Source organism: Vombatus ursinus, unplaced genomic scaffold, assembly GCF_900497805.2.
Source record: "Vombatus ursinus unplaced genomic scaffold, bare-nosed wombat genome assembly UNPS02014832.1, whole genome shotgun sequence".
NCBI lineage: Eukaryota > Metazoa > Chordata > Mammalia > Diprotodontia > Vombatidae > Vombatus > Vombatus ursinus.
This window is the reverse complement of record NW_020954610.1, coordinates 40,798,854-40,943,032: the sequence shown is the minus strand read 5'-3', so window position 1 is coordinate 40,943,032 and position 144,179 is coordinate 40,798,854. Positions and strand designations below refer to the sequence as shown.

The 144,179-nt window shown below is 37.5% G+C and overlaps 3 protein-coding genes across 3 annotated transcripts in view; 2 read left to right on the top strand and 1 right to left on the bottom strand.

Annotated features, from left to right (window-relative positions):
• DOCK8 (dedicator of cytokinesis 8) overlaps positions 1-43,498 on the bottom strand; it is a 316,592-nt gene extending 273,094 nt beyond the window's left edge. The window contains exon 1 of the mRNA XM_027839563.1: positions 43,340-43,498. Coding sequence (XP_027695364.1) covers positions 43,340-43,392 — 53 coding nt within the window. The 5' untranslated portion in view covers positions 43,393-43,498. The remainder of the gene's footprint in view (positions 1-43,339) is intronic.
• Positions 43,499-78,109: 34,611 nt separating this feature from the next.
• CBWD3 (COBW domain containing 3) lies at positions 78,110-136,245 on the top strand. Its single transcript, XM_027839289.1, has 15 exons — positions 78,110-78,380; positions 83,459-83,545; positions 85,073-85,169; positions 86,249-86,340; positions 91,788-91,847; positions 99,123-99,160; positions 105,065-105,111; positions 109,818-109,904; positions 113,422-113,466; positions 118,395-118,451; positions 124,176-124,227; positions 134,040-134,108; positions 134,212-134,277; positions 135,517-135,646; positions 136,001-136,245. Exons 1-15 carry the CDS (start codon positions 78,209-78,211, stop codon positions 136,072-136,074), a joined length of 1,173 nt encoding a protein of 390 aa, XP_027695090.1. The 5' UTR covers positions 78,110-78,208; the 3' UTR covers positions 136,075-136,245.
• Positions 136,246-142,357: 6,112 nt separating this feature from the next.
• On the top strand, positions 142,358-143,539 carry FOXD4L3 (forkhead box D4 like 3). The gene has a single exon (XM_027839106.1). It carries the CDS (start codon positions 142,358-142,360, stop codon positions 143,537-143,539), a length of 1,182 nt encoding a protein of 393 aa, XP_027694907.1.
• Positions 143,540-144,179: the final 640 nt, after the last annotated feature.

Genomic DNA, 144,179 nt, shown 5'->3' with positions numbered 1-144,179 from the left:
AATCTTGGATTTGTCAGCATCCCCACGGATCAATGCTTCAAAATATAGAAAACAAGATTCTTTCTTCCTCATCACCAGTTACCAGTGTGACATTGGGTAAGTCAGTTCAACTCCCTGTGAGGAAATGTGCAGAATTATGGAGTTGGATAAATGATTTCGAAGGTCCTTCCCCTGTCTTAAGTCCTATGATCTTTCCTTCCTTTTGAGTAGAGATTGTCTCGTTCTTTATATTGTGTCCCCAGCACCAATCACAGTGCCTAATTGTTCAGTTAATTAGTTGTGTCTGACTCTTGGTGACCTCATTTGGGATTTTCTTGGCAAAGATACTGGAGTAGTTTGCCATTTTCTTCTCCAGATCATTTCACACATGAAGAAACCGAGGCAAACAGGGTGAAGTGATTTACTTGCCCAGGGTCACATAGATAATAAGTGTCAAGGCTGAATTTGAACTCAGATCCTCCTGATTCCACAGTTGGGGCTCTATCCACTGTACCACCTAGCTGCCCTGATTGAAAAACAATCATTTTTTAAAATTTTGGTTTCCATTATGCTTAATAAATACTTGTTGATTAATTTATTGATGAGATAAGAATTCCTATCCCTGGAAAATTATAGTTGCAAGTATTTCACATGACTTTGTTGCTTAGCTGCCATGACCTTTATAATGAGACTATGTGAAAGGCATGTGTGACCTCCTGAGATCTCAATTTCCTCACATAGAAAGTAAAGGAGTTTGACTTTGTTAAGGATCCTCTGTCTTTTTTGTTTGAAGAACTACTTTTCATTTCTGCATAGTGGAGCCTACCTCAGAGGGTTGTTGTGAGAATCACGTGAGATAATATATATGAATTTGTTTTGCAAATTTTAAAACGTCATATCAAGACTAGCTATTGTTATTTAGGCAACTAGGTGACACAATAGATAGAGCCCTGGACAGAAGGCCTGAGTTCAAATCCAGCTTCAGACACTTAATAGCTGTGTGACCCTGGACAAGTCACTTAACCTGTTTGCCTCAATTTCCTCATCCGTAAAATGGAAATAATAATAGCGCCTATCTCATAGGCACATGTACATAATTTTTTAACAATCATTTTTTTAAAATTTTGAGTTCTAAATTCTCTCCATCCCTCTCTCCCCTCCTTGAGCAGGTAAGCAATTTGATATTGATTATACATGTGAAGTCATGCAAGACATTTATATATTAGCCATGTTGCAAAAGAAAACACAAACAAAATAAAACAACAAAAATTAGAGAGTAAATAAAAAAATCATGCTTCAATTTGCATTCAGAGTTCATCAGTTCTCTCTCTTGGGGTAGATAGCATTTTTAAATGAGATAATAATTGTAAAACGTGTTGCAAACTTTAAAGTGTTATATAAATACTGGCTCTTATTATTATTAAAAAATCCCACCCTCCTGATGCTCATCAATTGGGCAACAGCTGAATTGGGGAATGGCATATGAATGTAATGGGTTACTATTGTTCCATAATAAATGGTGAGCAGGTGGACTTTAGAAAAACCTACATGAACTGATGCTGAGTGTAGTGAGCAGAACCAGGAGAACATTGTACACAGTAACAGCAACATTGTGCGATAATCAACTTTTGTTAGACTTAGCTCTTCTGAGCAATTTAATAATTTAAGACAGTTCGAAAAGACTCATGTTGGAAAATGGTGCCCACATCCAGAGAAAGAACTATGGAGTCTGAATGCAGATTGAAGCATACTGTTTTCTCTTTCTTTTGTTGTTTTTTGTTTTTTCTTTCTCATGGTCTTTCCCTTTTGTTCTGATTCTTCTTTCACAACATAACTAATGTGGAAATAGGTTTAATATGATTGTACATACATAATCTATATCAGATTGCTTGCCATCTTGGGGAGGGGAGGAGAGGGAGGGGATTGGAGAGCAGGGAGGGAGAAAAAAGTTTGGAACTCAAAATCTTATAAAAGTGAATGTTGAAAACTTTCTTTACATGTAATTTGAAAAAAACAATAAAACACTATTTAAAAAATCACTCCCTCCCACCAGGGGTTTGTGCTGCTGGAGTAAATGTAGGGTGAGGTAATCAAGCACAGAGTTGTTAGAAGAAGGCCTGTCTGACATCCACCAACACACCATGTTCTAGGATGAAATGACACTTTCCTTAGAGAGAACTGCATGTTTTTATGCATATTTAGCACTACACACTCTAAAGAGGTTTCTGGTGGAGAAAGTGCACCGTGAGTCATCTGTCTGAAGCCAGGGAGGCAATTGGCTATAATGGAGACTGGGACAAGCATGAACTGTTTAACCTGACGCAATGGGAGTCAGTCTGGCTTAGCCTTGCAAAAGGGAAGAGACTAGAACGAGAACTGGAAAGGAACCATTAATGGGAGTAATGAGTCTAGAGGCATAGGGTCTCACCCAAGACAGTGTGGTGAGTGAGCACACAGTGTAATTAGAAAGGAGTGGGGCTAGTTTAGGAAGCTCTGTTGTGCTGATTGCTAAGGATCATTGGATATTAGAAAGGCAATACGATTTTAAAGGTCTTTAAGTCCAACCCCCTCATTTTAGAGATGAGGGAGCTGGAAAGTAGTTTGTCCACGGTCACACACATAGTAACCAGCAAAGCTGGGATTCAAACCTAGACTGTCTGACTTCAAATCTAGTACTTTTTCTACTAAGACTGAAATATCTAACCTTAGGATTCCTATGATCCACAACCCTGTAAGTTTGTTTTATTTCTCTTAGTCACTTGCAAAGTCCTTGCTGGAAAACCCAACCTCTATCTTAGGTGTATACACTAAGGTAAAGAAGAGGGAGGATGTTCACACCAAGGTCAAGCCCACAGAAAGCAGCAGTGGGAAGGAAAGGCTTGTCCCCTCCCATTCCCAACAGCTCTGGCCACTAAAGACCATTTCTTAGTGTTTACAGAGGAAAGAAAGAAAACCCCAAGTGGGATAGGGTTGTGGTATGGTTGTGAGAATTTCCTCTCTGACTTCAAGTCAGTGCTTCCCATCTTGTTCTGATAAAATACCATCAAATCAAGCCCTGTCAAGACACAAAGGGGCTTTGATAGCCCACCATCAATTGACTTTAAAGATAGACACCAGGTTGATGATTCCTGGAATGGATAGTCTCTCAAAATATTGTTTACTGGCAGCCCATCCCTGGGCAGATAGGACCATGAGAAAGAATACGATTTCTGTTCTGTAGAACCTAAGGTAAAAATGTTCGAGGTAAAAATGGCTTATCTAGGTGGTGCAATGGATAGAGCACTGCTCCTTAAGTCAGGAAGACTCCTCTTGGTGAGGTCAAATCTGGGCTCAGACACTTACTAGCTGTGTGACCCTGGGCAAGTCACTTAACAACCTTGTCTGCCTCGATTTTCTCATCTGTAAAATGAGCTGGAGAAGAAAATGGCAAACTACTTCAGTATCTTTGCCAAGAAAACCCCAAAGGGGGTCATGAAGAGTCAGACAAGACTGAAATGACTGAACAACAACAAAAAGACGCTTAGGTAGGTGCCTGGAAAATTATGAAAGGAAGAAAGGTATAGGTGCATACCCTGTCTAATGTCTCCAAGTTGGTTCTACAGAAGTGCATTACTGGGTACAGGGGAGCAGTTAAGTTCCATAGAAAAATGTTATAAATGGACAGTCAAATGATATTACAGTGGGGTTTAGTAACATTATGTCAGGGTTTGGTTATAATTTATTAAGGATTTAATATGGTGAAGTGATACTGATTAGGGCAGCATTATAGAGGGCATGCTTTTATTTGTATTTTGTATGTATGTTTTTTTAACCAAGTAAATGGATATGAATTGAAAATTATCTTTGAAAATAAATTATTTCCACACAGGTAGCCTTTTTAGAAAATGCTATTTCATGTGAGGGCCCGATAAACATGTGCTAATATTGTGATTTTACTGAGTACTTATTACTTCTTATAATGGAAATTAGCAGGCTTTAATTTCCTTGAATCTACCTTATCTGGCCGAGTCAGTGTACAGAATAAAGTTTGTTCTTAATGAAAAAAAAATGGCCCTGATTGGGTCATCCAAAGAGTGACTTGAACCTAAGCAAGTATGCATGGAAAAAGGTTTTAGACAATGGCTATGAGGGAGAACGTTCCAGACAGGTAATAGCTTTAAGAAGGCATTCGTACCCTAACCAAGGCAGCAGTTGGCATTGGAGAAGCAGTGGAGTAAGCCACATCTGGAAAAGGGATACCTTGATCCTACTCCCTCCCCAGCACCCTCACATACTGTGTTATTTGGTAAGTGTCAACTCCAGTTCCTTCACCTATAAAATGGATATAATACTTTGCCTATCTGAGAGGACTGAACCAAATAATTTCTGAAGATCCTTTTGTGTCTAAGACCTATTCATTCATTTATTCATTCATTCAATAAGCATTTATTAAGCACCTACTATGTGGTAGGGATTGTGCTAGGTGGGCGCTGGGGTGGGGGGTTACTAAGACTAAAACTGAAACAATCCATGCCGTCAAAGACCTTACCTTCTATTGGAAATGGGGGTGGGGTTGGGAGGAACAACATGAACACAGGTAAATTAATACAAAGTAAATATAAAATAATTGTTGGTAGGGTTGGAACTGGTGGGGTGGAACTGGGGATATGGATAGGCCTCATGTACAAGGTAACACTTTAGCTGATCCTTGAAAGAAGTTAAGAATTCTAAGAAGTGGTGGGGAAAGGGGACAGCAATACAGGCATGGGAGAGTTTTTGCAATGGCCCAGAGAGGGGTGATCTATGACCGATAAAGTTCTTTTTAAATATGTCACTGATTGAGACAGTAGAGCCTAATGGGAAAATTTTAGCCTCATTTGTCAACTACAATACTGACAACCAAACACAATGGAGACTCTTGTTTCTCTAGAAATCACAGTACTTTTAAAACCCAAACCTCTCTGGCATAAATCTGGTTTTGAATAAATTTTAAATGACAAATGAATTTGACAACAGGGATTTTTCTTTTCTTAGCCAAAAACACCCTACTCGTTAAAAGAATGGTGAGCCCTAGTAAATTCTCAGCGCTCAGTTAACTCGTCATATTTGATTAATTCATGAAATGCAAAAGCGGTGCAGAGCTGTGAAAAAACCACTTATAATCTGTTTTACCCACCTGGATAAAAGTGAGATTAAAGGAAACAAACATACGAAGAATAAGAAAGTACATCTATCTTCTACATTAGTTATGAATACAGTTTTATTTCTCCATTAAAAATATCATTCTATTTAATCTGTATAAATTTGAGGTTATATGATAGTAAAATGGAATAGTGAATAAAGAGCAAGGCCTTAGAAACTTGGGTTTGAGTCCTTCTCTGACATTTACATACTATTTTATAAAATGATTTATGTTTATTATCTTATTTGATCCTCATGATAATCCTGTGAAGTAGGTAATATAAATATTATGACTCCTATATTTCATCATACTACAGAAGGGAAAGACATGGAGCATTAATGCTTTCAAATATTCAGTATGTCATATAACATCTTTAGGGTTATTTCAGTAATTCTGAACACTTTGCCTTTAAGAAGAAAACCTGTCCAATACCTTTCAAAATTTAATTTTTAAAAATTCCAATTTTTATGAAACTAGTGAAGAGCTTATCTAAATAGCTGTGAACAAACTGAAACACCTGTGAACAAGATGCCCATAACATCTGAATTCAATTATCTAGTCTCTTAGAAAAGAATTTTATTGTATCTTTTAAGCATTCTAATATTCTTTTGGTCTGCTTTTACAAGGGAGTCCAAACAATCCTTTAACTGCCTCCTCTGTTTCTGACTCTTCGAGTTCTCCTGCCTTTGTCAGACACAGAATGGCCAACACTGAAAATACTGATGATGCCCATCTTGGGTTTTGGTTTGCCTGAAATATTTCAGTAATTATCTCAATTTTCCACTTTACTTGGTCTAAATATTTACAGAGCTTGGAATTTTAAGATCTCCTGGACTCCTTTATGGTTGTAGGGGAAGATACTTCCTCTGGGTGTATGTTTTAACGATGCTCCCAAGAAATTCCCCTTGCCACAAATATCTCCTTAAGGACCAGTCAAGATGCCTCAAATTCTATCATTAAAAAATCATTCTGAGCATATGCCCCAAGGAAATCAAATGCCAAAGGAAAAGTACTATTTATACCAGCATATTCACATCAGCACTTTTTATGGAAGCAAAAAAGTGGAAACAAAGTGAGTGCTCCTCTATTGAGGAGTTATTGAATAATTGTGTTAAATGAATGTAATGGAATATTTTTGTGTCGTAAGAAATGGTGGAAAGGACACATTCAGAGAAGCAGCAGAAGACTTGTATGGATTGCTGCAGAGCAAAGTAGAAACAGGACAACCAATGAATACGATAAAGCAAAGAAAAACAACACAAATTATAAAAAAAAATTACCAAAATAATTTGTCATACTCTAAGCTAGAGCCCAAAGCCTGTTTGTGGTTCTATGGAACAATATAGGTAGGAAAGATAAATAATATGCGGGTTACAAGAAAAAGTCTGCCCAGTTTCATAAGTGATGGTATATGTTTTTAAAGTTAATAGATGGACCTTAGAGATCATCTATAGCCTAGATTCTAGTCTAACCCAGGAAAAACAAACAAGGCAACTTAATTTGGAATAAATGCAACAATAGATATTCAGTCCAGAGGTCAGGTGAATAAGGATACAGAATGAGATAAACATTTTCAGATACAATGTGGGGATTTGTTTTACATACATATATTTGTTACAAGGGAAAGCTTTTTTTTGTGGGGTGAGTTAGTGGGGATGAGGAGGTTGCAGTAATGATATTAAAAAGGTGGGGGAAGGAAAAAAGCATCAATAAATCATTTAAAATGAACAGAAGAGAAAAGAAAGAAGTTTTTTTTCCTGGTATTTGAACTAATACATACGCAAGAAAATATTGCTATAAATGGAGAAAATTAATTTGACAAAGGAATTTTTAGAATTAATATATCAATTATAATATAAGAAAAAACTCCCTAGCAATGTGTTACAGGTATGTAATAGAATTGTAAAAATTTGGAGACTAACTTAGAATTCAATAATTCGGGAGGGGGGTGTCAGAGGTAAACATGAATCTTATGTAAAGGGGTCAGAAGAGTTAGAGCTGGAAGGGACCTTAGAAGTCATCTTATTCAGGTCACTCACTTTATGGATGAGGACATAGCTCTGGAGAGATTGTGACATATCTAAGACCCAGAGCTGAAATGAGGACAAGGCAACCTGGGCGATGCAACAGGCTGACTTAGGGGTTCGAGGTGCTGTTCTCCTGCCTGGAGAACATCTGCTTTTAACAGCCACGCTCCCTCAATGACCTGGGCTTCTTCTGCCCCTGCCTGTCAGCTCACCTGACCTAATGGCCCAAATCACAGTGAGATACCCCTGTCATAGTGAGATGAATGGGATCAGGGCTGAATTAGAGTGGGGAGGGGCAGCACAAAGGGGAAGGCCATTAAGGGGAGGAGTGCAGACAGTATTGTCCAGTCCTCCTTCGCTCTTGCCCTTCCCTCATTCCTTTTCTCCTTCCCTTTCACCCATCCCCTTTCCCCTTGCCCTTCACCCATCTCTCTTCACCTTCCTCTTCATCCATCCCCCTTTCCCTTCACCCATCCCCCTTCCTCTTCACCCATCCTCTTTCCCCTTCCCCTTTACCCATCCCCCCTTCCCTTTCCCTTCACCCATCCCCCAATAAACTTGCTCATTTGCAAAATGGAAGTAATAACTCTCATACTTTCTACCTCAGAGAATGGCTTGGAGGAAAGTGCTATGCAAACAATAAAGCATGATATAAATACTAAAATAATTTGTCACACTCTAAGCTGGAGCCCAAAGCCCTTTTGTGGTTCTGTGGAACGATATAGGTAGAAAAGATATACAATATGAAGTAGTGATACTGGAAAGGGGGAAAGAAAGAAAGGAAAAAAGCTGAATCATTTAAAATAAACAGAAGAGAGAAGAAAAAAGTTTGGAAGAATATAATTGATGAATCATTTAAAATAAACAGACGAGAGAAGAAAAAAGTTCCTAAGAATATAGACAACCAGTGAGGTGTTACAACTATCAAGTTATTTGTGAATTATGTTTTTTAAAAACTGTACGTGACAGAAATTCATAGTTCTACATACAATTCTTTCTTTGTTTTTCTCTGTAGGTTGAAATGTTCATGTTTGTTGATTTTTATTAAGTCCTTAATAGAAAAGAAAAAAATTAAGTTTGAATAGTAAGGTTATTAGGGTTACTAGAAAAGGGCTGCCCAGTTTCATATTAATTTCATTGGAGGTTAATATATGGACCTTAGAGATCATCTAGCCTAGATTCTAGTCTAATTCAGGGCACAGCAAACTGCACCCAAGGGTGCAGACTGTTGCTTGTTTTTGTATGGCCGTGCCAGTTAAAAATGGTTTTTACATTTTAAAATACCACAAAGATTTATTTTAAAATGTAAAAACCATTCTTAGCTTGCTGGCTATACAAAAGCCACTCATGGACCCACTCATTCGAAAGATGAGTAAATTAAGGCCCAGAATAGTTACATGATTTGTGCAATGTTACACAGATGGTTCGAACATAGACGTGGGTTCAGAACATTTAAATTGAAGTTCTAGCTGTGGTATTCTTAATAACTAAGGGGCAGTTAGGTGGTACAGCAAATAGAGCCTTGGCCCTAGAATCAGGAGGACCTCAGTTCAAACCTGGCCTCAGACAGTTACTACCTGGGCAAGTCACTTAACCCCAATTGCCTCCAAAAAAAATAATAACTCCAAACTTGGATACTTTTGAAGTGCATTTCATAGGCTGCCTTGTTCTTCAATTTTCATTTGGTTATGCTGTCTAACCTACTGATTTGGCAGCAAGGGCAGCAAAAGCATGGTTGTGTACAAAGTAGAGGCTGAATAAATATTTGTTGGATGTGTGAAAATGCAGGAAGGATAAAATATGTACAAGCAGAGACTTATTTCTTAGATTGTTTGCATAGTCTAAAATAAAACATTTCATCCTATTATTTTGGTCCAGACTTGTGATTTCATTAGTTCAGAAACTCCCTCTTCTTTTTTTTGTTTTTTGTTTTTTGTTAGGCAATGGGGTTAAGTGACTTGCCTAGGGTCACACAGCTAGTAAGTGTCAAGTGTCTGAGATCATATTTGAACTCAGGTCCTCCTCATTCCATGGCCAGTGTTCTATCCACTTCGCCACCTAACTGCCCTGAAACTCCCTCTTCTAATACAGGTATATAACTGTCCTATTTCACATAAATCATAGGCTTATTATTAAATAATAAATGTTAAACACTACAGAAAGTTCATATTAAATAATATAGAATTAATTTAATAATTTATATTTAATAATATGATGGATTGCTGGGGACACTGAGAGATTAAGGGACTCATTCAAGGTCACACCATTGGCATGTATCAGAGGTATGACTGGAATCCAGGTTGTTCCCACTTTCTATCCACTACATCACCCCACAATTACTAGAAGATAAAATGAAGATGACTTACAAGTGACTAGCCCTAAGTTATTGCTATGATAGAACAGAAAACGAAACTCATGACTTTTTACTGACTCTCTAATGCAAACCATCACAAAATACTTTAATTATGGGGGTAGGGGGAGAGTACATTTTGCTTCAGGTTATAGTTTCTTATAGCCTCCTTTTATATAACATTCTTTCCTTTTTTTTTTAATTCTTTCAACATGATTAAAATTATGTTCATTAAAATTATATTATAAGGCCCTGGAACATGGGAATAGAAAACCACATCTCTATCAATGTAAAATAATAAACGATGATGGGCTTATTAGAAGGAATATTTACTTCAATACTTAAGGATCTGTGATTACCTTCATAAGACTCCTAAGGGGACTACTTGGCTCATTATTTTCCTTCCCTGGTCTCTAGCAAAGAGACTGAGCTGCAGTGGGCCTCTTTGGGTCCACTCACCTGAAGCCAGCCTGAGGCTGCCCATGACCCTACTGTTGCTGAAAGTAGTAGCAGTGGCCTAGGCGCCACACTTGAGTCAACATAAAAGAATAAACACACGGCCCTGTTATTTCAGGGAGAAGTGTAGTGATGAGAGTTCATGCCAAAATTTACAGACAGACAAGCTTGGTCTTCTGGCGCAGCTCCAGGGAGCAACACAACCAACCCAGCAGTGGACTGACCCTGCGGCCAAGATGTCACGTCCTAATAACAAGCATATGACTGTTCATTGCTTATGTCACATTCAGAAGTGAAGCGGATGGGGTAAATGCTTTGTAGCAAATGCCTTAAAATTAAGCCCTGTCCCCAGTGATGGAGGTGACATAGACATAGTGAGCCTAGACCTTCCAGCTCAAAATCCAGTTTTCTTTCTGCTTGACTGGACTGAATCAAATTAGAGTGAAATTTTTAAAATGAAACTTCACCTATCTGCTCTCCTAAACACAATTGTTTTCAGTTGAAAATCATGTTACGTGTCTGGGAAGAATTCTCTTTGGTTGACTGTAAGCCAGGCATTAATGAGAGTGTGTAGGTGAATGTCTTGTCCCAGTTCATTTATTATGTGATGTAAAGTGATGCTTAGTTTTGATACCATGGTGAAATTAGACTAGAATCACTAGTTTGGAAGTATATTTTCTATCTAAAAGCTAACACCATGGAAATATAGTCAGCTTTGGCCTACTCGATGGAAAGATATTAAAAAAAACCCTTCATATTATAGGCACTGATGAAAAGATACCACAATAAGATTTTCAGATGCCTGTATGGCTTCCTCTAGCTATATTTACAGTGGATATAGTCCATCTCTCACTTGGAAGTTAATCTCGCTGACCCTGTCTGTGGCAAATCTAAACGTAGTACAGAATATGGAAAAAACTATCTCAGCAGATTCTATGATGAGACCGTGATGAAAACTGCTTTAAACAAGAAAGTCCTTCTGGGGTCAGTGGCCCCACTCTTCATTTCATTCTAAAATGAAGCAGATACCTAAAAACCTTAGCCCATATTTCTAAATGTTTAGTTTTTTTTATAGTAAACTCCCTAGCAGTATACACAAAGAGTATGAATGCTTTGCCTCATTTTCCTTCTAACAGTGTTCTCATAAAAGAAAAGGAAAGATATTTCGGGTCCTATTATATGGAGGGCTTCCAAATCTCTGCTTAAGGGTACTCAAAATAAGAAGAAAAAAAAAACACAAGTAAACAATGTTATCTCCAGTAAATCTTGACCATAGGTGTAAGGATTTGCAAGGATAACTCTAGTCAGAGAACACATTCCTTAAAGAGAATTTGAACACTTGGTGCTCCAAAATAATTATCTTCTCTGACCTGAGTTGTCCCTGAAAAGGTTGTAAACCTTGGTTTTATAGTGCATCCAAATGGAACAAGAAATTCTGCTTCACTGAACAGTTGGTCAACCTATATTGCAGTGGTCTTGATAGCCGTTTGCAAAAAGTCTGCCATGAAAATACTTGCCAATGAGGTGCCAGCATCTGTTGTTGATGAAGTAGAAAAATTCTATGAAAACTTGATAAGTCCTCTCATTTCCCCAATAAAATCAATAAATCCTTAGTGGCTTCAATGCAAATAAAGCAAAAAATACAATGTAAAACATCCTTCAGGAACAAGAAACAAAAGGCAAAAACTTGTAGACTATTCCAGAAGTCTTATAATAATAATAGCTAACGTTTATATAACATTTAACTATGTGCCCGGCACTGTGCTAAGAACTTGACTACTATCATCTTGTTTGATTCTCACAACAACCCTGGGAAGTAGGTTATTATTATCCCCATTTTACAGATGAGAAAATTGAGTCAAATAGAAGAGAAGTGACTTTCCCAAAGTAACACAGCTAGTAAATATCTGAGACTAGATTTGATCTTGAGTCTTCTTAACTCCAGGCCCAGCACCTATCTGCCAATATTCCACAAACACTTTGAGAAGATAGTCAGAAAGTGCTGGATGTGGCAAGCAAAAACTAATATCATATGGTTACCGAATCTCCTTTCCCCTGATATGTGGGTCCCCAGAAAGTTCCTCCAGGTTTAAGGTATAGTGCCAGTAAGAATCTATTCAAAATCGTAGCTTACAAGCCTCCAGCGATGAATTTCTTATACTAGTCAACCAAAGGACATATTTGTTTGCTTGTTTGTTTAAAAAAATTTAACAAATTTGCATAGCAAAATATATGGCCAGAAAATTCCTTCCATATACATAAAGGACTATAGCATTCCACAGTTTGCCATGCTACCAATAGGAGGGAAATTTATTCTAGGAACACATGTAGCAGGGGAGCATCATGATGGTGCATCTGCATAGTGAACGAACGTGTCCAACGAACAGCAGGGGCAATTCACACTACTATGATGGCATGCCCACTGACATCTTTCTTGGCTCATGGCACTGCTAAGAGTACAGTTACTACATGTGCAATCTAACATCATAGTTAGATTCATCTAACATCTGGGATATAGTCCCAGATTTTCTGCATCTAGAAGTAAAAATGGCATGAATGAAAACCAAGAAGGATTGAGCAGCTTACTGGACCAAGCATACCCCAAGACAGTCTGTGCTGGAAATGGCATGGTTTTTGAGGGTGCTGAGGAACTGATTTTCAAGATAGCTGAAAAAGAATAGGATGCCAAAAATGTGGAGGGTGGAGGTGGAATTGGGCCTTATTATTATTGAAAAAGGCAGTCATGAAAATATCAACACCTACCAACTGATGTGAGAAAGGAATAGTCAGATTTTTGCACATAATGCTTTACAATGGATGGAGTTCAAGAAGTAAACATACCAATGAAATAATAGATCCATAAGTATGACAGGATGTTCTGTGATATGTTTTTAATTTTTTTTTAACATTTTGAGTTCATTATAAAAGAAAGTCTTTTGGAGAACCTGTTGATATTGGACACAATGTCCTTTTCTAACAATCAATCACTCAATAAGCATTTATTAAGCCATGGCATTTATGTACCATGAGACCTAGATAAAGCTGGAAAAAACCCCACTCCTCAAGTAAATAGATACTGAAGTACCACGAGTCAATTAAATGAATATTCATTCTTAACTGTCCTATATAAATCCGTACTCAATAACTATGGGTAAATGAATATACTATGGGTTGTGCTCACCATGGCTGCTTTGGTGTTACTGAATGATGTCAATTAGACTTTCTGGGATTCATAAAGGAAATGACAACTTCTTTCTTGAAACACATAAAGTAGAGGGCTCTAAACAAAGCATGTGGTGGAATGAAGATGGGTGAGTAACAGAAAGTACAATAAACATGCCTCTCTATTACAATAAGTCATTTTTCTAGCCCAGGTCTATAAAGAAAAGTATGGAGACACTGAGGATGGAGTTGGCCAGGGTTGCGCCATAAGGAGCATTCCAGCACAGAAAGAGTCTATGCACCAGAGCAAAAAGAGTTACCAGATTGCAGCCTAGAGGGAGCCTAAACTTTGGTAGGTGCAGAAACAGGTGCCACCTGATAGTTCTGTTGCTCACTATCCAGTTCTGGGTCATAGATTCAGGAAGGAACCCATGCCTAGAGGTTGTATTCCAGAGTGAGATGTAGTTACAGGTTGTAGGCTTCCTACCTAGAGGAGCAAATTTAGATTATTAAGTAGCAATTGTGTTGTCCAGAACTAGGAGTGGAGCAGGGTACAATGTCATTGCTTTTTTTTTTTCTTTGAAACTTTTATTAGTATTCTGTTCTTTTGAGTTCTCATAGATGCATGCAACAGTAACTTCTAAAATGATGTGAACCCAGTGTCATTTTTCAGCAATAAAACATTATCATAATGGTTGCTTTTCCTGGCTTATGTACTGATACCTAACATAATAATTTCTAAAGACTGGCTTCTTACTTGAGAAAAATCCTATCTTCCATTATTCATAGCCAATTACTAATTCCAAACAGAGAAAAAATAGAATTAAATATTAGATTTAAGTACTCAAAGAAATTATACATAATACATTAATGTTTCTTCCTTCTTTATCTGACATAATTTTCTAGAGAATTTAAAATTCTTTTTCACTAAAATATACTTTTATTATTCTATTATATGGGCACTCAGATTGCTAAGCATATCTGAGAATACTATTGCTAACCCATAGATGAAGACACATGTGTAGATTCTAAATAGGACTACAGTATTATAGTACGGGTTCATTTTAAAAAATTGTCTTAGATATACAAAAGGAAACACATAAATTGTATTTTTCCAAATCAAATTTGTCTTTGTGTGTAGTAGTGTAAGAGAGGTGGTGAACTTCAAGTCAGATGATATAGGATAAGATCTGGGCTCTGACACTTTCTAGCTGTGTGTGACCCTGGGATGTTCATTAAATTCCTTTGAGCCTTGGTTTTCTCATCTGTGAAATGGGGAAAACAGTCCCTTGTATACTTCTGCAAGGTCTTGTGATCAAAGTGTTTTATGAGCATTAAATTTCCGTATAAATGTGAACTATTACTGTAATTTTTATAACACTGAACATTTTCTGAGGTACATTTTCTTCTTAAGACAACTGTGAAAGCTTAACCCTAGCAGCTTACCCTGACTTGAGCATTGCTTCAGTTTTTCTTTAATTAGATTTTCAGTTACTTCCCCCAAAAGAGCGGAGGGGTTTGTAATTCACAGAATATCTTTAGATTTCCTTTTAAAAGATAGGTGCTACTTGATAATCTCCTAACCTATCAGAACAGTTACTATTTCTCCACATCAACAGCTCTAATATTTTACAGTTTCCCCAAGCAAACCACACTGGTAATCTTCAAGTTTTCAACAATGCTATGATTACCTTCTTCTGTATTTTCATAGGCAATTCTCCATTTCAACTATTTTTCAAGATAAAAAAATGCGAATTGGGAAGGAAAAATCTAAAACAGAAGTTCTTTCTTCCTCAAATTATTTTCCTTTCAAATTTGTCATTGGATGCTATGCTTTGTGCTTTTTAAATAAATGGAAATCAGCTTACTGATTTTTGGTTGCTGTTATTAATATCTAGAAGAGGTGGCATAAAATGGTGGAAAAAACATTGGATTTAGAATCACACCTTGGTTGATTCCTGGCTATGCAACTTACTACCTGTGTAACCTTAGTATTAAACTTCTTTCTGCCTCAGTTTTTTCATGTATAAAATGGAGAGATTGGATTAAATTACCTTTAAGGTCAATTCTAGTTCTAAACCTATTATCCTATGATCTTTTCCACTCCACATTGAATTTCCCCTACATTCTTCCACTTCCACTTTTCCACTCCATCTTTTCCACTCCATCCAAATTTATTTATAGAGGGTATAGCCATAAGGAGGTAGTCAACTCAACAGGAGGAAAGGATTAGGCTTTTGTTCTGACTTTGAAGATATCTACCTAGGTATGAGCATTACTGTTGACACCATACTTGGAACTTTCATTATATCCTAAAGAGAACTTTTGCCTTGAGTATGTGGTGATACCACATTGAGGATGATTCATAGAATCTAGGCATTTGGACATGATTGATTGAGTCATACCATTTGGGGATGATTGAGCCATGCCTGATGTACCTCTGAGCCATATCACTGTACTTAGCCTTTAAAAAGGAGCAGAAAAAAAGATTTGAAGGATGAACAAAAAACAAAAACAAAAAAACAAAACCAGAGCTCAGAAATAGATAGATAAACTTTAGGGCCTGGTGCAGAGCTAAGCCTGAATATCCAACTAGCCCTTCCCAGGGAATCTCTGGGAGGCTTTAATAGCAACAATTGTAGGCAGCAATAGAACAGGAAAAAGAACAGGAAAGGAAAAACTCCTGGACCAAATTTTCTGGAGGAAGGAGATGGAATTGATAAACAAGGCTGAAGTATAGTACAGCACTAAGTCCCTAGACAGAGCAGAAATCATAACTAAAAAGAAAATAAACATTTGTAAAACCTCTACTATGCTCCAGGCTCTGAAACTTTTACAAATACTTCATTTGATCCTCACAACCCTAAGTGATAGGTACTCTCATTATCTTCAATTTATAGATGAGGAAACTGAGACAAAGAGAGGTTAAGTGACTTACTCAAGGTCACACAGATAATATGTATCTTAGGATGGATTTGAACTCAGATCTTCCTGAATCCAGACCCAGTGCTCTCCATCTATCATACCATTAGCTGCTTCATGTCTTTCTTCCCTTCCTTCCATCCTCAGATTTAGAATATGAGTTTTTGAAGGCTGTTTTTGTTTTTTTTCTTTTTATCGCCAGCACTTAGCATAGTGCTTGGCACACAGTAGCATTTGATGATACTTATTAACTGATCAAGGAACAGAAGCATAATGTAGAGGAGCAAAGGCAGACCTTGACCTCCATTACTACTGTGAGTTTTTTGGGTTGTGCAAATCCAGAGGAGAAGGTCTGATTCTCTGTTGAGCTCAGTTCTTTCTTTTTTCAGAGAAACCTCAATGACAAGAGGGTTCTATAAACCTGGAGGATTGCGTAACTACTTAATTCAGTCAGTCTGCTAGCAAAACTATATGCCAAGCACTATGCAAGTGCTAGGGATACAAAGAAAAAAAAACGGTCCCTGCTTCCAAGGAGCTCACAATCTAATGAGGGAGAAAACATGCAAACTCTATGTATAAACAAGGTATATAAAGGAAAATTGGGGGTGGTCTCAGATGGAAGGCATTAAGATTAAAGGAGGACTGGGAAAGACTTCTTGCAGAGGGTGAGACTTTATCCAAGACTTGAAGGAAGCCAGGGAAGCCAGGAGATAGAGAGAATCTTAGCTTGGGGGACCACCAGTGAAAATGCTGGTAGGAGATGGCGTGTCATGTAGGATGAGCAGCAAAGAAGCCAGTGTCACTGGATGATAGAGTACATAGAGGGGAGAGAGTGGGAAGAAAATTGGGAAGGAAAGAAGGGGGCAGAGTTTCAAAAGCCGAATAGATGATTCTATATTTGATTCTGGAGGCAATGGGGAGTCACTGAAGTTTATTGAAGTGAGGAGAGAGGAGGAAAGATATGGTCAGACTTATGCTTTAAGATGGTCAGTTTGTTAGCTGAGTGGGGGATGTATTGGAATAGGGAGAGACTTGAGGCAAGTTAGACTATTCCGGTAATCCATCTGTGAGGCAATGAGAGCCTGCACCAGGGTGGTGGCAGTGTGAGACGAGAGAAGGAGGCTTACATAAGAAATGTTACAAAGGTAGAAATAACAAGACTTTGCAACTGATTGCATAGGAGAGTGGTAGGAAAGAGTGAGGAAGTGAAGATAATGCCCAGGCTGTGAGCATGGGTGACCAGGAGAATGAGGCTCATTTTAGAGAGGAGAGTTGTTTTGACTTGACTTGAATTTATCTTTCATATGTTGCATTTCTTAATTGATGAAGACCTGTCATGTACTTGGCATATAGTGTTAACCTGAGTGCTCATCTGAGACCAGAGGCTTTTTTTGTAGGGATCTGGACACTAGCCAAATTCTAAGGTTCCCTATGGAAACTCTGGATAGGGACATGGGCCAAAAAGAGAGATTTTTGAGATACACTCCCAAGATTTAATCCATTCTATTCAAACTAAGACGTGCTGGGCCATGGAATACTTACTTGTATTTAGTCACACCATACTTACACAGTTTTTTATCTGGACCTCTGATTCCATTGGGCTGCTAGATGCCACAGGGATAGATTGCCAGGCCTGGAATCAATAAGACCTGAGTTCAAATCTGCCTTCAGACATTTACTAGCTGTATGACCTTGGGCAAGTGACTTAACCCTGTTGGCCTCAGTTTCCTCAGCTGTAAAATAAGCTGAAGAAATGACAAACCATGGGGTCATAAAGAGTCACTTGCAACTGAAATGACTAAATAACAACAACAGGGAGCTCTCCCTTGAAGAAATCCCCTATATTAATACAGATCGTGAACTTTGTAGTCTTAAAGAATTGCCTAACATTGAAAGATTAAGTGGTTTGTCCATGGTCACAGATCCCATCCATGTCAGAGGTAGGATTTCAGCCCAGGACTTTCTGACCCTGAGGCTAGCTTTCTAGCCACTCTGTCATGCTATGTCAATTATAAAATGACAGAATGCAAAGTTTTATTATTGCACCAACTTTTCAAAAAAGCCTATGGTAATGCCTCATTTATCCAGCATTACTTGGGATAAAATAACCTGTATAATTTTCCAGGTAATTGAAGCATCCTTTGAAGCAGCAAATCATTTTTTATTTTAATGGTTTGGAAGAGAAATCTTTTAAAAATGAAATATCACCTCCCCCTGGCTTTTTAAACAGCACACAATGAACATCACTCACACTTCTTTTGATGACTCAGGTTCATCATTATGAACGTCAACTGTTGTTCTACTGTGGATACAAATATAGGTATGTTCTTGAGGGCCGCTAAAATGTATGAAACTATTTTATTCTTACACTAAGTGGCTCTAGAAGCTGATGTTTTTTGAGTTCTTGTGTCCACTTTTTATTATTTTTTTCAGTCTCTTTCTTCACTGTCTAGTTTTCAACTTTCATTTCTTTCTGCTTATCCCCCTTCATGCTAGTGTTTTGAACATCACCAATTTATCCAGTCTATTGTTTATTTGTGCATAGTCCTGTCTAAATGCATTTATCTTGTATATCCTTTGCACATTGATTCCCCATTACACTGTGAGTTCTTTGGGAATAGGAACTGTCTTTTGCCTTTCTTTGAATACCCAGATCTTAGCACAATGCCAAACACATAAGAAAACACTCAACAGATCCTTGCTGATTTGATTTGTGCTTAATGTGCCAGCCTTTAACAGGTCCTCTTCACCTAACTCCCTATTTTCCATGAGCAGCCAACATCACGCCTCACCTAGGATAAGTGGGTCATCTGAAGTCTCATCACCATGCTGATCTCAACTGAAGATTGCCTCTTCCCTCAGACTGGGGGTCAGAGCACTAAAGTCCCAAAGCTGGGACCTGAATTTTCCAGGTAATTCTACAAGCAGCATCTCTGCTTGGTTTTGACTCTATGAAACATTGTGCCTTAGGTACCCCTAATGGCCTTCCCCCCTCCCTTCAGCTTCCTCTTTGGTGTTTTCTTCCCCCATAAGATTGTAAGCTCTTTAAGCACAGGGACTATCTTTCTTTTTCTTATTTGTATCCTCAGAGCTTAGCACAATGCGTGGCACAGAGAAAGCACTTAATAAATGTGCTTTTTGAACAGAATTAAACCTCTAATTTGCTAGGGTGATCTACTGTGGACTATGAAGCCAGAAAACTGCTTATTACAACTGAGTATAAAGTAAGGGCAGTCACCAAGTGAGATTAAGACTCTTTCATAAGGAAAATAGATGAGCTTTAGACCATGAGTGTTGTGACATGTATTTTGGCTGCTTAGAGGTCTTTTCCTGATTTTCTAGTTGTGCTCTAGGAACTTAAAATTGCTGTATAAATGATATCCTGATGAGTGAGGCATATAGTCAATTTGCAATTAGGAAGAGCCTGAGTGTACAGTTTGTGACTTAATTAGGTCCTTTGTTTCTCCTCTGCTACATTCCTAATAACTCCCTTTTGGAAATTAAGTCTCTCATCTCCATGAGGGAGCTAGTATAGTACCACTATAGCTCATGGAAAGAGATATTTTGTTGTTTTTAAATCATTTCAGACTCTTTGTGACCCCATCTGGGGTTTTCTTGGCAAAGACACTGGAGTAGTTTGCCATTTCCTTTTCTAGCTCATTTTATAGATGAGGAAACTGAGGCGAACAGGGTCAAGTGACTTGCCCAGGGCCACACAGCTAGGAAGTGTCTGAGGCCAGATTTGAACTCTGGAAGATGAGTCTTCCTGACTCCAGGCCAGGTGCTCTATCCACTGCACCATCCAACTGCTCAGGAAAGCAATATGGTACCAACCAAATCTGAAAGGCTATGGCATCTACTAAAGTAATACATTAATCTGAGTGAAAAATAATGTCTACCAATACTCAGAAAACCCTGTTTTTTGATCCTGAAGTCTGATTCCTTTTTCTTGATGACCCTTTACAAAGTTTCCAAAGACTCTGAATTTGTCTTCAAGCCTTTCTGGGATAGCTTAACTGCCTTTGATCACAGTAATCTATAGAACTCTTCTTTGACCTGTTGCTTTGGGCCTAAGTGCTGATTTTGCTCTTTTCATAAGATCATAAATTTAGAGTCAGAAGGGACCTTAGAAGTCATCTAGCCCAACTCCCTCATTTTATAGAAGAAGTAATTCTAGGAAATTAAAGAGGTTAAGTGACCTCCTTAAGGCCACAAGGAAGTAATTTAAAAAGGGCTGGGATTTTGTAAGCCAAGCCAAGAAAAAATATACATGACTACAATAACGTAATCGGAAAGAAAAATCACCACAAAACAACCAACAAATGACTATTGCAAAATTACAAAGAACAAGCATGGGCCCCGTAGAAGACACCTCCCCACACCCTTTGGAGAGGTGGGAAGTTCTAGATTTTCAGATTTTTTTCAATATGTTGATCAGTTTTGTTGATGGATTTTTTTCTTTTTTTTCTTTAAAAAAATTCTTTGTTATATGGGATGGCTCTTTGGGAGAAAAGAAGGCAAGCAATACAAGGGGAAATTCAGGGGATATAAAAATAAAAAAGATAAATTTAATTTTAAAAAAAGGACTGGGATTTGAATCTAGATCCTTTGGCTCCAGATTTAAGTCTTTCCACTATATTGTGCTGCTCTTCAGAAGTTACTTGCTGATTTGTATTTGAACCCTCTAGACATTGTAGCACTCTGATTAGGGGGAATATGTCCCTACAATCACAGTTAGTATGATTTCAGCAACACCAAAAGGCCTACCTACAACTATCCCTATTACTGATCTAGCACTGCATATGGAAATTATAACACTGAAGTCACTTCTTTATGTTAGGGCACTATTGCTCTAGAAGATAAAATGCCAATAATGAAAATGCCAGTGTATAGCACAGTGCCTGGAACATAGTAAGCAAACTGTGTGGCACAGTGGATAGAACACTGGACCTAAAGTCACTGAGACCTGAGTTCAAATCCAGCCTTAGATACTTAATAATTGTGTGACCCTGAGCAAGTCACTCAACCTTTCTGCCTTAGCTTCTTTAACTTTAAAATGGACATCCTAACAACACCTACCTCACAGGGCTGTTGTAAGGATCAACTAAGATGATATCTGTACAGTGTTATGCACAGAATCTGGCACATAGCAGGCATTTAATAAATGCTTATTGACTGACTGAGTGAATATGTCACTGGTTGTTGTTGTGTTGGTTGGATTTTTTTTTCTTTTTTTTGTTATTTTTTACAAGCCATAATTTGCTAGGGAGGGGAAGGGAAAGGGACGTATTTGGAAATAAGGTGTTTAGAAAACAAAAGATAATAATAAAAATGAGATTTTTAAAAAATGTTAACATGCTATCTTGGATCATGCGTTAAAATCTTGGTGCAATTAGAGTAGTGGTGTCCAATTCAAATGGAAATAGATCCATGTAGGTCATATATTGACCTAGAAACCCACAAATTAACACTATCTTTGTTGTATTGTATTTTTATTTATTTTGTAAAACATTTCCCAATTACAATCTAGTTCTGGCCATGGAAGTTTTCCTTGGAGTTTGTCACCTCTGAATTAGAGTATTAGGTTAGCAGACAAAGACAGAAGCTACAGGGAATGAAAAGAACATATGGAACAGGTAAATTTGATTAGGTTTGGGCAAGGGGAAAAGGTCCATGGAATTCTCTAGAACATTTGGTATTGCTTGGGGAAGGCCCTCTGAGGTCTGAGTGAGGTAACATAATGTGGGTGATCAATCATCCAGAAGGAATAGGAAGGGGGGTGGAAGTGTGAAGAAGCATCTCACAAAATAAATGATGCTGATTTAACAATTTTGTCTAGGGCTGGCTTTCATTGAAATCTCTTGGGGTGGGGGGGAAATTGGCCTTTTGGAGTCTTTTATTTCTTCAGACTCTCCCTATTACCCTTGTCATGAATTCTCAGGGATTGAGCTTTGCAGATTATTTAAATGATTAAATGGTCCAATTCTACTTGCCAAATATGAGAGCTAACATACTAAAAATAAACTACATGAATAAGTATGCAAAGTTTCTTATCTGCATAATCCTCTATGAGAAATTAGCTAACAGTGCCAATATTCTTCATGGGAGACAGGAAATATTAGAATTTCTCTTTCTCAAAGATCAGATATAACTTGTTTTTTGTCAAAAAATACTGTTGATCCTAAGTTAATTTTCCAGAATTCTTTTTGTATCGCTTAACAATTGGGTTTGTTCTAAAATCTTCTCATAAAGTTACTTCTTATAAAATGGTTATTCTCAAAGGAGAAAAGTAGCTGCAATTTGGCACCCTACCAATTTGTTGCACCTCTGGGTAGGCGATCAATTTCACAACCTCCTCAAATACTCTCCTGTTACAATATCTGCATAAGTTTTCAAAGTCACTCTTTGATACTATTTACCAACCTTGCTTGTCATGACATTAAGACTTTCCCAAGAAGCCCAGGTGTTTCATCTCTACATTTCCATCCTTCAATTTCAGTTATCTCCCTTGCAGTGACAGTCTACAACATGGAACCTCCATTCTTACAGATCCCTTTCCCTGAAGCTTAACATCCCATAGGTGTATTTCTATGCTAACAACAAACAACCAGGTCTATAAAAAAGGGTCACTTTACTTTGCCACAGCTCATCTTTCATGTCAAGACCTGTGAGCTTTCTTGGCTCACAAGGTTGCCTGACTTGTCTAGAATGGCTCGCAGTCACTTCTAGGAGATCTGCCATCATTTAGGGACACTCAGGTAGAAATCCCTCCTCCCTCATTTCTCTCCCATTGTTGACATGTGTATGTACTTTATAACTGTTTCTGGTGTTTCCTAGCTGTTAAATTTCTGCAAATGATTCTGGTTTCTAGCCCAGAGGGTGACATTCCATGGTACTTACGCCCCTTGAGTGGTACCTTAAACAGTAGTTGATGGTACTTTGCTACTCCTCATCTTATACACCTGCTTTCTTATTGCCATTTTCTTAGAATCACTCATTCCTTTCTTTCTTTTTTTTTCTCCTCATGTCTAAACCGGAGGTTCCTAAACTTATTTGGCCTACCAGTCCCTTAAAAAAAAATCACTCAGCATCCCCCTGGAAATCTACTTTCTTTAACCCTTTAATTTTTTTTTGAAAGTTGTGTGATTTCAAAAAAGTATAATTTTTTTTTAAAATGACACATCTTAAATCTAATAACTTATTGTAAATTTGTGGTTTTCTCCTGCATTGAAATTTTGATGATACAATATTGTGTCATGTAACTGTATAGTATCATATTGTAATCAAGTCATTGAACACACATATTCCTCTTGATGCATGCTAGACCTCCTGACAATGTGCAACAGGCTCACCTGCCAACACTTGCTTGTTAAGACCCATCAGCAGACTTGATAGGTTACAACTTGCATTTGTATGTTTATTTGGAAAATAATGTGATCACTATGACTTTAACTCTATTACACAACAGATGAAACATGTATAAATGGTTTTTTAAAATTTTCTTATATTCTCTTCTTTCCTTATGCTTCTATTGCCCCCTTACTTTTGTTCAATGCCCCCCAATTGTACCCGAGGCTACTAACATCCTCCCTGGATCATTCCAGCACCCCAAAGTGGGTGGTATCACCTGCTCTGGGAACCTGTGATCTAAGCCTTGGACTTGGCAGGGGAAGCCTTGAGTATATCTACATCCATATAATGGCAATCCATGATAAAGAGATTATAGGCCTGATTGGATTTTCTTTCCAGGCCTCCAAGCCTGCTCCTTTGAATAATGCACTTAGCTGCCATTCTCTTTGACCCTCTCAAAAAATAGTTCCATCTGTGGAGAGTATCATAGTGATATCTTGTCTCTAGAAATATTAAGATTATAAAAACATCACAGGAATTAAAACTGGGGCCATAAAGAACATCTGATATAATGCCTACATTTTATAAATGAAGAAACTGAGTTCCAAAGAGGTTGACATGCCTGAGGTCACAAAGGTAGGAAGTACCAGAGCTGGAATTTGAACTGAGGTCTTTTGACTCCAAATCCATTGCTGCTGCCAGTGCGTCATGCCAATCTACACCATGATGGTTGTTAAGAACAATCCCTCATTATTAGGCAATATAGCAATTAACCATTCTAAACTAATGGTTGTCTTTTGTAGTGTGAACAGCAGCTAGTGATGACTCATTTCTCTAAGTAAATTTTTCCTCCATTTTTCTTCCTATGAAATGGGTTTCACAATTACGTATCTGCTCCAAAAGCAAAACAGAGATTCGTGACAAAGTCAAGTGCCAGACAACTCTTAATATACATCTTTTTCCTAATTACTAACACATAAGAGGTAGGATGGCATAGTGAATGAAGAGCTTGGTATCTTGGAGACTCTTGGTTCCATTCCTGACTCTGAGACATATTAGTATAATTATTAACAAGTCCCTCAATTTCTGAGTGTCTCTCATGCAATTATCCACTAATCTGCACCAGTAGAGGCAATTTCCACACTGAAAATTGCCCCACACTAATGAAATCACAGACCTGGTCTAAAAAAAAAATAAGTAAATTAAAGGGTCAACTTCAAGCAGTGATTACAGAAGGAGGAAAAAGCTAAAAGAAAAGATTGATTAAGCCTGAATACTGTGAAATTATAATGGCCAAGCTTAATACCAAAAAAGAGATATGAGAAGACACATTTCATGTGCTTTGACTTCTCTCTGAAGAGGTAGGGGACTATGGATGTGGAATATTGCTCATGTAAAACTTTTTTGACATATTGGTTAGTTTTGCTAAGTATCCCCCCCTTTTGGGGGGTGGTTCTTTGTTATAAGAATAACTCTCTGGGAGGAGAGGAGAGAGGAATACATTGGGAAATATAGCTAATGTGAAAACAAGATATCAGTAGCTTCTAAGGTCCCTTATGGCACTAAATTTATAACACTATGATCCAAAAGAAATTTAATTTGAAAAAGGAAGGATTAGAAAGAGCTTTGGTAAGGTACTTTATTTATATGGACTTTTATGATGGGAGGATAATAGTCTTTTAGTTTTATAAATGGTATGTATGCAATGTTATGCTATTAGGAATTATCATGTCATATTGAATCTTCACATTCATATTAATTTATTCATTCAATAAATATTTATTGAGCTCCTACTCTGAGAAAGGTGCTGTGAAGGTGGTATGAAAACACAAAAAATAATGACAAGCCTCTCTGAGAATGTTCACTTAAACATTCAGAAATATGAAATTAATATATTTCACTTCTCATATATTCTTCATCACGCTCATTATATGCTTCAGAAAGATGAAGGTGGACTTGGATGAACTATCATACAAAGACTAATAAACTTTTAAAGGATAAACCAGAGGTGACAATGAATTTCAGGTTTCTTGGGAATAAAATAAATGGAATTTTAAGATGACTATTAGGAATAATGCAAAGAAAAAAATTTAAAAACTTTAAATCAAAGGGCCTGAAAGTGTGTAGTTTTATTATCTAAATATGGATAACTTTATCAAGATATGCTTGAGCTCTTGTATTTGCTGATGGTTTGGATGCCCCAAAGTTTAATATACAAGATCTGTCTTACTGGTGTCATATCATTCTTTGTATCAAGTACTGTGCCTGTGTAAAAACAACAGGAATTTTATTTCCTTCCTAATTGTCCTATCATTTCTCTCTTCCATCCTTCATTGCCAAACTTTTTTTCAGAGGAGTGAGGTACCATCCACTTTTGTCATAATTCCTTCTTTACTCCCCCACTCTATTGAACTTGCTCTCTCAAAGGCTACTAAAGATACCCTTCTTACCAAATTTATTGGTCTTTTCTCCAACATTATTATCTTTGATATTGAAGCACCCTGTCCTTGAAAATACATCTTCCATTTCCTTCTGGCATTTATATGACCCTCACTCTTCCTTTATCTCTCCACATCATCTTTTTCTATATCCTTTGATGTTTCTTTCTCGTCTCACTCCCTAACTCCAGGCATTCCCTACAGCTTATTCCCCTGCTCTTATTTCCACATTTTCTTCTTCTTTTTTTTTAAGAGTCATCCATTTAATAACTTCAGTTATCACTTGTATTTAGATAATCCCATAATTTATATCTTTAGTCCTTACCTTTCAATATAGTTCTATGTTTATGCCTCCAACTCTATCACATTTTCATCTGGACATCTTCAGACTCAACATGCTTAGAACTATATGCCTAGAACCTAGCTCAAAATTTTTCCCCAAAATCAACTTTCCTATTTTTGTTTATGACACTATCATTCTTCCAGTTTACTCCTGACTTGAAACTTCATGATCATCTTTGACTTTTAAAAATATCTATGCTGAGCTTTAATTTCTTCACCTGTAAAATAAGGAAGTTGGACTAGGTAACAGTAAACTGTCTCTCAGCTCTAGATCTATGGTCTATGACAAGTTAGTCACCAAGAGATGTTTAAAATTGTCTCTAGAATCCATTCTTGACTTTCCACGCCTGCAACCATCACCCTAATCCAATCCCTCCTCATTTAATGCCTCTGTTATTGTTCATCAATTATATTTGTTATTACACTACTAAGAAATTTTCAGTTAGGTATACTCTGTTTAAGAGGTTGGGGAAATATGGGATACAGTTATAGAAAGACTTCTATCTAAAATGGTTAAATTTTTTAAATTGATACTTTACATGGTGAGCTTCAATTATTCAGAAAATTAACATGTGAGAAACTTCATTTCTCTGAGACTAAATAAAGGAAGCACATGGCTTAATTTTTAAAAAAAATTTTAAGTCCTATGCTACATTTGTCAATTTAACAAGGATAATCCTCTTGATGAGGTACAGCATTTGTTTTTGAATAGCTGTTAAATTGAATACAAATAAAATTTATTTCTTTCAAAAAAAACCAAATTGTCATATAGAACAAAGTCTAGTCTCCTCAGCTTGGTGTTCAATTTCTCTGCAATCCTCCCTCAATCTTGCTTTTTATCCCAACCTTCCACTACTACCCTGTATGAAACCTCTGCTTTAACTCAGCTTGCTTTCTCATGGTTACCTAAAACCCCATGCTCATGATTTTCTTCATGTTGTTGCTCACACTGACCTTCATACATCTTCTATTCAAGAAGTAACCCATCCTTTAAGGCCAGCTCATCTCACCTTCTAGAGGTTCAATGATCATGCTTCTTCTGAGTCTTCATAATCCTTATATATGTAACATTCGTTTTTGTTCGTGTTTCCAGTTTTTTTTTTATTTAGTCTCCCTAACAGGAAAGTCAACTTTTTTTTTTTTTAAGCAAGTGGGGTTAAGTGACTTGCCCAGGGTCACACAGCTAGTAAGTGTCAAGTGTTTGGTCTGAGGCTGGATTTGAATTCAGGTCCTCCTGACTTCAGGGCCGGTGCTCTATCCACTGCACCACCTACCTGCCCCAAAAGTCAACTTTTTGAAGGTGGCAACAACTTCATACTCCCTCTGTATCCTCCTTCACTTGTATAGTGCTAAGTTCAATGCTATGCATAGAGTAGATGATAAAATGATGACCTCTTCTTCCTCAGTCCTCACCTCAGTGTTAAATGCAAAGCCTTCTTGAACCTGTTTATATCTGTGACATGGATAACCCCAATTTTAAAGAAGCTTTACCTTGATGTTTTCAATGGTCATCCTCCTTAAATTCTTAGAGGTTTTGAGAGAGGAACATTGAAGGCATTTACAATTATTGCCTTATTAGTTTGATCTTTTTGCAATTCAATTAGTTTTTCCTTTAATAGCTTAGATACTATGCTATTCATTGTATATATGTTTAATATTAATAATATTTCATCATTTTTGTAGGCTTTCAAAATAATGTAGTTTCCCTACTGAACTTTCTTAAGAGTATCTATTTTTATTGTTACCTTGTCAAAGATCATGACTGCTACTTCCACATTTCAGAATTCAGCTGAAGAATAATAAATCTGCTCCACCCCATTACTTAACAATATCTGAATCCTTGATTTTAAATGTGTGTGTGTGTGTGTGTGTGTGTCTGTTGGTGCATGCATATGCTTATATAGTGAATTGTTTTGAGTTCTAATGCATTCTGCCTTCCTCTTCTGTTTTATGGGTAAGTCCATACCATTGACATTCAGGGCTATAAATGTGAAGTTCCCTCTCAACCCCCCTCCCTGCCATTTTATTTTAAAGAAAAGTAACAAAGAAGGAAATAAAGAATGGAGGGAGAGAAGATATCAAGGACTTGGTATCCAAAATGTGTTTTGCTTAGAACAATAGAATACTACTTTCTTTTTCTTTAGGATATTGCTTTTTGATCACACAAACCCAGGGTTTTCCCTCTTTGTTTACTCATTGACCCATAGACAGGTTGGCACTACTGAGAGACAACAATCATACAGTTCTCTTTCAGTATGCAAAGTGCTGTGATTAAAAAACCTAGAGAGCCCACCCTAGTGCAGTTCCTCTCTACTCTATCCCTTTTTAATCCTTGCCTTTTAGACTTGATTAAATCTATGCTGTTCAGAGAATAAAGATTCTGTTTTTAGGTCACTCTTGGCTTTGTTAATTATTTCTCTTGATTGTCATCCTGGGCTGGCATAGAAACCAGTGGCAGTCAGCTCCACAGGTTCAAAAGCTCCTGGAGAGAGCCCAATGTTCCCATTCTTTCCACTAGGGGAAGAGAAACTAAATACATCTTCTGCTTTGGTTCTAGACTCCTTTTCTTCCCACTTCTATCAGCCCAAAAGGGTAATCATGCCAAATTCTTTTATCTAGAAGAGACTATCCAATATCAAAGAAGAGACAGACAGAAAGCACATGGGGAAGGAGAGCAGGAAATATTGGCCACCATAGTCCATTAGAAATATTGCAGCCAGGGATAAACTTCTGACTGCAACAGCTTTCCTGTTTAGACACTGGTGGTGATGTTGATGGGGGTGATGCTCTGTGTGTGTGTGTGTGTGTGTGTGTGTGTGTGTGTGTGTACATGTGTACAATTAATATAGCCACTTTGACTGACACAGGATTCCAAGGTCATGGAAAATATCTCTGAGGAAGCAGTTTCACAAAACCAAGTCTGTTTAGCACTCAAGCACACCCTCACCCTCACCACTGGCACAAGCCACATCACTCTAGTTGCTACTGAAGGAAAGAGCTATGAGGGAACCAACCTAAGTGCAAGCATATGTTCTTGAGAGGAAAGACATGCTTTCATACTGGAATGGCTTTCTCCTTCTCCTTCTCTTTCTCCTTCAAGTATCTTATCTCCTAGAACTCTCTTTAACCAAACTTGAAAACCTGTACACAGAGCAAGACCTCAGTGGCCACTCAAATTCTGGGAAAGTGACAAGTATTTATGGTTAATATACAGTGAGATTCTGACACAGGGTTATATGATGAACTAGACCCCCCCCCCCTTTTTTCTCTTTATTTTTCATTATAAGAGATGATGCTCTGGGAGGGGGAAGGGAAGAGGGAAATTAAGGTAATATTTTTAATCAATACATTTTAAAAATATATATGTATACATATATACATATGTATGTACATATGTATATAATTTCCCCACCACATCTTATACTGTCAACAGAAATTAGAGAGAGAGTTAGTTTTAAGAGAGGCAAGGAGATAATGAATTCAGTTTCGGACATATTGGATTTTACGTGTTAATGGGTCATAAATGTCTACCAAGCAGGCAGCTAGAAATGTAGAAAGAATCCTAGGATGAAGTATAAGGGTAAAAATATGTATTAGACAGTCATCTGCATGACCTTGAAAAATTGAAGTGAAGGGAGACAAGGGAGTATAAAAGAGCAGAGGACCAAGAAGAAATCTTGACTGATATCTATGCTTAAGGAATGGGAGGAGAATTAGAAGCCAACAAAAGAGATGAGGAAAGAGCTCCATTATTTTATAGTCACTTCTTGTTTTGACCAAAAATAGTATTATTCAGCTGTCATACACCTTACTTGCTTAACTTGGTTTTGAATTACATTTCCATGACCTAAAACACACATACACATATACAACATCTAAATAAGAAAGCTGTTTCTTACCCTTACAATCACAAAATCAAATCCACCCACAACAAACCATCACATGCTATTAATGAAGATCTGCTGTAGATTCTGAAAGCAAGTGCCAGAAATGCTTTTGAACAAAGATGGCAGCCCTGGAATAATTGATTTAAACGGGACAAACTCCATTTAGATGTTTGAGCTCTGGTACATGGGTTAAAATGTTGTACAGATTACAGTGCAGGGGATTAATCAAGGGAATTTCCTTATCAATTTGATAAGCTTACATAGGGCAAAACTTTGTTAAGGATTTGCAAAGCATTTCTCTCTCTCTCTGGAGAGGATAGATATACCCACTGGTACTTTGTTGAGAAAATTTTAATCTCTGTGTCTGAGATGAATTAGTTGGCTCACCTCTTGGGAGTATGGAGTCTTGTAAGAGGTGTTATCCTTTTATGTTGAATTATAAAAGGGAGAAAACAGACTGCTTTCTAGACTTTTCACTTTTTGAGACCTTTCCCCTTTTGCCTTTCTTCCAAAGATTTTGTAGGAGCAATAAGTTATGGCAGATCCTCCCCTATATATCTTGCTTAAAGCATTAATAGCTACCTCACAGCAGAGGCACATTATGTGATTGCTCACGACATCTGAAGGAGAAACTATTGGACGATCTCATTCCTGAACCCCTCCTAAATAGAGGAAGTGGGGGATTTCATGGAGAGCACTAGCCTTGAGGTTTGCCTTGTGGATAACCCCAAGTTTAAGAATTTAGGTATATAGTCTTCTATGGGGAGAAAGCGACTCTCCAGAGAAGGATGACAGAAGGATGATTCTTGGAGACAAGGGGATTGCATAGGTGGCCTCCTAATGCTAAAATGATCACCCACAAGGGATGAAATCACAAAGTAGAAGAGCAAGCAACCTGGATATTTTTCATTCCCCTATTACAGTGAGACATTCAGACAATATGGGTGCTTTGGGAAGGTGACTATATGTATTTCCCTTTCAGGGGAGTAGAGGTTATCAGGTAGTCTTTATGGGATTAAAGAAGGACTCCCCAAAATGTTGGGGGATTGTCTTTCTAGTAGCCCCGAGCTCAACCCCCTTACAAAGAGAATAAAAACCGTGGGTTGATACTGAATCTGAAAGACTTTAGGACCCTGTAGAAAAGTGTGGCAAACTAGAGAAGGAAAATCGTGCGGATTATTTAGGGGCTATTGTGGATACATTGCATTTTTTTCTTCATTTTCTATACGGTGAAATAAAGGTTGGCCTGTACTTAATACTTGCACTGTTATCTTGAGTGCTTGTACAGGATCTGGGGACACTGGTGTCTATAACACCATAACACTTCTATATGAAGACCTAGACATAAGCTATGTTGGACATTTCTCAGAGTAAACTCTGGGTGAGGAAAGAATAGTCTATTTATCAAAAAGTGAGTAATATTTGTGAGTTAGCTTCTAAGATTAGACCTGGTCCCTGTGAGCCTGGGGCCTTGGGAGAATTGGGCCATGGCTAACAATAGTTACACCTCTTACATGTTTCCTTACCATGTGCTGGGAAGGGAATACGGAAATAATAGACTCTTTCAGCTCCATAATCTCCTGAATCACAGCTTTAAGAGAGAATTGAGGCTTTGTACCTGGTAGCCTAGAGGATACTTCTCTCTCTCCCTTTTTTGGCACTAACATCTGTGGAATGTTTTGTCTTCAGAATACTTTTCAGTGGTGTTCTGAGAGAGAAGCCAAAAGGTAGCAGCGCTCCTTTGTAAAGGTTTTTTGAGCTGCTTCTGTGCTCTAGGTGGAATACCAAGGCATGACAGGCCAAGTGCCTGGTGAAACACCGGTGTGGGCAACTACGTTTGGGACGGTTCCAATTTAATGTGGGAGACAAGGAAAAGACATTATTTTCCTGTTTTCAAACATTGAGTAATACTAAAGAGCTGTCCTCTTCTGATTTATTGAACTTTTGCTTAAACACTGAAAGGACCAGATTTTCACCTTAAGAGGCAACATGATATACTGGATAGGGTGTTGGAACTGGAATCAGGAGACCTGGGTTTGAGTTCTGTCTGATACACTTACTAGCTTTGTGGTCATGTATGAGTTACTTAACCTGAGAGAGAGGCAGCATGGCCTAGTAGATATGGCACTGGACTTAGAATTAGGAAGACATGAGTTCAGATCCTACCTCAGATATATAGTAGCTATTTAATTCTGGGCAAGTAACCTAACCTGTCTGTCCTTCAGATTCCCAATCTATAAAATGAAAGGATTGGACTCCAAGGCCTCTGAGGTCCCTTCCAACTCCAAATCCATGATCTGTGATCAATAAACCCTCAGATGCTCAGTTTCCTCATCTGTAAAATTGCAATAATAATGATACTTGCACTAACTGCGTTAAAGGGTTTTGTTGTGAAGAAGGTGTTTCATAAACCATAAAGGGCTACAGAAATGTAAGTTATTATTAAGAGAAAGAGTGAGATGAAGGTTACCAAAGCACAGTAGGCTCTATCATCTCAAATTCAAATTACAGCTTTGCCACTAACTTGGAACTTACTGAACAAATCATTTCATTTTCTGGTCTCCCTATAGAAGAGAAAATAATGATATCTGTTCTTTATAACTTAAAAATACTGTAAGGGCTGATGGAGCATTCTGAGCTCCTTGGAAAGGGTGGTATTAATGTATTGGTTATGTCATAAAGGTTGATTCACAAAGGGAAAAAGAACAAAAAAGTTTTTAGAAAAAGCAGAAACTCTCAAACCTTTTATCTGGGTAAAAATGAGCATAATGAGTTACATAACAGGTAATTTCATTTTATGATTAAAAAGGGATTTTAATCACCTTCCTACAAAGCACCTCATCTAAAAGATCTACTGTCATAGGAATTAGAGCCGGAAGGGTCAGAGAGCTCATCTCATCATCCCACCCCCCTCATTTTATGGATGATGAAAGTAAAACCCCAAGAGATTAAGATAGTTGCCTACAGACACATAGATAGTAAGTGATAGAGTCAGGTTTTGGGCTCAAACTCAGTTCCTCTGATCCCAAATCTAGTACTATTTCCAAAGTGCTCTTATCCTATGTTACTTTAGATGGGTCAAGTAAAGCAAAATACCATTGATTCAGTCAAACTAGCATTTATTGTGTACTGCATGCTAGGCACTGTGGCAAGTGGGAAGATACAAAGAAAGGCAAAACCTCCTCAGTCAACTCAAATTTTCAAACAGATCTATGGACTCATAAATTTAGGAGCTCCCTCCAAAGATGCCTATCAAAACCCATCCATGCCTGCCCCTCCTAAGGGAAACTGGTCCGTGACCTCACAAAAATTTGCTACAGTCCACCCAAAATGCTGAAGGTTTTCCTCACTTTCTCCTGACATCAAGAGGTTCCCAGTAGAATTCTCTGACTATCCATTTGTTTCCCCTCCTTCTCACCACTTAGCCAGCCCATTTTCTCTTTCATCCTTGCTCTTTGGAGTTCTGTTGTTGTGTTATATGTCACTCACAGCCTGGTCACTAGGGTTTAAATACTCCAGGTCTTCTGACTCCTCTTACTAAATATGCTGAATCAACTTAGCCATCTTCCCCTCCCCGTAAAAAGCATGTCCTTCATACCCTGAAAGATCAGTGGTTTCATCAGTATGGGCATGTGCAATGGGAGTGTGATACAAACCAACCAAACAAAAGGAAGAATTAGATGAAGAGTTCTAGAAACAGACCATAGACCTATCATGGAGGCATGATATAGTAACAGTGGAAGACTACAACTCTATGGACGCCTGCTTTAACCATTCAGCTCCTCACTCTCCTTGTTTTAATTTCATTCTTCCAAAGGGAGAGGAAGCAATAAGGGGAACTGCTCTTCTGGATATGATTCTGACCAAGAAGGAAGAATTGGTTGTGGAAGTAGAAGTGATGGAAACTTCAAGAGGAAGTGACAACTATATCTTAGAATTTGTGATAGAGAAGGGGATAGTCTGACTCACACCCTGGATTTTGGGATGATAGATTTCAAAGAGTTCAGAGAACAAATAGGTAGAATTTCATCTCCTGAAATTTTATAGCCCAAGAGAGATGGGAAGTTTCAAAAATGAAATTCTAATGATAGGAACAGAAAGTATTTTCACAAAGAGTAAGAGGGGATGATGTCTAAAGAGACTGATGTGGATACACAAAGAACTTGATGACCAACTCCTATTTTAATTTTTTTAATTTTTTTGTTTTGTTTTCATTTTGGCTAGGCAATGGGGTTAAGTGACTTGCTCAGGGTCACACAGCTAGTAAGTGTTATGTGTCTGAGGCCGGATTTGAACTCAGGTCCTCCTGAATCCAAGGCTAGTGCTCTATCCACTGCGCCCCCTAGCTGCCCCCAGCTTCTATTTTTAAAAGACAAACAAGGGCAGATAATGGAATAGGAATAAAAATGATAGATAGGGCCCTATAAGAAGAAGGGGGGGAATAGCTAGGTGGCACAGTGGAGCAACCAGCCCTGGAGTCAGGAGTAACAGAGTTCAAATCCAGCCTCAGATACTCACTAGCTATGTGACCCTGGGCAAGTCACTTAACCCCAACTGCCTCCCAAAAAAACAAAAACAAAAAACAAACCCATTAAAAAATAGGAATGTTAAAGCTCAGAATAAGCTATGGTTGGCAGTATATATATGTACAACATGGTCCCAGGTTGTGAAACCCCTTGACAGATAGCATATAGTCTGTAGATAGAATGTCAGCCTTAGAGTGAGGAAGACTGAAGTTGAAGCCCCACCTCTGATATACTGTATACTGCCTGTGTGATCCTGGACAATCGCTTAACTGCTCAGTGACCTCCTCAGCACTCCAAGACTGTAAATGATAGAACAGTTGCAGATGGGCATTGGCAGAAGTTTCCTTCACTGAGAACTCCCGACCTATGCCAATGAAATCTCAAGTGTAGACAAAATGAAGTAAAATAACCGCCCCACAAAATAAATGATACTCATTAGATACAGATCAATTAAGCTCTATTCTCTCTCTCTTTGGGCACAGGGGGAAGTGGGTCTACAAAATAACTAATTATGTGCCCTCAGGAAAGTTCCTTCCCATCTCTCGGCTTTAGTGTCCAAATCTGTAAGGGAGAGAGTTGATTCAAATAATCTCTAAGGTTCCTTCCAACCCTGAAGTTCTAGGAATGATATCACTTTTACAAGATTAATTTCTCCCCCTTTAAACTCTGAAGAATGAATTCCTTGAGAACAAGGACTGTCTTTTGCCTTTCTTTGCATTCACAGCACTAAGCACAGTGCCTACCATATAGTAGGTGTCAAATAAATGCTTATTGACTGTCTGACTCTTCTCCTAGATGGTCTTTCCCATAGACCTAAGAAGGCTGGATTAGGTGACTTCCAACAGTAAGATTCTATGAATTAGAATAATTCTGAAGAAAGCACTATACTTGTCAGCAACACAATTACACTTTGGTCTATCAGTCAGTCAACTAACATTTACTAGCATCTACTGTGCCCCTGACACACTGTGCTAAATACTGAGGATACAAAGAGAGGCAAAACATAGTTCTTTCTCTCAAGGAGCTCACAATTTAATGAGAGAAACAACATGCAAACAACAGTGTACAAACAGGAGATAGAGACAGAGACAGACACACAGAGATAAATATAGATATCTATATCTGTCTATCTCTATTTCCTGTTTGTTTATAGATACCTATTTGTTTGTAAATATTTATAGATATCTATATCTCCTGTTAAGACAGAGTTGTTTGAATGTTGTCTGTATATATATTGCATTTATATATAGATACATGTTGCATGTATTTCTCTCTCTCCCTTTCTCTTTCTCTCTTTCTCTGTCTCAGTAGCTGGGTGGCACAGAATAGACTGCCAGTCCTGAAGTCAAGAAGATTCATTTTCCTGAATTAAAATCTGGCTTCAGATACTTATTAGCTGTGTGACCCTGAGTAAGCCATTTCACCCTGCCTGCCTCAGTTTCCTCATCTGTAAAATGAGCTGGTGAAGGAAATGGCAAACCACTCCAGTATCTTTGCCAAGAAAATCCCAAAAGGAGTCTATAATTTCTTCTACCTTCTTCTACAATTATCCTATATTTCCTTACTGGTAAACTTCTTAAATGAGTATTTTCTACTTGCTGACTCCATTTCTTCATTGACCACTCACTCTTCAACAACCTGATATATTTTTGGTCTTCATCACTATCCTGAAACTATTCCTCTCCATGATTACCACTGACCAATTGTTAATTGCCAAAGGATTTTTCTCAGTTATGTTCTGTCTTGACCTTTCTGCAGCATTTGACACTATTGGCCATTAGAATGTGAGCTCCTTGAGGGCAGAGACTTTTTTCTTTTCAGTTGAATTCCTATCATGTAATAGGGGCTATACAAATTAAGCACTTACATGTTTGTTGACTGATTTGCCACCTCTTTAAAAACAAACAAACAAACAAAAAACCTGATACCAACTCAATTTGGACTTCTGGTTTATGCTTGCTTGGATTCCAACTCGGATTCTTCCCTCTCTCCCCACAAAAGGGCATAGCCCACCCCTGTATTCCATGCTCACCCAAATTCCTGGCATATTTTTCCCTACCTGACTTAAGACATGTCTTCAAATTTTTACTGGGATCTTCAGTTTACAACTCAGACTCAACATGTCCAAAAGTGATCTCATCATCTTCTTACCAAAGCTTACCCTTCTTCCCAACTTCCCTAATTATGTTGACGTTGTTTCTATTCCCCCAAAGCTCAAAACCTCAGTTATTTTTTAATCTTCCTTCTTCATCATGCTCCACATCCAATTAGGTACAAAATCCTATTGAATTCTACTCTGCCTGTATCCTTACCATCACTTCCCTACTTTACACTGACACCTCCACCACCTAGTAAAGACACCTCATTAACTCCTATCTAGATGATTGTAAAAGTCTAATTGGTCTCTTCACTTCCAATCTTACCCCATCTCCAATCTACCCTTCACACCATTGCCAACATAATCTTCTTAATGTACAGGTCTCATCATGTCATTCCCCTGTCCAAAAACATTCAGTGGCTCCCCATTTTCTAATATAAGAGCTCCTTAGTCTGTTATTTATCATTTGGTTCCAATTTTATTCCATACTATTTCTCTTCATCTACCCATGCATTTCATGTTCCAGCCCAGCTCGGCTAGTAATTGTTTTCTGATTCTGTCCTGTATCTTCTACCGCCCGTGCATTTGTGCAGTCCACATCTCACAACCCTTTCCCTTTCTGTTGAAATCCTCTTTTTTTTTTTTGGCTAGGCAATGGGGTTAGTTGACTTGCCCAGGGTCACACAGCTAGTAAGTGTTATGTATCTGACACCAGATTTGAACTCAGGTCTTCCTGAGTTTAGGGCCGGTGCTCTATCCACTGCGCCACCTAGTTGCCCTGAAATCCTTCTCTTTTGCGGCACAGTTTAGAAGCCACTTCCTCCACGAAAACTTCCCTCCAACCCCCAAGCTGAAAGTAATCTCTCCTTTTTTCAATTTTTTAATAACTATAACCTTTTCTGGACCTCCCCTTTGTATTTCATACTCTACTTTCTGTCATGCTTATTTTATATATTTTCTGGCTCATTAAATTATAAATTCCTTGAGGACAGGCATAGTATCATTTTCCATTTCTGTATCAGATTATTGTATAGATTATATATAATGTATATATGCATATATATGTATGTGTATAGACACAAAAAATATTCTATATCCCCAGCATCTGAGGCAATATCTTATTATATAGTAAACACTCAATGCATGTTTGTTGCTGTCTAATTTAAGCTTAGATTTGATATGAAAACATTACCATAGATATGCATGGCTTGTCTCCCCTCCTCCTAGCTTCTGATAAGCCTCATCACCACACTGGGCTGGGTGATCCTAAGAATGTGTTTGTGGGGAACCACTATATTCATGAGCAGCAAAGTGAAAAATTCTTTCAGTTGTAGAAAGTCTGCTTTTTCCTCCAAGAGTGGATGGAAGGAAAATTATGTGTCACAAATAATGTATTTCTCTAACTCTACTATATTTTTCATCTCAAGGTGTACAGTAGAAAGTATGTTGCAATTGGATTTGAAGGACCTGGGTTCAAATCCTGACTCTGGCACCTAGAACTTGGAAAATTCACTCAATCTTTCTGGGTCTCAGTTTCCTTATCTGTGAAATTAAAGAGTAGGCCTCATGACCTCTAAAGTCTTTTATCACAGTAAATCTAAGATGCTATGAGTTCAACATTTCTTGTTATCAGGACAAAGCATAGGTAGTGGGGTACAATATAAAGAACATAGGTCCTGGAGGTAAAGGATGTGGGGTCAGAATCCATCTCTGACTTACTAGCTGTGTGATCTTGAGCAAGTCATTTATTTAACTTTGGTTAAGCGAGACTTGTTTTCCTCATGTTAAAATAAGAAGGTTGTATTAGCTGGAATTTCAGTCCAGAGCTAAGATCCTATTATTCTGACTGGGGAAGAGGAGAGTTCTTGGCATGGGCTCAAGAATGGGGCTTGATGCTAGGCAAGGCATTTAACTCTTATGTGCCTCAAACAACTCCCTAAAGAGTTATTTACTAAGGCTAAGGCACAGACAGATTGTCTGATAAAGTCTCAGATAAAGTCCCCAAACTAATAAAGTCTCAGATCTCTTGCATATTCACGTATTCCTCTTCATCAAATGAAGCATTTTGGAAATACTAATCCAATATGTCTTTCTAGGGATAGCTAAGTGGCACAGTGGATAAAGCTCTGGCCTTGGAGTCAGGAGGACCTGAGTTTAAATCTGGCCTCAGATACTTACTACTTGTGTGACCCTGAGCAAATCACTTAACTCTGATTGCCACACACACACACACACACACACACACACACACACACACACAAAAGCAATATCTTTTTCTAAGAGCCCATGAAAGAGGGACTGTGTCTTATATAGGCAGTTAGATGGCGCAGTGGAAGGAGCCCTGGGCCTGCAGTCAGGAAGACCTGAGTTCAAATTTAACCTCACACAATTATTTAGCTATGTGATCCTGGGCAAGTCCCTTAACCTTTGTCTGCCTCTGATTCCTCATCTGTAAAATGGGGATAATAATAGCACCCATTATCTCAAATGAGATAATGATTGTAAAGTGCTTAGAATAGTGCCTGGCTCATAGTAAGCACCATATAAATGTTGCTGAGTCGTTTTTTGGTCGTGTTTGACTCTTTGTGACTCCATTTGGGTTTTCTTGAGAAACATACTAGAGTGGTTTGCCATTTCCTTCTCCAGCTGATTCTACAGATGAGGAAACTGAGGCCAACAGAGTAAAGTGACTTGGCCAGGGTCACACAGCTAGTAAGTGTCTGAGACCAGATTTGAACTCAGGAAGAGGGGCCTTCCTGACTCCAGGTCCAGCATTGCACCACCTAGCTGCCCAGACAAATGTTAGCTATTATTATTATTACCTAAGGCATAGCACACACTTGAAATATTTGTGAAATTGTGGAATGGGATGAACATTTTGTTGTTGAGTCATCCAGTCACTGAGCCACCTAGCTGCCTCCATTACTGCATTTTATAGTAATCTTTAATTTTTGATAGGTGGAGGAAGGAAGGAGCAAGAGAAAATACCTGTCAAAGTACTGATGAACTTGTTTCAATAGTTTCCATCTTTTGATACACGTTAGTCCCCCAAGCTGATAAAGTCTCAGATCTCTTGTATATTCACGTATTCCTCTTCATCAAATGAAGCACTTTGAAAATACTCATCCAATATATCTTTCTAGGGATAGCTAAGTGGCACAGTGGATAAAGCTCTGGCCTTGGAGTCAGGAGGACCTGAGTTTAAATCTGGCCTCAGATACTTACTAACTGTGTGACCCTGGGCAAGTCACTTAACCTCTGTTTGCCTTTAGCCACTAGAGAGGAAAATGGCAAGCCACTCCAGTATCTTTGCCAAGAAATGCCATCTTTTATAACTTAAATTTAAACCAAGATATTGCTGTATACATGTAAGAAAGACATTCTCACTGTGTTCCAACACTTAAGGTGCTATCTTTTTCTTGGGGTGTGGGGTTTGGGGCAGATTCATGGAACTCCTGGTGTGGAGATATCCTCCACCCATAAAAAACTGCAACATGTAGCATCAGAGAACTGTCTGGGGGGCTTTGAGAGGCTATGTGACTTGCCTACGGTAACACAGCTAGGATATGTCAGAGGTAGGCAGGACTCAAACCTAGACCTTCTAGGTTCCAAGGACAGCTCTTTATCCACTGGGCTATGCTGCTTCTTACTTTGTTTAAACCGGAGACTAATTTCAATGCACACTAATTTCAATACACACGAAACAATCAGCCAGGACTATATGCTACATTTTTTTAAGCAGACCAGCGATTTTATCAGTGCAGAGCTCTGAATGAAGAAGGAATTTAAATATTTAAATATTCGTTTTACTAATGCAGATTAGCACTTTCCCTGCGATTTACAGTCTTAGCGAATAACCTTGCTATGCCTCAATTTCCTCATATTGTCAAATGAGGGGATTAGACGCCATGGATTCTAAGTGCCTTTCAGCTCTAAATCTATGGTTATGAATGACTGTGACATTTTCTTCCTATATTAAATTGGTACAAGCTTGGACCAACATCAGCAAACTAATTTCATCATTCTATTAAGTAACAATCAATGTCAAGTCATAAAAAGGAAAATTAAATGTAAAATACATAGTGTTATATAATATTATATATTATTATACTAATGTGATATTAGCATAAAAATATTAGGATAATATATTAGTATAACTGTATTAATTACATAATATATGATCCTCAATCATTGCCTGAATATTAGATAAGCCTTTATATTTTGATTTGAGGGAGAAGCTATTTGGTCAGTGTTGAGAATTCTCTTTTACTAAATGTTTGGAATGCTATGATTGGAATGAAATCTGTTGTACAACAATAACCCACTGATATCTCCTCAACCCCCTCTATGTTTGTAGAGCTCCAAGATATCACAGGTGGTCTTCAGTCTTACCTGAAAACTCTGCCTTGTTTTCAGGGCCCACTAGTAAGTGGGCTCTCAGCTTTGACCTCACTTCCATTATCAATCTGAGACCTCTAGATTAGATTAGTTCTCTGACTTCTCATACAAGCTACAAATTCCCCTTAAATCTCCACTGCCACCATCTTTTAGTGACTTTAACAATTCACAGGAATGAAAGGCAGTGGCTTCCATTGCCCATGGCAATTCATTTAATCTACTGTGATTCTTTGCCCTGGGCAAGGCCATTATTCAGGAAAAGATTTCACACACCCAGGAGACATATAATTGAAGATACAATTGATGGACTTTATGCTTTGAGAACCTATTTGACACTAATTGTAATCTCAAGCAGCATTTTAGTCTATATTAATAATCAAATTCCTTTTGTAGATGGGAAAATAATACTACATTTGTGAAATGGCTTTTTCAAACCTTCATAGCAAGTAACTAAACTGTCAACAAAGCTGAATATGAACTCTGGAAGTTCAGTCTATGACTTCTAATTGCTTGTTCTAAGCAGTATTAAAAAATCTTGCCCTTCTGGTCAAATGGTGCTTTCCTCAGTACAAGTGGAGGTGGGGGCTGCTGAAGGGGGGATTTGTTATCTATCTAATCACTCTTTTATACACTCAGCTGAAAAGAAACTTTAAAAAATACATAGGATCATGGTTTTAAAGCTGGAAGGGCATTTAGAGGACATATTTTGCCCTTGGAAGAAAGGAATAAGATAATAAATTGATTTTTCAAGAATAGTTTTGGATTTTGATAAGATTGGGCATCTGAAAAAAAAATCAATGTTTTGATTTGTCAGTGGCAAGATGAGATACAAGTACCAACCCCTCAAGCCTCCCAACAGTCAGCAATTTACAGTGGAGGAAAAACTGCAGTTTAAGTGCCAAGGGTAAAAATGTGCTTATATTTGGTCTCTGTTTATATTGTAGCAAGGTAGTAGTGGTCTAATGGATAGGAAGCACATTGGCTTTAGAGTCAGAAGACCTGGGTCCAGATCCTGCCTCTGCTACCTGAGTAACAAGAAAAGTCACATCATGCTCCAATGGCTTAAGCAGCTCTTTAAGAATATGATTTTTTAAAAAATATCATTTAAAAAAAAGAATATCAATTACAGACAAGTTGCCATGCTAAATAACTGAGAGCAGTTTCCAGACCAGAAGTTCTCTGTACCTATGAAATCATAGGTAAAAAAAAAAAAAGATTATAAACCCTAGGGATAGGCACCATATCTCAAGGGTGCTTTACTTCATTGCTCAGGCTACACAAACGTAAAAAAAAAAATGCCCTTAGATAGTTGCCAACCCTTTTTGTTTATTTAAATGTAGAATTTTTTAAAAATCACTTTTTCCACTTCATAGCTTCTCTTGAAGAGGGTATAAAAATAGCAGTGGCAGCAGGAGTCAAGCTATTTTTTGAAATGGCAAAATCAGAAGGGCTAGGCCATCGCCCCCAATCCTCCCACCTCTCCTCCTTGAAATGTCTCTCTCTCTCTCTCTCTCTCTCTCTCTCTCTCTCTCTCTGTCTGTCTCTCTCTGTCTGTCTCTCTCTGTCTGTCTCTCTCTTCCTTACAGCCAACCTCTAAAACAGAAGTTTCTAAATGACCCGCCTGACTCAGAGAGCCCTTTTAACAAGAAATCCCAGGGCCCGGCTGTCACTGCCCAAACACTAACCAAACTCGAACTGCTGGGTGAAAGATGCATCTTCCCTGTTAAGCTGGGCTAGGTTTTGCCAAGAGGGGGCAGGGCAGAGCTTGGTGGTGGAGGGGTGGGGACTGATATTAAGAGAATAGCAGGACAGCGCGGGAGAAGGAAAAGCTTGGAACTCAATGACACTAGGAGGGACAGAATTGGGATCGGAGAAGACTTTGAGGTTTACAGCCGCCGCAGAGGGAAATGTATCACACCAACAGAAGCCCGCGGTGTGTATCGCCCGGGATAAGAAATTTAAAGCACCGCTTTAAAATTAATCCCAGCAAGGGAGTCCTTCAATGAATACACAACACATACATACACACACACACACTTGCACACGCACGCACACAGCACAGGCAAGCTCAGTCAACCTGGCTTGCAAAAAGTCGCTTCTTGCTCTTGACTCAGTTGGCCGGCTGGTCCTTGGGCTTATCGCCACGGTCCTGGGGCCAGTTACCCAGGGATCAGCACTCAACGCTTGCCCCTCCACCAGCCCAGGAGAAAAGTTTGTCTGCGAGTCTGAGGGGCTCGCCTTACCTGTTGATCTTGAGGGCGAATGCCCTGCGTTCGGCGGTGGGCAGCGTCGCCATGCCCGGCGCTCTCTCCTGCGTTGTCTCTAGGGTCCTGGGCTGGGTAGAAGGGGGCGGTGAGCAAGAGAGCCTCGGCAGCCGGGCATGCTGAGGGAGAAGTGAGCCTCATCTGTCAATTCTGGGTGGAAACTTCCGCATTTTCACCTTCACTGAAATCACCCAGGGGGAGGGACCAGCCTCCTAGTTGCGGCTGGCTGCCAGCTAACCCTGGTCTGTCTGTCACCTTCCTCTTTCACGGAAATCTGAGCCCAGAAAACCCTTGGAGTTTTCACTTCTGCAAGGCTTGAGGCAAACACACGTACACACACTCATGCACACGCGTATGCACACACGCGCGCACGCTCCTTCCCTCTCTTTCCCTGGGACTTCCCAGACCAATAACAACAATAACTCTCACCCATGGGTGCACTAGCAACAGCAGTCGGGATTATTTGCTGTAAATGCAAGCTTTTTTCTAATAGTCTCTCTTCCTTCCCGTTTCCTCCCTTAAGTAGGTCTCAGCCAGACCCCAACATACAGTCAGCCTCTCCCATTACCACTGATGGTGTGACTGCTTGGTGCTGTTGGAAAACTTTGTATGCTATGGTTCCTCAGGCAAAACTATCCCGGGAACCTTGGCAAATATACAGAGCCTTTATGCATTTGCCCTCAAATCTGTGACTAGCCTATTATGTTAGCCAGGACAAAGCCCATACGTGTCTCTGTCTGCCTCTCTCCTTCTTTCTCTCTCGCTTTTTCCCTCCTGCCTCTCTCCTTCTTTTTCTCTTGCTCTCTTTTCCCCTCTCTCCTCGTCCCTCTCCTATTCTTCCTCTCTCATCTCTCTTGTCTCTCTCCCTTTTGTACCCTCTATTATCTTTTTCATTAATTTCTCAATCTCTCTTCTCCTTTCCTCTCCTTTCTCTCTCTTACCCTTTCTTATCTCTTTCTCTCTTGTTTCTTCTCTCAACTCCTCTCCTATCTCTTTTATATCCTTTTGCTCTCATCTTTCTCTTTTTCTTATTTTCTCTTTCAAATCTCTCTCAACTCCTCTCTCATCTCTCTCTCACTCTCAAATCTCTTTCATCCTTTCTTTTATCCCTTTCTTCTCTCTCTCCACTCCTCATCTAATTTCATCTCTTTCTCCTCCCTGTGTATGTCTTTATTTCCCCCTTCAACATCTTTTGTAGGCAGAGGAAGAAAAGTGACTAGAATACTTAAGGTAAATTAAATATGGATGTTTACTGTAATTATGTCTGTCAGCCTGTGCCCATTAAAAAGATGCCAAAGTTAAATCTATCCTAGAAATAAGCAAATGGGGCAATCAGACTGATGAAAGGAGTACATAAACATCATTAAGGTAAATGCCTTTCTTTGAGTAAATACCACACACCACAATCAAATATGTGTGATTTGGGAATACATTGCATTCTACTGTTCATTTTCTGCTTTAGATGTAACTAACTAAAACTCAGATCCAGATTACTACTGCCTATGGTTCTTATTTGACGAAGTCATGCTTACTAGAGAGGCAGCTAGCCTAATGGATGGGGCACTGACCCTGGAGTCTGGAAGACCCAAGTTTGGGTTCCACCTCAGCTGTGAGACTAGAGAAGTGATTTAGTTTCTCCGAGCCTCAAGTTACTTATCTGTAAGATGAGAGTACCAGTAGCACCTACCTCACAGAATTGTTGTGGGGGTCAAATGAGATAATATATGCAAAGTGTTTTGCAAAGCATGAAAGTAAATGAAAATCTCAACTTTTAATATTATCTATCTTCAATTTTTTTAATGGTATGGCAGCCTTCTCTCCCAGTTTATTATTTTCTTGCACTTAAACAGGGCAAAGTTTTGCCTAAAGTATTTTGCATAATTTGTATTGCAAGAATAAAATACTTGAGGCTCTTCTGCCTCTTACCAATCTCTTTCATAATTTCTGCATGTTTTCTGTAGCTCAAAGTAACTCATCAGAGCTGGTTAGTTAACTTTTTTTTTTAAAAAGATCAAAGGCACTCAAGCATTCATTATGACAAAGTTCGAAGGTATAAAATTGCATAGATTGCAAAAAAGAGATAAAAGGGGAAAACAGATCAAAATTTGAGACAATTCACTCGAAAAGTCTCCTTATACTTTCCTGGAGAAAATGAGTAAAGTTAGCAAGATATTAAAGATTATGATCCATTCATGGTCTCCAGATTGTGGTTTAAATGAAGGACTGACTGCAAGCTTTTTGGACTAGATCACAGGGGTGGGGAACCTGCAGCCTTGAGGGCACAGGTGGAATTCTAGGTCCTTGTGTGTGGCCTTTTGACTGAGTCCAAGTTTTACAGAACAAATACTTTTATTAAGAGGATTTATTCTGTGAAGTTTGGATTCAGTGAAAGGGCCATACTTGAGGACCTAGAGGGCCACCACATGTGACCTCGAGGCTGCAGGTTTCCCACCCCGGTAGGAAATAGTCCAAAAATATATATGTATATATGATAAATATATGTAGATATATACATATTATACATATATTTTATTTCTACATAAATATGTGTAGATATATTTGCATGTATTTATCATTCCAGTGATAAAATATTGTATAATAAAATACAATGTACAATATAAAATATAATGTATACAATTATAATATATAATGAAACAATACAAAATACATAAACAACATAAATTATTTCTATAATGACAGAAAATATAAATAATAAATATTATGTAATATATTCTCATTATGACGATAAATATATGTAAATATATTTATATATTTAAAATACATATCTCCCCAACAGATTAAGGTCAAAGGATTTAAACAGGCAGTTTCAAAAGAATAAAAAGAGGCTATCAGTGGTTGTATATAACAACTCCAAATAACTAATAATCAGATAATTGCACATTAAACAAAATAGAAAAATAGTAGTTGTTGGAGGGGTTGTGGGAGTACAGACACCCTAATATGCTACTGGTTTAGCCATTCTGGAAAGCAATCTAAAACTATTCCTCATATGTCACTCAGCTATACATCTGAAACTATTCCTCAAATGTCACTCAACTGTCACTCAACTGTACATATCCTTTAACATAGTGATACTACTATCAATAGGCATTTGAACCAAAAGATCAAGAACAAAAGGAAAGGAGCCATGTCTAACAAATATTTACAGCAACACTGTTTGATTTAACAAGGAACTGGAAAGTAAGGGAGTGCTAGTCAATTGGGAAACAACTGGAAAAAATGGAATAGGAACAGAATATCATTTCATAAGGAGTGATGAAAAGAATAGATTCAGAGAAAACTGAGAAGATTTTTTTCAACTGTTGCAGAATGAATTAAGCAGAAACAGGCGAATGATTTGTTCAATGACTAAAATGATGCAAAGAAAAAAACTGAATGACTCAAGAACATTGATAAATGAAATAACCAATGATTACTCTGACTGAAGATGAAGTATGTTTTCCACTTCTTGATAGAGAGGTGATGTACTCAAAATGCAGAATAAAACATACATTTTCAGCCACGGCCAATTGCATAATTGTTTTGTTTGTTGTTCAGTCATGTCTGATTCTTCATGACCCAATGTGGGATTTTCTTGACAAAGATACTGGTGTGGTTTGCCATTTCCTTCTCTAACTCATTTTACAGATGAAGAACTGAGACAAACAGGGTTAAGTGACTTACCCAAGGTCACACGGTAAGTGTGCCAGCTCAGATTTGAACTCAGGAAGATGCGTCTTCCTAACTTCAGGTCTGGAACTCTATTTACTGCATCACCTAGATGCCCTATATGTCTTTTGTTTAAATATACTTATTTGTTATAAGGGAGAATGTCTATTAAATGAGGGGTGGGAGTGGGGGAAGGAGTTATCTGCACAAACTTTTTAGATAATCATAGTGAGTCAAAAGAAAAAAAGAAAGAAAAGCATCAGCAAATATTTTTAAATATACAGAAGAGAGCAAAAGGAAGTTTATAAAGGGATCAAGAAAAGTTGAGTTTTCTTAAAATTCATGCAACATTTAAAAAATATTTCCTTTTTACTATTATGAACTTGACAGATCATACAAATTAACAATCACACATGAACATTTCACTATACAAAGAAGAACAGAAAAAAAGGGATCACAAAACTGTGACTCTCCACTGTATATAGCTTAGGGTTTGAGGATTTTTTTGGGGGTGTATTTCAAATTTAATATGCTAGTTCCAACACTGTCCTAATTGTCTATGTACCTTTCTAAAGTTTATTCTACCCTCTTCTGTGTTTTTTAAATGATTCATTGACATTCTTTCCTTTATTTTCTTCCTTTTTATTTGGTATTATTATCATTACTCTCTCACTCCCTCCAATTTTGCTCCCCAATAAAGTCTTCCCTTGTAACAAATAAGTATGCTCATGCAACACAAAGCTATACACTGATTATGTCTGAAAATGTATATCTTATTGTATATCTCCAACCCATCACCTTTCACCATAATGTTAAATTTAATATACAATTTTTTAAAATGCCATACGTAAGTTCAGAGTTGATATTTGTTAAGTTTGTAGTAAAAATTCTTTTTAATTAAAAGCTTAAAAATCTATAAATCATATCAGAGAATTCTGCAAGTGAACTTTTGAGATTTCTTGTGACATTCCAATACTCCAATATACTTGCAATCTCATTGACATCCTTTCAATTTTGCAATTTACTCAACAAACTTGGAACCTTTTAAAAATTCTTTTGACATTTTGAGAATACCAGAATAACACAATGGACTGTATTATCTCTTGTTCTTACATGACCTGTCCAGCTTATTTAACAATATATTTCTTTGATGACATCTTTTACACTGCTTCCCCAGCATAATTCTTTATAAAGTATTTCTGCCCATGTGTGTCTACTATGCACCTCTCTTTTGTCCTTTGGTGGTCCTTAACTTTAATTTTTTTGGAGACTGTTGTGACATGCAGACATGTCACATTTATAGATTAATCAGGAATTTAATACATCTCTCTTTTCCACACACAAATTTGAAGAGTAACTTGAATATTGATAGCATGCCTGGAATGCACTCACTCCTAATGGCTACCTCATAAAATCTTCTCTTCCTTTGGGACACAGCTCAGGCCCCACATTCTCTATGAGGTCTTTCTCTATCTCCCTAATTACTAGCATCCTCTCTTCCAAACTACCATTTAACTGCTTTGTATCTGTATTGTTCACTTTATATTTATGTTGCATATACTTACATATGTACTTGCTATTTTCCCACTAAAATGTAAGCTCCTTGAGGGTAGGAATTGTTTTTTTTTTTTGATATTTGTATCCCTAGTACCTAGAAGAGTGCCTGGCACATAATATGGGCTTAATAAATGCCTATTGATTGATTTTATATTTTATTTTCTGGCAGTCTGTATTTTTTTTCAAACATGTAAAAACAATTTTTAGCTTTCATTTAAAAAATTTTTTGACTTCCGAATTCTCACCTTTCTTCCCTTCCCCCTTCCTTGAGGCAGTAAATAACCATATAACATATGGTTATACACATTATACATGTGTAAAATATAATTCCAAATTAGCGATATTGCAAAAGAAAACACAGACCAAAAAAAAAAAAACCCAAGAAAAATAAAGCTTTAAAAAGTATGCTTTAATCATACTCTATCAGTTGTTTCTCTGGAAGTGGAGAACATTTTTCATCATAAGTCTTTAAGAATTGTCTTGGATCATTCTAATCCTGAGAATAGCTAAGTCATTCACAGTTGATCATGTTTATGATATTGCTGTTACTATGTACAATGTTCTGGTTCTGCTCACCTCACTTTGCATCACGTCATAAAAACCTTTCCAGGTTTTTCTGAAGCATCCCACCCCATCCATCACAATCATATACCACAACTTGTTCAGCCATTCCCCAGTTGAGAGGCATTCCCTCAATTTCAAATTCTTGGCCACTACAAAAAGAGCTGCTATAAACATTTTTGTACAAATTGGTCCTTTTACCTTTTCTTTGACGTCTTTGGGATATTGACCTAATAGTGGCATTGCTGGGTCAAAAGGTATGCACAGTTTTATAGCCCTTTGGCCATAGTTCCAAATTGCTCTCCAGAATGGTTGGATCAGTTCACAACTCCACCAACAGTGCATTAGTGTCCCAATTTTCCCACATCCCCTCCAACTTCCTTTTCTGTCATATTAACCAGTCTGATAGGTATGGTATTGTAGCTTACAGTTGTTTTAATTTTCATTTCTCTAATCGATAGTGATTTAGAGTATTTTTTCATATGACTATAGATAGCTTTGATATATTCTTCTGAAAATTTCCTGTTCATATTCTTTGACCATTTATCAATTGGGGAATAACTTGTATTCTTATACATTTGATTCTGTTCTCTATGTATTTGAGAATTGAGGACTTTCTCAGAGAAATTTGATGTAAAAATTCCCCTATCCCCCAGTTTTCTGCTTATCATCTAATTTTGGTTGCATTGATTTTGTTTGTACAAAAGCTTTTTAATTTAATCAAAATTATCCACTTCATATGTCATAATTCTATCTCCTTTTCAGTCATAAATTCTTCCCTTATCCATAGATCTGACAGGTAAAATATTGCATGCTCCCCTAATTTGTTTATAGTATTACCCTTTATGTCTAAATCATTTATTCATTTTGACTTTATTTTGGTATACAATGTGACATGTTGGTCTATACCTAGTGTTTTCCAAAATGCTTTCCAGTTTTCCCAGCAAGTTATGTCAAACAGTGAGTTCTTGTCCTAAAAGCTTGAATCTTTGTATTAATCAAATGCTAGATTGCTATGGTTATTTGCTAATGTGATTTTATATTTTAAAGCACTTTACAATCAAGGCAGTGGTTGGGTTTGTTTGTATTTTTGTAGGAAAATAAGGAAACAACTCTAGTTTTAACTGCCTATCCAATCAAATATTTTGTCTCTGGTAGTAGGACGTCAGGGAGGACGTTATTACTTTCCATTATATCCACGTTCAAAAACTAATGAAAAAGTATTTATTATGTGCCAGGCACTATGCTGAGCCAAACATCCATAACTTTGCTTAATAACTAAACATAGATTAATAATGTTAATGAACATATTTAATCAATTCATTTAATTAAGTTAATCAAGTCATTAACTTTAATTAAGTTAATCCATTAATTTATGTAATTAATCTGGACCCATTTTCATCCTATACTAACTCCTGTAGTTAAATGCTTACATCTCCCCATCTTGGAAAAACAACCCAAAAACGTTTGCTTCATATCATTATCCCCTCTAGCTACTATCCTATTTCTATCCTTTCTTTCACTAACCAACTTCTCAAAAGAGTGGTGTGTATTCTTCCTCATCTAGACCTCCCTTATTTTTCTACATTTTAGTTTCTGTCTTCACAGGAATTGCACTCTAACAGTGCTTCTTAAACTATAGGTGATAATACTATATGGGGCAGAGTAACTGAATGTAGGGATCTCAAAAAATTTGGCAACAATAAAATTAGTTCAAAATCAAATGTGTAATGAATCCTAGATGCTTCTGGCAATGCTTGCCCGTGTTGCATCCCATGACTTCACTGTAGCATAACAACATGAGCACTGTGCACTCCACGCAACAAACTGCCAGAAACACCTCAGCTCAAATTCAGTAAATGTTTGATTTGTATAACTATTTTGTACACATATATACCCAGGGTTAGGTAAAAATTTCTCAGCCAAAAAGGGGTCATGAGTGGAAAAAGTTTAAGAAGCACTGCTCTAGAAGATTACCAAGAGTCTCCCTTCTGTCAGATCCAGTGGCCTTTTTCCAATTATCATTGTCTTCAGCATCTAATGAGCTTTCTTTCTTGATCAAACATATCTCATCTCATCAATAGGTTGAAAATTCCTTAAGGAAAGGAAGAGAGTGTATGTTGCAGTAGTAAACATGATGGTTTTAAGTCAGACCTCCTGGGTCTGAATTCCAGCTCTGCTACTTATTACCTGTTTCACCTTAAACTTCCAAGCCAAGTCCCTTAGCTTTTGTGACACTAAACATAGTATCTTGATTGTCCCATCTCTGCTTCTCTCTTTACTTCAAGGGCTCTTCTTGCCTCTCACTAACTATAAATATTCCCTGAAGCTCAATCTTCAACCATCATCTCTTCTCTCTTAAAAAAAAATAAACAAACTCTCCAAGACCTGAAACCTGAAATGGTTTCACCTATTGAATGGTTCTCAAATCTATACTGCCATCAGTCCTGACCTTTCACCTGATCTCCAATCCTTAATCTCCAGTGGTCTAATTTTCTAGAACAATTTTGAAAGACTTGAGATCTCTGATCAATGAAATGAACACCATGACTCCAGAGGACTGATGAAGCTGCCCACTTCCAAACAGACAGCTGATAGATTCAAGATGAGGAATCAAACCTACATTTCTGGATATGGACAATGTGGGTTATTACCTGTTGATTTGCTGCAAGGGCTTTGATCTTCTTATTTTTCAATTGGGGAGGGGGAGAAGTAGGAGGGATGGAGGGAAAGTGAATGCTTATTCATTGAAGAAGAAAGAAAAGATTTTTTTAAAAATCTCTAATGTCTACAGGATATTTCCACTTGAATGTTTTGCTGTCATTTCAAATTCCAAGTATTCAAAACAAAAAGCTCATTCATCATCTTCTCCAAAACAAGCTATCCCCAGGCAACTTCCTTATTTATGTCGACAGCATAAATTAGTTTCCCATTCACATAGGTTTAATGACTTGGAATAATCTTAATAATTCATATTTATATAGTGTTTTGTTCATATGGTGCTTTATGCAATGATTATTATGTTCATTTTATAGGTGAAGAAAATGAGGCTTAGAGAAACAAAATCACTTGCCAAGAATCACAGAGCTAGAAATGTGAGGATTCTAACCTAGGTCTCCCGACCTGGGTTCAGTGCTCTCTCTAACATGTGACACTGTCTTTCCAGCCTGGTATGATGTTAGGAGCTAGTAATCTAGGTTCTACACCAGCTTGGAGACCTACTAACTATGTAGCCATGGGCAAATCTCTTAACTTCCCTGAGCTTCACTTTCCACATCTATAAAATGGGTTAATACTTGTACTATATACCCTATAGGTTGGTTATGTGGAAAGTGCTTTATAATCTTTAAAGCATTATATCCATGTGAATTATTATCAGCAATGTCAGCATCATCAAACATGTTTTATATCCTCAGCTAGATTGAAAGCTTCTTGAAAATTGAGAGAAGGTGTAGTCAGAAGTCCCAGGTTCAAATTTAAGCTCTGCTTTTTACTACCTGTCATCTTCAACAAGCCATTTAACTTCTCTGGACCTCAGTTTCCACAAGAGTAAAATGAAGAAGTTGGACTAGACTAAAGGTGTCAAACAATGGATGGCATTGCATTGTTGCCCCCCAACCAAATTAAAATATAATTGGAAAATATTTAATAAAATAAATAAAAATGCAAAAGAACATAATGTTAATATGTGGTTTTCTAAGTTAATATGTGACCCACAGGGATCCTTATGTTTTTGGTTTAGTGGTCCCCATTTCCATTTGAGTTCGACATCATTGGACTAGAGGATGTCAAAGACCCCTTCTAACTTTAAATCTATAATCTTATGACTGTCAAACTTCATGGGTACTAACCCATCCTCTGCTCACCTCCATGCATGAAATAGCTGCTCAATAAGAGCTTATTGAATAGAATTCATTTTGTTCAAGTTTTATTCAAAGTTTAATAAGTTTATTATTTTAGAAAGTTTAGTACTTTCATCGGTCCTTTTTCCACCTCCAAAAATGCACCTTGACCCTAATATTCTGAAATTTGCTGTCCTTGCCATTTTTCATATCATTTCCTATCAGGCTTCATATTTCCTTTTTTTTTTTCAACAAAAATGGTTATTTTTAAAACTTAAAAATAGTTACATCTAAAAACTTAAAAACCATCAAAAAGTCAAATGAACAAATACAATTAAAAATTAAATCATATATAAACCTAGAAAACTTCGAACTGTTTTTTAAAGTTGTCTAAGTTTTAACAAAAAAATAAAGAAAATAGCTTATTTGCTTCTGTGCCTCCTTCCAATCTTTTTATTCTGATGATATTATCACATTTCAGTGCTGTTAATTTTTATATTTATAGAACCAAGAAACCATCAAATGCACTGAATATTATTTTAATAATAACTGTGAACGACTAAGCTATTCTGAGTGTTATAGTCAAATCAGCTACAAAGGACCTATGAAGGAAGATGCTATCCTTCTCCAGAGAAAGAACTGATAAATAGAAGTATGCATAGTATGGTTTTAATGTGTGTGTATGTGTGTCTGAAATAGTGGCCTTCTCTAGTTGGGAATGGGGAGGGAGGGAGATTGTTTGGAACTTAAAATGTAATTAAAAAAGTTAAATTAGATTTTAAAAATTTTATAGGCATAGGCAATGTGAATATCATTAAGATTCTGGTCCCCCCACCTCCACATCACTTCAAGCCTTTTCATACTCCTTTGTTTTCCTCATCTTTATTTTTTCCATTTTATAGCAATATTTTGTTGTTTCAATATACCACAATTAATCTGGCCTCAGATACTTGACACTTACTAGCTGTGTGACCCTGGGCAAGTCACTTGACCCCAATTGCCTCAACAAAAAAGGGGCAGCTAGGTGGCACAGTGGATAAGACCACCAGCCCTGAAGTCAGGAGGACCTGAGTTCAAATCTGGCCTCAGACCAAACACTTGTCACTTACTAGCTGTGTGACCCTGGGTAAGTCACTTAACCCCAATTGCCTGAAAAAAACACAACAAATCAATATACCACAATTTATTAGGCCATTCACTGGATGTGAAGATTGTTTCCATTTTTTTCACTATTAGAAATAAAGCTACTATAAATATACACATATCAGCCTTTACGATGACATGTTGAAGAGTCCTAATTTTATTATTTATCCTCTCCGATGCTTTTTTATCCTCTCGGCCATTTTAGTTGTATTTATTTGGACTTTTCTGGCTATTATATCTTTTATAAAGTTGAAAAATTCAGAAGACACAGTATTACAACCAATAACTGTAGGTCTAATTATTCTTGCTTCACAAGTGAGGACAGAAAGAAAGGTTAAAGTACTTTATCCTTCATAACATAATAAGCCAGTCCCAGAGCAGGCAATCTTATTTTAAAACTCTCACTCTGCAGTGAGTGAGCCAGTCCCAGAGCAGGCGATCTTATTTTAAAACTCTCACTCTGCTTTGCTTGAAATCTGTAAAGATGAAGAGAATAAAGACTGATAAAGTTCTCCATATTTTCTGGACAAGTAAAAAAAGTGGTAATATATATTTAAAATTTAATTTTCAATACTCCAATGTATCTGTGATATCTTCCATTGCAGATAGTAACCCATGCAGGCCTCCTTGTTGATGTTTTCTCATTAATCCTCCATAGAAGTTCTACCCAAAATAATAAAGCAATTTCTTTGGGTCTTTCAGTATTTCCCAGATACCAATATATTGCTTGGGCTATTCAACTGTTATCCCTTAGGCCCTACGTGACTGGCCCATTTTCTTTTCCAATCATACTCATCTTTAATGATGTTTTGTGCTCATTCTTATAAGCAAGTATTAATTGTTAATATTCTGCAGTGTATGTATACCAATTCAACCCAATAAACATTTATTAAGTGCCTACTATGTGCCACATATCCAGTACAAGCGCATCTTATTCCGTAGAGCTGAAACTAGGCAGAACAGCAGATGCAATGTAGAGGGCGCTAAAAGGAAGGCATTGGGAGAAGTTTGATATTCTGCCCTCCAGTGTAGAGGGAACTGAGGGATGTGGTGTCAATCAAGGCTTGAGTTAGTAGCATGCTGGTGAGTTTGGAAGTGATGAGCTTATTCTCAGAGGGACATCATGATCCCACAGTGTTGAAACCAGGCAGAGCAGCAGATGCAAAGTGACTTACCATGAGTCTTTCCATTGCCCTTTGGTTTACTCATAATTTTTCTTCTGTTCCATAATTTGCTGCAATATCATATCATCAGGAAAATATTGGTATTAAAAAAGATGGGCTTTTACATCAATAAGCAGTTTGGGGTCATTGAAAGCATTGTGGAATTTCCCAAATGTGATCCAACCCAATCTTCTTCTGTTGTACACTTGCTCAAACTTATTGTTTATCTGTAGAGGCTACACAAAATATAAATACAGATCGACAAACCCAATGCTTAATACATAAACATTTCATAATCTGAACCATACATATTCATGCAGTTTGTTTTTCCAATGTGGATAGCTAAGCTAATTTCTTTTGAGTGGTCATGAATTATCCCTGTAGTATTTCAGGGCTTTATACCATTAGCACAATTTCATCTATAAACAGAAACATCTATAGACCCTTGACAGGGAATATCTGTTCTATTTGGATATTTTCTCTCTTGGTATGTATTTAACTACCATTTCTATGCAAATGACTCCTAGACCAATAGTCCAGCCCTCAAATGATAGAGGGGTTCCAGATGGTAGAAGGAGTTGCTTCATTTGGAAGTTCCCTACCTCAATGAAATCATAGGTCCAATCTCTAGCCCTATGAGTCACCATGGCCAACCTTATGGCTAGGAAAGAAAAGGCCTTGCACATAGAAGGTACTTTAATTTAATTTAAACATTAATTTAATGTTTGTTGAATTGACTTGAATGGAATTGATAGACCTCTCTATATACTTACTTAGGCTTGTCCTCAAAAAGTAAATACAGTTTTTTGCTAGCATGATAAATGAGAGTTTAATCTCTATCAGCATAGACTTTGAGAAGTCAGGATCATTTTTCAGGGTGTAAGGCACTGGGGTAGGAATTTTTTGTGAAGGAAATCTTTGCCAGCTCTTTACAGTTACTTTAATAATAACCTTAATAATAATAATATATGGTAACCCCTGCTACCATATAATCAGGGGCAGCTAGGTGGTACAGTGGATAGAATGCAAAGCCTAGGGTCATCTTCCTGAGTTCAAATATGGTCTCAGGGTGTGCGTCCCTGGGCAAGTCACTTAACCCTATTTGCCTTAGTTCTTCATCTGTAAAATGAGCTGGAGAAGGAAATTGCAAACCACTCTGGTATCTTTGTCAAGAAAACCCCAAATTGGGTCATGACAAGTTGGATAGACTGAAACAACTGAACAACAAAAATCATGTAACTAGTTAGAATTTTTTTTTTTCATGTAGAGAGTGATTAGCAGAAACTGATTAGGTCAAAAATGCTAAATGGCCATTGATTAAATGGACTATGATTAAACATGAAGAACTTTGTTTTGTGTGGGTTGAAACATACTCATGGAGTGATTTAGTCTTACATCCGTGTAGATAGATTAAGTGGTTGCTCAATCTCCCTCTCCCTCTGACCCTAGTAGATCTGCCTGCCTCTATTTTAGACCAAATACAAAGGAGTGGCTCTGATCCACAATAGCCTGAGGCAATCAAATTTTCCCCAATGGTAAGACTAAGTGGCTCATCCTCAGAGAGGTGCTGAATTGGTCTGTGAGTTTCGAGATCCAAAGCTCCATTGGAGATGTTCTCAGTCATCTCAACTTGGTATTAATGGACATGCCCTTACCTTCCAGAAGGAGGTTCTGTCAAAGTCCTCACACCTAGTCAATCAAATAAATGTTTTTAAAAAATATAAGCAACTTGAGAGTAGGGATTATCATATTTTGTATATAATATGCCTAGCACATAGTAGTTGCTTAGTAGATACTTCTTTATTGATTAATGAAATTAATAGATGCATTGAATTCTCTCATTAAAAATGGTGATTTATGTAATTTATAAATCTTTTTAATATGTAGGGCAGGAATCAGGACTAGCCTTGAGAGAAGGCTGTCCTTGAGAGGCGGCTATCTCTCCTTCCCTCCTCCCAACTCTTTATCTTACACCTTAAATTCTACCCTTAGGAATACATTCTCTTGGGTATTTAAGAGTTAATCACAAAAAAAAAACAGAAGGAAAAAAAACATTTACACCTTAAACTCTTATCAGCTCACACCCTAGCAAGACTTCCTGTCCCCCTTAAAGGATAGAATGCATCTTTCTGACCTGGTGGCTGGTTTAAAAAAAAAAAGACCTTGAAAAAATGGTCCACGAGATAAGAACCTTAAAGATGTGGGGGTTGGGTGTCTGAAGGAAAAAAGGGAAAGGCGGAAGGGAAGGAAGAAGAATACCAAAGATAGTAATGCCTGGGGACCTTTTGTAAAGGGAAGCACATAATAAGTTTAGGATCCTTAAATAGCTTGTTTTCTTATGGCTACATAATTTTCAGTATTTGTAGTTGTTGTTCAATTGTCCGTTGTGTCTGACTCTTTGTGACCCCATTTAGGGTTTTCTTGGCAAAGATACTAGGGTAGTTTGCCATTTCCTTCTCTAGCTCATGGGGGGAGGGGAGGACCTACCCTTGTTTTCACAGGCTATGACAATGGGCATGTAAGCTCTAACAGATCTTACCCAACCTGGAAAGGTTTTGCATATTCACCTGGTGATGAAATGTCTGTCATCAAAGACCAGTCTAGCTAAATGCAGAGAAGTTCATTACAGGGTTATTTATCCTCAGAGTGGTTCCTTTTTTGGTCATAGTAGCTCTTGAAGACTAACTACTGAGCTGAAGAAGAGATGTGATCTTCATTCATCCACAGAATACCCATAGACAAAATCACAGTTCCTTCAAATGCTAAAGTATTTCAGATGTCAAACTATAAGCCATCACTCGGTAAGCAGGAGATCAGAGATCTTTTGGACTTAGCATCTGATCGGTACCGAGGGAAACTAGAAAAAGATATAACTTTCACAGACCTGCCAATCTGATTCTAATCTACAGAGTTATAACGAGGTCTCTAACTAAACCAGGGCTTTACCCACAGGGTACCAACATTAGAAGGCATTAGCAGCATCGGAAATGCTTCACCAACATAGAAGTTAACAGAGTTTAGCACTTGGAGAGCAAGAGTAATTAATTAGTTAAAATAGGAAGATACAAGAAAGAATGATTCATCTCCTTGGGTTGTACCTCAAGGAAACTCCACTGAAGCCTTCCCTGCTCTATCTTTCTCCTCCCTAGTCTTAGCAATCTCTCCAATCACCCACAGTGGCCTTGAGTGGCCTAGGATCTCTATATCCCCCAACAGGGTAGTGTGGCAGGGTATCATTTCCTGCTATCCCCAATTAATTGCTCCAGGTGCCATAATTGGTAGTTACAACTCTGCTAATCTGAATACATATGGCGGGAGTTCAGATCCAAGGTATAAATGACAAGTCATTATCTGGACCATATCACAAACATGGTCCGAGGTTAGGGTCTCTATGGGACAATCTGTGATCCTTCTCTGTTTATTTTACATTTACCTTAAAAAAAATCTCTTCTGTAAATATCTCCTCACAGAATTATAGAATTTTTTTTATCTAGAAGAGATACTTCTTACACTTAAGTATTTCAAAACAGCCATAATTGCGTCACTGTGGGTCTTTTTCTGGTACAGATTACAACTCCATTCATGAGTTGTTAAGGTCAAAAATTTTTTTTTACCTAGTAAGTAACTCTTCATTGATAAATCTCCTAAGCTTAGCTTGCTAAGTCCCCTGATGACAGATATAATGTGTGTATATAGATAAATGTACACATATGCACACACATACATCTTGATCTATACATAGAGAGATCTATATGTAGTCCATTGCTCATTATACAATCTAATATTATGTTTATAGATTTGTTGATTTGAGTGCAAGAAATATTTAGAGCAAAACTTTTGCTCTTAGGGAAGGCAGTGGGGTAAATGAAAGACCATTGGATCTAGGGTCAGAAGACTAAAGTTCAAATTCTGACTCTGGTATCTACCTATTACTAGTGTGTATGTGTAAATCATTTAATCTCAGTTTCAGTTCCTTCATCTATAATATGATAGGTTTGGATAAGCTGATCTCTGAGGTCCCTTCCTGCTCTGAATCCTATGAAAGCTTTCCAGTCTGTAGGACCTATCAGAGTATGTACTTTCATAGCAGAGCCTTTGATAACTCATGTCACCTCCATGGTACAATGACTCATCAGAGAAGGATTGTATTATAGGGCGAGGAACCACATATCTGGAGAAACTTTGCAGAAAAGTTTTGTATAGGTATAATTTTGATAATAAACTACGCACAAACACTCACACCTTTCTGTAGCAATGGTGAAAGAATTGTACAGCTACTCCTATTTCTCCTCCAACTTACTGCTGATTCATTGATTAAATGTGTTTCTCAGTATAAGCAACCGTGCTCTGCTCTGGGAAACTGTTATAAAAGGAATTTGAAATTCTCTACCATTCTAGCTCAGAGCCTCTGTCTAGAGACATTGCGCTGGAAAACAACTGTTTAAATCTCTGTCTCTGTCTCTTCCTGCCTTCCTGTCTCTCTTTCTCTCCCTCTCTCTCCCCCTCCCTCTCCCTCAATCTATCTCTATATCTCTCTGTCTTTCTCCCTTTCTCTCTTCCTCTCTCTGTCTGTCTTTCCTCTTCTCCTGGGATGTCTTCCCTCAATTATCTCTCCTCAACTTCAGTTCCTATAAGTACACGCAGATTAGCAAATGTCTCTAGTTAAAACTACTTATGGAGACAAAATAAAAGTTTTAAACAAGAAAGGTAAAGAGACTTTCCTGATTCCTAGAGGAAAAAGCTTAAGAATTCTCACCATATAACCTTGCTCCCAGGGTCATGGTCCTGCTCATTGTGGCAGCTGCCTCAGCCCACACTTCTGCTCTCCTGGCTTCATATAACTTTTCTTGACCTCTCATTCCCCTCTGCTGTGTTATCTTCTGTGTGTGTTATTGTGTCATCAAGTCTGGCTCCAACTTACCTGGACTGAATGCTTGAAGTATTCCACTGTCTTTCAAGGGTTATCCTGAGATGTTCAATCATTAGCCAATGGAAATGCCCCCTTTCCAATTCTCTCAAGGGACTTGTTCACAGTTCATGAAGGGATCATGGATGTGGATGCATTTTTGCAATTACTTTAACCCTTCTTTATGGGCTCCTTCCTTCCTTCCTTTTTTCTTTCCTTCCTTCCTTCCCTTCTTTCTCTCTTTTTACTTTCTGTGGTTTTCTTCCAAACGTTTCTATTTCTTCATAGATTTTAACAAAGAAGCTTTATCATTAAGCTCCAGGAAACACTGGGATAACTCAAAGTATAGTGATAATTTCATAGGATTTTAGAAACAGGGAAGATTTTGTAGATATCCCAAAGCCCAACCTGCTTAGATGAACAAACTAAGGCATAGATAGGTTGTGAATTATATTTATCATGCAGGCTACCTCTTCCTTCCCCATCTCTCTCAACAGCTCATCTTCTGATAGTTCCCTAAATGTGGTTACCTTCCAAAGTTGTGTCCTCCTTCTTCTTCTATCTTTCTTCTTCCACCTCCATAATCTCTTTGTGAGTTCATCCTCTTATTCCCTACTAGACTGCAAGCCGGATGACTGGTTGCTCCAGTTGCTTCAATTATCACTCTAAGCACTGAATGGGGACTGGGTAAACTTGTGATTCATTGGTATAGGAAACTCCCTCCACCGATGCAGGTTTGTACCTGATTTTCAACATATAGTCTAGAGAGCTGGAGTATTAAAAGGTTTAGTAACTTGTCTAGGTTGTAACAGAGGCAGGATTTGAACCTAGTTCTTCCTGGCTCTGAAGCCAGCTCTCTATCCACTATGTCACACTGCTTCTCCTAAGAATATGACTCTTAAATCAATTTATTCAGCTCTGAATCCTTATTTCCATTTGTCTGCTAAACTTCTCCACCTTGATGCTTTGCTAGCAATTCAAACTCAAAATGTCCAAAATGCAACTCATCTTCTTTCCTGAATAATATATGACCCTGTTCCCAACATCCCTCTTTACATGGATGTTATCCAGGCTCCCAGTCATCCAGGTTTGAAACCTTAGAATCATCTTTGGCTATCCCCTCTCCCACATCCCCCACATCTAACCATTTGCCAAGTCCTGTTGATTCAACCTTAAAAACATCTCTCAAATTTGTCCCTTTTTCTTCATTCACAACACTATCCCTCCCTCTGCTCCTCAGTTCAGGCATCTTAAATGAGTTTTATAATAGTCTAACTGCTCTTTTTGCTACCTGTCTTTCTCTGTTTTAAATCTATTCACACATTTGCTGTGTCTGATGTGACTTCCCTCCTCAAAAACTTTCTTTGGCTCCACAGAATAAGACACATACTGTAAGGGTCTTCACAATCTCATTCCAACCTGTCTCTACAGCCTTATTTTTCTCAATCCTTTTGGCATAAAATATTTGTTCTCAATATTTATTGCACCACATTCTCTGATTCAGTTTAACAAGTATGTATAACCAAAGTTTTAAAAAATGGAATTTTTAACTATTTTAAATGGAAATCAAAGTTAAACTTTAACATGAGGCAGTGTGGTATACTGGCTAGTGGGCAAGACTTAGCAACAGGAAGACCATTTCCTGCCCCCAGTACATACTAGCTGTGTGACCATGGACAAGTAACTCATCCTCTCAGTAACCCTTAGAAACACTAAAACTATAAATTACAGAGGAGAAGCTTCTGTGCTTACAGGAGGGAGCTTTCATGATGGTCCCCTACAATGATGAAATCACAGTTCTGGATCACCCCCCCAAAATTGTATATATAGTTTCAAAGTATAACATTTTTATCTGAGAATAAGGTAATGCATATAGGGGAATCTGGAGGGGTTTGCATTCCATAATTAAATCCAGTAACTATTTTGGAAACTTGTTAATATTCATTATTAGTTAGTATTCTTTCATCCATTCATTCAATAGTAACAAGTGCTAAAGGACACACAAAGTTTAGGTAAAACAATGTCAGTGCCCTTATGGAGCTTATAATCTAGGAAAGGATAAGACAGAAGCACACATAATGGGTAGTTCTTTAGAGAATTATAATACAAAGTTCTATGTGAAGCCAGGATAGGGGAAGGGTTAAAAGGAGAAAGGTCATTATGTTTGGGGAATGTGGGTGGAAAGAGGAAGTTCCATGGCATTTGAATTGAGCTTTTAAAGGATGGATAGGATCTCAACAGAGAGAAGGAAGGAACACATTTCAAGTATAGGGGACAATGGAGGTGGGAGAACACAAAACTTACTGCAAGGGCCATTTTAGCTGAAGCGAAGAGTAGCTCCGTAAACCTGTGCCCCTTCTCCACATGCTCCCATACCTCTCAAATATTTAAAATTCTGCTCTTGACATGTAATAGCCCTAAATCCTTTCTGGTTCGCAAATATAGAGAAAAAAAAGTAGAGCTCTAGAAAGGAGTTTTCATAGAAGAAGACTAAAACCAAACAAATGAAAAAGGAAAAAACCCAATAATAATACAATTACATTTCAGTAGTGAACCTAGGCCTAATTCAGACTTTCTGAATGCAGGAAAACAAAGAAGAATTTATTGATTTTTTTTTCTCCCATTAGGGGAATCTGTAAAAATTTAGAGTCCTGTAAGGTTGATAGTCTAACAATCAAAATAAATGAACTTCTGGTTGCTCAGATACATTCAGGAGGAAAAGAAGACATCTGGAAAATTAGATGAATTAACTCAGGACAAGGCTATTCCTAAGAAAAACTTAGAGAACAAGAGGTCCCCAATACCTTCAGTCACCCTTTGTCATCAAGCCTGTCTCCTCTCAGTTCCAGCTCTCAGGTTCCTTAAACCTACTAAGGTAGTGTAGTGGTTAAGAGTTCTGGAATTGAAGTCAACTCAATCCTACCTCTGCCACTTACTAATCTTGTGACTATGGGTCAGCCCAAATAGAGATAATAACATTTGTACTGCCTATCTTAAAGTTCTGAAGTTCAAATGAGATTATGTATAAAAAGTACTATAAATGTCAGTGATTATTAGTGTTACTATTATTGTTATAAGGTATAGATAATGACTTGAAGTGTTTTCCCATTAGGATTTGGATTTTAATAAATGTTTATTGAATGAATGAATGAATGAATGTATAAATAGGGTCTTAAACTAAAGAGAAGAAGATCTGACTATGGATTTTCAGGCAGCGTGTAAAAGAAGTTAACCAAGATAGGTTAGGGACCCTGAAATGATCTCATACAGAGATCAGCTTAAGAAACTCCAGATGTTTCCAGGGGTGGAAAAGCTGAGGCCTTGAGGCCACATGTGGCCTTCTAGATCCTTTAGTGCTGCTTTTTGACCAAATCCAAATTTTACAGAACTAAAATTTGGATTCGGTCAAAAGACTGCACTTAAGGATCTAGAAGGTCATATGTGGCCTTAAGGTCATGGTTCCCATCCCTAGTTTAGCCTGTAGTCAGGAAATGATAGTTATCTTCAAGTATATGAAGTGCTGTCATGTGGAAGAGAGAGAGGGCTTGTTCTGCCTAGCCTCAAAGGACAGAATTTGGGGCAGTGGGTGGCAGTTGCAAAGAGACAGATTCTTGTTTGATCAAAGGAGAACCTTCTTGACAATTGGAGCTACCCAAAAGTAAATACAGAGAGATAGTTTATTTGACCTCCCTAGAGGTCTTCAAGTGAAAGTTTGATGGCCTCTTGTTAAGGCTGCTGTAAAGAGGATTTCTGCCCAGGTATGAGTTAGACTAGATGGCCTTGAAGGATCCTTTTACTTCTGAGATTCTATGATGATTAAAATTCTCTACCTACTTCTCAGAAAAGCACAACTGCTTAGGAATATCAGTGCATGGTTCACAGCTAGGGGATGTTGTGGAGTAAAGCCTAGACCTATTCAATTATCAGACTGTCAATTACATACTCATCCCCAGCTGTTATACACACTACAAGTGCAAGGATAACCACTAATGTCTCTAACACTCTTCCCATTCCTATGTCTTTTTAAGGGGACATTAAGGAGACACTCATCTTTATAGTTAGCATGGCATCCCAGATAGACTTTGGAGTCAGGAAGACCTGATCCCTTCCTACCTTTCTGGTTTTCTTACAATTTACACTAGAAGAAGTATTTCATGGCCCAGTGACACAGGTCTTCTTTCTGTTCCTGGCACAAGACACTCCACCCCTCACTCCAAGTATTTTTACTGGCTGTACCCTGTGACCAAAACGCTCTCCCACCTCATCTCCCCTTCCTTGGGTTCCTTTAAGTCTCTGCTGAAAGCCCTCCTATGGCAGGAGACCTTTCCTGGCCCCCCTTCATGTTAATGCCTTCCCTCCGAGATTGCTTCCAATGCATCCTGTATAGATTTTATTTGTACATAATTGTTTGCATGGTGTCCACCCCATTAGAAGGTGATAAAAGCGACTGTGCCTTCCTTTGCATCTTGAGCACTTAGCACAGTGCCTGGTACATAGTATTTAACAAGTACTTATTGACTGACTGCCTCTGACACATACTGGCTGAGAGAAAGTGTCTCACTGGGAGCTCCCTACACTGATGACATCACAGGTTTGGTAAAAAACAAACAAACAAACAAACAAACAGAAAACAAACAAAAACCAACTCATCTCATGAGAGTCCAATAATATCACAGCTTACAATGCCCATCCTATATATTGCTCTATTTCTTGTTCTGTCCTAGATGATTTCAACATAGGTCACCATAACTTTGTAGATCTTTAATCATAATATCTGAAAGGAATAAAAACAAACGCATCAGTGTACTCAGCACAGGTGTCTCCTTCAAACCCACAAATCCAGACAGCCCCAAACTTCAAAAACAAGCTGCTCCTCTAGTCACTCCCATGGAGAACTGGCTGTTCCATTTGTAACCCAAAGGGTAAATGCTCTGTCAGTTGAGATGACTCAGGAACACAGGTTGGTCTCTGTCTCTTTCTCCAGGATGCTGTAGCTTGAGCAAGCAGGGTGCCACTAAGAAGACTAGTATAGGCATTGATCCCTTACCTAGGTGACTCTGCTTCTACTCTCTGACCATTGGTCAGGGTGAAGGGAAGAGTTTTTTTTTCCCATAGATAAAAGCTGGCCTTTGTCTCCCAATCTTGTCCAGGAGACTGGAGGGAAATAATGCCTCCTCTCAGTCAAGCACCATTTTGCAAAGTCTCCCTTCTATTCTTTTATCTGCGGTGTTCAATAACAGAAACCATCTTAACAGCCTGTTGGTTAATGGCTTCATCAGAGTCCAATAGCCTCTGTGCGTCACTCACCTATATCTGTGGCAGCAAAGAAGAACGTAAAGGTACTTTAGTGGGTAGTCTATCTGATTTTTAACAAAAGAATCAAAATGGACCGATACATTATGCCCGGAGTTAAAGAAGCCCTGGCTTGTCTGCTAGGCTGCCGGCAGTATTCTGTATTGGACTTGAGCAGTGGCTGTTATATCAGATTCCTGTGGCAAAGGAAGATGAGAAAACTGCTTTCATCTTCCCACACAGATTTTACCAGTTTAAGTACATGCCATAAGATATTTGGGGCACCTGCTACTTTTCAGAGACCTGCAAAGAAAATAGTAGGAAACATGAACTACCTGCAAGTGTTGATGTCTCTTGATGACATCACTGTTTTGGGGAAGACTTTGGAAGAATTTGAGGGAAGACTGATGAAAGTGTTAGAGTGAAAAATGGCTTAAGGTTTTTGATTGACAAGTGAAGGTTTTGTATATCTTCTGTCAAGAATATGGGGCAACGAGGGCAGCTAGGTGATGAAGTGGATAGAGGACCCAGCCCTGAAGTCAGGAGGACCCAAGTTCAAATCTGGCCTCAGACCAAACACTTGACACTGGCTGTGTGACCCTGGGCAAGTCACTTAACACCAATTGCCTAAAAAACAAACAACAACAAAAAAAAAGAATATGGGGCAGTCTTGCAAAGAATAGTGCAATAAAGTATGAGCACCTTCTTAGACCATAAAGAAGTAAGTGCTCCTGACTTGGCCAAGTCTAAAGAACCTTTGAGATCTTAGGATTTGGCAGTTATTTTCATAAAATTTTTAAAAGAACTATGTTGTTATTATCAATGACATCACTTGCATATATAAGACTAAAGAGGCTTGTTATCAAGAGGATAAGAAATAGATTATCTTGACACTAATGGACAGACAGCTGTGAATAAAAATTCAAAGGCTGGTCAGCTGCCTCACACATGTTTTTGTGCTGGCCTATGCAGATCCAAATCAACCTTTTGTACTGCACACAGATGCCAGCTTGGAAGGTTTGGGAGCAATCTTATGCCAAGCATATGTTGCATATGCTGCCAGAGGGGCCTGAGTGACTGACAGTGAGACCTGCTAGCCCATTCATATACTGGAGTTCTTGGTTTTGAAGTAGATGATCCCTGAGAAATTCAAAATCTATATGTATGGAGCAAAGTGTGGACTGACAACAGTCCACCGACATAGTCTCACCAGTGCCAAGGTATTTGCTGTTTGCCAGAAATGGGTTGTATACTAGCCAGCTATATATCTAGCAGATACCCTAGTTAGGTCACATAACTCCAAATCTATGGCCTGAAGGAGTGGAAATTATATATGACACCCAAGGAGTTGGATTACACACAAATAGCAATATAGCTGAAAGTTTGGGACCTCCACAAGACAGCAGCATACATTCACCGAAGACAACTTTCTTTGCTGCATTTGTCTATAAACATAACATCCAAAATATATAATGAATTGATAAAAATATATAGGGATAAGAGCCATTCCCAATGGATTGGTTTTCAAAAGTTATGTACTGTTAGTTCTCAAATGAATAAAAGCAAGCTATCAACAATCATTTGTAAAAATTTTCCAAATCATTAATAATAAGAAAAATGCAAATTAAGGCAACTTTGAGGTTCCACTTTGCACCCATTGGGTTGGCAAAGATGACAAAGGAGGAAAATAGAAATTGTTGGAGAGACAGTGGGAGAAAAGGCACACTAGGCCATTGCTGTACAACTATTCTAGAGGACAGTTTGGAACTATAACCAAAAAGTCACTGAATTCCATATACCCTTTGACCTGTTGATATTATTACTAGACATGCATTCCAAGGAGGTCAAGAACAAAGTGAAAGGACATACACATATATGTATATATACGCACACATACACATACATCTTTATTGCAGCATGAAACTGGAAACAAAACAGGTATCCACCTCAATTGGAGGAAGGCTGAGCAAATTGTGCTTTATGAATGTAATAGAATTTTATAATGCTATAGAAATTATGAATATGATTAATTCACAAAAATGCATAAAGAATTGTATGAACTTTTGCAGAATTAAGTGAGCATAGCTAGAACAACTTATGTAATGACCACAATACCATAAGAGGAAATAACTTTTAAAGACTTTGGAACTCTGACAAAAGCAGCAAATAATCGTGGTTATAAAAGACAGATGATGAAACATACCCCTTAGCATAGAGCTGACAGAGTAGAGGTATAGAATCATATATGCATTCTTAGACATGGCCTAATGAATTAATTTGCTTTGCTTGACTCTATAGTCAATCAAAATTAATAGATATAGATAAGATCTATCTATATTTACACATATATATGTATATGTGCATATATGTGTGCATATATGTATATATTTGTTGCAAGGAAGGACTTCTACTCTGGGTGTTGCAGAAAGGTAGGTTAATAGATAGTGAGAGATATGAAAAAAGAAATCAATAAAACATTGTTTTAAATATACAGATGAAAAAAGTATAAAAGGAGACACAAATAGAGCAATTTTGTTATTACCATGTTAATGTATATTTCTTTAAAATACTCAACTATATAACAGAAGTTCAGTTTATTAAACAATCTTTTACCCTTTTACTTCTTTATATTTTCAAATATGTGCTTGCTGGTGATTAAATTCACAAGAACTAATTTTTTTTAAAGCAATAATTATTAAAATGCCTTGAGGTGACAAGTAAGTTGAAAAGTATACATTGGGAAAGCTTCCTGATTGAAAAAGAGAGATGTGTGGCTTGGCAGGTTGATTGAAAAGGAGAAGTGTGTGTGTGTGTGTGTGTGTGTGTGTGTGCAGGAAAAGTAATACTGAATGTTAGAGGGGCAAATAATGGTTGAACCAAGGATGAATTGGAATATGAGAGAATTCTTAAATATTAATCTTTAAACTCAGTTCTGTTTCCTATGTATATCAAAAAGGCATTAAAACACATACTGAATATAGAAATAAATGAATTTTCCATGATTTAAAATTTTTATAACCTTCTTTCTTAGACACACACTCTTACTGCAAAGTTCAAATAAATGGAAAATGCATTTTATTTTTGAACTAACTTAAATTGTTGCTCATTCTGGTCAGGATGGTGAGTGAAAAATAACTATTTGAAAGATAAATCTAGATGCTAATTACTAATAGAATTTGTGACTGCTATCATCTCTTTGACTCAGTAGAGTCTTTCAATTTAATCTGGACACACCCTTGTGGGGAATTACCAGGAATAGCTGGGGAAAGGGAAAATAGAATGGACATGCTTTATTTGCTGCTGGGTTTTACTTGGACTGTGCATTTTAATAGTTGTTAACATTTATTAGTAGGTTTCCAACTGAACAATAGATTTAAAATTATATTTTAAATTATAATAAGACCAAAATGTCAAACAAAATTGTAGTAGAAAAATTTAAACTTCCTTTAACAATGGGGGAGAAAGAAAATGTTTTCTAAGTTTCATTCCAACATTGTTTACTCTACACACATAAACTACACATTTCACTTTCGTTTACTTAAGTAAAACATACTGTCTTTTGTGTATGCTCCACTGTCTGTTGGAAATTGCGGCATTCTTTTTTTTAAGAGGTGCAAGTGGGTTTGTACTGAGCCACAGTCTTGCTCAATTCCCCATGTGGCTGATAGCACATTTTAAAGAAGTAGCAACACCACTAAGTCTGTGAACTTTAAAGTATTTTTTTGCCCATGGAGAGTTTAACTAGGGTAGGACAGCAGGTCTTTGTCTCAGAGCACCAAAATTTAAAAGAAGCTATGAGCACCATTCCTGTGCCCTCTTCTTCTCCTATCTATCCAGGGAAAGCCTTCTCCCTTTGTCACTATTCTTGCCATCCTCTTACTCCAGTCACAAAAATTCTTAATTACAGCTCTAACTCTGTGAAATTCAATACCTTAGTCATAGAATATCAATGCTAAAAAGGATCACAGAGACTTTCTAATCCAAAATCCTTGTTTCATAGATGAAAAAAATTGAAGCACGGAGTGGTTACATAACTTCAATGTCACATAGCTAGTTAGCAGAGGTGCTGAGAAGAGATATCAAGTCTTCTAAAAACTAGTGCTTCTAAAAACAGTGCTTTTTCTACTACATGGTCCCTCAAAATGGAAAAGATCCACTGGGGGAAATTTAGGGTGCCCTCTGGAACAAGGACCCAGAGGATATTTGCCTGAACGGGCAAGCTATCGTACAAGGAACACTGTGGAGAAATTTTTATATCCCCTACGTACAAAAAGAAAGTTAGAAAATTTTATCCAGTCAAGGAACATAAAGTGTTGTGCTACATTATCCCAAGTAAGACACAAGTGGTCCTCCTTAGGTTTGGAATATCAAGGAACAGAGACAGTCCTACCCCCCGCCCCCCTCCCCCCCATTAAACTAACTACATGCTTTATCGAATAGCATATGGATGATGTTGACATATTCATAGAAGATATAATCTGATGTGCACACCCACTACATAGTCATACATGAGATTCCAATCATTAGCTCAAGAAAGATAAACTGCACTGGTCACTGCTCCTAACAGAACAGCTTTGTCTAGACAATGATAGCCTGACCCCCATAGCCCACAGACTCTAGGAAACATGTGGCTTTATACTATTGGACAAAGGAAGCTAGAAGCTCCAACCAAGGGACAGCAAACTGCAGCCACCTTTGAATACTTCCATCTTGAGTAAGTCAAATAAGTTTGACATCAAAGGCTGTACTCCTCAATGAGGTAGCTGTTTCTATCTTGCAGTCCTTTTTCTGGGTGAAGGGTCCTGAATCTGGGTCAAAGGAATGAAACTACTACCAAAGAAACCAGGAAGATTTAATCCAGTCACCTACTGTTTCCTGGGGTGAGACTATTGCTTCACTTCCTTATTGCAGTATACATTAAGAGAAAACCCTATCTTATGTTTGAATACTGTTATTAAAGCTCTATGAAGTTGTATAGGCTAGCAATCAGTGGTTGGTTGCTGCTTTTCATAGTTTCATAGTTTCTAGTAAGTGCATAGCTTTTCATAGTTTCATAGTTTCTAGTAAGTACAAATGCACTTGATGGAAATTGTCAAATAAATCTACCACCATATCACTCATTTTGTTTTTCACCATAACTAGATAAGAGGAACTGAATTCATTGTGAAACTCAGGGTCTTCCTTCCCCTATTGTAGTCCTACTGTTGTCCACTGACTGTTGCTTTACAGGATATTTCACAAATTGAGGGGAGGAGAAAACAACTAAATTACTTTTATTTTTAGCTTTAAATGATTTGTGAAGTAGTTACACTGTACTTTTTTGTGTTTAAGTATAAGTACTTACACTTTTTGTTGTGAGGACTATCTTGACTAGTGCAGAGAAAGAAATGAGGCAATGGGGGGAACTGGGGAATGATTATCTCTGCTCTGCTCCTAGAGGGATAGGATTCTTAAAAGAACTGGAAAACTGAAACTGATGACTGGACTTACCTTCAAATTCCCAAAGCAATTACCACCAAACAGAAAATTGGAATTAACAGTGTTACATATAAAATGAGCTCATATTTACTCCCATGTTACTAACTTATTGATACTACAAAAATCAACTGATAGGAAAACAAGGCATCAACTTCTCTCAAAGCATTGGAGGTCTAACTCCTGTTCACGTAGGAAAAGGAGGTGCTTTCAGGTTAGGACTCTCACGTTTCTCTCACTAGGAGTCCTTAGATGAAAAATTCCAGTTTAGGTATCCTGGATTCCGGCTTGCCTTTCTCAGGAAACATAGACTTCACATAGATTGAGAGTCAAGGACAGGCATCCTGTCATTTGCTCAACAGTTTTACCAGGCCACAGTAGAGATGAGGGTTTTTTTTGTTTGTTTGTTTTTCATTTTTATTTATCTCATGTTTTACTAAACCTTGAATTTCAAATGTATCCTTTCTCCCCTTCCCTGCCCAATAAACTGTCCCTTATAAAAAAGAATTTAAAAAAAGAAAGAAAAGATAAACAGTTCAGAAAAACTAACTATAACATCAATTAAGTCTGACATACGCAATGTTCCATACTCATCCTACAACTTCAAATAAGGGAAGGGAGTGCTTCTTCGTTTCTTCTCCAGGGACATGTTTGGTTATTTTAATTATACAGTGTTCAGTTTTGTTTACTTGTTCTTTCCATTTAGTTATAGACTATACATATATATGTCTCTGTGTGTGTGTGTGTATACATTTCCTTATTCTTCCTATTTTATTTTTATAGTAATTCATATATGTCTTCTCATGCTTCTCTGAATTCATATTAAGTCAACAAGCTTTGATTAAACACTTAGAATGTGTCAGATACTGTGCTAAATAGAGGGGATACAAAAACAGATAAAAAATAACAACAATAAAAAAAAAACCAAACAGTCCCTGCCCTTAAGGAGATCATAGTCAAATAGGGAAGACAGCATGAAAACAACTATGTACAAACAAGATACATACAGGAAAAAATATAGATACACTCAGGGGGATAGTCATCATTTCTTATGACAGAGTATTACTTAATTATATTCAGATATAATTTGGTTAGGCATTTCCCAATCAGTCATTGCTACCATAAAATATTCTATTTATTTGTGTGTGTGTGTGTGTGTGTGTGTGTGTGTGTGCGCGCGCGCGAGCGCATGGAGTCTTTCTGCCTTCTGCCTTGCTGGAGTATATTTGTAGTAGTAGTAACTCTAGGTCAAAGGGCAAAGACATTTTTTGTCATTTTCTTAGCATCATTCCAATTGCTTTTCAGAACTGTTGGACAGTGAAGCAGAGTTTTTATCATTCTCCTGGAGGCAAAGAAAAATCCAATAGGTCTTTTCAAAAACATACCCTGAAAAAATCACATGGGTGAATGGGGGATGGGGAAAGAGAGAGAAAATCTCGAGTGGAATTCCCCCACTAGTCAAATTGAATATTTAAATATTACAAATACTGCAGTAATAAAATGTAGGTGACAAGAGCTTACTGATACAGCAGACTCAATTAATTTACTTGTTCAACATAGAGCTTGCTTTTACTACAGATAAAACTTTTGGGTTGGTGATTTTCTTTCGTGAAATCTTATTTTTAGCCAGATTCTGATAATGATTTCTTTTCCATTAGAATAGTATAAGTGAGCCCATGATGCACACTACACAACTGACTTCTTTCTTGCTTAGCTAATCCAGTGTAGCCTGTAGTTAAAGGGAGGACAAGGTTGAACGTATAAATTGGAGTATGAATTTATAAATTGGAGTATGAATTTTGATCAGCCCTACTGCTTTCTCATATATCCTGTGTCAGGTCAATGGAATGGTCATTTCTAAGGGCTATTCAACCCCATTTTGACTCCTGCGGCCTACTTTCTAGTATCTTCGCCCTGCCCTAGATGCTTGGCCAGTGATAGCCATCAACCACTCAATAAGCATTTACTAAGTGCCTACCATGTGCTAGGTCCTGGGGTTAAAAATACAATAACTAAAGCAGTACCCAGCGCTTACATCCTAAGGGAAAATATGAGAAGGATGAAACAGCAAACACACACACACACACACACACACACACACACACACACACAAAGATGAAAGAGAAATCCCTTATCAGCTTTTCTTTAACTATCAATTCTGAAACAAAGTTTTGCTCTCTTCTATCCAAATCAGTTACAAGATCTCCTCTTTTGTAGTAATGCGGGTAGTAACCAACAAAGATTTAGGCAAATGGCTCTTGATTCTCTCTGAAGGAATTAGAATAATGATCTATCTAATGGTTCCTTCTTTTCCTAGTCCCAGAAGGATTACTGCAGTGATCTAAAGGGAAGGGAGGTAGGTGGGGTGGGGTGGGAGATGAGAGATAGACACACTGACAGAGACAGAGACACACAGAGAGAAAATTCCAGCTCTTGAAACGAGTAGTAACTGAGGTTTTGAGTAGTTTTAGGAGAATGATTCTCCAGGGGCTTTCCGGAAAAGATTAAGTGATTATTGTTATATTAGATAAAGTAGAATGTTAACCCCAAATGGTGGTGTATTGAGAAATTTTCACCAGCTGAGTTCTATGAATGTTATCTCAGAAGGTCTCTGGAGGCAGCTATGTGGCTTAGCGGATAGAGAACTGGGCCTGGAGTCAGGAAGCCCTGAGTTCAAATGTGATACTTACTAGCTGTGTGACCCTGGGCAAGTCACTTAAACTCTGTTTGCCTTAATCCACTGGAGAAGGAAATGGTAAACCACTCTAGTTTCCTTGCCAAGAAAACCCCATGGGCAATATGGTCCACAGAGTCACTAAGACTCAGACATGACTAAACAACAACATCACAATGTCTTGTATTAGGGATATACCCCTGACCAATGTGAGAATACAATGTGCTGCACTATGCATATTGGTTCTTTCTTTCTTTCTTTAAAAATTATTCAGTTGAGGAATGAGTGTGAAGGAGAGATAATAAATCTTCTTTAAAATAAACAAATAAAAAGATTTCCAAGGGCATGAAGAAGGCTATGTCAAATTAGACATTTCTCTCTCCAAAGAGAACAATACTTAGAATAGTGATAAATTGATTTTTTAAAAAAGTTTCTAGCAGACTTGTGCCTAAATACAGAATATAGTATTCATATTTTTGTCTTCCACAACACAAATCACCGTCTCTATGACTTGCCTGCTTAAAACATTACTCCCTGGCCACCACTCCCCTATTTGTTTTCTTTCCCCATTACAATGTAAGCCTCTTGAAGACAAGGGCTTTCTTTTCTTTTTTCTTTTTTTTTAATTTTTTATTAATTTATTTTGATTTATCAATAGTCACTTCCATAAGCTTTTGAGTTTAAAATTTTTTTCCCCCTTCCTCCCCACCTCCCTCCCCAAGATAGCATGCAATCTGATATAGGCTATGCATATACATTCCTATTAAATATATTTTTACATTAGTCATGTTGTAAGGAAGAATCAGAACCAATAGGAGGAAACACAAGAAAGAGAAAACAAAACAAAACAGAAGAAAAAAAGAGCAAATAGTATGCTTTGATCTGCATTCAAGCTCCATACTTCTTTCTTTGGATGTGGATAGCATTTTCCATCATGAGACTTTTGGAGATGTCTTAGATCCTTGCCTTGCTGAGAAGGGCTAAGTCTGTCAATGTTAGTCATTGCACAACATGGTTGTTACTGAGTACAACATTCTCCTGGTTCTGCTCACTTCACTCAGCATCAGTCCATACATGTCTTTCCAGATTTTTCTGAAGTCTACCTGCTCATCATTTCTTATAGCACAATAGTATTCCATTACATTTATATACCACAACTTGCTCAGCCATTCCCCAATTGATAATTGATGGGCATCCTCTCAATTTCCAATTCTTTGCCACCACAGAAAGAGCTGCTGCAAATATATTTGTACATGTTGGTCCTTTTCCCATTTGTATGATCTTTTTGGGAAACTGCCCTAGAAGTGCTAGTGCTGGGTCAAAGGGTACGCACATTTTTATAGCCCTTTGGGCATAGTTCCAAATTGCTCTCCAAAATGGTTGGATCCTTTGACAACTCCACCAACAATTCATCAGCATTCCAATTTTCCCACATCTTCTCCAACATTTATCATTTTCCTGTTTTGACATGTTGGCCAATATGATAGGTGTGATGTGGTACCTCAGAATTGTTTTCATTTGCATTTCTCTAATCAATAGTGATTTAGAGCATTTTTTTCATATGACTATAGATGGCTTTAATTTCTTCATCTGAAAACTATCTACTCATATCCTTTGACCATTTATCAATTGGGGAATGACTTGCATTCTCATAAATTTGACTTAATTCTCTCTATATTTTAGAAATGAGGCCCTTATCAGAGACACTAGTTGTAAAAATTCCCAATTTTCCACTTTCCTTCTAATCTTGGTTGCACTGGATTTGTTTATGCAAAAACTTTTCAATTTAATGTAATCAAAATTATCCATTTTGCCTTTCATAATGTTCTCTATCTTCTGTTTGGTCATGAATTCTTCTGTTCTCCATAAATCTGATAGGTAAACTATTCCTTGCTCTCCCAGTTTGCTTATAGTATCAGCCTTTATATCTAAATCATGAACCTATTTTGACTTTATTTTGGTATGTGGTGTGAGATTTTGGTCTATGTCTAGTTTCTGCCATACTCTTTTTCAATTTTCCCAGCAGTTTTTGACAAATAGTGAGTTCTTATCCCAGAAGCTGGGGTCTTTGGGTTTATCAAATAGTAGATTACTATAGTCATTGACTATTGGGGTCTTTCATATCTAACCTATTCCACTGATCCACCACTCAATTTCTTAGCTAGTACCAAGTAGTTTTGATGATGCTTTACAATGACAAGGGCTTTCTTGCTTGCATTTATCTGTATCTACAGCAATTCACACAGTTTCTGTCATCTAGAAAGGCTTGATAAAAACTTTTGCATTGAATTATTCATTAAATAAGGCAAAAGGCTTTGTAACAATCAAAGTCCCCTGTTATTATTCCTGAATTTTGAATGTTCATTCAACAGGCAAAAAGTCTGGGAATCCTAAGAATAACTCAAAAGGACCACTTTCTTCCTCATCTGTGAAATGAAGGGTTCAACCTCAAAAGTCCTTTTCCAGATCTAAATTCCATAATGTATAGAACTAGGAATTGTTAAGAGCTGGAAAGAGCCTCAGAGAATATCTAGTCCACTACTCCCACCTTATTTTACAGGTGAAGAAACTGAGGCTAAAAACAAATGCGGAAATTGAATCTGTTTAAGTGACTTGGCCCTCAAAGTAAGGCCTCATTTCAGAAGCCAATGATAGGTTAACTGTCATATAGGTAATAAGGTGCAGAACTGGAATGGGTTCAGTCCACATGTGATTTGAACCCAGGTTTTTCTGACTATGAATTTAGCACTTCAACCAACATGCCGTCATGCTGCCTTCCTCTCCTGATTCTTAGTCCAACGTCTCTTTCCAGTACACTGGCCCAGAAATGGTATGAAACAAAATGATATGCTTCAGAGGGTTTGCAATGTTTGATGGTTTTTTTTTTTAAAACCACTACTTTCTTTTTAAACCACTATACCACACTGCCTAGAAGTCAAATTAATAAACATTTATTATGTGCCTACTATGTACCAGGCACTGTGCAAATCAATAGAGATAAAGAAGGCAAAAACAGTCCCTGTTTTCAAGAAGTTCATGGTTTAAGTGGGGAGACAATATGCAAACAATATATATAATAGATGAATTGGAGATGATCCACAGAGGGAAGGCACTAGCAATAAGGAGGATCAGAAAAGACTTCTTGTAGAAGGTGGGATTTTAGCTGGGACTTGAAAGAAGCCAAGAGACTGATGGAGTTGGAATAGGGAGAGGGTGTCATTGGATACTACAGAAGAGAGGAGTAAGGTGTTAAGAAGCTTGGAAAGGTAGGAAGGGGTAAATTATGAAGAGCTTCGAAATCCAAACAGATTTTATATTTGATCCTAGAGGGAACCGGTTGCTATTGGAGTCTATTAAAATAGAACCTAGTCTCCTGATTTCTGGGCAGATAGGTGGAACACGAGGTAGACTCATCTTACTGTGTTCAAATCTGGCCACCAACACTTACTGGTTGAATGACCCTGGGCAAGTCACTTTACCCTGTTTGCCTCAGTTTCCTCATCTGTAAAATGAACTGGAGAAGGAAATGGCAAACCACTCCAGTATCTTTGCCAAGAAAATCCCAAAAGGAGTCAGAGAGTCAGACATGGCTGAAAAAAAAAATGTGAGACTTGATAGCTTGGCATCATACTTTGGAGCCGCTGAGTGCAGTGGCTTGGAGTCAGGAAGAGTAGACACTTCTGAACAACATGTGGCACAGCTGGGCCTGGAGTTAGGAAGACCTGAAATCAAATGCAGCCTCTGTCACTAGCTATGTGACTCTGAGCAAGTCACTGAACCACTGACTGCCTCAGTTTCCCCCAAGGATAAAACAGGAATAATAATAGCATCTACTTTCCAAGGTTGTTTAGATCAAATAGTATTTGTAAAGGGCTTAGCCTGACATGTATTAAAAACTTAATAAATGCTCGTTTCCCTTCCTTTCTAGTCCAGTTCTATGTCCAATATACTATCAGGAAACACCACGATATGCCTCATGGGGTTTGCAAAGTTTGAAGGATTTTAAAATAGGTCATTTACTTTTTTTTTTTTTTTACAAAAAGCGCGTATTTTTTGGCTTCAAAATTTTTGTAAGTAATAATTAGGTCAATCCACCCACGCACCGCCTCAGCTCCATCTAACTTGGTCCAGCGCCCAGCCTAGCTCCCGCCTCCCACTTGCAGCTGTTATGGCTACTAAAGCAGCGGAGACAGCAGCGGAACCTTTCCTGCAAATGAAAACTAAGACACACACACCTTACCACCACCAGCCACAGTTCCGCCGCATCTCTTACATAGGATTGGTGGAGGAAGGGGCGTGGCCACGGCTGGTGCCTCGTGCCGCCTTTCAGGGCGTGGCCATCAGAGAGCTAGGAGAGGAGGGGCCGCCGGGAGCAGTAGCGCACTTCCGCTTGGGTCTGGTGGGAGCGGCCTCGGACGACGTGACTGCGTCAGACGCACAGGCGTCAGGGGGCGGGAGCTGCGCGGCGCGCATGACGGCGTGCTCGGCGGGAGGTTGGGGCAGTGTAAAGCGCAGCTCGGCGCACTTGAGTGTGACTCGTACCCTCCACCCGCCCCTCCTGCGGTGATGCTCAGAACGGGTGGCCCCCAGGATGGGGGAGAAGAGGAGGAGGAGGAGGAGGAGGAGGATTGCCCGGAGCTGGTCCCCATTGTCGTGCAGCAGCAGCAGACGGAGGAGGAGGAGGGGAAGCCTGACCCCTGTGCTAAGATCCCGGTCACGATTATCACCGGGTATTTAGGTAATTAAGGCAGTCATTAATTTCGGGAACTCTCCACCCAGACTCACGTTAAATAATAACAGCAATGATAATAATAATAATACGATGATAATAGTAATAACAACAAGAACCACGAGGAGTTTGTGGTTTTTCCCCTCCCTGGAATGAGACCCTCCTTCCCTCCCCCAGGCGTGGGAGCCGCAGCTTCTTAGCAGCCAGGTGTGGTGGAAGGAAGGAAAAAAAGAAGGAAGAAAAAAAAGGAAGGAAAAAAGGAACACATTGGATTTAAAGTTAGAGAACCTGGGTTTGCACCCATTCTCCTGACACTACCTTTTTGGCCCTGGGAGTTCTTAACCGTGTGTGTGTGTATGTGTGTGTATGAATGACATGGACCCTTTGGAAGTCTGAGATTTATAGATGAAAAATTAAGATGTAGTATATTTTTCCCCATCCAAGTTCCCCTCCTACACCCCCCCCATAAATCTCTGAGGTCCCTTCCAGCTGTTAAGTTTTAGCATCCTATGTTATAGATCTCCAAAAGATGATGATAACTGACATTTATGTAGTGGCCAAAATGCCTTATAAGCTTTCTTATTAGATCTAAAGATAATAATAACTGATTTTTATACAGTGGCAAAATACCTTACAAGCATTCTTCTCACATCTTAAAAGATAGTAATAACTGACTTTATTACAGTGGCAAAATATCTTGCAAGCGTTCTTATTAAATCTCAAAAGATAATAATAACTGACTTATATAGTGGCAAAATACCTTCCAAGAATTCTCATTAAATCTCAACGAAAACCCAGTGAGGTAGGTACTAAAGGTATTATTATCCCTATCTTACAGGTGATAGAACTGAGGCTCTGAGATCTAAGTGACTCAAATTCAACATATCTGAAACTAAACTTAGTGTCTTTTCTTCCAAACCCTCTATTCTTCTTAACTTCCTTATTATTGCAGAGGGTACTGCCATCCTTCCAGTCCCTTAGGCTGGCAACCTGGCTATCTTTATCTCCTCATTCTCTCTCACACACAACCCGCCCACCCCCATCCAGTTTATTGTCAAGCCCTGTCAGTTTTACTTTTGTAACATCTCTGGTGTAGGGTCCCTTCTCTCCTCTGACACTGCCATCACCCTGGTACAGGCCCTTATTGTCTCACACCTGGATTATTGCAGTAGCCTGTGGTGGGTCTGCCTGCCTTAAGTCTACTCTAGACCATTCTCCATTCAGTTGTCAAAATAATCTTCCTAAAGTGCAAATCTGACCATGTCACCCCCTTAATAAATTCCAGTGACTCCCTGTTACCTCCAGGATCAATATAAAATCCCGTTTGGCATTCAGAATTCTTCATAACCTGCTCTCCTAACTTCCCCCCCCCATCCCCATTCTTGCAACCCTTCCAGTCATCTTAGACCTTACATCCTCCATCTTCACATACTCTTTGATCCAGTGACACCTGTCTCCTTACTGCTGTTCCTTGAAGAAGACCCTCCACCTCCCAACTCTGGGCGTTTTCACAGCCAGTCCTCAGTGCCTGGAATGTTCTCCTTCCTCATCTCTGCTGCCTGGCTTCCTTCAAGGCCCAGCTAGAATCCCATCTTCTGCAAAAAACCTTTCCTGGTCCCCCTTAGTGCTAGTGCCTACCCTCTGGTGATTATCTCCAGTTTATCCTATACATAAGCTTGTTCTGATGTAGTTGTTTGCGTGTTGTCGTGAACCTCTCCAGAATAGGGACTGTTTTGAAACTTTTTGTATTCCTAGCACTTAGGACATAATGGGCACTTAATAAATGCTTATTGACTGGCTCCCTGATTCACCCAGTGCCCCTTTGAGTTCTTTGGAGAATCTGTTTTGAGGATGGGCCCTGAGCAGGCATCTCTCATTCCCTTCACTTCCAGGACCCCTGTGTTGCTTTCCCTCTCTTCAGCTTCAGGGCCCTTTCCCCCTTTGGTGACTTCTTCATCCATCCTGCAGGTGAGGAGGGGCACTCCTCAACAGCCTGAGCCACCATCCCTGTTCCTCCAGATTTTACACCACTCCCAATTCCCCTTTTATGTAACCTCCTTGGAGCCATGGAACTGGTTTTTTTTTCTTGTATTTGTATCCCCAGCACTTAGCACAATACCTGATACATAGTAAGTGCTTGATAAATGCTTGTTGAGGGATTGACTGAAAAGATGAAGATTATGAAAAAAATATTTAGGTGAACCTTAATTTTAAAGAATGTCTTCCGGTTTTCTATGGAAGATATTCTTAAAAGTAAAGAATGTTTATTGGGGTACAGCTAGATGGCGCAGTGGGTAGAGCTCTGGCCCTGAAGTCAGGAGGACCTGAGTTCAAATGAGGCCTCAGACCAAACACTTGACACTTACTAGCTGTGTGACCCTGGGCAAGTCACTTAACCTCAATTGCCTAAAAAAAAAAAAAAAGAATGTTTATTGGGTGAAAAAGTTAATGATCTATTTTATTATAATATTAAGAAGCAGAAGTTCGGGGGGCCTCACTTAAAATAGACCTCAAACTTGTTTAGTTGAGTTTGTCAATAGACTATTCTTGGATATAAGATGGTATCGGTATTTTGGAGATTTAACATCATTTTCTTTGTCAAACTAGCAATGCGTGAAAATTAAAAACATTCAAGTTTATTTCGCACAAATGAGTACTTGTTTGTTGGTAAAAAATAACTTACATGTAGAGAAGGCCAGAGAATTCCTTAGTGTATCAGAGAATAAACTAGGGTAGAATTGGTGTGAAACTGATTTTTTTAATAATAATAACAAGCTAGCATTTATATAGTGCTTTAAGGTTTGTAAAGCTCTTTACAGATGCCTGATTTTGTTCTCACGGCACCCTGGAAGGTAGGTGCTGTTATCCTATTTTACAGAGGATGAAACTGAGGCAGACAGAATTAGGGACTTACCCAGAGCCACACAGAATCTGACTGGAATCAAACTCAGTCTTTCTGACTCTAAGTCCAGTAATCTGTGCACTGCTCTACCTTGCTATTCATTAATGTTTCATTTTCTCTTTTGTCCTCTCTACTATTTTTCTTTGAAACTCATGGAATCATTTGCTTGAAGTAAAATTTAAATCAGCTCAGAGCCCCAGAGAAGTTAAATGACTTGTCCAAAGTCATAAAGATATTCAAAGGCAGAGCCAGAATTTGAACCTAGGTACAGATGAAACCTCTTGTGATCCTGGGCTATCCTAGTCTGTGACCTTCTGTATATTTCCTGTATAGAGGATATACACAATCTTTTAATATGTCAGGGATACTATTGTAGCGCTCATTGTGAGCGTCTGGGAGGCTATCATTCTTCTTGGCCTGTGTCCTCGAGTGTAGCTTTTTTGTCACTTCTCTTACGTGAATCTTGGTTGCAATTATACCTGTAGCCCACTTCTACCATCCATATGTCTTTCCACTTTCCTTTGGGTAACCTGCAGTTTTAACTTCCAAAATTTTGGTGTTTTTTTTGACCTGCCGCATAAAACTGCAAAAGGGGAAGAGAATAAATGTATAAAGAATAATTTTATAAATTATAAAAATTAATTTATAAAGTGCTTACTCTGTACTAGGTACTTTACTCATTTGATCCTCACAACAACCCTGTGAGGGTAGGTGCTGTTTTATCCCCATTTTACAGTTGAGGAAACTGAGGCAAACAGGTTAAGTGACTTGCTATTAAATGCTCAAACTTTGATTTGAACTCAGGTCTTCCTGACTCTATCGAGGACTACAGCTAATGCTCTTTCCACTGTATCACCAAGCTCCTGTGAAACTATTTTTAATCAAGTTCTTATCTGATACACAAAACAGAATTTTTAGAGTTTCAAATTGAATATTTTATTAATATAGTAGTTGTCTTTGTAACATGTGCACATGCACTTGCACACTTTGAATGATCTGCCTGGAAAAAAGATGTCTAAATATGCTTAGGTGAAAAATGAGGCATGTCTTTTTTTTTTTAACCTTACTTTTAGGTCCATAAAAACTTTTTAAAATCATTTTTAAGGAATTATTTTAAGATGTTAGTTCTAGAGTAATTGTTGTTTTAACAATCATTACCTATGTGAATATTTGTAAAATTGAAAACTTTTTTTTTACAAGCATAGTTACATTTCGAGTTATTTCAAGCAACATGGGTGATAACTGTTACCCTGATTCTTCTACACTGTAACAAATTAGGTTTAATCTGCCACCTGCTGGATGAAGATAATATAACAATACTATATATATATAACAATACTGTATACATATAACAATACTATATATATAGTATATATATATACTACATATATATAACAATAATAACAATTTTTATGAATACTGTTTTCCTAGTTTATATAGTATTAATACTTCCTATAGTCCTGGCACAATTCTTAAGCATTTAATAAAAACATATTTTAGAGTAGCAGAAATAGCCCTCCTATCATACCATGTCAGCTTGTCACTAAGTGTTTGGCATTTTAAAATAAAATCAAATGTTAGATGTTAAATAGTAAGTCTTTAGCTTCAAATAATAGAGCGGAGAAAAGTAATCTTCAGTCTTGAGAAATCATATAATATTGTCAAAGTATTATATTTTATAAGCCAGAACAACAGAAGATGCTTTGACATCATTTATATTCAGGATCCCAAGATAGAAATATTTTTTCAAGTAGTTTTTACTCTTATATCGAATGCTTAGTTCCATGGTTTATGTTCCTTTAATAGCCTATTATTTTGGTTGTATTCTATCTCACTTTTGAATTACAGTTTCAGTGGAGCACAAAAGACCATCCTATTGGTAGTATTAATTAGATCTTTTGTTAGGTTGAAAAAGTTTTGACCATTTAAAATTTCCTTTAATCTTTCCTATGAGGGGAGACACTTTAAAAATTCAAGGCATAGTATTTGAGCAATAGAACCAAATGAATGAAGTTCTTAAGAGCGTTGAGGACCCTAAAATGTTATGAAATAGTCTCAGAATATTTATTTTCACTTTGAAGTATTTGGCTTTAACTTTTCTTTTTTACAGGAGGTGGGGTGGTGGTGTTGGAAACAGATGAAAAATGGAGTTTGTGATACTAAAACTAATGTCCTTGTTTTCCAGGTGCTGGAAAGACAACTCTCCTCAACTACATTCTAACTGAACAACATAACAAAAGAATAGCAGTTATTTTAAATGAGTTTGGGGAGGGTAAGTAAAGCTATAAAAACTGAGGGCAGAGATGAGTTTGTCCCAATGGTTTAAAAATTAATAATTCATACATAAAAATTAAGGGCGTAAGAAATAATGAAACTTCAGATGAGGATAAATTTGGAAAGCTTAAATGACAGTGCAGGTATGGGTGATAAAAGTGATTTTATACATGGCAAACGTTGCGGCCAAACGCTGAAATTTGATTTTCACATTAAATAACAAAAATTCATTTTTGGCTATTCTAGAATTTTCAAGGATTAGCAATATACCAATCTTGAGTTTTGTAGCCATTGTACTTTGAGAATAATTCTTACTGTTGCCTATAGAGAATGGCTGAATGTTTACCTCTGGCCCACACTAGGAACCCTAAAAATCCTCCCTAAAACCTTTTTATTAGTAATCTAAAGTTTAAAGGTTACAAAGTTTAAAAGAAAAATTTTCATATTTGCTGATCACTAATAGTAAATTAGGTACTCTACTTAATACGGAACCTATTTCTGGTTCTATCTTTATATTTTTAATAGAGGAAAAATAAAATGAAAAATTCTTTTACAATGATTGTCATCTCAGGATCACAGAGGAATCTAGTGTATTGTTTGGTGAGGGATTATTGCTTGGAAGTTGTAAGAACATGTTTTTTTAAAGTGAGGTTTTGTTAATAGGTGGGAGGGCCATGCCCTAGCCACTTAACTTGATTTTTTTTTTCTTTTCCAAGTCTGGGACTTGTTGGGTACCTAGTTTTAGAAACATGAATTAATCAATGTCTACTCTGCCCACTTAGTCATAGAAAGTTTCCTGGGGGCACTGAGAAGTTAGGAAGGACTTGAATCTGGGTCTTTTAATTCTAAAGCCAAATTTCTGTATACTATGCCATGCTGGGAACATGGAAAGAATAAAAAGCAGAAAACTGGATGGGTATGTCCCTTAGGAGTTTGATGAGAACAGATATCAAGGCCAAATTTTCCATTGCAGAAAGAAGAAACCCATTTTCGTCACAGACAACAAATAATATCTTTAAGATAGTTACTTTAAACTCAAAGAATGGGAAGAAGTGGATACTTAACTTAAAGAGGAAGATATAAGATGTATTTTTTTATGTGTACTGCTATATTAAATGTTTAGGTTTAAATATCCCCCTTGGATATTTAAGTATTTTGTTCAACATTTTGCATATATGACATTATAGTAGTCTGAAGTGTTTTAGTTTTTATTTCCTTGTTTTAAAAAATAATTAAACACAAAAAAATTTAGAACAGGAATTATCAAGAAATCTGAGCCAGTAAACTAATTGTGGTTCTAATAATATCTCCTAATATTTTGGAAAAATTAATTTTATTTGATGTGTAGTTGACTGTTTATTGAAGTAAAAATTGAATTTTATTTCACAGTGTAATCAGTATTAATAGCAATTGACACAACTAGATCAATAATAAAACACTTCGAAATCAGATTTTTGGGGAGTAGTTTTTTAATCTTTCATTTTTGCTTGGTGGGTGAACTTAGCATTGTTGCTTTGTGTCACAGGAAGTGCATTGGAGAAATCCTTAGCTGTAAGCCAAGGTGGGGAGCTGTTTGAGGAATGGTTGGAGCTTCGAAATGGTTGCCTCTGCTGCTCTGTAAAGTGAGGAATGTTTGTGTTACTTTACTCAAGTTTGTCAACTTTGGGTTGAATTTTAGTTAATTTTCTGTTTCATTTTAGCTTCAGTAAATTTTCTCGTAATACTGGCTAAAGTAGTTTTCTAATAAGTCATTTTAAGTATTTATTTCTTGTTTTTATGTTTACTTATTTGTTTTGGCTAGTAGCTTAGTGCTTGGGTTTTTTGAGTATATGACGCATTTATGATGCTTTAAGTTAATAATTGATTAAATTTATAATCTTTTCAGGTAACTATAATGGTTGTAGGTGTAAAAAAATCAAATAGTAGAATGTTAGTTCTTTTTTTTTTTTTACTCCAGAGTTATTATTTTTTTTAATCTTCTTGTAATAAGAAACAGAACCTGTCATTTTGAAACTGTGAGAAATTATGGGAATAGGTAAAAGAAGTAAAAGGGGAGATACTTATTTTGTACCAGTTGTAACATTGACAGTGGTGTCAGGAGATAAGTACAACACCAATGTTAAACTTCGATGGTATAGTGAGAGATTTACTCATTGGTTTTTAAGTCAAATTTCTCATGTGTGATGTAACCTTTTATTGGCAGTGTTTATTGTTAAACTTTCTCTGGTTAGCCAAAATGTATTTTAATTCTTAGCATTTTTTAAGGACAAAAGAGTTGATATTGAAGTTCACGTCCCTTATTCTGTATAAAATAGCTTAATATTTACTGAAAGTCTCTTGACAAGTTACAAAATTGTGAATTTAGTAACACTATTATCCTGTTAGTACTAATTGCATGAATATACCATAGTAGCTAAAATATATATTAGCCAAACAGATAAGTCCTACTTACTGTTTTAGGAAAAAACTTGACATTGGGTTCTTAATTTCTTTAGACTCCTGAGATCATTTCCTTAATGTATCATTTTATTGACATTGTCAGACACATGACATTTTCACAGTAGTTTTGTGGGTAAATTAATTCATTAGGCCTATGGAAAATTTGATTTTTTCAATTTCTAGAAATATAAAACACATTTATAGTGATAGGTTTTTAAATCCCAAGATACTGACCCATTTGTTACGTTTTGGTTTTATATAGGGACAATGGCCTGAAGGCTATTGAGAATTTGATGCAGAAGAAAGGAAAATTTGACTACATATTGTTAGAAACAACTGGCTTGGCAGATCCTGGTAAGAAGTGCCACCCGTTATCAATCATCAGTTTGTACAATGTGATTTCACAGTGTCTGAAAAACTGGTGTGCAGCAGAGGATTAACTTAAAGAGATTTTAAGGCTTCTCTTGACTTTCTTAGATTTGATGTAAAAATAGTAACAGATTAACTCATCTCATAGTCTCCTTTAACAAGTGTATGAGGATTAAAAAATTCTTTAATAGTCATTGTCTTTAGAATGTAAATTTTTGTTGAGATCTTTGATAGGGGCAGTATTGCAGTATGGATAGTGGAAACTGTTTGGTTTTGAAATTTACAGGTCTTGTGTCTGCTTAGTCTTTTTTTTTTCTTCAACTTTTTTTTTGGTGGTCTTTAAAAGCTAATGCAAGTATTTCAGGTTGTAGTTCCAGCAGCTTCTGTTCTTTATCTGCCTTAGGGACATAACAATAATCTTGGGAATTATTGTGCTAATGATCTATAGTGGTTCTGGATTGTTCATGTTGGGACATATTTTGTGCTTTTCGGTTAAAAGGGGGTGAATTTTGGGTATATGGGGTTGCTCTTTCATTTGTGGTTGGTTGGTTTTGTTTAACTTTTTTATTATAAGGCAAAGTACTATGAACATTACTGGGAAGTGATTGTGATATAATAAAACCCTAATGCATTAATGAACCAAAAGCAGCAGGAGGAAGGAAGGAGAGAGAGAAAAAGAGAGGGAGAGAGAATGAGAGTAAGAATGTTGTTGTGAGAGTTCCACAAACAACAATAAAAAAATGATAAATTGTGACTGACTTCCCTAGTGGATTTCATAATTAAATATGTAACTTTAGCTTCTAAAATAGGTTTTAAAAAAAACAATTTAAAGTTTAAACAGTTCAGGCTTGTATCAACCTGTGAATAGAACAGTAGGAGTAACATTTAATTAGCACTAACTTTTTTTACTCAGTTGGAGTGTGCTTGTACATAGTTTCCAAAATTTGTTAGGGTTAGTACTAACATTGTTTCTTCTTAAGTGTAGCCTAATTCCACTTAGTCTCATGGGCCTGTGGCCTGATTCACACGGCCAACATTGAGTACCATTTATTCAAAGAGATCATTTGTATAGTAGACTACACTAATAAAAACAAAGAGGATGTGTTTGAAAGAGAGCTCAAATGTAATTGATTTGTTAATAGCTGAAAAACGTTGCATTCTATCAAGAGTTTCATGGTTGGTACTCCAAATGTCTATCAGATGACCGGTGAGTAGATATTAAATTCATTTACTTTAGTACTATCAATTTTTATATTTTTATAAATGAAACCAGAGGACAAAAGGAAGTTTCAACTAAATGTAAGAGTGCCTCCCAGGTTATCTTTGGAAATACAGATAATGGAGGTGGCAGGATTGGTTCTCTCATGCATCCAAAAGGAGCAAGAAATGTTTCATGGAATATTTGCTCATCTCATATTGGAATGCTTATAAGTACTTGCAGAGACTGCCAAGATAATGATTGTGGCCACCTTCTATTGCAAAAGATGGAGAGGGAGAGAAAGACTTAGAATGTGCAAATTAAATTAACCTGTGTTTTGGTATTTAGTGATTTTATTACAAAAGTGGGCATAGGGGAGGACAGCATAAAATATGGTTCTGGAGGCAGGAAGGAGAGAGACCAATGGGTTGAAAACTGTGTAGAAGTCTTTAGCTTCTGGTCCACAAATACCTCCTTCAAGAAAAGTGTTGGGGGGCAGCTAGGTGGCGCAGTGGATAGAGCACCGGCCCTGAAGTCAGGAGGACCTGAGTTCAAATCCAGCCTCAGACCAAACACTTGACACTAGCAGTGTGACCGTGGGCAAGTCACTTAACCCCAATTGCCTAAAAAAGAAAAAAAGAAAAGAAAAGCGTTGGGAAGTACTGGACACAGCAAGCACCAAATAACTTCACAAAAAATGAATTTGATTATCTTTTAATCACAGGAAGTGCCTTGTCACTGAAGTGAGAGTCATTTTCAAAATCAGCTCTATAGTTCAGACTACTGACTTCCTGGCTCAAATATCAAAATTAGTACAAAGATACAATAAAGAATAAAACTAAGAAAAATATATGGTATGTAATTAAAACAAATTCAGCCTGACCTATATAAATTAGTTTTTGATGCCAAAAGATCAGAACTTAATGGAGAAAAGGATGTTGCCATTGATTATAACTAATTAAACCAATTTTAACTGTTAATAAATTGCCATGACAGAGAGAACCTAAAAACCTACTTGTTCTCCTTGTCAGATAAAGAGATTGGAAGCTAAAGACAACATGGTTTTGTAATGTAAATTCATTTTTAAAATCTTAAGGAGAAGGATAATAATAATAACAACAACATTTATATAGCACTTACAGGCTATATAGCACTTCCTCTCTTCCTCTCTCAAAGGTTATATAAAATGAGGATTTTGAACATGTAGCTAGGTAGCACTTTGGATAGAGCCCCTGACCTGGAGTCAAGAAGATCTGAGTTCAAATCCAGCCTCAGACACTTAGCTCTGTGATATTGGAAAAGTCACTTAACTTATGCCTATCTCCATTGTCTTCATCTGTAAAATGGGGATAATAATAGCACCTACTTCCCAGGATTGTTGTGAGAATAAAATGGAATATTTGTAAAGCACTTTGCAAACCTTAAAGTACTATATTAAATTGTAGCTATTATTTGATACTATCCATTTCTTATAAGTTACTTCAATACTTTTTTTTAAAAACTATGATTTCCTTGGCATGGAGACGTCCTTGGAAGCCTATTGAAACCTCTCTGTACCTAATAACAAGCAGTATACTTGTTGCTGTGGCCAGCTTTATGCCTCTCCAACAAGCTTAGCTGGATTAAGCTTTGGAGGAATCTGGCTGGATTCTTCTCGGGGCTGTACCTGAGCCTTAATAGATTGATAATATTGACCAAGACCTGTATTCTACTGAGAACCCATTGAAGACCCAGAATCTCTTCATCCCATAATTAGAATAGGACTACAATGAAGACTTAGAAATTATTATTACAAAATGTTTTCAAATAGAAATGGAATCAGATCATCTCTATTGTAGTCTTGGCTCTGCCGAGGTATGGGGCCTTGAGCAAGTCTCTTAACTTCTCTGAGCCACTATTTCTTCATCTATTAAAAAACAAAACCACACCTAAAGTAGATGCCTACACTGACAGTGTTCCAGGGGTATAAGGCTCAAAGAATATAGTGCATGTTAAAGAGATCTATAAACCATCAAGCTTTATGTACCCAGTCCTCCATTGTAGTTCACGCATCTGCCTACATTTTTCTAAGTTAACTTTTATTATACAACCTGATGAAGGTACTAATAATGTGTCGGAATTAGATGCACACTTTTAACAATGATGCTTAAGTCTTTTGGACTGCAACAAATAGGTGATGGCTGCAAACATCCCTAAGGTGATGTAATAATAGTAATAATTATCACGGACATATAGCACTTTAAGGTTTGCAGAGAGAGGACTTCAAATACATATATAATCTCATTTCATCGTCACAATAGCCCTATGAAGTAATTGCTACAGTTGTCATCCTCATTTTACACATGAAGTAAAGCCAAAAGAGGTTAAATAAACGTCCTTGGGATATGCAGCTGGTGTCCGAGGTAGACTTCAAACCCAGATCCTTCTGAATCCCAAGTCTAGTGTTGTGTCCATGATGTTATATTGCCTGCCCCACTTGAGGCTTAATTAAGTCTTTTTTTCTCACAAAAACCATTTGAGGTAAATAATAGAAGTATTCTTATCTGTGTTTTACATTAAGAAAACGGAGGCATAGACATGTTAAAGTGACTTACCTGTGGTCACACAGCTAGCAAGTAGGATTCAGGACTGTGCTTTCTGACTCCCAGGTTGAACAATCATTTTCCTATGCCATACTGTCAAGTAAACTGTGCCTCAGGAACATTTGATGACTTCTTATTTGTCCTAACGCAAATTGTGTATCATGATTCACTTGTGATTTGATATATTCTACTTTGTGGAGGAGAAATCAACTGTGGTAGAAGGAAATTAAATTAGGAGTAATACCATTCTAAAGTAAAAATATTTTTTCCTCTTGTTAATTAAAAACATACTTTTGATCAAGAAAGTGAGGAAGATTCTTATTGGCAATTCAGTTGTTTCCCATTTAGGGGACTGACACTCTCCTGTTAAAAGCTAAATAATTGTCATGGTAAAGTAATTTTCTTGAAAAGAAAGGACATTGATTCAGCCCCTGTTACTCACAAATCCTATTTCAGACAAATTGGAAAACTATTAAGCTTTTTGGGAAAAAATCAATAGATATCAGGAAGCCATTAGCTCTTGTAGCCCTTGCTATATCTTGCATGAGTAATCACTGTAAACAGCTGACAGGTCTCTCAGTGTTGACACAGAGTGATGCTTGGGGGACTGCAGCTCGTCAGTGCAAGTGGACAGCTTGAGGTGTTGGAATGAGTTCAGTTATCATTGCTTTCTTCCCTGTGCTTCATTCTCTTCGACAGCCTTGTCACTAACTGGAGCTGCGATGCTTTGAAAAATAAAATGCTTTCCTTTCTGTCAGTTTTTTCTCTCCTTTTATTGTAGCATTGATACACATCGAATCATTGAATCCTGTCAAAACAAGTTATTATTTCTTACTGAGAACTATATAAGCAATTATCCCTAGACCTCCGTTTTATACCTGTGCTGCATATTATAAATAACTACTAGATGTCCATCCTTTTGTTTGTTTTCTTGTTCTTTTTCCTTTTTAAAAATAGCAAGCAAATTTCTTCTTTGGCAGATGATTTGAGGACTTTTTTTCACAGGCTACTCAGGGATCGTCATGATTGCTTTTCTGGGTCTCTTCTCAAAACTGAAATACATTGTTTTTGAAATACAAGACCCTTGCTTATCTATAGTATAGAGAATAAAAATACTGCCCTTTTTTCACGTACATGAGATAGCTTAATTTTTATGGATCTTTTTCGGAGGGTGGAATAGGAAGGAATGGAAAGGAAATGTAGTCGTAATAGTGAGAATACAGTAGTCCAGCTATTTGGATCAGTACAGTCCTTATAAGGAGATGGGAAAACCAAAGTTGACTTTTTGTTGTCTTTCTTTCCTTTCCAGTGAAGGACAATGAGAAACATTGTCTATGAGTTAAAAAAAGGTTTGTCAAACACATTTATATGTGCTAGGTATTCTGCTAGGCTTTATGTCTACAAAGACAAAAATTGACAGTCCCTTCTCTTAAGGAGCTTATGTTCTGTAGAAGAATATAGCATTTACATATACTGTAAATACAAAGTGATTTTAGCAGGGAGGGATGGGAGTTGTTAGCAATTGGAGGGCCTAGGAAAGAGGTGTTATTTGAGTAGTCTTTGAAGGAAACTATGTTATAATCTTGTGTCCTTAGGGTCTGCAAAGATTTTTCATTGTTTTCATTAATATTATTATATTGTGTCAATTACAGGTGCTGTTGCTTCCATGTTTTGGGTTGATGCTGAATTAGGGAGTGACATTTACCTTGATGGTAAGTACACAAAGTATACAATCCTTTGGTATTTTTTTTTCCCCAAAGTAAAATTTTATTTGCTTTTCCAATTCAGTTTAGTAAGCATTAGTTGAGTTCTTATTGTGTGCTAGTCACTGAGGGAGATATAAAATTGAATAAGGGTGACTGTCCTCAAAGAACTTAGACTATTTTTTAAAGTTATTATATACTTAACACAAATATTAATCAAATTGAACCAGAGAGTGAATCTCCAACTAAAATCCCAAAATCTTAATTATTGTTCGTTTTAATGAAATAGGAAAAAATAGCAAATATAGCATATAGCAAAATACATTTGCTGTCTTCCAAAAACATGTCCATTTAAGGTTGTTCCTTTTGTTTTTGATGTAGTTGAAGATAAATGTATATGTCATTCTTTCTGTTCTACTGATTGCATTTGCATCCCTTTTATATTTATTCCCTTGAGAGCAGAAATTGGTTTGTGCCTTTCTTGTTATCCCAAGCGCTTAGCATTGTTGCTGGTACATAGTACGCACTTGGTAAAAGCTTGATGACACCATACTATTCCATTACATGAACGTGCCACAATTCATCCAGCCCTTCCTTAATCAATGGATACAGTATCGGTTTCTGGGGGGGGGGGTTGCTATTAAAAATAAAGGAGTTAGAAAAATTTTGTACAAATAGATCCTTTTTCACTTTTTTTATTTGTTTAGGCTATAGTCCCAGCACTGAAATCTTTGGGTTAAAAGGATATGGTCAGTTTTATACCTTACTTTATAGTATCAAATTACCCTCCTAAGAATTTGTACCATTAAGTTAACAGTTCCATCAACAATGTCATAAATGTTAATAAACTACTCAAAATTGTCTCATCAACATTGAATTTGTGTGTGTATACATATTATATATATTTTTCCAATTTGATGTATGTTGAGTAGTATCTTACAGTTTTTATTTGAATTTTTTCTGATTATTAGGGAATCTGATCAACTTTTCCCATGTTTATTAGCAATTTTTATTTCTATAATTTTTATTTCTATGCTTGTTCATGTCATTTCACCACTTTGCAATTTCTCTATGCCCAAATTTTCAAATGAATCTGTGATGGCATCAGTTCAGGAGTCCTCCAGTGCTGCAGATCTTAGCTTATCTCTACCAACTCATCCTGGGCACCCCTTGTCCATATCTGCCCATCATTTTACCACAGGGATCCATCTGCGCTGACTTTCCATGTGCCGTCCATCATTCTTGTCTTACCTTTAGCCCAAATTCTCTTCCTATCATGCGGTGTCTTTTACTCCTCTTCTTCAAAGAAGAATCCTCTATAATAATTTATCTAAAAAAGTTCGTATTACCTACCTTGAGGATCTTAAACGTTTTTGGTATCAAATAATATTTACTGCAAATAATTTTTCCCAGTCTGTTTTTTTTTTTTTGAGAGACAGAGACCTTGTTCTGCACAATTCTTTTATTTTTTCAGATCTATTTGTTATATCTTGAATAATTTTTTTCATTTGATAAAAATTTCTCTCCTCCCCACAACATGAGAAAAAGGCCATTCTTTTTTCTTCAGTTTCTACTTTTTCTAAATTTATTATTTTTTTTATTTTTTTATTTTTAGGCAATTGGGGTTAAGTGACTTGCCAAGGGTCACACAACTAGTAAGTGTCAAGTGTTTGGTCTGAGGTCAGATTTGAACTCAGGTCCTCCTGACTTCAGGGCTGGTGCTCTATCTACTTTTTCAATTAAAATGAAGTATAGGGACAGCTAGGTGGCGCAGTGGATAGAGGTCTGACCTTAGAGTCAGGAAGACCTGAGTTCAAAGATTTCATATTGAAATCTTTTTCTGCATTTAATGACATAGGTTTTTTTTTTTTGTATGATTTATTATATTGATTGTCATTAAACCTTTTTTTGCCAATCATAATTTAGATTTTGGAAATCCAGATAGCTAATTTCCTTGATGTATTCCTATATTCTGTTTGCAAAAGTTTATTTTGAAAAGAAAGTATTATTGATATATTCTGTTTTTATATCACTTCTGTTTCTCAGTATGTTCCTCTCATCTTCCCAGAAAGTCATCTCTTATAACAAAAAATAAAGTAGAGGGGAAAAGGTTGAACAGAATGAGCCAAAACCTAGAAGAAAAAAAAATAGTCTGACATATGTAATGTTCCACACCTGTAGTTGCCCACTTTTTTTCCCAAGTATTTTATTTAATATTTTTGTGTCAGTTCATTAAGGCCTTTTGGGGTCTCATTTTTGTTTGAATTAGAGACTAAAACTTTGCTTCATTAGACCAGAAAACAGGATAGTGACTTTCTTTGTTTAGAAATAGCATAGGAATTTTTGGTTCTACAAAAATTTAGTTGGTACTGATACTTTTTTTGCGGGACAGGTCTTTAATGCTCTCCTTGATTCTTCCTTCTGAAATTGGTCTATTTGGGTTATTTCCTTCTTGGTTTGTTAATTTTGTAAATATTTTTGTGAATAACTTTACATTTTTGTGAATAACTTCATTTTTAAAAATTCTCAAATTTGTTAGCAATAAATAATCTTATTTTTCATTTTAGTTAGTTTTCTTTTAATTAGACTTACTAATTTATCAGTTTCTTTCATCCTTAGAAATTACTTGTTTTTGTTGATCAGTTAGATTGTCTTCTCATTTTTAGTTTTATGAATCTCTCGTTTCTTTTCTAGGTTTAACTAAACTTGCTTTGATAAGTTTCCATTTCTTAATAAATAGTAATTCAGCATTATGAATTTATGTCTTGGTACTACATTGGTTGCATTCCATAGACCTTGATTTTTTTCCTGAACCTGGAATTTCGTTGGTGCAGAAAACTCCCTTTACCAGTGCAAATCTTCAGTTGGTCTTCATTTTACAGCCTTAGAGAGTTGCCTGGTACATTGAGATGTGAAGTGGTTTTTCTGGGACCACACAGCTGGTGAGGAAGGTATCAGAGGGAGGACTAGAATCCAGACCTTCTGCAGTGTAAGGCCAGCTTTATCTACCATATCATTCCACATAGCTCTGTTGTAATTGTTTCTGGGCATAAACTCTTATTTTTATAATTTCCTCTGTAGCCCAGACATTGTTGAATCACTCCCAGTTTCCAATCAGATAATATATTTAACACTTTTCAGACCTTAAAAGTGATATATAAATATCAGTTATTATTGTTTCCTCAGGGACTTATATTTTTTAGTATAGTTATTCACTACTAACTTTATTGTATTATGACCCATAAATGTCTAGTGTATAATATTTCTGCATTTCTAAACTTGCCTTTTTCTTCTTTGTGATGAAGGTAACATCATCAATTTGCATGCATATTCTATGACAGTAGTTCTCAAACTTTTTGGTCTCAGGACTACCATATATAGTATATATTTAAAATTTTTTTTTTCGTTTTTTTGGTTATATTGTAAGTTCTGCACTGTCACCCTTCTTTCTTCTCCACCTCACCCTAGAGAAGGCCACTATTTCACACGCGCACACATACACAGGCATACACGTATATATGTATGTATGTATATAAAACCATACGATGCATACTTCTCTTTATCAGTTTTTTCTCTGGAGCTGGATACCATCTTCCTTCGTAGTATTTGAGTATTTGTAATACGCAGAATAGCTTAGTCATCCAGTTATTCTTTGAATAATATTGCTGTGTACAATGTTGTCTTGGTTCTGCTCATTTCACTTTCATTAATTCATGCAAGTCTTTCCACGTTTTTCTAAAATAACCCTGCTCATCATTTCTTATAGCACAATAGCATTCCATCACAATCATGTACTACAACTTATTTAGCCATTCCCCAATTGATGGGCATCCCATCAGTTTCCAGTTCTTTGCCACCACAAGCAGAGTTGTTATATTTTAGAATATATAGGTTTTTTTTTTTTCCTTTTTCCCTGATCACCTTGGGAAACAGATCTAATAGTGGTATTGCTGGATCAAAGAGTATGTACAGTTTTATAACTCTTTAGGCGTATTTTCAGATTATTCTCCAGAATGGTTGGATCAGTTCACAGTTCTACCAGTAGTGCATTTAGTGTCCAAATTTTTCCACATCCCTTCCAACATTTGTCATTTGATAGGTTTGAATGATATCTCAAAGTTGTTTTTATTTGCATTTCTCTAATCAACAAAGATTTAGAGCATTTTTTCATATGACTATATAGAACTTTGATTTCTTCATCAAAAAACTTCCTGTTCATATCCTTTGACCATTTATCAATTGGGGAATGACTCATATTCTTATAACTTTGACAGAGTTCTCTATGTATTTGAGATATAAGACCTTTGTCAGGAAACTGTGTATAAATTTTTCCCCCCAGTTTTCTGCTTTCTTTCTAATCTTGGCTACAATGGTTTTATTTGTACAAAAACTTTTCAGGGGCAGCTAGGTGGCACAGTGGATAGAGCAGTGGCCCTGAAATCAGGAGGACCTGAGTTCAAATCCAGCCTCAGACCAAACACTTTCCACTTATTAGCTATGTGACCCTGGGCAAGTCACTTAACCCCAATTGCCTAAAAACTTAAAAAAAAAAAGCTTTTCAATTTAATATAATGGAAATTATCCATTTTGAATCTTGGCCTCATTTTCTTTATCTGTAAAATGGGAGCATTAATAGCACCTACCTCATAGGTTTGTGGTTGTGATCAAATGAAATAATATTTGTAAAGTGCTTTACAAACCTTAAAGTCCTATAATAGCTATCATCTCTTCTCTGAAATGTTTTCTTATCCCTCTGATTGTTGATGCTTTCTGCCTCAGATTATTTTATGTCTGTTTACATGTGTAAGCCACCCATGGGCATGGACTACTTAATTTTTGTCTTTTTATCTATCCTAGCACCTAGTACAGTGCCTGGTAAATAGTAGGGACTTAATAAATGTTTTTAAATTGAAATAAATTTGCTGAATTATTTTCCATTTTTGGTCCATTTTCCCAATTTTCTCTTAATGTTAAATATCTTCTAATTTTAGCTTCAGTTGTTCCTGTGATTTTTTTTTTAGCTTCCACAAACTTTTTGAAAATTTCCTTTTGTGGTTTTTTTTTTGGCCACTGTTTATTTTTACTTGAGTAATTTAAATGTGTCACCTAACCATTTCAGGGTATCTAATGTTGTTTATACATCTTGAACTGTTTCAGATTTTCTGTGATACATGCAAAAAACTTTAGATCTATCCTCTTATTTTTTTATTTCCTTTTTGGGTAAATTTTTATTACTCTGTATATTTTTTTGCATACTTTTTTTTGGAAGAGACTGTCTTTTTTTTGCAGCCTCTTAGCTCCTCCTGATAGAAAAATAATGTGACATAATGAAAAGATCACTGAATTTGGAGGTAGAGGAGACCTTTATTTGAAACTTAGCTCTGTTGCTGTCTGTTTGACATTGACCAATTCACTTCCCTTCCTGCACTTCAGTTTCCTGATCTGCATAGTAAAGGATGGAGATTAATAATTTGTAAACTGACCCTTCCAAATCCGAGTCCTGTGATTTTTTTAGGGGAAATTATGTTGGGCTCAGGCACATATAATATATTAGATCATGTTTTCTGATGTATTTAATTTGTTCACTCTTCAATAGTATCATTTAAAATACTTCTTACTTGCATGTCAGTAATATTCCTTTGGCTTTTTATGCTGCTTTTACCTAAGTCCATACATTGGAGAGATAACCAGCCATAGAGTCAAGAAGACCTAGGTTTGCGGCCTGTCTCTGACTCATCCTGGCTGTGTTATCCAGGGCGCAGGGCACCCACAGAGCACTTGTGCTCTGGGCAGTTCTTTCAAGCTCTAAGTTGTAGAGAAGGTTCTGAGCTGTGTAGAGAGTTCCCTCCTGGGAGAATTACCCACACCAAAAAAATCACATGTCCAGCTCCAGTCCCTGTCCCTGTGCCTAAACCAAGCACAATGAAAGGCGATCTGCTATAGGAAGGTCTTATACATTCCATACTAAAATAAACGGATTTGAAGATTGTCAACAACCCATTAGTCTGGCTAAATTAGGAGCTGGTTATAATTTAAGTAGTTTAGCTCCTCCTTTCTTCTCTTCCTCCATTCCTGCTTTAAACCAAAGCTGCTGCTGCTTTTTTTTTTAATAATTTTTTTTTTTAAATTTTTAGGCATTTGGGATTAAGTGACTTGCCCAGGGTCACACAGCTAGTAAGGTCAAATGTTTGGCCTGAGGCTGGATTTGAACTCAGGTCCTCCTAAACCAGAGCTTCTTAACCTAGGGTCTGTGAACTTGTTTTCGAAAGTCTTTTAGTAACTATCTATCAGTATAGTTGGTTTCTTTGGTAAGCCTTTGTATTTTTTTTATGAATTTAAAAACATTAAGAAGGTCTCCATAGGCTTCACTTGACTGCCCAAGTTGCCCATGACACAAAAAATTAAGAACCTGTGTTTTAAAATGTTTTGTGGAGGAAAAAGTGGTAAAGTCTTTTCACCATTTACGTGTCTGTCAAGATGCATGTGACATGGTACGGTTTAACTTCTTATATTCATTCTACTGCTTTCTCTTCCTTGTAATTCTGTTTGTTATTAATGGTATTACTTAAGCTTTGTTAAACATACTTGTTGAACAACTGAAATGTTTGGTTTGAGACTTAGATGTTTTCATAACATAACCTAAAGATTTTGGTATTCAGAAAAATTAGAATTTTCAAAAATATGTCTTGGGAGAAAGTATGGCCCTCATATCCACTATATGGGCTTTACTTTTCATTTTGACAAAAGTAAATTTTTTATTGAAAGGATTATTTCTTTAGAACATTATGGCTTAATACTATCACCTTTAATAATGTGAAATAATAAGTAGAAATAAATTATATGGTAAAATTAACAAAAGAGAGAAAAAAGTATTGTTCAGTTATACTATTGAGTATCTGCGTAGAATAGTAGAAATGGAACCAGTCTTAGAGTTAGAAGGTGTCAGTGCAAGACTTGCCTTTGACACATTACTAGATAGGTTGACCGATGACAAGTCATTTACGTTCTCTCAATGCCGATTCAGACTTTAGTTTTTTTTCCAATTGCTGATCTTCAGTGCAACCTGGTAAAGGAAGTTTTTATACTGAGGAGCTCCCCAATTAATTAAATCACAGGTTTTGATCACCCCCCCCCCCCAAAAAAAGTAGCATTGTGTGAAATTCTGAATTGAGAAAAGGGGATAGTTTTTATTTTCATCTTCAAGTTGAGCTAGTCAGTTAAGTCATTTTACGTAGCATTTTTTTTTAAGGTAATAGCTTTAAGTGTATTTTCCCTTTTTTGCAGGAATTGTATCTGTTGTGGATTCAAAATATGGATTGAAGGTAAGATGAAAAGGCAGAACAGAATTCCATACTCTGTTGAATAACATGAAGTATACTTGATTTCTTGATCATTCATTTTGCTTCCAGATGATTTAAGAACACAGAAAATATCTGAGGTTCTATAATGTTCAGAAAAATTTCATCTATTGAAGGACTATTTTTGAATTCATGATATCATAATAAAAACTTTATTGGGATGTGCAAAAGCAGTGAAATGTGCAGGTGCAATGTATGCTACAAGTAAACTTGTTTTTATTGTAAAGTTGGATTATATTGATTTGGAAACCTGTGGGGAAAACATCACTCTCCTGTAAGATTATATTCCAAGGATATTTATTATTCTTTTTGCGTATTTAGTAGAAATGTACCATATTACCATAAACTATGTATGCTTCATAATTGTTTAGCAGTGTAAGTGTGCCTCATAACTGTTTAAATTTGGATCTACATCTTGGCAAGGAAAAGGGGCAAATGGGTTATATTGGTAGGCCAACTGTTGGGGTCAAATTTTGAATCATGCAAATACAGTAAATACTTAATGTTTTTGCCACCTCAATAAAAACTCTTAAATTATTAAATTAATATACTTGTACAAAACTAACATACTGTCAGGATAATAGAAACTTTGAATTTCCTTGGTTATATGCCAGACAAATAACTTTTGCTTTGTATAAAGAATTTGCTAACTTGTCCAGTTCCTGTAGTTGCAAAGCTTAACCTCAGCAGCTGCTTGTAATTCAAAGAATTCTGAGGCTCTACCAGTAATGACACCAGGATAATAGGCAGCAATTTAAGGGTGTCATGCTTCACAGACCCGGCCCATCACCAGGATAGCAGAGAAATGGTACCCTGTGGCCAGGCAGCCAAATTGAAACTGAAGTTGTAATTGATATCATGGGCTATCACTGTAATGGGATTGTCACCCAGTGATCTGAAATATTCATTTTTTAATCATGGGCAAAGGAATGGACAACTTACAATGACAGCTCTCCACTCTCAGGACCTGCCACCCAGCCCACTGACATTGTTCTTTTCACTTCTACAAATCTGACAACATTTAATGCAAGAGAATCAGTAAGTGGAGAGTTCTAGAGAAAAGGTCAAGAGAGAGGTTTCTTTTTAGTTCTCCTGTTATTGCACAAGCTGTTGAAGCAATTCAGTCAGAAAACAGTTTGGATTAGAAAAAGGCAGGAAAATAAACGGATATTATACAATAGGGATTTAAAAAAAAACCTCAAGTAGCATTAGATAAATAACCAACCTATTGGAAAAGAAAGGTTTCCTGTCTTTTATGCTGACATATTTGACAGTTGATTTATTTCTATTGTAGTCAACTCTGTTATTAACCAAATCAATTTTAAACTGTTATAGATTTTTATAGTTGACCTGGTAGCCTTCCTGACAGTGTTGAAGATGCCATTGTAGTCTTTCCTATTTTAGTTGCCACAAAGTGGTTTTTTCCTCCCTCTTGTTAAGATGAGATGTTAGACTGAATTGAATGTGTTACCTTCTCCATATGTAATAATGGATCACTTTGCATAAGAAATTTCTTTCTCTCCCTCTTATTTTTAACCCTTTGGCAAACATCAGAGTCTGTACACATTGGTGAGAATTCTTTTGGAAATAAATCTTCCAGACGTTCACAAAAGGTGTTCTTTACTATTGTCAGTATAAGTAGAATTTTCTTTTATCAACTTAAAAGAATGCCAGCATTATTCTGTTATATCCATTTAAAAATGGAAGCCTGTTGCTGTAGTATTCAAATTGAGTACAGTGTACTATTTTGGTTTTGTTGTACATAAAGTGGACATGAGTATGTCCTATATTTTCAGATCAACTATTTTCAAAGAAATTGGGATGAGGGTTGTGGGAAGAAAAAAGGTTATTTTTCTGATATCCTTCGTAATTACAGTTCTGCCTATATTCACCCCTTTTACCATAACTACATTTAGATACAGTATAAAAAATCCTGAATAAATTTTGCTTGCTTTTGAAAGTATTTTTTAGAACTCTTGATTTATATTTTTAAGACTTTAAGACCAAACTTTTCTGGTTTATTGCTTTCTATAAAGTGGTAGAGACTAGAGAATTAGAGGATAACATCAAGCTCTTATGGGATAGTTAATATTTCTATAATGAAAAAGCATTTGGTAAGCAATCTTTTTTTTTAATGAAAAAAATTGTTAATCACTTACTATGTACAAAGCACTAAGCTGAGAGCAAGGGTTACAAATACAAATGTGAAACTAGTTGCTCCTGCCTTCAGGAGTTTGCATTTTTTTTTTATTAATTTTTTTTTATAAACAAAAATCTGTCTTCTCTCTCTTCCACCTTCCCCTCTACCTCCTGATTGAGGAACAAAGAAAAACAAAACCCTTGTTGTTAGACATGCATAGTCAAGCAAAAAAAAAAAAACCGCACTGGTCATATCCCAGAACATGTCTCAATCTGCACCCAGAGTCCTCCACTTCTTATTGGGAAGAAGGCAGCATGCTTCATCATGAGTTCTTTGGAATTGTGGCTGGTCATTTCCTTGATTAAAATTCCTAAATTTTTCAGTTTTTTCAACAGTAGTATTATTAATAAATTGTTCTGATTCTGCTCACTTTACTCTGCATCAATTCATACAAGTCTTCCCAGGTTTCTCTAAAACTATCCTTGTCATCATTTTTACAGCACAGTAGTATTCTGTCACATTTATATGCCATCACTTTTTCAGTTATTCCCCAGCTGATGGTCACCGACTCAAGTTTCCAGTTACTTACATTCTTTTTTAAAAAATTTATTTTTATTCTGAACTTAAACTTTAAATAAGATGAGCATTTCCACATATAAAGCAGAGCAGAAAAAAAGGGATTGCCTGTATAACTCTGAATCTGCACCATTTTGCTCTTCCCTCTTTCTATACAACAAATTAAATGTGTTATTTTCTAAGCTGTCCTTATTTCTTTACTCCTGATTAATTAGTATTTTCAAAATACTATACTATTATAACTCTGTGATAGAACTATGTGCCATCTTATTAACTCACTTTCTATATAGTAATTCACAAGGCAAAAAATCTTACTTTATAATTTGTTTTATACTGAAATAATCCTTGTCTTAGTGATTCTTTTTTTTTTTTTTTTTTTTTGGTGAGGGCAATTGGGGTTAAGTGACTTGCCCAGAGTCACACAGCTAGTGACTGTTATGTGTCTGAGGCTGGATTTGAACTCAGGTCCTCCTGACTCCAGGGCCAGTGCTCTACCATTGCGCCACCTATTTGCCCCTCTTAGTGATTTTTAAACAAAAGCTAAGAAGCATTCTGCCATAAATACACAGACAAGTCAGCAGTATCAAATTTTGAAAAACATAAAAATTTAAGGAAAACAGCATTTTGCAGATATTTTTCATAAATAATGTGGCAAAATAAAAAAAAAATTAAAGGTATATTTTCTGTTACATGAATAGGGATATGTGAATATGTTTATCATGTAAAATTTTTCACACAGAAAAAAAATTATCACTATCCACATTGCAGCATGAATGGTTTGCTTAGCTGTGGATGTAACCATAGTATATTTAACTGGACATCTTAATATTTGATAAAATGGAATTGCTATTTGGAATAGCTCAAGTTGTCAATGATTACAAGAAAATACGATTTTTAAAACATGCAGTATTTTTTGGTACATTAAAAAGTTTCTTAAGTTTACCTAATAGTGGTACATTAGATTATATAAAAACTATGTTTATTTGGCTTCCAATACAGAGATCAATTTGTCTTTAATTTTCATAGTAACATAGACTCCCAAAGCTGGAAAAAATCTTCCAGGTCATCTAATCCAACCCCGTCATCTTACAGGTGAGGAAACAGAGGCAACATGAATTGCCCAAAACCACTCTAATAGAATGGCACTTGTTAATATGTGTGGTGTTTGTCCCCCAAAGAAAGATAGCCTGAAATCAGCAGAAATTTTGACAGGCTTTGGGGGAAACAATTCCTTACTTATCCCAAGTCAGCAAACTAGAATATTAATTTTATTACTATAAAAAATGTCAAACTAATCTAAAATAGATTTTCCCATGAATCTCAGACCTAACTTGAAAAATATTCCCTGTTCTGTGAAAGTAGGTTCAGATCCAGTTTGTTCAGTGTTTGTAAATAGGCATGCAATTGTTAACATTCATGTAACATTGTGTAAATATGACTAGTTTTCAGTAATTTAAATCACAGTCTTCTCATTTTAATTTGTTCATTCATTCCATGAATTCTTATTATATTCATAATATGGAGTCCTAGCTGGGTGAGAAAAGTAGGCTTTAAGTATCCCTAAAATTCAGTCTAAGTAACCAGATTCCTATGATATCAGTTCACATTTGGGTGCTTCTAGGGGAAGCAGAGGAGAGTAGAAACAGAATTTTTAACAAGTTTCCTGGGCTTTATGACTTTAGTCATATGAAGATAGGTGAGAGAGCTGAAACTTAGCTTCTCCTTGGAGAAATGAATGTTATTCCATAATCTACTGGGCAAATGCCCAAATGTTTTCTGAGGACATTATGGCCCACAGGGGCAAAAGGGAGTGGTCATACTATCTGTTTAATAAAGTGCTACAAAGAGGGTCATATAATCATAGGCTCCCAGATTTAGGATTGGGAGGAACCTTTGAGGTCATCTAGTTCAACTCTTATTTTACAGATGAGGAAACAAGCTTTAATGAGTATCTCCTAATGAAACCTCTTAACTAGAATAATATCCTTGATTCAATCCTTTTGTATTGCAATAAGAGATACTGCTTATTACAAGTTCCAGAGAGTCTTTTAGGCTGTAATACAGGTTGCATGATTTTAACATGGGAATTTGCATCAAAGAAAGTATATGTTGAGTGGTGTGCTGGTCACTTCATACCAGAGGCTTACTGTTAAATGTTGGTTGTGAGCATTTACACCTCAGAAATCAGCAAGTACTACAAATCAAGACAATTTATTGTTTTGTTGATTATCTAGACTTAAGAAAATGTCAATAATGCAGATTAAACTTAAGGGTGTGATGTGAATAATTTTTTTTCCCTGAAGAGTTGGTTGTTTAACATTTGTCAGCACACTCCTGAGTGTACACTTTCCTAAAGCTTGTTTCTGCCTCCCATAAAGCATGAGATGAGTTAGAAATAGTTTGTTGTTGTTCAGTAGTTTTAGTTGTATCCTTATGACCACGTTTGGGGTTTTCTTGGCAAAGATACTGGAGTAGTTTGCCATTTCCTTCTTCAGCTTATTTTACAGATGAGGAAACCAAGGTAAATAAGGTTAAGTGTCTTGCCCAGGGTCGAACAGCAAGTGAAGTGTCTGAGGACAGATTTGAACTCAGTAAGATGAGTCTTCCTGACTCCAGGCCAGGCACTCTATCCATTTCACTACCGAGCTGTCCACATAGCCCTTGGGCTATGAAATTCACTGGAATCACCTAAGATACATCAAACATTTTGGGGATATTTAAGATTTAAATGATTTTATAAAATCTAATGTGACTGACATATCAAATGTATTACAGTTTGTGTTTTTTTTTTAATTCAGGGATAACTCTCCTCTCCCTCCTAAAAAAATGAGACTAAGTTGTACATTAAAAAAAAAGACTAACCCCAAAGTCAAGTCTAATATTTTTATATATGTGAACAGTGTTAATACTAGATAAGAAATCTTAGGTTATGTAGGAAAACAAAAATACTTTGGCCTGGGATGATTATCAAGAAAAGTTAATGAGCTTGGACGAAGGAGGGTTTCATGGTGTAAAAGTTATGTTTGTTAACTGAACGTTTGCAATATAATAAAGGAATCTAAATTAAAATGTCTTGTATTGACATTTAGATATAATTTTTTTCATGTTATGACAAATAAGTAATCTTAAATATTGTCTCTTTTTTTTCTTAGCATTTAATGGAAGAAAAAGCAGATGGCCTGATCAATGAAGCAGTGAGGTACTCATTGAAGTTGCAATACACATAACTTTAAAAGATGCTTAGATGGGTTGGTAGTAAACTAAAAAAAAATTCCTTACAATGAGAACAAAAGCACACTGTGAAATATCAAGTGTCAACAAAAGTATCTGTTCTTATTATTTTCTGTTCAAACTAACACATCTTTAGGTAAAGGCATTATACTAGGCCTTGGGCAGACAAAAAAAAACCCCACAAAATGAAACATTTCCTATTCTCAAGGAGATTGTCATGCTTCTGGGGACAAGTATAATACACATTAGGGAATGAAAGGAGTAAAGGAGCAGTGTCCTAAAATTAATTCAAGTTGGAGAGCATTTTAATAGCAGTTTGAGGGGAAGTGAATCAAGGAAGGCTTCATGGAGATGACACCTCAGCTTTGATTTGAAGGACGAAAATGAACTTGGAAGGTGGAAATGAAGAAGCCTGTACATTTGAGGCATGAGGAAGGCCTGTTTGAATGCTTGTTGGAAAGAGTTCAGGAAACAGCTAATGGTCCACTTTGGCTTGGATGTAGAGTGCATAAAGGTGAATAGTGTGAAATTAAGATGAAAAAGAAGGCTGCAGGCCTTAAAAGCCAGTTTATTTTATCCTGATGATCATAGGGAGTCAACAAAGGGTTTTTTTTTGGGGGGGGTTGTTTTTTCCCCACCTAATAGTATTTTATTTTTTCCGATGACACATAAAAAATAATTTTCAACATTCACTTTTATAAGATTTTGAGTTCCAATTTTTTTTCTCCCTCCCTCTCTCCCCTTCCCCAAGATGGCAGACAATCTCAGGTAGGCTATACATGTACAATTATATTAAACGTATTTCCACATTAGTCATATTGTGAAAGAAGAATCAGAGCAGAAGGGGAAAACCATGAGGAAGAAAATAAAAAGAGAAAATAATGTGCTTTGGTCTGCGTTCAGATTCCGTAGTTCTTTCTCTGGATGTGGATAACATTTTCCATCATAAATCTTTTGAAATTGTCTTAGATCATTGTATTACTGAGAGGAGCTAAGTCTGTCAAAGTTGATCATCTCAGAGTTGCTATTACTATGTACAGTGTTCTGGTTCTGCTCACTTCACTCAGCATCAGTTCATGTAAGTCTTTCCAGGTTTTTCTGAAATACGCCTGTTCATCATTTCTTACAGCACAGTAGTATTCCATTACAATCACATACCACAGCTTGTTCAGCCATTCCCCAATTGATGGTCATCCTTTTAATTTCCAGTTCTTGGCCACCACAATAAGAGCTGCTATAAATATTTTTGTACATGTGTGTCCTTTTCCCTTTTTTATGATTTTTCTGGGATACAGACCTAGTAGTGGTACTGCAGAATCAAAGGGTATGCACAGTTTTATAGCCCTTTGGGCATAGTTCCAAATTGCTTTCTAGAATGGTTGGATCATTTCACAGCTCCATCACCAACAATGCATTAGTGTCCCAATTTTCCCACATCTTCTCCAACATTTACCATTTTCCTTTTTTGTCATATTAGCCAATCTGATAGGTATGAGGTGGTACCTCAGAGTTCCAGCAAAGGTTTTTTAATTGAACTGTACCTTAAGATGATGATTTGGCAGCTGGATTGAAAAGGGGAGAGACTTAATAGAGAGAATACTGATCAAGCTATTAACAAAAGTTCAGTTTAATGGTTATAAGGGTCTTGAACTGAAGTAGTGGCTTTATGAGTAGAGAAAATGGACAGAGATGAGAGCTCTTTTTGAGAATGTACTTGGCAACTGATTGGATATATTGAATATAGTTAGAAAGGGGAAAGAGTCAAAGGTTAGAAATCTGGGTAACGTGAAAGGTGATGGTGCCCCATTACAATAAACAGATCTGAATGAAGAGTAGCTTTTAATTGGTTCTTTTTTTTTGTTTGTTTTTTGGTTAGGCAGTGGGGTTAAGTGACTTGTCCAGGGTCAGACAGCTAGTAAGTGTTATGTGTCTGAGGCCGGATTTGAACTCAGGTCCTCCTGAATCCAGGGCCAGTCCTCTATCCACTGTGCCACCTAGCTGCCCCCGAAGAGTAGGTTTTAGAGGGAAGATGATGAGTTCTATTTTTTTTTTTGAGTTCTATTTTTGATGTGCTGAATTTGAAGGGCCAACAGGGCATCCAGTGGAGACATCTGGCAGCCAGAAATACAGAAATGGAGTCCAATAGTTTTATAGCGATTTGGGAAAAATCATTGTCAAAATGGTAATTGAATTCATAGGAATAGTTGAGATTGTCACTGAACAGAGTATAAAGTTGAAAGTCAGCCCTTCAGCCTTGGAGGGGCAACAATATAAATGATGGTCTAGCAAAGGAGACTGAGAAGGGGTAGTCAGACGTCTCTGAGGAGAGCCAGGAGAGAGCAGTGTCATGGAAGCTAGAGCAAGGAGGCTGAAAAATGGCCATTGAACTTAACAATTAAATATTTGTTGGTAATCTTTGATAAAGTAAGCTGAGGTAGAATGGCAGGGTTGGAAGCGTGATTTGGGAGATTTAAAAAATGAGTTGGAAAAGAAATGGTAACAGGAATTTTGAATGCTATTTGTCAGTGATGGGATAGAGAGAGCACAGTAGCTTGAGGAAGTTCTTTTTTTTTTTTTTAAGGCAATTGGGGTTAAGTGACTTGCCCAAGGTCACACAGCTAGTGAGTGTCAAGTGTTTGGTCTGAGGTCACATTTGAACTCAGGTCCTCCTTACTTCAGGACCGGTGCTCTATCCACTGCGCCACCTAGCTGCCCCCTTGGGGAAGTTATTTACTGATGCTCTAGGAGTTCTTTGGAGTACGCTGTATTTTAAAACATCAAAATATTAGTAGGTATGTGTCCTGTATAGTTAGGTACTTAAATTCTTTGTGATGATGACAAAGAGCCTACAGTGTATTTTTCTTGTTACTATTTTTGTCTTATCCTCATAATAGTTAATGGTGGTCTGAGAAATATTCCTTTAAAATGCAGTCAAATAAGGGTAGGTAGGTAGCGCAGAGGATAGAGCACTGGCTCTGGACTCAGGAGGACCTGAGTTCAAATCCAGCCTCAGATACTTGATACTTAACTAGCTGTATGACCCTGGGCAAGTCACTTAACCCCAGCTGCCTAGCCAAAAAAAAAAGCAGTCAAATAACCATGATTTGTTGCTTTCTTAAGTATTACATTTTAGTGAATATAATTGTACTCTTATTTTTATTTTTATTTATTTTTAATTAATTAATTTTTAGTTTTAAACATTCATTTCCGTAAGCTTTTGAGTTTTAAATTTTCTCTTCCTCCCTTCCCACCTCCCTCACAGCATGCAATCTGATATAGGCTCTACATATACATTCCTATTAAACATTTTTTCACATTAATCATGTTGTAAAGAAGAATTAGAACCAATAGGAGGAACCATGAGAAAAAAAGGAAACAAAACGATAAAAGAAAAGAAGAGGAGAGCAAATATTATGTTCCATCTGCATTCAGACTCCATAGTTCTTTCTCTGGATGTGGATAGCATTTTCCATCGTGAGACTTTTGGAGGTGTCTTAGATCCTTGCATTGCTGAAAAGAGCTAAGTCTATATAACTAAAGTTAGTCATCGCACAACGTGGCTGTTACTGTGTACAATATTCTCCTGGTTCTGTTCACGTCACTCAGCATCAAGTCTTTCCAGGTTTTTCTGAAGTCTGCTCACTCATCATTTCTTATAGCACAGTAGTATTCCATTACATTCATATACCACAATCTGTTCAACCATTCTCTAATTGATGGACCTCCCCTCAATTTCCAATTCTTCGCCACCACAGAAAGAGCTGCTATAAATATTTTTGCACATGTGGGTCCTTTTCCCATTTGTATGATCTCTTTGGGATACAGCTCCAGAAGTGGTATTGCTGCGTCAAAGAGTGTGCACAGTTTTATAGCTCTTTGGGCACAATTCCAAATTGCTCTGCAAAATGGATGGATCATTTCATAACTCCACCAACATTATGCATTAATGTTCCAATTTTCCTACATCTCCAATATTTGTCATTGCCCTGTTTTGTCAAGTTAGCCAATCTGATAGGTGTGATGTGGTACCTCAGAGTTGTTTTGATTTGCATTTCTCTAATCTATAGTTATTTAGAGCATTTTTTCATATGACTGTAGGTAGCTTTAATTTCTTCATCTGAAAACTGCCTGTTTATATCCTTTGACCATTTATCAATTGAGGAATGACCATACTCTTATTTTTAAAACCAGCTTTGCAGACAACTAAAGCATTATTCTTAGTGTCTTAGAGACCACTATTTGATTTTTTTTTGACAGATTTGACCTTTTCTTGGGCCAGAATTGTTGTTAAAATTATTTTTATTTAACTGATAATATGCCAACAATGATGAAAATGAGTTGAGAATTCATCTAAGATAGTGTTATGTACTGTTTTTCTGTACTATAAGCTCCTTGAGGGTAGAAACTGTGCCTTATTTATCTTTGTATTCCTTTCAAAGCCTTGCAAGTCAGTATACCACATGAAGGACTTAGTAAATATTTGTTGTGGTCAAATTTTTAGTTTTTAATAATGAATATGACTCACCTTGACTAAAGAGTGATAAATCAATAGTAGTAAATTGTCTAATAGAGTAGTTGTATTTTTTTTTTAACTGGAAATGATGATTTGAAGAAACTGGTCATACTTACATATTAATTTTTTAATTCTTGGTTTTTCTTTTTTTCTTAATTTAGGCAGGTTGCTTTGGCAGATATTGTTATAATCAATAAAACCGACCTAGTTGCAGAAGAGGAGCTAATTAAAATAAGAACACTCATCAGGTACAGTATTTATATGCTGACCACCAACTATTTGAAATATGTCATACATATGCACCACCTAATGTTGTTAATTGGATTAGTTACATCCTCCAAAACATAGCTTTAGGTAAAGCAATCACTCCCTAGAGACTGAGAAGTGGAAGAAACCACAGAGATCATCCAATCCCCATCATTTTACAAGTGAGCTGAGGTCCAGAGACTTTGAGTGATTGGCCAAGGTCACCCACATGGCAGAGCCAGGATTCAAACTCTGGTCCTTTGTCTCCAAATTTTAGCTCCTCGGGAATTATGTCAGTAAGTGGATTGTTAGACGTAAGATGTTATAGCAGAATTTTATGTGGTCACAGAGTTTACGTAAGATGAGTTGATATTGATTGAAAAACATTGTTGATTGAGTCAAAGTTAAGCCTGTTTACAAAACATTCATAAGTCTTGGCCTGTGAGAATGTATTTTCAAAGTTGGCATGAATTAATTAAGTATTGCGTATTATGTGTTATATCTCAATATGCATATTTTGCAAATAACAGAAAAATATTTTTAGTTTTCCTAGTGTCATTGATTAATCCTCAAGATAAAGAGTAAGATCATAAAACTTCAGTGTCTCCTTACTATACATGCATCGTCAAAACCCTCTTCTTTTGCCTGGTACTCAAGGCCTTTGATAGCCTAACCTTAACTCACCTTTCCAGGCTTTTCTTCCCTTAACCCTTATCCATTTCTCCCTTAGCTTTTGCCATGCCCTCTGCTTATGTTGCCCTCCCCCATCTCTCTTTTTCTTCTCTCTCCTACTCATTTTTTGAGGCCCAGCTCCAATTTAGACTCTTTGTAAATCTTTTCCTGACCATTCTTATTCAGAGGTCTTGCAGTCCTCTGATATTCTGTAGGAGTTGTCTTTGTTGTCCAGGGCTCTCATGCTGCTTTGTATTGTCGTTCAACTTACTGTGTTTGTCTTTTCTCCTTAGATTTAAGTTTCTCAAGAGTAGGGACCATATTTCCTTCTGTCTTTATATGATCTTAGTTGTGCCTCTTCTGTCCTTTAAAGGTCTTAAAACTTGACTAATTTACTCAGGAAAAATATAGTTAGGCCCTACTAGATGCATAGGCTTTATATTTTAGAATCTCTGAAAGATATAGAAAATCAGAGAGCAGTGGCAGCCAAGTTTCATGACCTCCAAAGGACATGCGATAGGTAGATCAAATTACAAAATGCTCTTTAAATAAATAAATAACAACTTAAATAGCTGGAGAAATATTCACCGCTCATGAATGGGCTATGCCATTTATAATAAAAATGACAACATGAGAGACTTAATTTTCAATTACAATGCTATGCCAATCAATCTGTAAAAGAAATACTTTAGAGAACTCAGTAGAATAATAGCAAAATTTATTTGGAGAAACAAAAAAAAATCTAGATTATGAAGGGAAATAATGGAAAGAAAGGGATGGAGGGAGAAGAACATTTCTAGATATCAGGTTATGTTATAAAGCAGTAGCCATCCAAACCATTTAGTATTGGTTTAAAAAGCAGAGAGGAATGTCAATGGAACAGACTAACCAAGGGAGACTCAGAAATGGTGACACCCAGTCAGTCAGTGTCCCATCTCTTTTAAAACACGAGTGATTCTTTGAAAGGTATCTTCATGGATTTAATTTTTTCCTGCACATTTAATGCTGTTTTTAATAGAAGCTGTATTTTAGTAATTTACATTTTGAAAAATTGTGCTTATCTGTCCTAAGAAAAGAAGTCTAGAGTGTGTCTGTTAGTGTTGAGTCCTTCCTTGTGCCACTGTGGCTGCTGAGCCTCAAGGTTAGAGAGAGCAGCAGTCTGGCAGGTGTTGTGTTTATGTCTCCTTTGACTCTAAACATAACCCACTCTCAATGCCTTATTTTAAAGTAGTGGCCAACAGCAAGATTTTTGAGAAAACATATAACCTGTTTCCTAACCAAAAATCATTTTGGTTTAAAAGAAAGAGATGACCAGTAATGCTTCCACTCAACACCTACCATCTCCATAATTGAACTGTCTAAGCTGGAACCCAACAAGAAAGCTGTCATTTGATTGTCAAGCACTCAGTAGTAATGTCATTGTTAGTCTCTTAAAGGATACTAGCTAGATAGGCGTTTGGGAGGAAGGATTTGGGAAATCGCTTGGGTCTCTTATCCTTTCCCTTCATTAACCCTTCACATTAATATCCTGCTGAATAAAACTTAAAAGACAGTTGAAAGGCTGTAGGGAAATGTAGCCCTCAAGTAGCTCAGCAAAGAAAGCAAAAAATAGACATTTTTATAAATCATTAGAAACGGCTTCATAGGTGGGATACTTCATCTCCAGGCAGAGATTAGAATATATGGACATTGTCTAGGGCATGTAATCTTAGAGAGATGATTACAAAAGATTAAAATATGAAAACGAAACACAACCTCTTTGGGCCTCAGTGTCATCTATAAAATGAGGGATTTGAATTAGATGATCTCCAAGGTCCCTTTCACCTCCAAGTCTGTGGTTCTAAGAAAGATAGAGGATTAATTGGTGCAGCTTAATCATCTTCATTGAAAGTGCATGATCAGAAGATAGGTGGCATGCAACATGAATAAAGTGAATTAAACAAAAACTTCTTAACTACTAACAGTGAAAGTGACACAGAGGTTAGAAATTACAGCCAGGAAAACTATTCATATAGAAAGGGAAAGAGGCTTGCAGCTTTTATGGCTATTGATGGTAAGACTGAGATTTGACTCTGAGTTTTCAGGCAAAACTGGAGGGCATGGGAATTGTATGAAATCTGAGTAGGTAGGTTAGAGACAGCATTCATTGGTCATAGACACAGAGAAAGGCACAGCCAGGGTTTATAGGTGAGCGGTCAGAGACAAGAAACTTGAGATAACCACAGAAAGACGAAGAAGAATCTAAGTGACTAAATGTGGGTCATTTAAGGTTTATGGTTGGAGCCCACAGGAGGAAACTTGAGGAACAGACAGAAGACTGACCAAGTGGACAGATCCACATAACAGAAGTCAAATCGGCATATAGCCATTATCCCAGGATAACTTTTGACTCTGCCCAAGTTTAAGTTGCTTTCTGAGGGAAGGTGGTTAGGTAGCTTCTGTACCTACCCCAGAGCAGAGAACAATGTTCTGTGAGTGCTGGTTTTACAAAGGAAAACCTGTAGAGCTGTGCTCTCTAGGAACCCCTTGCATAGCTTCAAAATGGTGAAGTTGCTGACTGTTCAGAGAAGAAACTATAGAGAATCCTTTTGTCAATGGACAAAAAATATTTCCAAGAAGAATAGGTTTTATCACTATTGCCAGCTGGGCATAAGTATTTTCAGGAAAAAAAGAATTTCATTATTGGGTATGTAAAATTTTCAGTTGCTTTTTTCTAGTCCTAAGTATACAGTTATGCTTATTTAGTCCTTGTTTCAGCAGTAATATTCATTGCTTTTTGGTTTTACTTTGGATTTTGAAAGTATGACATTCTGTTTTTTAGTTTATTTCTGTATTTGTTTATTTCAGATCAATAAATGGACTAGGAAAAATCTTAGAGACCCAAAGATCAAGGTATTTTTAATCCTTTTATTGCCAGTCCTGTATTATATTCTGATAAACTGATTATCATTTCTTAGTGTGATTGAATCATCTGCAGATAATTTATTATATTGGTCAAATTCTAGCCTACATTCTCCTCATTACCCTTACCCCAGTTCTAGCTTATATCAAAATATAGAGTGACCTATAATCAGTTATTTTTCAGTGTATGCCTTTATATTTCTGTTTTCCTTTAAAAAAAAAATCTCATTTTAGGGGTACAGCTTATATTTGAGGGTCTCCTATAATTTGGACAAGAATGATGGTTCTTTTTAGCTCTTTGAATTTTATAAAAACCATGACTTTCTTTAAAAAAATACATCTTTAGGTGCTCTTTTTTAAAAAAAGTTATCCATTTGGCAAATTGAATTGCCACACTGGAGCTTCAGTATTGTTATAACTAAAGTTGGTAAGTCATGATTGGTTGCATGAGAGTACATTTTTCTTTAGTGAAGAGTGGAATCAAAAACCTTAGTCACTCAAGGTTAATTTGGTTCTGTATCCTAAAAGTGTGAAATTTTGAAAGGGTTACCATAATCCAAGTACTAAAAGTATGTTTTAAATTTCAAATTTATTTAAATCCTAATGTGTAATTTAATTATTTAATTTAATCCTAATGTTTCTTGGTTCCTTAAAAAAAAAAAGAAAATTCTCAGGTTAAAAATATGTATTTTGCAATTCTGAGTTGAAGTACAATAATGAGTAATACTAAAGGTTGGTGCCCTAATCTCAGTTAGTCTTTTTAACTTACGTAGTGCAGAGTATCAGGAAACTGACAGTTAATGAAAGTTGGTAAAAGCTAGACCAACCCAAACAGTAACTTTCCATTAGTCTGCAGGTATCTTAAGAATCCAGAAGTGGTCACCAGTCTCTGTGTGGTGGCATTTTGCATGAGTCTACTTAGTTTAAAGAGTGAACTTCCCCATTTCCGTGAGGAACATTTTTTTTTTCTTCCAGCATTCTGACAATTCTGCAAGTCCTAGTGAGTTAAACATTTGAAATGTTTTTGCATTTTCTTGTGTTATCACTTTTACTGTTCATTTAACCCCCCCCCCAAAAAAAGAACCATAAATCCGTCCCTTTGTGAGGAGCCTCCTTGTTGGGGTAGTGGAAAGAGTCCTAGATTCCCATCTCCCCCAGGCAAATCATTTTACTTCCCTGGGTCCCAGTTTTCTCATTTGTCCAGTGAGGGGTAGAACTAGGTAGTCTCAGCAGTCCCTTCTGGAGCCAAAGTTAAAATTCTAAGAGCCTTGGATAAGCAGTCATCATCTAAACTGGTGTTTAGTGTTCAACAGAATGGGTTGTCTGCATTGCTTTGATTTTCTCATACTTTCAATAAATACAATAGACCAGAGAGCAAAATGTATTTTAAAGTGAACACAATCTTTCTGTTAAAGTTTGCTGAGAATGAGCAAAATGAGATTGCTGGGAGTGGACAAAGCTAGCACAGCTGCTAATAAACCAACACAGGCTTTTAATCTTCTAAGTTCACATTTTTAAAAAGTTTTAATCTGAGAGAGAAGCTTTGATGTTTTGTCTGTTTGGGAGAAATTTAATCATCATTTTCCAAACTCCAGGAGCCTGATTTAGAATTTTAATTACATTTTTGTTATTTATATTTTTATACTCTAATGATATGTCATTTCATCGATATGAAAACTCTCATCATAAGCAGATGGCACCTCCTATGCCTAAGCTATGGCTTAATTCTTTGGGAGTTGCTGTGTCTGAAAAACATATCACCCTGTAGCCAACATGATAACAAACCTGTCAGAGCTTCGGGATGCCAGTATTCAGGTGACAGATATACAGCTGTACGGCTAGTCCCTCAGAAACATTTCCGACTTGGTGGGACCTGCATAAGGTTGCTGTGATGGCATAGTTTTTAGAAACCCAGGGCCATCTGTCTCCATTTCAGTGATGAGGTACTGGAGTAGGACCTTTGGTGCATGATTTCTTTTGGTGTTGCTTTTATTATGATCTTTAGTAAATCCCAAATTAATGACTTTTCCTATGTGGCTTGTGTAAAATTTATTTTTAGAAATAAAGGAAAACTGAAACCTATAATGCTGGCTATGCAATGCAGGCATTGTCAGGTTTGAGTAAAGAAATGGTTAAAAAAAAAGCTAATAAGGCTGGATTAATATCACACAATAATTTTGGCAAATCAAAGGTAGGCTTTAATAAATAAAACCCATTAGGACTTCTTTTGTCTCCAAGCCCAATTGTTCTTGTTTTTAAATACCCCTTGGAGAAGACTTTTGAGAGAATCATAGGATAATAGATTTAGAGCAACAAGCCAGCAATGCAGAATATGAAAAACACGTGTAATAACTTGTACCAACTGATGGCTGACCCCTCGTATTTGAAGGACTGTCACATGGAAGAGAAATTCACAGCTAAGACAGTTCACGCTTATATAGCACTTTGAGATTCGTACTTTAAACACATTCTCATTTTAATTCTCATAGTCACCCTGCAATGGAGATTCTAGAAGCTTACATTCCAGTGGGGGAAAACAACATGTAAAAAGGGGAGATGAAAAGTGGAGAGGGGAAGGAAGGAAGTCCATCACCCCCGTTTTATAGATGAGGGAGTGAGGCCCAAAATACTTAATTTCCCCAAAGTCACAAAGTAGTAAATAGCAGAGATGGAATTTGAACTCAGTTCCTCTGGCTCCAATCCATTCTTCTTTCCTTGAGCTTTGTGGTCAAGTAGGGCTTGTAATGGAGGTCCTATGGGGGCCCTTCGAACTGAGATTATCCTAAGCATATCCTTTATAGACCATAATGCAATAAAAATTGTAATCATTAAAGGAAATATGAATCAAAGATGCAGACTCAGAAGGAGACTAAAATAGTCTAAATAATGAGTGGGTCAGAACTAAATCCTAGAGACATTAAAATTATGTTAAAGAATGATGGTAAATGAGATTCATCTTTGTGAGTTCAAATCTGGCTTCAGACACTTACTAATTGTGTGACCCTGAGCAAGTCACTTAACCCTGTTTGCCTCAGTTTTCTCATCTGTAAAATGAACTGGAGAGATGTAAATGGCACTATGTATTATATTGGTCTGATTCTAGCCTATGTTCTCCTCATTACCCTTAATTACTACCAAGTGTCTCTGCCAAGAAAACTCCAAGTGGGGTCGGTCACGAGGAGTCGGATACAACTGAAATGACTGAACAACAAGTGAGACAACATGCCAAAATACATGGGATGAAACCAGAGTAACCCTTAAAGGAAAATTTCTGTTCCTGAACACTTATGTTTAAAAAAAAAAAAGAGAGAGAGAGAGAGAGAGAGATGTGGATAGAGCACCAGCCCTGAAGTCAGGAGGACCTGAGTTCAAATGTGGCCTCAGACCAAACACTTGACCTTACTAGCTCTGTGACCCTGGGCAAGTCACTTAACCCCAACTTCATAAAAATAAAAAAATTAAAAAAAAAAGAGAAGATTATAGAGCTTGTAATTTTAAAAAATAAGAACAGAAAACGAGTAAGCCCAAAAGATGGATGATTTCCACATTTCTGCTACACTAAGCAGTGTCACGGTACAAGTTAATACTTGTAACAAACTGTGACATGGTTTAATATCATATCTTGGTATCAGGTTTTTATATTAACCACCCGTTTACTAGGAGGGGAAAATAATTTGGAGTTGAGGAGTGAGGAAGAATTCCAAAAGAATTTTCCCCAGAATACTATTTTGCATTCCCCTCAGCCACTCAGAGTTTCTATGTATTCCATCTTATTTTGTACTGCAAAGAGTTAGCTTCTTCAGAGGAGTTGTAAATCTTGAAATTGATTTTCATCTGTTTGCGATGTTAAAATAACTTAAGTTATCTTGTGAATATTTTAAAAATGGAAATTGATGAAGGCCTACAACTTACTCTTATTAAACTATTGGAAACGATGTTCTTTTTAACTCTTTTAAAATGTGTGCCTTAAGCTTTGTTCCTTACCAGTGATATTCTTATGTGTTAATTGCACCATTTTCAACTCATGCTGTCCAACATTTTTATGACATTGTTTCAGTTTCAAAATATGCACCACAATATCGCGCCTACAACTTACATCTAGATATTTAGTTGGTGGAGCTCCTTTGCTAAGCCTTGTTGATTCATCTTTTGTATCTGCCCCCCTTCTCTCTACCCACACAGCTACAGATCCTCTTTACCTCTTGCCTGGACTATTGCAGCGAGCAACAGTTTCCTAATTGGTCGTCCTGCTCTCCCCTCCTGCTCCTCTAGACCATGCTCTATACAGCTGCGAAAGCTTGTACCTGATGGTGGCACTCTCTTGCTCAGTAAATACCATAGCTCCCTATTACCTCTAGGATCAGACTCGGTGGTATTTAAAACCTTTTACCCCTTGTCTTCTCTCCTACCTACCTCTCCACTTTTAGTATGTGTCACTCCCCTTCCTGCACTGGGTGGTTCAGCCAAACTGTCCTTGCTGCTTCTCACACACAGCTTACTCTTTTTTTGGTCTCATTGCCCTTGTAAAGGCTGCCCGCCGTGTCCAGAATGCAGCAGTCTTTGTCTGTAATTCTTAGAATGTCTAGTTTTGTTCAAAGCTTAGCTCAAGTACCTCCTCTTATGTGGGACCTTTTCTGATTTTTCCAGCTGCCATTGTTTCCTCTTCCACCAGTTGCTTTGTATTTATTTTGTATATATTTGGATGTATGCATGTTGTCTCCCGTGATAGAGAATGTAAGCTCCTTGAAGGCAGGGACTGTTTGACTTTGGCTTTTGTAGCCCCAAAACCTAGCACAGTGCCTACCTAGTCCATAGAAGGTGCTTAATAAATGCTTGTTAATTGATTGGTATGGTTTTAAGGTAGGATATGCTGGTATATACTGTACTGTCTCTGATTTTTTCCTTTTTTTTTCTTTTAGAGTTGATCTTTCTAATGTACTGGATTTACACTCTTTTGACAATCTCTCTGGAATCAGGTAATTTCAGTAGTCATTTTCTTTTCTTTATTTCTATAATTACCTTTTTCTAATTCTGATTCTGTATTTCATGGAGCCTATTACACCTTAAGCTTCCCATCATTTCTTTAACACTAATAATTCCAAATAGTCTACAGTTTGTGAGTGGGTGATGTTTCAGAAGTTATTTTGAAGTTGTCATTAGGAGCTCAGAATTCATTTCTAGATAGAAACAATATTTTAAATGGTGTTCAGGTTTCCAAGACAGCTCACAGAAGCCTTTATTAATTCATGAGGAAGTCTAGTGCTAATAATATTTTCATCTCTACCTATTTGCCATTTTATAACATTAGGTACATGGGAAAAGGCCTTTTGAGTTCTTTCATCTTTGAATGCTTGGAGTACATTTCTTTCCTCTTAATAGCAGATGAAGTCATTTCCTAGGCATTGCCATTCAGGTACAGAGACTCCTGGGCATCAGTGATTTGTAAGCCAGTAACTGTCTTTACACCTACATAAGAAAAGTTACCTCCCTGGGATAGTCACTTACCAGGTGTTCCGAATTGGGGCACAAAAGACAGTTTTGTTTCAGGGGCTCCAGATTGATTATGTATAAGGAAATGGATCATAAATCCATTGTTCCTAAATTAAGGGTTGCCTATAAGGTATTTTTCTCATTTACCTAAAGTAGAACTTAGAGATTTAGAGAGTGAATGCACTTCTGGCCGCTTACCTTTACTTTAAAAAATTATTTTCATTTTTCAACCAGTGTTGTCCTTACCTACTGGCCAGTTGATAATTTTCCAGGTTTCTTAAACTATTCCTGTCCTTCCCACCCTCTGAAAAATGGAAAGTTTTATTTGTTTGACAGGCTAGCAATCTTAACTGTTATGAATTAAATTAATTCAGAGAAGTTTTGAAGACAAGCTAATTTTGCTTTCCATGTAGTAAGAAGGTAATAATATAATAATAGCTAACATTTATTTAGTGTTTACTATATGCCAGGCACTGTACTCAGTGCTTTACAGTTATTACCTCATTTCATCCTCACAGCAACCCTGGAGAGTAGGTGCTATCATTAGCCCTTTTTTACAGATGAGGAAAGCTGAGGCATACAGAGGTTAAGTGACTTGCTCAGGGTCACACAGCTGGTAGCTATCTGAGGCAGGATTTGAACTGGGATCTTCTTCAGTCCAGGCTTGATGCTTTATCCACTGCACCATTCAGCTACCAGTCATTGCAGTTACACCAAAAAGTACCACAGGGCATGGCTTGAATTTGGCGAGCAGTAGTCATTGAAGGTAAACAGCAGTCCTGGACAAACTTGAAAGTTTTTTGGCATCTCCTGCCTCCATCCTCTTTCTGTCCTTTTACATTGCTGCCCATTTCAGATCCCTGATATTCACGGAGTGTAGGAGTTGGAAGAGGCCTCAAAAGTAAAAAGCATTGGGCCTGTTTTTGATTGGAATCCTTTCTACAGTGTCCCTTACAAATGGTCATGGACATTCTGCTTGAAGTGTTCCAGTGATGGGCCCATTCCTGATGTGGACAGTATTGCTCCTCTGCAGTTTGTACCTCCTCTTGGTTCTTAATTCAGGGGCCAGGCAGAACAAATCTCATCTCTCTTCCACATGACTGCCCTTCATCCACTCGAAGATCTCAGCCATCCCCTCAGTCTTCTGTCCTCTACATTAAATCCCTGTCATTCCTTCAACTGTTACTCTCATGGCCTGAGTCCCAGTTTCCTCATCCGATGGCCCTCATTTGGACCTATTCTAGCTTGTCTGAGTTCTTACTGAAGAGTGTTATCGAAACCGAACACAGAATTCCATCTAGTGGGACAAGGGAAGTGCCACTTCCTTTGTAGACACTGTTCTTTTAATGCAGCCTGGCACTTAGGAGACACTTATGTATTGTTTATTGACTGCCTGATTAAAGAAAAAAAGATGTGTAGCTTATCCAAGCTCAGAGCAGGGGAGTTGGGGGGTGGGGCAGTTCTACCCCTTAAGACCATGCCATGAGGGCATGTGGTGGTGAGTCATCATTCTCCTGATTATTCATTTATGCAAATACTCCAGGTTTGTGTCCTGAAAGGATTCAAGAGTTATGTAGAGTTATGTATGGACTTATCCAAATCCTACCTGTATCTCCATGAAGCCTCATTACCCCATGGATAAGATACAGGAGACCTGATATGTAAGGGACAGCAAAGTGATGCAGTGGATAGAGCGCTGGACCTGGAGTCAGGAAGACATGAGTTCAGATTTACTTCGGATTAACTATGTGACCCTACACAAATTACTTAACCACTGCCTGCATCAATTTCCTCATCTGTAAAATGGGGATAATAATAGAAACCTGCCTCCCAGAGTTGTTGTAAGAATAAAATGAGATATTTGTTAATCACTTTGCAAACCTTAAAGTACTCTATAAATGCTAGCTGTTAGTATTAGTTTGTATGCTTTCTGTCCCTCTTCTCATACCCACTTATGCATCCCCATGTCCTCTTACGTTATTCTGCCTCAGGTCTTGACATTTTTGACACAAGTTATTATGGGAGTGCATTGTCTTCATTCATATATTACCATATGTAGTGGTGTAGGCACTTAAGATAATTCCTGATCCTATGACTAGCCTTGAATTGGTACTTTTAAAAATTGATTTAATTTTTTAAAAAAAGACTTTTAAAGGAATTTGAACTCATATGTGTGATATTAAATAAGCTTAACCTATATTTAGAACTTAGAAGTGATTTGTGTTCAATATTATGCCTATCATAAAAAGTTCATTCTGGAAATTTCTTTGTAGAATAAAATTTTTACCCCAAATAGGTTCAATTTCTTTAAGTCTTTCTGCTTTTTTCTTATTACTGAAGTTTTCTTTTTTTTTATCACTGTAACTTTTAATTCCATTATATAATCATTAAATTTAATTCCATTATATAATCATTAAAATGATAGGGACCTGTTGTTGGCCTTATACTTTACAGGATAGGAAATAAAAATAAAGTCGCCTGAGAATGAGTGTGAAAGGGGAAAAGATTGGGAACATTGTCTTTCTTGGGAGTTTGATAGAGACTTGAGATGAATAAAAAGATGTTGTACGTGAATAATGCTCTAGGTGAGGTTAGATAGAATAAATTTGTAATGGACATTACAGTTCTGTGACTTTCACCAGCAGCATAGGATATCTTCAGACTGCAAGATGTTGGGGGTTGCTTGGAATTGTGATTTGAATTAGCATGTTGGGAAAAGTTTCTATATAAAGGGATTCACGTATGGAGACAAGTGTGTCACTTAAATGACTGATTGGGTAGAAGGCAAGTGAGATTAGAGTTATGAGTAATAGGAAGGAGTCATGGAACTAGACTTCACAATAAAGTAAAGAGCAGTATCAGTAAGAGTAATGGTGTGGGATTAGAGTAAGGAAAGAAGGTTAGTCCAGGAGGGGAATTTCAGAGCTAAAAGATTTTGGAGATGGAGAGAAGTCCTTAGCGATAGGGATATCTAAGGTGTGGCTTTCCCAGTTAGGTAACTGATGTAGAGTTGAGATGGAAGTCATAAGAGTGGAATAGTTTGAGGTATCATCAGTCCAGTTTATGAAATGGATTGTCAATAAAAATAGTGAAATTGTTGAGGATAATGACAAGATAGAGAAGAAAACTACGAGTCTGGTACCAGTGCCATTTAGAAAGGTCGGAGAATATCGTAGAAGAATATCCGGAATCAAAAATGGTTTGACTTACTAACATGTTTTTTAAAACTAAGTTTTATTGATGCCTTTTTTTTCTAGTATAGTCATTTGCAGATATAGACCCATAACAACCAATGACCTTTATAACAAAATCAGCTGGAACTATGACCTCTGTACTGGAAGGAGAAAGATGTCTTCTCTTGATGATGTGAACTTTAAAGAGGAAAGATTATTGAATGATGAGAACAGGTCATTGGGCTCATAGTGCCATCAAGGACCAAGGAATATGTCTCCTTGTCCTAGGAGTTTAAGGGCCTGGAAGACAAAGTCATGGTGGGAGAAGTTCTCTGTGATATCTTCAAGGAAAAGTCAGATTTCCACTGAATTAGGTAGAAGGCATGTAAGAACAAAAGGTCACAGGTGTAGGAGCGTATAAAAGCGTAGTGATAAAACTGCTTGTTTCAAAGAATGAGTTTGAGGTGCAGACCAGGGAGAAGAAATAGCTTAAGACTGGAAGAGCAAGAAGGATTAGACTTGTTCTGATTGACTGAGACAGAACTGGCAGCGATTTGTAGAATGTGCTGAGGCACATTTTGACTCCAACTAAGAAATAACTTTCACAATGATCTTGGCTAAAGTTGGATGAACTGCTTCAGGAGAGGTCTTGAAGTGAGGACTGGGTGACCGCTTGGCAGGGATGTCTAATCAGGTATAGGTTGGACTAAAGCAGCCTCCAGAGTCCCTTCCAATTTGGAAGGTCCAAGAAAAGCACATCATTTATACTAGGCTTTTTATTTTTCAAAGGTGTATAGTCTTAAACAACATCTATTTATAACACACTGGTAACAACTATTTAGAGAATTGGCTATTGAAGAAGTGTAGTTTCACTGTATAGAGTAGATGAGATACTTGAATAAATTTGATTTGTGTGTAGCTACTAAACAGAAGAAATCCTTTCATAATTAGCCAGCCGGGAAGGATTTAATTTGACAACCTCTTTACCATGACCCCTATGGAGACTCATTCACTTGTAAGTTTCTCAACATATGTATATATATATGACCCTCCTCTCTGCCAAATCCACTGTTACTAATTTACCCCTTACTGTTCTTCTTAAAACCTTACAGATGTTTTGTTTTGAAGTCTCCATTCACTTTCCCCCATTAGTGTCTGAATATTTACCATAGTTGTTAAGTGTATCATTTATCATTGTTCTGAATACTGCATTTTTAACAATTTAAGCCTCTCTCTCCCTGATGAGCACAAAATTTTATGAACATTGGCTAAACTTAAAATTTTTGAAAAGTAAGAGGAAATACTGACAAAACTTCATGTTTCTGGTGCCCCATTTACATGTAATTGTGCTTCAACTCTAGAAAATAAAGGGAAAGTCGATTAAATTTTTCACGGTAGAAAGTGTTTCTGGACTGATATTTTTGCAAGCCTGGGTTAAAGTAATTGAAGTTAATACTGAACACTTTACAATTGAGTAGTGGCAATGAATATATTTGTGAACCCTTCAAATTCGTAATTCCAACAGCAAATGTTGTTTGTATGCCTGATTTTCCTCTGTGATCATAACTGCTTTTTATCCCTTTAAAATGAAATTTTATTTTAAAGTAAAGGAATACAATATCTAACAGGGACTATCTTACGAAAATAAGTTAGTATTTATATTAATATATATACCTATTATGCCAACTTTTTTCCAGTTTTATTACCAGTTTTGTTCATATGTATGAGAGGCAGCTTAAAGTAAGAACACTAGCCTTAGAGGTAGAAGGTTGGGCTGCAAATCTTCATGGGATAATTTACCTGCTGTGTGACCCTGGACATGTCTCATTACTTCTCTGATAATAGTACTTGCCTTTCTGACCTTACCAGGTTTTTGTAGAGAAAGGACTTTTATAGTATTTTGCAGATGGGAGTTGTATTTATGTAGGAGATTGAATTGGAATTTGGATGATCTTTTATATTTAGCTTTTTCCTTCAAAAACATAGGTAATTAAGAAGAGTAAGAGTATTAGTCTCTGAATGTGTAAATATTTTCAGTTTACAGAAAAAACTACAACATGTGCAGACAACACAACCTCACCTTGATAAGGTAAAAAGAAAAATGTATTTTAAGTTTATAAGTTTTCTAGTGTAGTTTCATTAAAAAAAATCTGTATAAGAATATGTTTGAGTGTGCTACAAGTTGGTGCACAACAGAAGGTTAATTTTTAAACCATCTTGGACTAACTACTTAAAAAATTATATTCTAAGTAACAGCGATTCATTTAAATAAAAATTGTCTTGAACTCTCCCATTCTTCATGTAGAGAAGTAGATTTTTAGTTCCTTGAGTCAATTTTTCTAAAATTCTAATTATTAAACAACCCCGCCCCCAGCTAGTACCTGAAGCTGATGGGACAAAAACAGATATGATGCCATGTACATTCATTCCTTTCTTCAAGGTTCTTCTTAACAAACTTCTCAGAACTCTGATATGCTCTGGGTTAGTATGAAAACCAGGGTACACCATAGACCCTCTACTAGGTCTGGAATGGATATATGGATGGACTGTGTTCTTGTTCCCCCATTGTACCTTTGTCTTCTGGGACCATTATCTTTTTTTTTAACATTTGTGGTGGTCGTAAACCATGCCAAAATAATAGCAACTAATTCTCTAATTTGCTGCCTTCTAGAGAATGTGTAAGGGATAGAGCTGGAAGTGATCTTAGAGTCCATCTCAGGAAACTGAGGCCTAGAGAGGGGACATAACTTGGCCAGGGTCATAGAAGTAGTAAAATGGCAGGGGTGAGATTCCAACCCCAGAGTCTTTCACTCTAAATCCAGCACACTTTACATTATACCACATTGCCTGCTTACTGCCACTCCCACCCCCCACTCAGTTGTAGGACTATCTTGCTTTTATGTCATATGGAACTTTCTTTGAGGAACTCGAGTTTTACCTTTTTTTTTTCCAAAATGACTTTGCTCATCAATAAAGTGAGTAAATGAGATAAAGACACAAGTCCCTGGCTGTAGACTGCTTTTGAAGAGAACTAATTCTTTCAGAATGCCTCGAATGCCAATGGCTTCAGGAAAAAAAAAAAAGGTCAAAACAGTGACAGAAGCATATAGAAATGTTTAGGGGAATACTATTGCTTGCAAAATAAACTGAAAAATTGGGGCGATTACTTTGATAGATGGAATCCCCAAATTGTTTCCTCATGAAATATATTTATATCAGATGAAGATGTTTTTAGCTTTTGTTTACCTGGATAATGACCTCAGTTGTTCTTGAAGCTATAGCCTTACTGTGAGAAAATCAACTGTAAGTTTAGGATAGCTAGGCGAAAAAGGCTAGATGGGTAAAAATAGAACATTTTGTTCTATCAACCCCTGTTCATTCCTTACTTTTCTCTAGTTCCTTATAGAACCATGAGGACCAAGGTAGCATTCCATATGGTTGTCTAGAATAGAGAACTGATTAAGGTATAAGATGTGGTCCTCATTTCCTGCACTGTGGACTTAAGGATTTATAGTTTGCTCTTCCAACATGGTTGGAATACCGTGAGCAGATACTTTGAAAAGTTTATTTCAAAAAAAAAAAAAAATATGACTCTCCCCTAATGAATTGCCTTAATTTTTTGTTTGTAATTTTTTTCAGTTGAAAGAGTAGTATATTATTGAAAGAGTATATTGATACATATATATTGAAAGAGTATATTAATGACTATTCACAGTGCCAACCTCTAACTGCTACAAATAAATTCATTCCTACCATCAAATTTTACATCTACTCTAGTTTAAAAAAAAGCAATATTATTATTTTTTAAAGCATTCCTTATTGAAAGGTCTATCTATGTCAGACTTTTCTCACCTAATATTGAAGAGTTTCAGGCTAAGTTTTAGCATTTTTGAAGGCAGAAATTATTGAAAACATAGCATCTCATATTGACCAAGCTTTTGCTATGTTTAACATAGTTGTAAATTCTTTGATGCTCTTTTCAATGACTTTCTAAAGGGAAAGAAAACAAGTGACATGTTCAAGTAGACTAAATGGCCCTAATGCTTTAAAAATGTATATTTATTGTGGAAAGAAAGTTTTGTGGGTTAAAAGGTGATGATATTTAAATATCAGTCAATAGTTGGTTGGGAAAGAAACTATAATAACATTTCCAAATATCAGATACTTTTATCTGATGTCCGGCATTGTACTATGAAATAACTTATTCAAAAGACTGCCTTTAACTTGTTTCATCATAGACCTAGTAAGAAATCACTGGGAACAACATATACAGCACTTTTTGTAGTAGCAAAGAACTAAAACAAAGTAGATTATTTGGGTAATGGTTAATCAAATTGTGGTACACAGATGTAATGGAATATTACTGCAGCATTCAAGAAAGAACAGAGAAACATGGGAAGACTTAGGTATACCTTTGTTCCCATCCCCTCCTGTCTTCTCCGACATGTTGTACTCATCACAAACAGCCTCCCCTTTTTTAAAAATTTAATTTATTCATTTTTAATTTTCAACATTTACTTCCACAAGATTTTGAGTTTAAATTTTCTCTCCCTCCCACTCATTTCCCTGCTCCTCCCCAAGATGGTGTACAATCCGATATAGGTTCTACATATACATTCCTGTTAAGCATACCATTAGTCATGATAAAGAATAATTAGAACTAATGGGAGGAACCATGAGAATGAAGCAATAAAACAAAACAACAAAGGAAAAGGAGAGCAAATAGTATGCTTCCATCTGCATTCAGACTCCATATTTCTTTCTCTGTGTGGATAGCAATTTCCATCATGAATCTTTTGGAGTTGTCTTAGATTCTTGTATTGCTGTGAAGAGCCAAGTCTATCAAAGTCAGTCATCCCATAATGTGGCTGTTACTGTGTACAGTGTTCTCCTGGTTCTGAAGTCTTTCCAGGTTTTTCTGAAATCGGCCTGCTCATCATTTCTTATAGCACAATAGTATTCCATTACATTCATATACCACAACTTCTTCAGCCATTCCCCAATTGATGGGCATCCCTTCAATTTCAATTCTTTGCCACCACAGAAAGAGCTACTATAAATATTTTTGTACATGTGGGTCCTTTTCCCATTTTTATGATCTCTTTGGCATACAGACCTAGAAGTGGTATTGCTGGATTAAAGGGCCTGCACGATTTTATAGCCCTTTGGGCATAGTTCCTAATTGCTTTGCAAAATGGTTGGATCATTTCATAACTCCACCAACAATGTATTAGTGTGCCAATTTTCACATCTTCTCTAACATTTATTGTTGTCCTGTTTTGTCTTGTTAGCCAATGTGATGGGTGTGATGTGGTACCTCAGAGTCATTTTGATTTGCATTTCTCTAATCAGTAGTGATTTAGAACATTTTTTCATATGACTATAGGCAGCTTTATTTTCTTCCTCTGAGAACTGTCTGTTCATATCCTTTAACTATTTATCAATTGGGACCCCCCCCATCTTCATTGTCTCCCTGTCTGCTGTTTTTTTCCTTGTTGGCATATATATATGCTTAAGTCTCCTCAATTTTGAAAAAACCTTCCGTTGATCCTACCATTTTCACTGTCATATCTCTCCTGCCCTCAGCTAAACTCTGAAAAAGCTGTCTTTACTCTCACTAATCTACTTCTTCTCTTCTGAGCCCCTTGTACTCTGGCTTCCAAACTCATGGCTTCACTGAAACTGTTCTCACCAAATTACCAGTGACTCTTAGTCAATAAATCTCTTCTTTTTTCAGTCCTCATCTTCTTTTCTTCTTTGTAGCATTTGACCCAGTTAACCACTCTCTCCTCTGGAATGCTGGGTGTTTTGTGACACTGCTTTGTCTCCTGCTTCTCTTACCTGTCTGACTGTTGCTTCCTGGTCTGCTTTGCTGGATCTGTATTCATGTGGAGTCACTCCCACTAACTTTAGGCACGAGGTTGGGCTGTGTCCTGTACCCTGTTCTCTTATCTCTCATTTGTTCAGTGTTCTCCTTAGCTTCTGTTGTTTCAGTTATCATCTCTATGCAGATGTCTCCTAGGTGTGTGTTTGTGTATGTGTGTGTATCTTTGTGTCTGTTTGTCTGTCTGTCTGTCTATCTATCTATCTATGTAATCTCTCCGCAGTCCTGTGCTTGAGCTTGTCTTGCATCTTCTTATGCCTATTGACCGTTTAGAATTGTATTCCCATAGACATCTGTCCAAATCAGAACTCACTGTTTTTCCTCTCTCGTCCGTTATAAACTTTACCATTATTGTCCTGAGTGCCATCATCCCTTCCAGTCACCCAAACCCACAACCTCAGTTTCATCCTTACCTCTTCATTCTCCCCACGTATACAGTCACTTCCCAAATCTTATCATTTTCTTCTCCATCACAGCCCTCATATAGGTCACCTTTTTTCCCACTCATACAGCCACCGTCCTAGGCCAGGTCTTCATCTTTTTCTCATCTGAACTGTTGCCATAGCTTCCTGTTCTAGTCTCCCTGCCTCAAATCTCTCCCCATTTGAATCCATTTTCCATTTAATTGCTAAAGTGATTTTTCCTAAAACATTGGTCTGACTGTGCACCCTACCACAAATCCAGTGGTTTCCTATTAATTACCTCTAAAATCAAATATAAACTCCTGTTTGGCATTTAAAGTTCTTTGCAACCTAGCCCCTTCTATACTCTACTTCTTACTACACTGATACGAACCTACTTCCTCTTCTTCACATGATTTGTCTTATCCCATGTGCCTGGAATTCCTTCCTTCCTCAACTCCCCCTCTTAGGATTTCTCTTTGTCTTCTTAAAGACTCCAGATTTCCTCAAATGTTAGAGAGCATATTATCCCTTCTTCCCTAAAGTTACCCTGCATCTACTTTTGAGGTATCTTAAATATACCTATTCATGTATATGTTGTGTACCCCATTCAAATGTAATTTTAGATTTTTCTTTGTGTCCCCAGTGCACATTACCTGACTAATAGTAAACACTGATGTGAAGTGAACAAACAAGTGAATGGTGGTCACAATGATTATAACAATGTAAATGGAAAGAACCAAAAGTTAATCTGAGGCTAGCTGATGATCCAGTTAGGCCTAGAAGAAAGATGTGCTGCCTTCCACTTCTGAAGAGGTGGGGGTGTGGCAGGCTACATTACACTTGTGTTGATTAGTTTTGCTCAGCTTTTTTTCTCCTTTTTATTTGTTGCAAACGATGGTTTGGAAAGACAAGAGATATATTTAGAAATGGAGGTACATGCAAACAGAAGAATAAAATTTTTTAAGATAAAATATATATTGTTTAAAAAAAAGACACTTTAATTCCCTTCACAATTGGTCAGGATTTAATTCTTAAATTGCATTTTAATGCTTGTGATTAACTGTCAAATAATTCTTGCCTCTAGATATTTAGCTTTTTATTTAAGTCTTTTTTTGTTTGTTTGTTTTCCTAATAGTTAATAGAGTTGCTGGAGGGTGGGCAGTTGTAAAGAGCCTGAATATACTTGTACCTCCCCTGCAAGTTGTTCTCTTCATTTCAATGGCCCACGGCTTTTGCTTTTTTAAGGGAAAAATACTTCTCCTTATCTGCTTAAGCACTTTAGTACCCACAAAAGCAAACTGTAAATACAGCCTAAAATCTTTGAGGGAAAAAAACCTTAGCATATGAATGCATCCTTGAATACTTATCATTGCTGTTTTGTCTAAGTTCTGTGTATTGTGGATTTCTATCACTCAGAAGAATAGAACTGCTTAATTAACCACTGAAAATTAATGAAAATGTGATTTCAGTTGTACTATACTTAGCTTCCTTCTCAGCCTCTTCTGGTGCTGTGTCCAGAGGGAAATCTTTCATGATTCCCCTAATTTTAAAAAAAATGATTTTTTTTGTTTTTACCTCATTGTCATTTCCAATTATATCCCTTTCCCTTCCAAAGATAGATTCCTTAGAAAGAATTAAAAAGAAAAGATGAAAAAAAAGCAGTTCAGCATATGTCAGCTGAGGAACTGCACATGCAGTGATGCACCCATGGGAGTGCATTTTCTCACCTTGTGAACTTGGTCACAGAGTTCAGTTTTGGATTTTGTTCTTTCCATTTCCGTTGTTGTATAGTGATTGTGTATTTTGTTTTCTTGGTTCCACTGATTTCATAGTAAGTCTTTCCATGCTTCTCTTGAATTTTTCCTGTTTGTCCTTTCTTATAGAACAATATTCCATTACATTCACGTACTACAATTTGGCTAGCCGTGCCTCATTCAAAGGACACCCATTCTGTTACCAGTGCTTTGCTACCAGAAAAAGTGGTGCTGAGGATTATTTTGATTCTTCTAATTGTTAGTGCCCCCTTTGATCTTCTAGGGCAGGGTTTTTGTTCTTGTGTGGGCAGAACCTAGCATAGTGTTTTGTATGTAGTAGGTTCATGAAAAATGCTTGTTGATTTGAATAATTTCTGTAGTCTGCTGCTTGATCTCTCAGCCACAAGCCTCACTCCTCCCCATCCATTGTCCACTAAGCCACCAGTGTGATTTTACTAGGGCACAGACCAGACCATGTTACCCTCCTGCTCAGTAAACTCCAGTGACTCCCTATCACCTCCAGGATCAAGCATATAAAATTTTCAGTTTGATTGAAAGCCCTTCCTAACCTCCCTCCTCTGCTCCCCAACTTTTCAGTCTCCTTAAACCATAAACACTGCTCCCCCCCAACACAAGCACATGTTCTGACCTGTGGCATTGGCTACCTTGCTGTTCCTCCCACACTGTGGCATTTCCTGACCCGACATTTTCCATGGCCATCCCTCATGCTTGTCCTCATGTCCCCCCATCTTCCTCATCTCACTTCTTGGCTTCCTTCAAGTCCCTCCCTCAATTCTAGTGCCTTCCCTCAATCAACTATTTCCAGTTTATTCTGTATGTAGCTTGTCTATACCTGGTTTTTTTTGCATGTTATCTCCCCATTAGACTGGGGTTCTGCTGGAACAGGGACTGTTTTTTGCCTTTGTATCTCCAGCACTTAACACAGTACCTGGCACATAGTAGGTGCTTGATAAATGTTTATGGACTGACTGAATAAAACTAAATACTTGTATTAAATAAAGGACAATGTCACAAATGGATTGCAAAGAAGTAGGTCTGTAAATCCTTTCACTTGTTATTAGTGTACCTCATAGACTTGGCCTTTTGCCCTTCTTGAGGTGCCCACTCCAGGAATCTGAAGGAAAACGTACTGAGTTTTTATTTTGTGGAAGTACAAGTTTAGCTGCACCAGCCCATTCTAATGTAGAGGTGATTAAAGTAGTGTGTACTTGAACCCATAATAATTGCAGCTGTGGTGAGTGTTAATACCACTGGATTTGGTATCAGTGTGCCTGGATTCATATGCTTGCTTTGCTCCTTACTTCTGGTAGATGGCCTTGAGCAAGTCACTTAACCTGTTTTCCCATTGACAAAGGAGGAGTTTGGTCTAGATGACCTCCAAAGTCCTTTCCAACTCTCAATGCTATGGTATATCCTACGATTCACTCTTTCCTCCACCCCAAGGGGAAAAATTGTACTAGTTATTTTGGTTTTGAATAAACAAACATAAAAAAAGTTCTTTTCTCTTGCTGTCTTGCTATTTGGAGCAGAGTCATAGAAAATATGTCCTTGCTTTTTATAGGATACCTAATAAGGAAGGGCGTCCTTCCATTCCCCCAAGTTTTCAACCTCAGTGTCGTCCTTGATTCCCTACCCTCACTCACCCCACATGTCCACCAGTGGCCAGTCTTGTTTCTGTCAGCATCTCTGGCCTTTGTCCCACCATAAAGTCAGTACCCTAATTCAGGTCTTCTTCACCTTTGACCGTATACCTTTTAAAACAGCCTTCTGTCCGGTGTCCTTGCCTCAAGTCTCTTTCTCACATCCCAGGCGGTCTTCCACTCAGTTGCCAAAGTGATTTCTCAGAAGCGCAGGTCTGGCTGTGTCACTGCATTTGGGAAACCGCACTGGCTCCTCTTCACACATAAGCACCCCCTCTATATCAGTAGTTCTCAAACTTTTTGGTCTCAGGGCTCTTTTATTCTCTTAAAAATTTTTGAGGACCCCAAGGAACTTTTGTTTATATGGCTTATATGAATTAATATTCATTATTAGAAATGAAAACATTTTAGTGTTATGAAAATAATTTTGCAGACCCTCTGAAAGAGAATTGAGGTTCCTGGGAGACCCTGGATCACATTTTGAGACCCAATGTTTTACATAAAGTCTTTCCAGATTCCTCTTTCCCCCGTCCTCCACTCTAGTTCCCTCCCTCCCTCCCAGAATTACCCTGTATTTATTTTGTGTGTGTGTGTGTGTGTGTGTGTGTGTGTGTGTGTGTATGTGTATGTCATTACCCCTTTTAGAATGTAAAGCTCTATGAGGACAGAGATTGTATCACCTTTGTATTTCCAGAACTCAGCACTGGACCTAGCAAGTAGTGACTTTCCATTAATTATGAGATTACTTGTAAGGGGAGGGGAATTTTTGAACAGCATTAATGAAAGGCTGATTTGGAAGTAGTGTCCTACTTTTCTTTTTCCCCTGGAAAGGATATTAAAGAAGAGATTTCTGATCAGGGTTCAAGCAACACAGTTCTGTTCACATTTTGCAATTAAAATTAGACTTTCAGAGGAAACAACTGTAATTTTATTGTATTCTTTGTGACCCCTTTTTGGAGTTTTCTTGGCAGAGATACTGGAGTAATTTGCTATTTCTTTTTCCACATCATTTTATAGATGTGAAAACTAAGGCAAACAGGATTAAGGGACTTGCCTAAGGTCACACAGCCAGTAAGCATCGGAGGTCAAATTTGAACTCGGGTCTTCCTGACTCCAGACCTGGTGCTCTGTCCCCTGCACCACCTGGCTTCCCAGCTGAGCAACTGTAAAGGAACAGGCAAATGATTTTTATTCAGTTTATTTTTCCCAGATGGATCGTTTAGTTTTTGACCTCCTAAATCGAACACTGACCAGTGTTTAAATGTTGTGATTGGGAGAGAGTAAGCATTCTGTTTGGAGGGCTTCTTTGCTCTTAATGAGTCACTCTTTCTTCATTCCTTGTGCTTTTGTGCATCACTGTTTTTCTTCTTCTGAAAGGAAAACAAACACATTTATTAGTACCCAGCCTTAGTTAATGCCTCTCATTTATCTTGAAAAAAGTGATTATAGTAGCACATTGACATCTGAATTTTTACCTTGAAAGCACTTCATAGAAAAGGGGAAACATTTAGTTCCTTAAAGGAGCACGTCAGAGTGTGGGTCTGTGGAAATCCCGCACTACCGATTATAAATAACTTAGTCATCATTGTCATCATCTCAAGAAACTTTTAACAGAAACTTACCTCTGTATTTTCACTGTGTAGAGTACAAGAAAAAAAATTCAATTAATTACTATGTACAGATGGCCTTTCATTTACAAAGATGAAGCAAGTTCATTTAATTAGCAACCTGTATACTTTCAATCCACTTCCAAACCACTACCAATCGGTGATCTGCCCTCAAGATATATAGATTGTATCACAACATTTCAGAATTAGAATATATTTTAGTGGCCAGAAGACCAGTCACCAAGTCATTCTGCTTTAGAAGTGTGTGTAACCTCAGCCAAGTTGGCAGCCCTGGCACATTCTTGAGTATTACAGTAAATTAACCTCTTTACCAATAAAGCTAAATATTGTTTGTGGTTGCCCCCCTCAAAGACCTAAGAAATGGTCAGGAGACAGAAGAGAAAAGAGAAGAAAAAGTAGAGACAAAAATGAGAAAGAAATCTACAAATAGATGGAGGACAATAGTAGGAGGGATGGAGAAAAAGGTTACATCTCTCATAATTACCCTGGATCCCACCTCTGTATTAGTAATTGTGGCTTTTGTAAGATACTGTTATCAATAATGATGATTAAATGTCTCTCTGTTTACAGAGTATTGTTACAGTCACATTTGAAGTACTGGGAAGTGCAACTGAAGAAAATCTAAATATATTTATTCAAGTGAGAGCTGTTTCTTTTATACTTATTTTTTAAATTCCCATATAATCACATTATCATTATTGGTATTGGCAACATTCTCCTTAAAATATGTTCTTGTGTGCAGAATCTTCTGTGGGAAAAGATTGTGAAAAATAAGGCAGATAGCACCATGGAAGTCATCCGACTAAAGGTTCAGTATTCAAATTTATGCTGATTTATATTTTGATATGTGGTCACTTAGCTATTTTTAAAGCCATAGTTATGGTTAGAGGGCACATACTTTGTTTTTCTTTTTGCCTTATTCTTACTGGGTCTGGAAGGGGGACTATTCAAACCACTGTATAAAGGATGATTGATTGGCACATTTCCTTTTTTGTGTTATCCCCAAAACAACTCATGTGCTTTGAAATGTCACTCCATGCTCTGGACTCTCAGGTGTTGAGTCTTGTCTTGCTAATAAGCTTTCCTGTGGTGAATTCCTTCCCTCCGCACTTGCTTTAGGTCAGTGAAGGAGGAGGATTCTGAAGTTTTCCCTGGGTTTTATTTTTCCAAGATATTTTCATGACAAAAAATGTCAGTATTAAGAACCATGAAGCAGCTACCCTTTATTGAGCTTTTTGATGCATCTGGCAGGTGTAGCTACTGAGGCCCAGAGGAAAGGAGGAAAATTGTGTTTATTCAGTCAACAAATATTTGTTGAGTGGGTGTTAAACTTCTCTTCTTGAGGTTTTTGTTATAGCTATCTGATATTGTTCTTTACATGTAGATCAATCAGGGACTAGCTGGATAAATCAGAAAGAAAAGTTGGTTTTCCCCATATTAATTTTAATTTGTTTCATCCTCATAAGCTTATAATATTGAATGAATGGTTAAAAGTTGAATATCAGACGATATATTCATAGTCTTTTTTCAAACCAATGCAAAGTTGAATTTTTGTACAGATAAATAGAAGCCTTCTTGACCTGTATTTTGTGGTTATCCTTTAAGTTATTAATTTATCTGGGGCCTTTATGTGAAAACAGGATCACTTTACTGCCTGAAGCCAAAATCCTATAATCGCTCAGATTTCTCCATAGAAACTGTGAACAAGTAAAGGAACTTAGGAGTGGAAGAATAATCAGTAGAAGCAGGTGAACGTTTAACAAAGATCCTGTTTTGTGACATAACGGTATCTCTAGGAAACTGGAGAGGTTGGGAGACAGCAGAACCCGCCTGAAAAGTGGAGGTTTTAGGAAGCTTTGTTTGGTTTCCCTTATTCCCCGAGTTTGGGAACTACCATTGATAAGTTTCTGTTGTTTTAGTGGTATTTCCTTTCCAAAGAAGTATCACCTTGAAATAGAATGGGAATTACTGTGCCACTGGCATTGGTATTTATGTGCTTGCTTTTGAATTAGAACTGGAGTTGATCAGTAATTGTCTTTCTGAGCAGGGGCTGGTGTCTATCAAAGACAAACCACACCAAGTGATTGTCCAAGGGGTCCATGAGCTGTATGATCTGGAAGAGACTCCAGTGAGGTGGGAGGATGACACTGAGAGAACCAACAGACTGGTGCTGATAGGTGAGTGACCAGTGGCCTTCTGCACCTTAAGCAGGAGTTTGCATCTAGTGCTTTTAACTGAAATTAGCTGGTAATTATGTTTTAATTACGCATAAAATGTCTCAGCATAAAATGTGAGACAAGTTTTTTTTTAAACTTCATAGGATCTTTAGACTTGAAAAATCCAAACTCCTTGTTAAGGTATGCAGCTGAAAAGTGATTCCTTTCTGACATATAAAAGACTCTTATCCCAACCCCTCTATTTTTATATATATGTTGACCATGAGGTATTAAGTAGTCTCTGATTAATATGACTAAATGTTTTAAAAATAAATATAAGGGAAAGTATCACATTGTATTTTGTTCTCTTTACAGGCAGAAACTTAGATAAGGAAATCCTTAAACACCTATTTATAGATACAGTGACTAAGAAAAAAGAAAGCAGTTGAGACTACATTTCAAAGAAAACCAAGTCTGTCCTTAACACTAGAAGCATTTGTAATCAAGACTGGATGATATACTGGAGGAATCAATTTTTTGCTGTTTATGAATCTATTTCATGGCCACTGTTATGGATTCTAAGATCTTCTTTTACATTTTTTTCTTCTATGTAATACACTAAATATTATAAAATTTTCAGTATTAAATAAATGTTGTAAAATTTTCAGTATGTATTATGTATTTCTTGGGAAATACATTGAATTCAATATGCATTTATTCAATACCTACTTTGTGCAAGGCACTGTGATAAATCTTGGGGATATAAAAACAGAACGGGCAGCTAGGTGGCAGAGTGGATAGAGCACCAGCCCTGAAGTCAGGAGGATCTGAGTTCAAATCTGGCCTCAGACTAAACACTTAACACTTACTAGCTGTGGGACCCTGGGCAAGTCACTTAACCCCAATTGCCTAAAATAAAATAAAATAAAATAAAATAAAATAAAAAACAGAATGAAAGGCTGATCCTACCCTTGAAGCTTACATTCTACTGGGAACAAAGTTTATTTCAGACAGTGTCATTAAAGCTGTCTCAGAACTGACTTTGAAGACTAAATTGGCCAACAGCAACTCTGTAAGAGTAGGTAGTACTTTATATACATTTTGCATATGAATTAACCGAGGCTTAGTAAGTAATGTGACTCCGTAGTGTTGGTCAGTATTCAGTCTAAGGCTTTTTGATTCCAAATTCAAAGTTTCCCATAATGTTATATTTAAAAATAGGAGTGGTGACAGTGATGGATATAAATTTTCACATCACCTAGCATCCAGGGTTCTAGGAGATGTCAGAGGTTGGAGAGATGAAGATCACTTTCTTGCCAAGTTATAAAATTTTGAAAGTAACTCAAATACATTCCTCACATTAAGCTTCTTTGGGGAGGGGAAAAATGAAGTGCACAAGAGTGGCACAAAAGAAAACCTACAAGGAAGCAAAGAAAAACTGGGTAGCTTTGAAAACAATGTGTTGTATTCATTATATATGTTTTCTTGAAATGGAATTTTATTGTTTTATATTGAATCACCTCTTATGTTCTGCTGTGTACATGGCAGTGTTTTTTTTCTTTTCTCATTTTGTATTTAAGTTTAAAATAAATTTTTAAAACTTACCAAAAAAAAAAAAATACCACAATCAAACAGGGCACTAAATGATGGTGTGCCTAGGATGATTTGGAAATTCAATAAAACTGGCATCTTATTATAATAAAAAAAAAAGTTTGCAGAAGCACAAAAATATCTAAAAATTTTAGAAATCAAGACCAGGACCACAAGATAAATGTGAAACTCATTGAGGGTATGCTGAGGTTATAAAATGTGTAAACAAGAATTCCAATTGAAATGTAGCAGTATTTCCTAGTTTACATTTGGTCATCACAAGTTTAATGACATTGCTTTCTAAATGGAAGGCATTGTGACGATTTACCACTAAAAAGTGAAAAGACACCAAAGCACAATCATTTATTCAAGTAAGCCAGCTGGATCCCAAGATGGTGTCGAAGGGTGCTGAATTATGAGCCTTTGACTTTCCTCTTAAGCCTCTGATGTATTCATGTATCATTACTTCCCATGTCTGTGGGGAGCAGGCAAAGGTGGATTCTCGGCAAAACTCTTCAGGGTGTGATTTGAGGGTGGATTATTGTTGCTTATAGGGAGATAAAGCTCAGCTTCTGACATTACTTGTCAATAAAGTCTTGTTTTTGCTTTTCTGGCCTTTGAAATTTTATGGAATGCTAAATGCCCAGGGTACACGTGGCTTAGCTTATGATGCCTTTCTGATGGCAAGAACAATGTTGGCAAAACAGGTTTTTTCACATATCACCCACAGTGGCTTCAGGCACAGGGGGACTGTTTTCTTTAAAAGAGGCTTATATCATTCAGTTTCTCATATTTAGTCCAAGAATGACCAAATTCTGTAATGGGTGGGAGGCAGTTATCTTGTCATAGCTTGCCCAGAGGAAGTACTTAGAGTGATCTTGGATGAAGTTACTGTTATATTAAGTGTAGTACTTCTTTAAAAAGACAAAGGAAAGAAGAGAAAAATAACAGTTGAACTTTTAATAGGCTAGCTAAGAAACTGCAAGGGGTTACCACCTACTTCAAGGTAAATTATTACTCAATGTGCAATCAGAAAGGGATTACAATAGACTAAGTAATAAAAATGTTTCTTTTATGAAATCCCACAAAATGAGCTATTGGCAGTTTTAATATACAGTAATAAATGGATCCATTCTTACACAAAGACTTGGACCATCATTTAGTACCTCAGATTGTGAGGTAGGTCACAGAAGTCACAAAATCCCTTCTTCTCCCTGCCCCCCCCCCCCCCCCCCCAAAAGGCTAACTAGAATACCTAGGTTTCCTGAAAAGACATCTGGCCACGTGAATATGTTTTAATAGAACTTTTAAAAATTTTTATTTTTAACATTTTTGTTTGGGTTCCAAATTCTCTCCTTCCACCTATTGAGAAGGCAAGCAATGCCACTCGACCTTCTATGACTCTGGAGGAAAGCGAGGAAGTCAAGACATCACCCTTGTGATGTCATTGGTCCTATTCAAGAATGAGCAACAATATATCAGTTATACATATGAACTCATGCAAAAATATTTCCATATTAGCCATGTTGCAAAATTGTAAAAGCAAGAAAAACAAAGTGAAAAAAATTATACTTCACTTTGTACTCAGTTCATCAGTTCTCTGGAATTGTACAGCATTTTCCAACACGAGCTCTTTGGAATTGTCTTGGATCATGGTATTGTTCAGAGTAGCTAAGTCTTTCACAGTTGATCATCATTACAATATTGCTATTACTGTATACAATTATCTCCTGGTTCTGTTCACTTTGTTCTGCTTAAATTCATATAAGTTTTCCCAAGTTTTTCTGAAGTCATTCTTTTAATTTAGTTTTCAAAGTAGATTATTGGAGGCTAGGGGGAGAAAAATCTCTCCTCACCTTTGTGGTAGTCTGGATCTTAGGAATCCCTTTCCTTCTCCACCATGATGAGAGTAACTGAAATAACTGGGCAATAAGAGTGGAGATATCCTGAGACATTGGTTTCTGTGCAGGCAGATGGTGTAGCCTCCCCGGCTTGATCAATTGCTAGTGGTCAGGGATACCAGTCCTAGAATTGTCAGGACCTCAGGGGCTATCACGTGCAAGATAAGGAAACCGCATCCTAGGAGTTGTGACTTGCTAAAGTAGTTAGTAGCAGGGTTGAAGCCAGCTCATGGAGCCAGTGCTCTTTCCACTGGTCATGTGTTGAATATTTTTTTTCCATTTTAATTTTTAAAATTTTTTATTTTTTTAATTTATTTTATCAACAATCACTTCCGTAAGCTTTTGAGTTTTAAGTTTTTCTCCCCCTCCCTCCTCTCCTCCCTCCCCAAGATGGCACACAGTCTGATACAGGTTATACATATACATTCCTATTAAACAGATTTTCACATTAGTGATGTTATAAGGAAGAATTAGAAGCAATAGGAGGAACCACCAAAAAGAGGAAACAAAACACAACAGAAGAAAAAAAAATAGCAAATAGTATGCTTTGATCTGCATTCAAACTCCACAGTTCTTTCTTTGGATGTGGATAGCATTTTCCATCATGAGACCTTTGGAGATGTCTAGATCCTTGTATTGCTGAGAAGGGCTAAGTCTATCAACATTAGTCATCGTCATGTGGTGAATATTTAGGAAGAAAAGGGGGAATATATGTTTAACTCTGAATTCTTCTGGTTAGAAAACAGGGTTTTATACCTTCCAGACTAAGGGACAGATTGGCAGGTGGAGCATGGATAAAGGTCATGCAGCTTAAAAAACAAAACCACAACTCTTTTAATAGAAACAAGTTTTTCAATTCTTACATACATATCTTGACTTTAGTTTGGCTGCTAAGTAGTCTCCTTTGCTGCAATAAATGCAGGCAGAGGGAAAGAGTAGTTATTTTTAACAAGACAACCTAATGATCTGACATTGTACTTGGTTAGGCAGAGTTGAACAGGTGGAATGATAGCCTGAAAATCCTTGACTGCTATCTCTAAGGCTAATGATGGATACTTTCTCTATCAGGCTGCCTGATTTTCTTCCAGTTTTAATTATCCTTGGTAACTCCATCTCCATTTCCCGCCCAAGTTGTCAGGCTACTCTTTCTGACCATATCTGAGGGTCCTGCCTCCTTTCACTCCCCGTCCCTGGCACTGGAGTCTTTCCAACTTTGAAGAAGAAAGTTTGATAAGGAGTGCGTCAGGAAGAGGTTAACATAAAGAGATACACAATGCCTCTGATTTAGTGGAAAGATTATTTGATTTGGCATCAGAAAATCTGGGTTCCAATTCAGGCTGTGTGTTCTCGGGCAATTCACTCCCTGGGTTCAGTTCGTTGGGCTACAGGTAAAATAACCACTGAACTCCCTTCTACCTCTAAGCCAGAGGTTCCCAAACTTATTTGGTCTACTGCCTCCTTTAAAAAAATTATTTAGTGCCTCTCCCCCCAAACCTACTTTCTTTAACCCTTTAAAGGTTTTTTGGAATTTCCATCATTTCAAAAGAATGTTTTTTTTAAATGATGCATCTTAAATTTGATAATTTATTGTAAATTTGTGGTTTTTTCCCCTGCATTTAAATAAATAGTATCATATTGTAAACAAGTCATTACCTGAACATATTCCTCCATGCATGCTGGACTTCCCCACAATGGGCCACACCCTTGCCTGCTAACACTTGCTTGTTAAGACCTGTTAGGGGACTTAACCACTGATGGATTATAACTTGCATTTGTGTTTATTTGGAAAATAATGTATTCACTATGACTTGAACTCCATTACACAACAGATGAAACATACATGTTTCATGAAGGGTTTTTCAAAATTGTCTTCTCTTTCTCCTTATGCTTCTACTGCCCCCTTATTTTAATTCAACCTCCCACCCCCTTCAATTGCTCTGGAGGCTACTACTGCCCCTCCCCTTGGATAGTTCCAGTGCCCCGGGGGTATGCCTACTTTGAGAACCTAAGCTTAGTAAGTAAACCAAAGGCAATGACTGTTATCCTCCCATCCATTCTTGATCTCTTTCTTTCTTTCTTTTTTGATACAGTATAATCACCTATCATGCTTTAAGCTCCAATGTGGGCCTTTCTCACATCAGTCCTGCGAAGTAGGTAGTGTATTACTGTTTCGATTTTACAGATGAAGAACCCGTATCAAAAGAGTCAAGGGAACAGCTCAAGTTCACACAACTAGTAAATTTCTGGGGCAGGGTATTTTCATCCAGATAAACTGAGAAGCAGTTAGGTATCATAGCCTAGGACTACTTATTACCATCATCAAATTGTGGTTATTCACCTTCCAGTTATTCTGGAAAGTGAAAAACAAAATATAGCATTCCGTTTTACCTTGCCTTTTCTAGTGCCTCTTGGAAATGGAGGGGGGGATTTAAACCTTTAAATCCCCATTAAACCTTGACTAAACTTGGTCCTCCAAGTTGTTAAATTATGTGTGACTCTTCCTCTCTTCTTGACTCTGTGGACCATGGCACCTCATGCCCTTCTATCCTCCATCTCCCAAAGTCTATCTGAGCTCACGGTCATTGCTTCCATGACACTATCTATCCATTTCATCCTCTGCCATCCCCTCCTTTTGCCTTCAATCTTCCCCAACATCAGGGTCTTTTCCAATGAGTCCTGTCTTCTCATTAAGCGGCCAACGTATTTAAGCGTCAGCTTCGGGATTTGTCCTATTCTCCAAGAGAAGAACTATATCCAAAGACTACTAGGCTTATACAATTCCTCTCATGAACTGGGTTGCTCTTTTAAAAAAGATAAATTATAGCTCAAAATCAAAGCCCATGCTTCTTCCTCTACCCCCACCCAACCCCTCAGCATGTAATGGAAATGATAACTAAGTTTTCCCCCTCTCCCTGCACCTTTAGCAGACTACACCACTGCAACAGTAAAGGATGGGACAGATCAGAGAGGAGGGAAGGGAGAAGGGGGAGGGGTAAAGAAGGAGGGGAGGGAACCAAAGAGAGAGGAAAGGACTCAGTCCAAACCCCGGCAGCTATAATAAAGACAAACCTACATCTTTCCCAGACAGTCGGGGAAAGGAAGAAAAGGCGATAGAAAGAGGGTGGCTGACAAGTAGAGAGAGAGGAAACCTCCTCTGTTTAACGAAGCCCTGGTCCGGTACAGTCGTAGGTCAGCCCCGGCCGGTTCCTGCTGCTGTGGAATCCCCAGAGCCAAGTTCTCCATGAACTTGCAAAGGGCTGAGTGTCCCCTTTCCCAGCGGCCGCAACGCTGCCCCGGGGACTCGGACAGAGAAGACGAGCCGCTGGATACCCAACCCGAGGAGGAGGAAGAGGAGGAGGAGGAGGACGAAGAGGAGGGAGAGCGGTACCTGCGGCGGCCCCAGCCCGGTCCTCCGGGGGCGCCGGAGAGCAGCGGCAGCAGCGCCCCGTCGGGGACCAGGGACGGCGCGGACGGCGGGCGCTGCATCCCAGCCCGGGACGTGCCGGACGAGCTCGGGGAAGGGGGTGCGCCGCCGGCGCCACCGCCGGCGCCGGCCCCCGCGAAGCCGCCCTACTCGTACATCGCGCTTATCACCATGGCCATACTGCAGAGCCCGCACAAACGGCTCACGCTGAGCGGCATCTGCGCCTTCATCAGCGGCCGCTTCCCCTACTACCGCCGCAAGTTCCCGGCCTGGCAGAACAGCATTCGCCACAACCTCTCCCTGAACGACTGCTTCGTCAAGATCCCCCGGGAGCCGGGCCACCCGGGCAAGGGCAACTACTGGAGCCTGGACCCGGCCTCCCAGGACATGTTCGACAACGGCAGCTTCCTGCGCCGCAGAAAGCGCTTCAAGCGCCCGGGTCCGGGCGCGCCGCTGTGCGCGACCCTGCACCCCGCGGCGGCGTCCGCGGGGCTCCTGCTCTGCCCGGCCGCTGCCGCCGCCGCCGCATCTGCCGCGCCCGTCCCTGCTCGGCTCCGCCCGGGCCCCCTGCTGCAGCCGCACCCGCTGCGCTACATCTTGCTGACGGCCCCTGCCCGCCCCGCGGCGCCGCCGAGGAAAGGGGACGCTCCGCCCCGGGTACCCGGCGGCACGGCCAAGGGAGTCTCGTTCAGCATCGACAGCATCATGCAGGGAGCCCGGGGAGGAGGCGCGGCGGGGCCCCCAGCGGCCCCGTGGGCTCACTGCCACCTGTGGCACGCCCCGGCCGTGGCCGCCTCCCCGTGGCTACAAGTGTCCGCGGCCGCCCGGACGCTATTGCAACCGCAGCCGGACGCCGCGATCGTCTGCTGCCCCAGCAAGAACTCGCTCCTCGGCCGGCCCTTGGCCACTGCACCATTGGGGTGCCCACCCGGAGCGGGCACGGGGCTGCTCGCTCTGGAGGCTCCCACGGGCGGGGAGGCGAGCGCCCCCGCTTTCTGAGCCACCTGCCGTCCGCGCCCCGCCTCCCTCGACGGCGAGAGCTTCAGAGGCTGCTGGAGGTTTGTCTCTTTCTCCCTTCACCCCCATCCTGTTCCAGCATCGTGGAAAGAAATCTGGAAAACGCTCTTAGAGTCATTTAGTCCGGTCCCCCCTATTTTATGGATTCGAAAACTGAGATCATCCTCTACGCCAGCTTCAAGATTACTACTTGCCTATTAAAGATTCCCTTCCTGGCTAGCTCGTGTTCTTGTTGAGCCTCGCGGTAAAGCACCTCTTTATTTATAGGTCAATATAGTTTATATATATCTTTCACTCCGCAAACTGTTTACAAACGAAATAACCTGATGTTGCTTTTCTAGGGCAACCTTGGAGTAAAGAGCCAATTGCACGGAATGTGACTTGACTTGGTGGGCTTTCCTCGTTCAGATTTGGTTCCAGTGACCAAATGTGGGGTATGCATTTTGCAAAAATGCAAAAGCTGCTTAAAGATTTTTTTTTTTCTGGAATTGAAAGAAAGAAAAACATCAAAAAACAAAACTTCCCAGCGTACAAGAGTTTCTTCTTCCAAGCCCTCTTTGAACCACGAGGCCATTTTTTCAAAGTGTATGATACTTAGCCCCTCTGTTTCTTCCAGTCACAC

What these genes read in the sequence shown, in the direction of transcription:
- CBWD3 (XM_027839289.1), top strand. Translation starts at nt 78,209, where the DNA reads ATGCTCAGAACGGGTGGCCCCCAGGATGGGGGAGAAGAGGAGGAGGAG. An exon ending in CACAACCTCACCTTGATAAG is followed by an intron (nt 124,228 to 134,039) that starts GTAAAAAGAAAA and finishes CTCTGTTTACAG; the next exon opens with AGTATTGTTACAGTCACATT. An exon ending in CAACAGACTGGTGCTGATAG is followed by an intron (nt 135,647 to 136,000) that starts GTGAGTGACCAG and finishes TTCTCTTTACAG; the next exon opens with GCAGAAACTTAGATAAGGAA.
- FOXD4L3 (XM_027839106.1), top strand. Translation starts at nt 142,358, where the DNA reads ATGAACTTGCAAAGGGCTGAGTGTCCCCTTTCCCAGCGGCCGCAACGC.